General features: G+C 42.4%; 3 protein-coding genes across 7 annotated transcripts; 2 read left to right on the top strand and 1 right to left on the bottom strand.

Annotated features, from left to right (window-relative positions):
• The first annotated feature begins 11,313 nt into the window (after nt 1–11,313).
• Nucleotides 11,314–21,440, top strand: LOC115108142 (vascular cell adhesion protein 1-like). Its single transcript, XM_029632160.2, has 10 exons — nt 11,314–11,491; nt 11,857–12,132; nt 12,479–12,769; nt 12,999–13,259; nt 13,495–13,770; nt 14,808–15,077; nt 16,048–16,359; nt 16,734–17,009; nt 17,612–17,872; nt 18,172–21,440. Exons 1-10 carry the CDS (start codon nt 11,449–11,451, stop codon nt 18,330–18,332), a joined length of 2,427 nt encoding a protein of 808 aa, XP_029488020.2. The 5' UTR covers nt 11,314–11,448; the 3' UTR covers nt 18,333–21,440.
• Nucleotides 21,441–40,950: 19,510 nt separating this feature from the next.
• On the top strand, nt 40,951–69,918 carry LOC115108140 (zinc transporter 7-like). Of its 3 annotated transcripts, none has more exons than XM_029632153.2 (11): nt 40,951–41,112; nt 41,711–41,812; nt 42,390–42,503; nt 45,548–45,635; nt 45,836–45,968; nt 49,691–49,891; nt 50,651–50,698; nt 54,624–54,759; nt 66,748–66,838; nt 66,953–67,102; nt 68,468–69,918. In XM_029632153.2, the coding sequence occupies exons 1-11, from the start codon at nt 41,033–41,035 to the stop codon at nt 68,513–68,515; spliced, it is 1,191 nt and encodes a 396-aa protein (XP_029488013.1). In that variant the 5' UTR covers nt 40,951–41,032; the 3' UTR covers nt 68,516–69,918. The 3 variants fall into 3 exon arrangements, with proteins under 3 accessions (XP_029488013.1, XP_029488016.1, XP_029488015.1); XM_029632156.2 differs by lacking the exon at nt 40,951–41,112 and adding an exon at nt 41,472–41,571 and having other exon boundaries at nt 42,395–42,503; XM_029632155.2 differs by lacking the exon at nt 40,951–41,112 and adding an exon at nt 41,473–41,571.
• Nucleotides 69,919–70,412: 494 nt separating this feature from the next.
• dph5 (diphthamide biosynthesis 5) lies at nt 70,413–79,718 on the bottom strand. Of its 3 annotated transcripts, none has more exons than XM_029632159.2 (7): nt 79,624–79,718; nt 78,094–78,218; nt 75,520–75,628; nt 74,052–74,172; nt 72,312–72,372; nt 70,981–71,084; nt 70,413–70,906 (listed from the first exon to the last, which is right to left on the bottom strand). In XM_029632159.2, exons 2-7 carry the CDS (start codon nt 78,174–78,176, stop codon nt 70,671–70,673), a joined length of 714 nt encoding a protein of 237 aa, XP_029488019.1. In that variant the 5' UTR covers nt 78,177–78,218; nt 79,624–79,718; the 3' UTR covers nt 70,413–70,670. The 3 variants fall into 3 exon arrangements, with proteins under 3 accessions (XP_029488019.1, XP_029488017.1, XP_029488018.1); XM_029632157.2 differs by lacking the exon at nt 79,624–79,718 and adding an exon at nt 78,686–79,138; XM_029632158.2 differs by lacking the exon at nt 79,624–79,718 and adding an exon at nt 78,686–79,138 and having other exon boundaries at nt 72,312–72,351.
• Between the last annotated feature and the right edge of the window lie 34,848 nt (nt 79,719–114,566).

The raw sequence follows: 114,566 nt of genomic DNA, 5'->3' as shown, positions 1-114,566 counted from the left end.
TTGTAATAATTTCCTCGATCAATAAATTGATATAAATTCCTTAAAGCACAGCATTTTATACAAATGTATAAGTATTATGATAGCAAATGGTATCAAGGAAATAAGTGGTCAAAGAGTACTGATTTATGAATTGTTAGTCAATTGTAAAAAGGAAACCGGTTTTAACCTGGAAGACTAACCAGTCAGAGCTTAATGCTGTTAATCTTGCCAGTCTACATCTGTAAACAGTTTAGTAATACAGGTTTGTGCATGTTTTGCACCACGAACTGTGGTGTTCCACTTTTGTCCCTGCAGCGTAGCCCGAGTCTAAGCTGTCCACTCAGTTGGCAGCTACAATGACCGGCTGTCTGGTCAGCGGAATCACTGGAGGGTCCGTGGCAAGATTCATGCTAGCTAAATGGCTCAACTGATGTTCCCTTAAATCACCTCATTGTGTGGGATTTATTCTTGAGCCATTCAGTCTCATCCATAGTGCCTACAGTCAAATCAAACTTTGTCACATGCGCCAAATATTTATTTTATTTGATTTATTCGTTATTTTACCAGGTAAGTTGACTGAGAACACGTTCTCATTTACAGCAACGACCTGGGGAATAGTTACAGGGGAGAAGAGGGGGATGAATGAGCCAATTGTAAACTGGGGATTATTAGGTGACCGTGATGGTTTGAGGGCCGGATTGGGAATTTATTCAGGACACCGGGGTTAACACCGGTGCCAAGTGCCATGGGATCTTTAATGACCTCAGTGTCAGGACACCCATTTACACATTTTGCAACTGTTGGACTAATGGTTACACCCTAGATCAGCTAGATGCAGGCAAGAGTGTGCAAGGTGGTATTGAATGTAACACGGTCACCTTCATTACTCAAAATTCTCAACATTTGCACCTACGTTGTAAACTTTCGTTCATTGGCTAGGTTGTAGCAACCTCATGATGGGTACATGTAGCCTAAACCTATCGATGAAACATTGAGCTGGGTGAATGGAATATGAATGGCAGTCATCCAATATGCTGTAATAGAAATATGGCCATGCTCATTAAAAAAAATATAATCCTCACTCATCTTAAAAGGCACCGATCAGGAAATAACACTGATCAAAGGTTGCCATTCTTTTACAGTGTTCGATTCATCAGCTGTACGATATGATATAAACATTTGGAAAAACTTAATTTTGCCTACAATGGTCAGCTATGCTTGTAGTAAGCAATGTATATAGGCTAATACTGAAAGTACATAAGTCTAATCCTAGTTATTTTACTACACAAAAGTATGTGGACACCCGTTTGTCGAAAATCTAATTCCAAAATCATGGGCATTAATATGAAGTTGGCCCCCCTTTGCTGCTATAACAGTCTCCACTCTTCTGGGAAGGCTTTCCACTAGATGTTGGAACATTGCTGCAGGGACTTGCTTCCGTTCAGCCATGAGCATTGGTGAGGTCGGGCACTGATGTTGGGCGATTAGGCCAATCTCAACAAACAATTTCTGTATGGACCTCGCTTTGTGCACGGGGGCATTGTCATGCTGAAACAGGAAAGGGCCTTTCTCAAACTGTTGCCACAAAGTTGGAAGCACAGAATTGTCTAGAATGTAATTTTATGCTGTAGTGTTAAGATTTCCCTGCACTGGAATTAAGGAGCCGAGCCCGAACCATGAAAAAGACCCAGACCATTATTCCTCCACCATTAAACTTTACAGTTGGCACTTTGCATTCGGCCAGGTAGCTGGCATCTACCAAACCCAGATTCGTCCGTTGGACTGCCAGATGGTGAAGCGTGATTCATCACTCCAGAGAACACGTTTCCACTGCTCCAGAATCCAATGGCGGAGAGCTTTACACCACTCCAGCCGACGCTTGGCGTTGCGCATGGTGATCTTAGACTTGTGTGCATGGCCATGGAAACCCATTTCATGAAGCTCCCGACGAACAGTTCTTGCACTGACTTCGCCTCGAGAGGCAATTTGGAACTCTGTAGTGAGTGTTGCAACCGAAGATAGACAATTTTTACACACTTCAGCACTCGGCGGTACCGTTCTGTGAGCTTGTGTGGCCTACCACTTCGCGACTGAGCCGTTGTTGCTCCTAGATGTTTCCACTTCACAATAACAGCACTTACAGTTGAACAGGGCAGCAGAAATTTGATGAGCTGACATGTTGGAAAGGTGGCATCCTGTGACGGTGCCACGTTGAAAGACACTGAGCTCTTCAGTACGGTCCATTCTACTGCCAATGTTTATCTTTGAAGATTGCATGGCTGTGTGCTCGATTTTATACACCTGTCAGCAACGGGTGTGGCTGTAATAGCCGAATCCACTAATTTGAAGGGGTGTTCACATACACTTGGCCGTGTAGTGTATATGGTTACCAACCACTGTGGGTGGAAGAGTGAGCCAGGAAGCAATTTGTTTGTTGAGTTGTTCTAAGAAACAATAGATATTGCAATGGACTGCACGACTAAGGACTGAAGTTTCTTTCAGATGCCCAGCTTCATTAATTAAAGGAAATGTTTTTTTTTGGTCTGAATGATATTGTCCTTATTGATATTAGTGTCTAGTTTAATGATAACAAGCTGTTTTGAAATAAATTACATATTTTTCATGAAATTAATGAACTGACTAAATGTAATGGTTATTGCTGCTTGTTTTCCAACAGAAGTAATTAAAACTCAGTCTACGACAACTTACGCATGGGTTTTACTTTAATGCCCCCCCCCCCACACACACACACACACACCCAAACACACACTTCTTATATTTGTATATGTTTCAAAGCAAGACTATTATAGGCACATGGGTGTATGAAGAGTGATCCAGGTGCACAAACTTTGAAGGAAGAAACTTTCTCAGAAGCAGGATATTCAAGGTGTCCTTTTCCTTTCAGTTGTTTCCTACCAAGTAGCAAGAGATCAAAGTGTCTTTTCTACCAGATGACCAACTGTACATTTAGCTGCCAGTGTTTTGTTATTTATACACAAAAATATAAACGCATCATGCAACAATTTCAAAGATTTTACTGAGTTACAGTTCATATAAACAAATCAGTCAATTGAAATAATACAGATATGCATCTGTTTGTCACAGATATATATTTTTTTTAATCGGAAAACCAGTCAGTATCTGGTGTGACCACCATTTGCCTCATACAGCGTGACACATCTCCTTCTCATAGAGTTGATCAGGCTGTTGATTTTTGCCTATGGAATGTTGTCCCACACGAAGTTGCTGGATATTGGCGGGAACCAGAACACGCTGTCGTACACGTCAATCCAGAGCATCCTAAGCTTGCTCAATGGGTGAGATGTCTGGTGAATATGCAGGCCATGGAAGAACTGGGACATTTTCAGCTTCCAGGAATTGTGTGCAGGTCTTTGCCACATGGGGCCATACATTATCATGCTGAAACATGAGGTGATGGCGGTGGATAAAGGGCACGACAATGGGCCTCAGGATCTCATCACGGTATCTCTGTACATTCAAATTGCCATTGATAAAATGCAATTGTGTTCGTTGTCCGTAGCTTATGCCTGCCCATACCATCGCCACCATGGAGCACTCTGTTCACAACGTTGACATCAGCAATCCGCTCGCCCACCCGTCTGCCATCTGCCCGATATCTAAAAATGGGACCGACAGAGAGGGCTGCCTCACTTTTAGTTCTTAGGAAACTTAGCAGTATTTCGTTTTTTTATGTATTATTTCTTACATTGCTAGCCCAGAAAATTGTATGTGCTATTACATACAGCTGGGAAGAACTATTGGATATCAGAGCGGCGGTAACTCACCAGCACTACCAGTACTACCAGCATTATGACCAGGAATATGACTTTCCCGAAGCGGATCCTTTGTTCGCACCACTCGGGGCAATTGAACTGATTCCAGAGGGCGACCCAGAACAATGTTGGTGAAGGAGAGGTACTCGGAGCAGTCTTTTGGTCCGACTTGGTCTTTGGTCTTTTGGTGGCGCGCACACCACCCACCGCTTCCGAGTATCAGGGATTGTAACATGCTCTGTTTCACGGAAACACTGCTTTCTCAGGATATACTGTTGGAGTCTGTCCAGCCATCTGGATTCTCAGTTCATCACGCCGACAGGAATAAATATCTCTCCGGGAAGAAGGGTGGGGTTGTGCGTTTCACGATTAACGACTCATGGTGTAGTTGTGATAACATACAGGAACTCAAAAGTCCTTTTATTCACCCAACCTAGAATACCTCACAATCAAATGCCATCTGTATTATCTCCCAAGATAACTTTCTTTGGTTATAGTCTCTGCCTTGTATCCTCCCTTAAGCCGATACCACGACGGCCCTCAAGGAACTTTACTGGACTTTATGCAAACTGGAACCCACATATCCTGAGGCTGCATTTATTGTAGCTGGGGATTTTAACAAAGCATATTTGAGGAAAAGGCTGCCTAAATTCTATCAGCATATCAACTGTAGTACTCACGCTGCTAAAACACTCGACCACTGTTACTCCAACTTCCAGGATGCATACAAGGCCCTCCCCCGCCCTCCTTTTGGCAAATCTGACAACTCCATTTTGCTCCTCCCTTCCTATAGTTAGAATCTCAAACAGGAAGTACCCGTGCTAAGAACTATTCAACGCTGGTTTGACCAAACGGAATCCACGCTTCAAGATGGTTTTGATCACGTGGCTATGATCCAGGTAGCTTCTGAAAATAGTATTGATGTAAACACTGAGATGGTGAGTGAGTTTATCCGGAAGTGTATAGGAGATGTTGTACCCACAGTGACTTAAAACCTACCCTAACCAGAAACCGTGGATAGATGGCAGCATTTGCGCAAAACTGAATGCGCAAACCACCGCATTTAACCATGGCAAGGTGACTGGGAATATGGCAGAATACAAAAAGAGTAGTAATTCCCTCCGCAAGGCAAACAAACAGGCAAAACGTCAGTATAGAGACAAAGTGGAGTCGCAATTCCATGGCTCAGACATGAGACATGTTTTTATTTTATTTATTTATTTTATTTTATTTCACCTTTATTTAACCAGGTAGGCTAGTTGAGAACAAGTTCTCATTTGCAACTGCAACCTGTCCAAGATAAAGCATAGCAGTGTGAACAGACAACACAGAGTTACACACGGAGTAAACAATAAACAAGTCAATAACATAGTAGGGGAAAAAAATAATCTATATACATTGTGTGCAAAAGGCAGAAGGGTCTACAGACAATCACAGACTACAAAAGGAAAACCAGCCACGTCACGGACACCGACGTCTTGCTTCCGGACAAGCTAAACACGTTCCTTGCCAGGGCATTTGAGGATAGTTACAGTGCCACCGACCTGGCCCACTACCAAGGACAGTGGGCTCTCCTTTTCCATGGCCGACGTGAGTAAGACATTTAAACGTGTCAACCCACGCAAGGCTGCCGGCCCAGATGGTATCCCTAGCCGCGTCCTCAGAGCATGTACAGACCAGCTGGCTGGTGTGTTTACGGACATATTCAATCTCTCCCTATCCCAGTCTGTTCTCTCCACATGCTTCAAGATGGCCACCATTGTTCCTGTACCCAAGAATGCAAAGGTAACTGAATTAAATGACTATCGCCCCGTAGCACTCACTTCTGTCATCATGAAGTGCTTTGAGAGACTAGTAAAGGATCATATTACCTACACCCTACCTGCCACCCTAGACCCACTTCAATTTGCTTACCGCCTCAACAGACAATGCAATCGCCAGCACACTGCCCTATCCCATCTGGACAAGAGAAATACCTATGTAAGAATGCTGTTCATTGACGAAAGCTCAGCATTCAACACCATAGTACCCTCCATGCTCATCATTAAGCTTGAGGCCCTGGATCTGAACCCCACCCTGTGAAATTGGTACTTGGACTTCCTGACGTTTTAAGTTCCTCGGCGTACATATCGCTGACAAACTGAAATGGTCCACCCACACAGATGGTGTGGTGAAGGCGCAACAGTGCCTCTTCAATCTCAGGAGGCTGAAGGAATTTGGCTTGTCACCTAAAACCCTCAAACTTTTACAGATGCACAATTGAGAGCATCCTGTCAGGCTGTATCACCGCCTGGTACAGCAACTGCACTGCCCACAACCGCAGGGCTCTCCAGAGGGTGGTGCGGTTTGCACAACGCATCACGGGGGCAAACTTCCTGCCCTCCAGGACACCTACAGCACCTAATGTCACAGGAAGGCCAAAGGATCATCAAGGACAACAACCACCCGAGCCACTGCCTATTCACCCCCATTATCATCCAGAAGGCGAGGTCAATACAGGTGCATCAAATCTGGGACCGACAGACTGAAAAATAGATTCTCAAGGTCATCAGACTGTTAAATAGCCATCACTAGCACAGAGAGGCTGCTGTCTATATACACAAACTTGAAATAATTGGCCACTTTAAAAAATGGTAAACTAGTCACTTTAATAATGTCACTTTCATAATGTTTACATATCTTGCATTACTCATCTCATATGAATATACTGTATTCTATACTATTCTACTGTATCTTAGTCTTTGCCACTCTGACATTGCTCGTCCATATTTATATATTCTTAATTCCATTTGTGTGTATTGGGTATATGTTGAGAAATTGTTAGATATTGCTGCACTGTCGGAACTAGAAGCACAAGCATTTCGCTACACCCACAATAACATCTGCTAAACACGTGTATGTGACCAATAAGATTTGATCTACAGTTGAAACCGGGATTCATCCATGAAGAGCACTCTTCTCCAGTGTTCCAGTGGCCATTGAAGGTGAGTATTTGCCCACTGAAGTCGGTTACGACGCCAAACTGCAGTCAGGTCAAGACCCTGGTGAGGATTACGAGCATGCGGATAAGCTTCACTGAGACGGTTTCTGACAGTTTGTGACAAAATCGTTTGGTTGTGCAAACCCACAGTCTCATCAGACAATCCCGCAGGTGAAAATTCCGGATGTGGAGGTCCTGGGATGGCGTGGTTAAGCGTGGTCTGCGGCTGTGAGGCCTGTTGGATGTACTGCCAAATTCTCTAAAATGAGGTTGGAGGCAGCTGATGGTAGAGAAAATTAACATTCAATTCACTGACAACTCTGGTGGACATTCCTGCAAGTCAGCATGCCAATTGGCATGTGTTGTGTGACATAACTGCACATTTTAGAGTGGCCTTTTACTGTCCCCAGCACAAGATGCACCTGTGTAATGATCATGCTGTTTAATCAGCTACTTGATATGCTACACCTATCAGGTGGATGGATTCTCTTGGCAAAGGAGAAATGCTCATTAACAGGGATGTAAATAAATGTGTGCCCAAAATTTGAGAGAAATAAGATTTTTGTGTCAATTGCAAATTTATTGTCAACGATCCCCCCGGTACTGCTGCTCATTCTGTTCACCTGTTCTGGAGGTCGACGTCACTGGCCTTCTAGGCTGCACTGAACTGTGTCATTACGCACACCTGGTTCCAATTCCTCACTGATTGTGTTTGTGTAAATGTGCCCTTTGTTTCCCCATTGGGCTGTGGATTATTGTTCCCATGGCCGTTGGTGGTGTGAGCACCTATGCGTTGTCTCAGCCTGTGCTGCGTGTTTTGTGCTTTGTGTATTACGGGTCTCGTCCCTTGTCGTTCTACAAGGTTTACCCTTGCTCTTTGTTTGGGTACATCCCAGTGTTTTGTATATGTGTTTGTTTTGGGTGTATTAAAAACCCAGATGATGTATTCCTGCGCCTGTCTCCAAATCCTTTATACCAGCGTGAAATTTCTGGGAACTTTTATTTCTGCTCATGAAACATGGGACCAACACTACATGCTGCATTTATATTTTTGTTCAGTATAGTTTTATATAAACTACCCACTGGGCACAGACGTCAGTTGTGTAGTTTTGATTTACATTTGGTTGAGTTGTCAACAACATGAATTCAACGTGAAATCAACAAAACATTTCACCATGTCATTGGATTTTGGTTAATAGTTCGGTGAAAAAAAGACAATGGCCTCACATTGATGACTTTTTGCAAATCCAATACATTTTCCATGTTGATTCAATGTCCTCACATAGATATGTTCAGTTGCAATTACATGGAAACAACATTGATTCAACCTGTTTATCCCCCCAGTGGGATGGTTCTATAACAGCAAAAATCAAGTATTTCTTAAACTATTTTACCTCAGTAATTTAACAGCATTATTTTCATGAAACCCTTTCTTACTCATCAAAACAACCATTGGTGTGAAATGAGACAGACTCTTGGCAGTATCAGACACCACTGCATCACATTATGACTGTGAGGACAGCTATTTGTTGATAGAACCACAGGGTTCATAGCAAATTCCATTGTCACTTGACCCACGGAACACTAATAGTCATTACTCTGATACAATATGCTTGGACTTTCCTCTGATGCTGTCCCGGTTGCATAACTCTGCTTTGTCAAAATGAAAGTGCACTTTAGCCTATATTTAGAAATAGGGGGGTTGAGATGAGGAAGTTTAATCAAGTTGGTGAATGGTTCTGTTTTATATCACGTAGATTAACAGTATTTCCAGAACATTTAACTGAACTATGATGGTGCTTGTGTTAAATAGAGTTCCCTCATAATACATTTTCTTTCAACCTAAGCTCTTTTGAGGATAGTTGTAATTGACTAAATATAATGTTTATGCTACATCAGAGTATGATCTTTGAAAAAATGTACACTATGTACAGTATAAAGTATTTCTTGTTTTGGTATTGTGTGTGTGTGTGTGTGTGTGTGTGTGTGTGTTATATTACTGTCGGTAACACGTTTGTCCCATTTTGGCTGGTGTGGGTGAGGACAGAGAGAATTTCAATGATTTACACATGATTCAAACTAAATGTGCTCACCATTTCTGATGTGTCTATGCAAGTCTGGATCTGTCTGGATCTGGAGGTCCAACTCTGTTCTATTGAATTTGAAGGCCTCTGGATAACAAATAATAAAATATCAACCACTAATCTTCCCTAATATGCCTTTTTTTATTTGAAACGCACACATCTAGATGTCCAAGGTTGTCATATTGATTGTTTGTTTCACTGTGACCACATGAACAGCTTCCTTTCCAGGTCACAGTATTTCAGTGGCAGAGTGAAGTGGATTGATCATATGTCATGTTCTCCTGCCTCCTCACGGGACAAGGACTGACCGGTTTCATCACCATGAATGGGTCTGCAATGGAACCTGTTACATGTTCACAATCGAGGCCATGCATATGTGGGAGAGGACTACAGTCTGGAGAGCATGCTGCTCTTATCACATGGGTGTCTTTGTCCTCAAATGCATTGGTTTGGTCATAGAAATACATTCCATTTATATAACTATGGGTGTGGTATACTTTGATGTGTTTAGGCTAATGGAGATTGACTTTAGCAACATTTCTATATACTATATTTAAATTGTTTTTAAATAATGTGTAAACTTATATATTGAAAGGTTTCTAGTTTGCTCAGTTAATTTATTCCATTTCTTTATTGCTCTAAATCGAAATGTTCTTTTGCCCATTTATTTTTTCTGTCTGGATAACGCATAGATGGTGGACAATCTATTCCTAGTATTTACGGAATGTCTGTCTCTTACCAACTGAATACAATTGTGAATAGAACTTGGCCGTTTTAAATTATGTATATTATAAAATAAGATAAGTGTGTTTTTTTCAATTATCTTGTCGATTGATGACCAACCAAGAACACTGTGCATGACTGCAACAGAACCATATCTCCGCCTTAAAACAATCCTTGCTGCTTTATTCTGTGCATTCTGCAGCCTCCTAACTTCACTAGATGATGCATTTCCCTAGACCACCGAACAATAGTTCACTTGACTCTCAACCAATGCCTGTGTTATTTGCTGAAGGATTTGAAGAGATGAACATACTTTGGTGTGAAAAGTGCAAATCAATCCCAGAACAACAGCAAAGGACGAAAAAGCCAGACTACGGTTTGCAACTGCACATGGCGACAAAGATTGTACTTTTTGGAGAAATGTCCTCTGGTCTGATGAAACAAGAATAGAACTGTTTGGCCATAATGACCATCATTATGTTTGGAGGAAAAAGGGGGAGGTTTGCAAGCTGAAGAGCACCATCCCAACCGTGAAGCATGGGAGTGGCAGCATCATGTTGTGGGGGTGCTTTGCTGCAGGAGGGACTGGTGCACTTCACAAAATAGATGGCTTCATGAGGAAGTAAAATTATGTGGATATATTGAAGCAACATCTCAAGACATCAGTCAGGAAGTTAAAGCTTGGTCACAAATGGGTCTTCCAAATGGACAATGACCACAAGCATACTTCCAAAGTTGTGGCAAAATGGCTTAAGAACAACAGAGTCAAGGTTTTGGAGTGGCCATCACAAAGCCCTGACTTCAATCCTATAGAAGATTTGTGGTCAGAACTGAAAAAGCGTGTGCGAGCAAGGAGGTCTACAATCCTGACTCAGTTACACCAGCTCTGTCAGGAGGAATGGGCTAAAATTCACCCAACTTATTGTGGGGAGCTTGTGGAAGGCTACCTGAAACATTTGACCCAAGTTAAACAATTTAAAGACAATGCTACCAAATACTAATTGAGTGTACGTAAACTTCTGACCCAATGTGACCTAAGACAGGGAATTTTTATGAGGATTAAATGTCAGGAATTGTGAAAAACTGAGTTTAAATGTATTTGGCTAAGGTGTATGTAGACTTCTGACTTCAACTGTATATATTTCCACACTATGAGGTTGGAATAGCACTAGTAAATTCAGAAAAGGATGATAATGTCCCTTTAAGTGTAAGAGCTGTTTGAAAAGGCCGTCTGAAATTTCAGCCTGTTGTGGTGGAATAGAGGTTTCTCCTTTCACGGTGACGTCACCATGTGGTAAAAAGGTTAACAGACCAATATGAACTAATTAACTAATTAACCAACCTCTCTGCCAATAACAGCTACTTTTCAGTTTTCCCCTCCCCACTCAGAACACTCCCAGACAGTCCTAGAATTTGTTTTGAGAAATTGCTCTTTTATAAGAAGCAATATTTGTTTCTATTTGACCATTTTTTGATTGAAACTAATCACAGTAAGGCACTTAATTGTTACCCAGAACAGATTCAGATATTGAGATTACAACTGCTGCATTGGACTTTTAAGGAAACCATCTTGAGTTTGATTTAAACCAGCAGAGGGGGTTGTTATTCACAACCACAGGAGAGAGAGACTGACTAAAGGCCATGCAATGAGAGGCCAGGAGTGGGGTACTTCCTCTGTGACATACTTAGAATTTTAAGGGGGTGTGTTACATTTATTTTTTTACCCTGTTGGTATCCCTCCCTATTCCAAATGATAAATCCACAGACTCTGGACTCTGGGCTGACCAGACCCATCATCCCCACACAGCATAGCAGGACTAAGGGAAGTTACAGTTTAGCTCAAATCAGTTCCTTACATTTTTTTTTATTCAGCCTATCCAACACAAAAATGTATCTCATTCTGTTATGGGTATTGATACTACCAGTAACAGGTAAGCAGTGATTCTATTTTTATCATTAACACTTCACAATCAATGTGACATGCCTTCAAACTATGTACTGTAGGTAGCCTACTGTGTGGCAGTGTATGGCATTTTAATAGGATTGTGGGTAGCCTTGGGATGTAAACTCATCTGAAAATGTCAGTATTGTACTTAACGATATGTACATATTTAAATGCAGCCGTAGTTGGCGAAATATGATAGTTTACTAACAGGCTTATAACCTAGAATTCAAATTGAATAAAAAATAAAATAATAAATGATCATGAAGTTTCCTTACCCTACTTTATAGTTTTGAAATATGTCAGTAATCATGAATGTGAATTCTAATTCATTGTTATTTTTTTTCATTTCAGCATTTGCATTTCATATGGAGCTGAAACCAAAGAATGCACTTTTGAAAGTCGGTGATAGGCATGAGCTGCAATGCTCGGTGAAGGATTGCAATGAAAAAGTTACCATCTCCTGGGCTTTGCTGGAGGACAAGCCAGTGTTTGCGAAAATACACACCTCCGGGTCGGAATCAGTGGCGGTCTTTGACCCTGTGGCGACAGCACACGATGACACACTTCTCTGCAAAGGCAGTTGCGGAGAATCGACCAAACAACAGCGTGCGGTTGTCAAAGTATACTGTACGTCCAATCAACTTAATTCAGAATAAGCCATCATCAGCCATTGTTATAAGCCAATAGAAATGTATAATACATGCGTATAGGTTCTTTATTCATTGTTATAAATATTCTGAATGCTTATGAATTGTAATGCTTATCATGCTTAAATGCTTATACATGACATTCTAATTGATTCATAAATAGTTTATTAATGCTTTAATAATCATGCAATGTATTGTAAAGTATTTACTGAATTAAATCAGTCCAATTGAATCAGTTTTAAATGTACATGTTTAAAGTAGGCCTTTGAATTTGAATTTCAAACACGTGCAGCTGCATGCAATAAGATCGCAATTTGATATTCCAGCATTTCCAGAGGCCCCTGTCATATCAGGCCATGACCGACTTCTCTTGGGCCAGACCAACACTCTGACATGTGAGGTGACAGACGCTTATCCTGCAGAGCACCTGAGGCTTGAGTGGCTGCGAGGAGACAGCATGCTCCAGACAGATGCAGAGTCTGTTGTGTCCACCTACACGTTCACGCCCACCCCCGAGGACAAACAGGCCAGCATCACATGCAGAGCCACTCACGATCAGGAGGGTGTGCCTGATGATGAGAAGACCAAGGAAACCTCTGTTTCTCTCACAGTGCTTTGTAAGTTACTACTGCAGCGTAACTGTTAGGCAAAGGGAAGTTGCTAGTGGTAGATTGAAGCATGGTTGACGTTCTATGATTAATATCAAATGACCCATATAAGCACTAGATCTTAAAGTCAGTGTTGTTTAGGCAGTTATTCTGCAACGACCAAATGTCATCCATAGTTCACAATTGAGGCCTACAACAACAACAACAACAACATCATTCATATATATTTTTTTTTCAGATGCACCACAGATTACGTCAATATCTGAGCTGACTGTTGTGGGAGTTGGCTCCAGTCCCACATTGATGTGCCATGCTGAAGGGAACCCCAGACCAGAGATACAGTGGAAGGCCATTGGTCCGCACGGACAGGCTGTCATAGTAGGGCAGAGCGAGGAGCTTGCCCTTACAGAGATGACACTGGTGGATTCTGGTCAATATGAGTGTGTGGCAAGCAACACCATTGGAAACAGCAGAGCCAGCGTGAACGTCATTGTTGAAGGTAGTATAATAACTACCTGAATTTCTAAAAATGAAAATGAATTTCTCCTTGGTCTTGTATTTTGGATAAGTTCTGTTTGGTGTCACTCTATGATAGTGTAATAGTAAGGAATCATCTTTATAGCTTTGTCTAAAAAGTCTGTTGGGGGGGGCAATCTCATTAAAACAACCTCTTAATTAGCGAGCTAAACTTCTGTCTTATGTTATGTATACTTGATGACCTTCCCCTCTGGTAGCTCCCCCAATAAACACCTCCATCAAAGTAAGCCCAGCCAGTAAGGTGAAAGAAGGGGAGAACGTGACGGTGTCCTGCCTGTCAGACGGAGCTCCGGTGGGACGGATGGTGCTGAGGAGACTCTCTGAGGACCAGGATGTAGCTCTTCAGTCCAGCAACGGCTCCTCCACCTCCTTCACCCTCTCCTCTGCCCTGCTAGCAGACTCTGCTCTCTACCAGTGCGAGGCCTTCAATGAACACGGCAGCCAGAAAGTCAGCACCTTGCTCTCCGTTGAAGGTGAGATTTTTTTTTAAAAATGTATATTTGTGTAACAGGGTGGATTCTGGCGAAATCATAAGTTGACCTTAGGCTTTGTGCAGTAGTTATTGTAACGACTTTGGTAACCAAATTATAATGACATAATTGTAGTGTTGTACATGAAACAATGGCTGGATTCTAATCATGGAAACTGGAAAAATTATGTTTCAAAATAGTTGCCAGTATAGTTAGAGTTTATTACATGTAGGTCTAATTACACCCATGTAGCCGCATAATACATTTAAATGTAAAGTGTAACCTGAAGCTGTACTGTTGTGCTGCAAAAATACTCCTTCAGTTGAACTATAACAATGTTCAGGTAAATCATGTAAGAGACATGTCCTGAAGAAAAGGTGGAAATCTGTCTTAGTCAACGCACTGAAACCCAATTTCCCTGGGGAGAGCAAACTGAGTGTTGAGTCACCAAGCCATTGAGTCACCAAGCCTCTTCTGTGTACAAGAGCCCTATAAAAGTGACACCCCAGATAACATAAATAGTCAATGTTCTGTTCACATGCATACAGACGTTCGAGGGACTCCAATGTGGATTGCTGTTATTTTTACTCCGTGCATGTGTTTTCCACCTCCGGGTTCAATGACATGAGTGGGTTTGAATATAGGAGATACTCAGAGTAATAATTAAAACCATTACCGGTATGAAGTAGTCGATGATAAAGATTATAATAATGATCATGATCATGTGGAGTAGAGGGCTCTGGCTAAATGTTCATTGTTTTACCGATTTCTATCGTGTTTACCTGCCTTTGTGATGTAGCTTGACTCTTTTTAATATACTCTTATGTTTGCTTTGTTTTTTTGTTGTGGATTAAGGTGTGGCTAGATTTGATTTCGCTAAGAGATTTTCTTGCCGGATAGTGAATTGGTTTTAATTTAATTTAATTAACTGAACTGAATTGAACTGAAATGGCGCAGATTTCCAATTGAACTTGATTTCTATTCAACTGAATTGAGCAGAGGAGTCATCTATCCTTTCTCCGGTGGTTCTTTTCTCTCAGCGTATCCCCTGGAGGTGGAGATGGTATCGGGGGTGATGGCTGAGATGGGATCCAAACTGGTGCTCTCCTGCCTGGCTTCGGGCTGTCCCCAGCCAGCCTTCTCCTGGAGGAGCATGCTGGACATGCCCGTCCACAGCCGCGCACGCAACCAGGACTCCCTCTCCCAGCTCCACCTGGGCCCACTTGGACTGGCCCACGAGCAAGCCTACACCTGTGAGGCCAAGTGTGGCTCTGTCATCAAGTCCAAGCAAGCAGAGGTCAAGGTCTTCTGTGGGTATACTATACATCTTGAGAAAGATGATTTGGCTTTGTTTAGTTCAATGTATTTACTTTGAGTTTGTATGTTATGAGAAGGAAGAAAGAAATGTGCTTAGAAATAAATCAAATAAATGTGCTTGTCATTGGCCACTTTTTACAGAAGTCCAATGCCAGTTTGATATAATTTATTACATTTTGTTTGGAAATGTCCAGATGAAAATAAAGTTAGATGGGGTTGTTTTGTAATTTGCCTGACACTTGTTCAGTGGTACCAAGGCGTGGCACAATACATTCTAAAGGTTTATGTAGATATAGCAACTGTTTTGCTCGGTGTGGGGTAATGCCTAGGTTCACTTCACTGACTTGGAAAGAGTACAGTGACCCTTTGTAGGAGGTTGGAAGAATAAGCATCCTCTTATGAAACCAAAACTTAAGACTTAAAGCCTGAATGATCACTCGAAACCATGCTGCTCTCCCACACAACATGGGCAGAAGTCCAGTTCGTTTTTTTTGCCGGAATGCACTGGTATCAGTAGTCTGGTTCAATGTGGGAGAGAGATTACATAAAGTGAATCATGATAAAAGTACTCCAGGGTCACTGAAGACCTCTCAAATTTCCCGTCGGTGAAATGTCGAGTTTCGTCGAAGTGTTGTCATTGTATTAAAGTGGGTATAAGCGTTAGTGCGTTCTAAGCCCCTGACTCACATGATTCTATGGAAAGGGCTCTTCCACAAATTGTGCTGATTATTGCCTTCCTTACTCGCAGTCTTTTTAAAAATCTGCTATCCTATGGAAATGTGTCAGTTCCCCATATCGGCACGTCACAATCTGAAACACCCTTTAATAGCATCTTTAAACCTCCAAAGTGAAGAGTCTACCCTTTAACATGGCTGACTAACTCGCTCGCAGCGCTATCTGGTCTCATGTGCTTTTAGCCACGTGTTGATATTTTCATCTACCCATTTCTCTCTCCTCCCCCAGCTTTCCCCTCGGACCCTATCATCGAGAACCCGGGACCCTTTCTGGAAGACGGGGAGGCCACCTTATATTGTTCTGTAGCCGATGTCTACCCAGCCAGTCACGTGCAGATTCAATGGCTCGATGGGGAAACGGAGCTGCACTCCGGCGTGGGTCGGTACTCCAGTGAGCTCCAGAATGTGACGTCAACGTTATCTTTTTCGGTGGAACCGGAGGACCAGGGGAGACGGATCACCTGCAGAGTCGGTCTTCAGATGGACGTGGTCCATCAAAGTCGGAGAGAGAGGAAAGCGGTGACTGTACTGGAGCTCCACTGTAAGTGGTTGTACAGATTGTTGAAGTCTAGCTCAAATCATGAATTGTTGATGCCCTTGGCCATTGGGTGGATACGTTTCTTGATGGTCCTCGAGAGCCGCAGGGTGGTGCAGGCCTTTGTTCCACCCCAGCATCATAACACACCTGATCCACTTATTGTGTTCTGAATGGAGGACCATGAACAGTTGATTGCTTAAATCACTTGTATTTACCCTGGGGTGTCCACACACTGCCCTTGGAGCTTTCAATTTAGGGAATCTGAGGTGCTTCAGTCCTTGAGGTGTTAATGGCGGTTGTGTCGTGCGGCTTTCGGAAGCCTTATAACCTATATGTGTTTTTATAAACCTAAACTGAGTCTGATGTTTGCTGTGCAGATGCCCCCAGGGGAACCACCATCACAGTGAGCCCAGCCAGTGAGGTGAAGGAAGGGGAGAGCGTGACGGTGTCCTGCCTGTCGGACGGCGCTCCAGTGGGATGGATGGTGCTGAGGAGACTCTCTGAGGACCAGGATGTAAAGCTCCAGTCCCACAACGGCTCCTCCACCTCCTTCACCCTCTCCTCTGCCCTGCTAGCAGACTCTGCTCTCTACCAGTGTGAGGCCTTCAATGAGCACGGCAGCCAGAAAGCTAGCACACACGTTACAGTTAAAGGTGGGTGCCAGGCTTCCGGCACGCACACACCACATTCTTCTTTTATTTCACTACCATGCATTCGTACTGGCAACAACAAGAAACTTTCCCAAACCCCAGTTAGTTTTTTTGGGGTTCTTTAACGGTACTGTTCTCTACGCCGACAGACCTTTTTGTTTTCACTTCCTGTTTAGTGTTGTTTGCTCTCGTGGGTTGGAGCGTGGCCTTTTCCTTGTCATGTCACAGCTGTCGGTATGCTGTCGGTATCTAAGAACATGATGTTTAAGTTAGCCATCGGCTGTAGTGTTGTCACACCATGCCACAAGACACTCATATGACACTTAACACTGCACAGGAACTCAACAACATGAAACGACATAACGTAATTCTAGATAATGGTTCTATAGAGCTTGTCTCATTGACATTTCACACATTGCTGTCAGTAATTTCACACATTTTGCTCAGATATCTACTTTATAGCGGACGGTAATGTTATGTTGTGCTGCAAACAGTATTTTGCACTATAACTGCACTGCACCATATTCATGTTTGTTTTAAATTTGTTTTCTCAAGGCATTGTCTTCCCTCAGTGTTCAGGTGTGTTCTATTTGACTTTTGTCCAGCACCTCCTAGGAATACAACAGTCTTGGTCTATCCGTCCACTGAGGTTCAGGAGGGCCAAAATGTCACCGTATGCTGTCGCTCTGTTAGCTTCCCCCCACCTGTGGTGGTTTTGAGAAAACTGGACAATGGCACAGAGCTCTACTCCCCGGATGGGAACTTCCTGCTGGTGAACCTTACGCCCAAAGATACAGGCCTATACCAGGTGAATGTGACCAATGACCTGGGCTACGAGACTAAGATCTTCAGCATTAACGTCATGGGTGAGTGAAATGGTTTAGTGTAGAGAGCTCTTTATTTCCCTTCACAGCTTTGAACCCCACGTTCAACTGAGAAATTGGGAACAGGGAGAACGGAGATATCGCTTTCTCCCCAAAACAAACAACAGTGGAATTTGAGAACAGTGAAGCTTTAAAAAGTCAAGAAAATTCCATCCACCCATAACAAACACCGGTGTCATTTGAGAGCACTCGAAAGCTGTGAAAACATAAAATGCCATTTTTGGCCAATATGCCTCGTCCTCACTATCTCCCTGTTCTTCACATCTTCCCTTTGCCTACAGAGAAGCATTCCAGTCCTTCACCTGACTGGAACCAGATAGTCATTCCTGCTGTCTGCGTGGGAATAATGGTGACCACCACAGTCCTAGTCCTGGACAATCTTAGGAGAGCCAGGAGGAAGGGCTCCTATGAGCTGGCCAAGTGTAAGCCCGGCACTGCATAGACTAGAGGAGTCTAAAACCTGTGGCCCGGGAGCCAGATTGCGGCCCCCACTTGTGCTGCCAACATGAACATGTACTGTCTAAAAATAGTTCTTCAGGCAAAATGACTTTAACACTCCTGATGTAAAGACATACCAAGGGACAGACTCACCTGGAGTGAACTCCTGGCCTGAGAGGGTACAGACGAGAAGCTTGCCCATTGTCCCGTGTCCAGGCCTTTGGCCGTGTCTAGTCTTGACAGTTCATGCAGCTTTAGTATTCTAATCATAGAGTTCTGACCATGGAATTCCGAACATGTCATGCGTCTGCACCTACATTTAAATGTGTCTACTGTGTCCCCATTGTGTCCACAGATACCCTTTTCCCGCGCTATATTCAAATGCAAGTATGCATTCTACAAACGGTGGAATAGGCTAAATATGACAATACACAATAAGTGATGGCAGTAGCTAACTACTCTAGCTAACTAGCCAGCTAACCTCTGTAGCTAGACAGCAAGCTAACAAGCAATGCTAAAGGGATTGCAAATGGGTTACCATATCTCTAGTCAAACAAAAAATAATTTGTCTAAATATTAGGTAGTTGGCTAGGATTTTTGAGGCCAGCAAACATGTTCCTCACACGCTATTTCATACAACTTTATAATGAAAAGGTGCCTCTCGATCGGAACACAATCAGACCACAAAGCAACGTTTGTGCGCCTAGACCCGTCTTTTCAATGCGATCTTCGTATTCTGATAGCAGAAGTCGCATGTAAGTGTCCAGTGTAGACACGGCCTCAGTCAAAGGACAGGGGACAAGGCCTTATGACCTTTGGAAGTTACTAGAACAGGGTAAGAAATAGAGGCGCACCTTTGTGGTTGGATGTTGGGTCTTCTGGATATGTGTGTATGTGTCAACCATTGACTTAGTGTGTATGTTTGTGTTTTACGGTGTATATCCGTTGGGCCTTAGGTTCCCATTTCTATAGAAACCTACGCAAAAAAACTGTAATTGGTGTAATAATCTAAATGCATCTCACTGTAATTTGCTCCTTTATAATTTCTTGGCAGCTTCCATTTAAACCCATTGTTGTCTAAGTGTTTCACAACAGTAGGATGAATGCAATATGTTACGTTTCTTCAAACTAAATCAATACAATTGAAATTAGCAGTGATAAGAAATTGAACTTAAAAAAAAGTGAATACAATGTATTGACATTGCATATATGAACTTTGAACTATATCAGTATGATGTGTGTCAGAAACGACACTATGGTTTCCCAAGGAAAGGAATAGACGGTGTTGTGGTAATGTAATACAATATGAAAGCAACACGTATTTGCCTCGTTGTTTTGACTGTTATTTAGGTCTATAATGTGGGCTACCCTTATTAGAAGTGTTTGTATGTGTGGAGAGATTGCAATGTGTGTGGGGTATTTTTGTTCCCCACCATTTACTTAACTTTTATGGGATATGAGAGCCGGTTTGGTACGTGTTTAAAAAGCTGTTTTAAAAAAAAAATCAAAGCCTGTATATAACTTAATTTGTTTTGTTTATGACTGTTCGTAATCACTATTGAAGAGGTGAAAAAAGTTTTTCCCTATTTTCTGTGAATTGTGTTTGAATGTAAGTTTGTTTCATTATTAATAAATATTTATTTCCATAACTAAAAGCTGTTAATTGAAATAGTAGCTTTGGGTTTTGGGATCTCCTGTTGCAGTGGAAAACCCCATAATTAATGGGGGCTTTTGTGTGAGTTAGCATGTTCAGCATGAATTTCACTTTCAGTTCCTGGAAGTAGTACTATGGGTGCTGTGACTAGTTAGAGCGAAACTCTCTTTCCTCACTTGTGTGATTGTCTCCCCACTTGAAATCCAAGGTGAGGATGAAGAAGGGCAAGTGGATATGAAACATTGAAATTCAAGTTAGTAACAGATTGATCAAGGTTATATGCCTTGTGCATGCTGGTTGTGGGAATAAAATTGTTTGACTATGAACTCAAATCAATGTCTTAACCAATGTACTGAATAGACCACAGCTTTGGGAAAAACTCAACCTCTTTTAGTTATAGTATCTATTCTTAATTACAGGGAACATTGAGTTTCTCAATTACATAGTGAAAAGCTAATGAAAAGAGACCCACTTGGCTTACAGTTCAGAGAGTCCTTGGTATGGGTTCAATTTCACACCTTAAAGATGCACTCTTGAACGCTTGTATAATTTCAGCCAGTAATTTTGAAAGTGGTGCTCACGAGCCAAAAGGGGTCCCCATTTGTTGTGTACTATGTCATCAAATTGTGTACTATGTCATCAAATTGTGTACTATGTTATCCATTTTGTCTGATATGTTACGTCCTGCAAATTATTATAAATGTTTTTTTTGGCAATTCGTATAATATGTTAAGAATGTAATTTGTACTATATGTTACACATTTTTTTTGCTTAAGAGCCAGGATTGCATCTTTAAGTATTGAAAAAAAAAATGGAGGAAAAGTTAAATACATCTATAGAAAAAAATGAAAGAAAAATGTATAGAATTTTAAACAAAAACAATGATATCAAAAGCAAACAATTATTTTAACGCGAGAGAAAAACTGATTTGAAAACTAATGGAAAAAAAATATTTTTAGTTAAACTTTTCCAACAACCAACCCTATTGAATCCATTTCGGCTACGCTCTTGCCTACAGTTCCTACCTTTGGTTAGGTTACTAGTACAATAAGAGTTTAAATTCAGAAAAGTTACAAATGTAATCCAGAGGACTTGTGTAAGTGTCATTGTGTCATCATGGTGGATACACAAGTCCCTGGTTTAAATACACTGATGTAGCTAACTGGAAACTTTCGTCATGGGACTAAAATCACAATGGCCTATTTGGGTGTGACAAGCACTTGGTTTACTAAAAACATGTGGACAAACCGTTAGCTACGGCTGGCATTGGCTAGCTACAGGCTTGCAGCCTTGTGATTCATTCCATTTGGCTAGCTAGTCAGACAACAAGATAACCTACTTAAAAATTGTCACGGGTCAATAATGAACGGACATTAGAAGTGTACAGTCTGAAATGATTGACACCCTTGATAAAGCTAAGCATTAATGACTGTATAAAATAAATAATTAAAAACCTTAGCTATATTGTATGTTCCAAAAATGTTTGAAATTATATTATTATATACTAATACAATTACTCAGAGATAGAGATTTGGTTTAACAAATAATATTTTGTTTTCTGAAAAGGTCAGGGGTCAAAATGATTGACACCCCTGTTTTCAATATCTTTTAATATCTCACCTTGGAGGATAACAGCACTGAGACGTTTATGAGTTGGTGGGATCTTAGACCATTCCTCCATACAGAATCCTTCCAGATCCTTGATATCCTTAGTCTGTGCTTATGTACTGCCCTCTTCAATTCAAACCACAGGTTTTCAATGGGGTTCAAGTCCGAAGGCTGAGATGGCCATTGTAAAATGTTGATTTTGCGGCCAATTAACCATTTATTTTGATTTGTGCTTGGGGTTGGGGTTATTATGTTGCTGGAAGATCCACTTGCGGCCAAGTTTCAGCCTCCTGGCAGAGGCAACCAGGTTTTTGACTGAAATGTTCTTGTATTTGGTAAAGTTAATGATCCCGTTGACCTCTACAAGGGCCCCAGGACTAGTGGAAGCAAAATAGCCCCATAACATCAAAGATCAACCACCATATTTTACAGTAGGTATGGGGTTGCTGTCAGTGCATTCTCATTTAGACTCTACACCCACCACTGGCATGTGTGGCCAAAGAGCTCTATTTTCCTGAAATGTACCTGATACCTAGGGCTCTATTCAATCCATATCACGGCAGTTCAGCTTTACAGCATGATTGAAATGTGCTGAAAACGTAAAGGCAATGTTCCCGCGTTAGCGGAGACTGCATTCAGGGTAAATGCTGCACATGTTGGCTGAATTGGAAATTACATTTACATTTCTATCACGCAATCTGTAACACTTTAGTGATACAGATTGAATAGAGCCCCTAGTGGGCTGGGGATGTGTCACACAAAACTAAACTGGTGAATCATTGAGTTCCAACATCATTAGTGTCCATGAGCTTCCATGTTCTGTCCTTAAAGATGGCCATTGACGTCTTGAATCAAGCGCATATTGAGCCCCCATAGACACCGATAGTCGTTCTCAATGCGCTTAATAGGGCAAACAAACGAGGGCGGATTAATGAGGGCCAAGCGTTACTGCTATAACAAGCCTGTATCATGTTCCCAGCTTCTTTCTTCAGCACATTGTCTATTGATTCTCTTTTCCCTTTCCTCCATAATAGCTAGTCACCATGGAAACAGTCCCAAAGCCTGGCTCCAGAAGGAAAGAGGGGTGTCAGGGTTGTTAATACCCAGAGGACAAAGATGTGTGAGAGAGTAGGGGAGGTGCAAATGGAACAGAGGTTTGTCTTAGAGAGGTGGCAAAGTAAGAGACAAGGTTTCTCCAGGCCACTGCGGTCTTCCAAATGTAGAGAGACCCATTGGAGCGGAGCACCATTTTAGGTGTGAAGAGGAGCTCCTTGGCTGTAGGCCTATTTTGGGATCCAAAGAGTATGGGATAGTAATGCAGTGCTGTTGCTGAATGTGAAAATAACCAGCAAAGTCCTTCTGTGGAATGAGTTCGTGTTTGCAAGCGGCTCCATTGAGATACATTTTCTGTTGACATTCATGGGGGTAGAAAACACTGCTCTTGATTTATACTGAACAAACATATACATGTATCATGTAAAGTGTTCCCATGTTTCATGAGCTGAAATAAAAGATCCCAAAAATGTTCCATATGCACAAAAAGCTTATTTCTCTCAAATGTGCACACATTTGTTTGCATCCCTGTTAGTGAGCATTTCTCCTTTGCCAAGATAATCCATCCACCTGACAGGTGTGGCATATCAAGAAGCTGATTAAACAGCATGGTCATTACACAGGTGCACCTTGTGCTGGGGACAATAAAAGGCCACTCTAAAATGTGCAGCTTTGTCCACAACACAATGCCATGGATGTCTCAGGTTTTGACGTACCATGCAATTGGCATGCTGACTGTAGGAATGCCCACCAGAGCTGTTGCTAGAGAACTGAATGTTCATTTATTTAACATAAACCGCATCCAACGTTGTTTTAGAGAATTTGGCAGTACTTCCAACCGGCCTCACAACCGCAGACCACGTGTAACCACGCCAGCCTAGGAGCTCCACATCCAGCATCTTCATCTGCGGGATCGTCTGAGACCAGCCACCTGTATTTCTGTCTGGGGAAGAACACATTCTGATTGGCTGGGCCTGGCTCCCAAGTGGGTGGGCCTATGCCCATAGATTAGTGATTAATACATTTATTTCAATTAACTGATTTCCTTATATGAACTGTAACTCACTAAAATCCTTGAAATGGTTGCATTTTTATTCTGTATACAGTGCATTTGGAAAGTATTCAGACCCCTTGACATTTTCCACACTTCGTTACGTTACAGCCTTACTCAACAATTGATTTTTTTAAATTCTACACACAATACCCCATAAAGACAAAGTGAAACCAAGTTTTTAGACATTTTTGCAAATGTAGTAAAAATAAAAACAGAAATACCTTATTTCCATACGTATTCAGATCCTCTGCTATGAGACTTGAAATTGAGCTCAGGAGCATCCTGTTTCCTTTGATCTTCCTTGAGATGTTTATACAACTTGATTGGAGTCCAACTGTGGTAAATTCAATTATTGGACATGATTTGGAAAGGCATACACCTGTCTATATAAGGTCCCACAGTTAGCAGTGCATGTCAGAGCAAAAGCCAAGCAATGAGGTCGAAGGAATTGTCCGTAGAGCTCCGAGACAGGATTGTGTCGAGGCACAGATCTTGGCAAGGGTACCAAAAAATGTCTGCAGCATTGAAGGTTCCCAATAACACAGTGACCTCCATCATTCTTAAATGGAAGAAGTTTGGAACCACCAAGACTCTTCCTAGAGCTGTCTGCCCAGCCAAACTGAGCAATCGGGGGAGAAGGGCCTTGGTCAGAGAGGTTACCAAGAACCTGATGATGACTCTGACAGAGCTCCAGATTTCCTCTGTGGAGATGGGAGAATCCTCCAGAAGGACAACCATCTCTGCAGCCCTCCACCAATCAGGTCATAATGGAATGGTGGCCAGACGGAAGTCACTCATCAGTAATAGGCACATGACAAATCTTGTATTAAATAATGTGGAGATTGAGCAAGTTGAGATGACTAAACTGCTTGGAGTAACTCTAGATTGTAAACTGGCAAAACATATTGATGCAGTAGTAGCTAAGATGGGGAGAAGTCTGTATATAATAAAGCGATGCTCTGCCTTCTTAACAACACTATCAACAAGGCAGGTCCTACAGGCCCTAGTTTTGTCGCACCTTGACTACTGTTCATTCGTGTGGTCAGGTGCCACAAAAAAGGACTTAGGAAAATTGCAATTGGCTCAGAACAGGGCAGCACGGCTGGCTCTTGGATGTACACAGAGAGCTAATATTAATAATATGCATGTCAATCTCTCCTGGCTGAAAGTGGAGGAGAGATTGACTTCATCGCTACTTTTTTTTATGAGAGCTATTGATATGTTGAATGCACCGAGCTATCTGTCTAAACTACTGGCACACAGCTCGGACACCTCAATCATAACCCACAAGACATGCCACAAGAGGTCTCTTCACAGTCCAGAACAGATTATGGGAGGCACTCAGTACTACATAGAGCCATGACTACATGGAACTCTATTCCACATCAAGTAACTGACGCAGGCAGTACAATTAGATTTAAAAAACAGATAAAAAAACACCTTATGGAACAGCGGGGACTGTGAAGCAACACAAACATTGGCGCACACACATACATACACACACACACACACATACATGATAACATACGCACTATACATACACATGGACTTACTACTGTAGATATGTGGTAGTGGTGGAGTAGGGGCCCGAGGGCACACAGTGTGTTGTGAATGTATTGTAATGTTTTTAAAATGGTATAAACTGCCTTCATTTTGCTGGACTCCAGGAAGAGTAGCTGCTGCTTTGGCAGGAACTAATGGGCTTGGTGTTCGTCAAAAGGCACCTAACGGACTCAGACCATGAGAAACAAGATTCTCTGGTCTGATGAAATCAAGATTGAACTCTTTGGCTTGAATGCCAAGTGTCAAGTTTGGAGGAAACCTAGCACCATACCTACGGTGAAGTATGGTGGGGGAAGCATCATGCTTTGGGGATGTTTTTCAGTGACAGGGACTGGGAGACTAATCAGGATCGAGGGAAAGATGAACAGAGCAAAGTACAGAGAGATCCGTTATAAAAACCTGCTCCAGAGCTCTCAGGACCTCAGACTGGGGCGAAGGTTCACCTTCCAACAGGACAACGACCCTAAGCACACAGCCAAAACAACGCAGGAGTGGCTTCGGGACAAGACTTTTGAATGTTCTTGAGTGTCCCAGCCAGAGCCTGGACTTGAACCCGATCTAACATCTCTGGAGAGACCTGAAAACAGCTGTGCAGCGACCCTCTCCATCCAACCTGACAGGGCTTGAGAGGATTTGCAGAAAAGAATGCGAGAATACCCAAGAAGACTCAAGGCTGTAATCTCTGCCAAAGGTGCTTCAGCAAAATACTGAGTAAAGGGTCTGAATGCTTATGTAAATGTGACATTTCCGTTTCTTTTTGTGGGGGGGGGGTTATAATTATGGGTTAATGTGTGTAGATTGATCAGGGAAAAACTATTGAATCCATTTTAGAATAAGGCTGTAAGATAACAAAATATGGAAAAAGTCAAGGAGTCTGATTACTTTCCAAATGCACTGTATAAATACTCTTTAAATTATACCTCTTGATTATATCTGGAGTACTTCTCCTATCCTATCCGGTGTCCTGTGTGAATTTAAGTATGCTCTCTCTAATTCTCTCTCTCTTTCTCTCTTTCTTTCTCTCTCTCGGAGGACCTGAGCCCTAGGACCATGCCTCAGGACTACCTGACATGATGACTCCTTGCTGTCCCCAGTCCACCTGGCCGTGCTGCTGCTCCAGTTTCAACTGTTCTGCCTGTGATTATTATTATTTGACCATGCTGGTCATTTGTGAACATCTTGGCCATGTTCTGTTATAATCTCCACCCGGCACAGCCAGAAGAGGACTGGCCACCCCACATAGCCTGGTTCCTCTCTAGGTTTTGGCCTTTTCTAGGGAGTTTTTCCTAGCCACCGTGCTTCTACACCTGCATTGCTTGCTGTTTGGGGTTTTAGGCTGGGTTTCTGTACAGCACTTTGAGATATCAGCTGATGTACGAAGGGCTATATAAATCAATTTGATTTGATTTGAGTGTACTTTTATTGGTTTCCGATGTAAGCAGCCCTGTACTTATTCCTGAATAAGGATTTAAAAAGCACATAGAACGATTTTGGAAATAAATATAATTGATTTGTCAGAGATTGTTCTCCTCATAGTATCTAGCTGTATTTGTATTAGGTTCTCGCTACAGCACAACATAAAATGGGTGAACACATTAAATCAAATCAAAGTTTATTTGTCACTTGCGCCTAATACAACAGGTGTAGACCTTGCAGTGAAATGCTTACTTACAGGCTCTAACCAATAGTGCAAAAAAAGGTATTCGGTGAACAATAGGTAAGTAAAGAAATAAAAACAGCTGTAAAAACACAGTGAAAAATAACAGTAGCGAGGCTATAAAAGTAACAAGGCTACATGCAGACACCGGTTAGTCGGGCTGATTGAGGTAGTATGTACAGTACATGTAGATATGGTTAAAGTGACTATGCTTATATGTCACGGCCGTCAAAAGAACTAGACCAAAGCGCAGCGTAGTGAGCGTACATATTCCTTTTATTTAGGATGAATGTCGCTAACAAAACCAGAAAACGACAGTGAAGCTCAACAGGGCTAAGTGCCACAAACAAAGTTAACTACCCACAATCACAGGTGGAAAAATGGGCCACCTAAGTATGGTTCCCAATCAGAGACAACGATAGACAGCTGTCCCTGATTGAGAACCATACCCGGCCAAAACAAAGAAATACAAAACATAGAAAATAGAACATAGAATGCCCACCCCACATCACACCCTGACCTAACCAGGCGGGTGGTGGGTGATAGCCCGGTTAGCCAATGTGCGGGAGCACTGGTTGGTCGGGCCAATTGAGGTAGTATGTACATGAATGTATAGTTAAAGTGACTATGCATATATGATAAACAGAGAGTAGCAGCAGCGTAAAAGAGGGGTTGGGGGGTCACAGAGTTCAAATAGTCCGGGTAACCATTTGATTACTTGTTCAGGTGTCTTATGGCTCAGGGGTAAAAACTATTGAGAAGCCTTTTTGTCCTGGCTATGGACTTGAGTGCTACGGGTCTGTAGTCATTTAGGCAGGTTGCCTTCGTGTTCTTGGGCACAGGGACTGTGGTGGTCTGCTTGAAACATGTTGGTATTACAGACTCAATCAGGGACATGTTGAAAATGTCAGTGAAGACACCTGCCAGTTGGTCAGCACACGTCCTGGCAATCCATCTGGCCCTGCAGCCTTGTGAATGTTAAAGGTCAGCTACGGAGATGAGCGTCGGAGCGGGTGTAGTATGATTCAATCTTAGCCCAAATGGAAGGCGAGGGAGAGCTTTATACGCGTCTTGGTTCGTGGAGTACAGGTGATCTAGATTTTTTTCCCCCTCTGGTTGCACATTTAACATATTGATAGAAATTAGGTAGAACTGATTTAAGCTTCCCTGCATTAAAGTCTCCGGCCACTAGGAGCGCCGCCTCTGGGTGAGTGGTTTCCTGTTTGCTTATTTCCTTATACAGCTGACTGAGTGCGGTCTTTGTGCCAGCATCTGTCTGTGGTGGTAAATAAACAGCCACGAAAAGGTTGGGCATGTGGGGCGGGCATTGATAGTGGTGTTGTTCAAGAATGCACTTGGCCAGTCTAGAGTCAGCCTTAGTCTAAGAGTTCCAGAAATGACTTTTTCAAAGTAGATACAAAATCAGCTATGATAAAGTCAATGGAGTTTGGCTAACAGAACATGTACTTTAATAACACACGTGTCACAAGCAGAGTTCTAAAATCTCCCAGCAAACAACCACAGAGACAGGCCAAAGTACAACAATGTCCATCCAGTGTATCACTACAGCCCAATTAAAAAAGTGTAAAAAGGCTGGGATTTAGGGCTATGAGCACCGGGGAAACTAACACAGCAGTTGATTTACTCATGGAGTGGTGGCCAATGTTCGTCCTACTCTTTCCGAGCAGGGTTCATTTGTTCGACCCTACCCAAGCAGGGTTTGTTCGTTTGGCTCTACCTGAGCAGGAATCGGCTGTTCCTCCCAAGCAGCGGTCGTTAGTTGATGACTAGTCGATGGCTGGTTCGGTCATCAATGGCAGGTTCGGTTGTCGGTGGCTGCTTGCTGGGCAGTCTCTCGCTCCACGCCAGGCCTGCTGGTTTGTAGTGTTGGGTGTTGCCTCTCGCAGGTGCGTCAGGCCTATCCCCCCCGTGTCTGTAGTCGTGGGGGACTCAAAACATACAATTAAAGCATGTACTGGTCAACAATTGGAGTCACACTCACACGTTTGAAACAAGTGCTTTCCTTTAGTAGTGCTATAGCGACCGGGAGATTTGTATATTTTTACCAGAGTAGGCATGCAGCAGCAACGAGGTGGACGTCTGTCGGTCGAGAGGTTCCCCCGGTCTGAATGGTGTCCTGACGGTATGTTCCTTTTGACTCTAGTTCTGAGGAATATTTAGCAATTCGTTTGGGGGGGTGATAAGGAATTGGCAACAACTGTCTCAAGTCAACGTAGTCTATGCCAATCTTGAGGGATCACAGCACACCATGCAATCAAACAAATAGTTCATGTAATTCAATTTCACAGGTGAGAATGTCATGAACTAAGTTAAAGCCAAGTAAAACCAACACACAGCACACGTGATTAAATGGGCACTCATAAATAGGCATGATAAAAGTAATATAAAAACAATGGCAGATTCTAGTTGAATAAGAGTCTATGTCACTTGTGGCACACACTCAAAACCTTAATGGGAGTACATTACACTTCTGTACATGGTGAAGCACATGAGCTGCTCCTCTTGCTTCACTGTCCTGTGACATGGTGGATAGTGGTATTAAAGGGGAATGAACTGGACAACTTATGCTGCTTCAGACTATTCATCTACCGAGGCAATTAAAGGAGATAAATCTCTTGCGGCTAACACTTGAAGTGCTTTTCCGTTTTAAAGAGCTTTCCTGTGGGGAGCCTTGAGTTGTGTTGAAGTCTCATACTGGATCCCAATGACCGTTAACCTTGTCGTGAAGAAATTGTGTAAATTATGTAAGACCAAAGAAGGATGTTCTGCAGATGTTCGCCCATCTTTGACATGGGGACAATGATTTGTGCTGGGGGTATTTCCTGGCCTCTGGAACGGGAGGCACAAGTCTTTGCTGTTTTGCTTAGACGAATTGAAGCTGCTGTCTAGAGTTGTTTGTTGTTGTTGATTATCACTTCAATAATTTTATGGGGGGGGGGACCCCATGATTCAGCAGATGTTGGTTGACCCAGGGTCGTTTCATACAGCCTGATCCCAGATCTTATTTTGCTGTCTTGCCAATGACTATAGGAGTTGGCAAGATAGCACAACAATATCTGGGACCAGGCTATGTTTCATGTGGAGGGCTAATTTAACTGTTGGGCTCCACCACAATGATTATCTGAACAACATATCTGTAGTGCCAGCACATTTTCCCCCGTGTATTATGTTCTGTTGATTAAAACAAAACACCGGCTTTTGACTATCTTCTCCCCCCTTCTTTATAAAGGGGATCTGGTTTTCTGACCTCCTTTCATATTTGTATTCATTTTGTCAGACAGGACATCGGGAAAGTAGACAGGAGAGAATTGAGAAACAGATAGAATGGCCGAGACAGAGCTTGAACCCCTGTTGCCAGGGGGGAATGTCGTCCGGGTTTGGGTTGTCGCTCTCCACTCCAGCACACCTGATTTGGATTCTTGTTTGCACGACAAGACTGGATGAGAATTCCTCATAGTTTATACTTACAGCATACATTACAACAGAGCAAGCAGCCTTTTGGGGGCTCTAAGCGAGGTTTGGCAGTGGAGAGAAAAATGTGCAGCTTTAAAGTTCATCAACTGCGATTCAACACATTCTACCATGGGGACAGAGAGAAGATATTATCGTTCAAATCAAATCAAATTTGATTGGTCTCATACACATATTTAGCAGATATTATTGCGGGTGTAGCGAAATGCTTTTGTTCCTAGCTCCAACAGTGCAGTAGTGTCTAACAATTCAATACAATACACACAAATCTAAAAATGAAAGGAAAATACGTTTTAAAGTTAATTTGCTGTAATTCTAAATATTTTGCCAAGGGGTGCAGAGAAATGCTCCCGTTTAAAACCTCTTAAGGATCGTACCATTTTTCCAGTTTCTGCATAAAATGACATACTAAAATCTACCTGCCTGTAGCTCAGGACCTGAAGCAAGAATATCCATATTCTTGATACCATTTGAAAGGAAATACTTTGAAGTTTGTGGAAATGTGAAATTAATGTAGGAGAATATAACACATTAGATCTGGTAAAATTATTATTATTATTTTATTTTTTGCTCCATTATCTTTGAAATGCAAGAGAAAGGCCATACTTTCACATAGGAGTCTAGGTGTAATTTAGAGTTTGGCCACCAGATTGCAGCAGTGTGTGTGCAAAGTTTCAGACTGATCCAGTGAAGAATTACATTACTGCACAATATTTTGTATCAAGTCTGCCAGGATTTTGCCCAAATGTGCCGAATTGGTCAATTGATACATTTTCAAGTACAATAGCTATAGAGAACATACAATAATGCTATGGTAATGAAAATTTTAAGTTTACACACTCCCAGGAATGTCATACATGATGGATCATTAGCTTATACACAAACTCTCTGTAGATCCCAGTTCCTACATTGAACATAACAATTTATTTTATCAAACAAAACTATGCTACATTTTATCTCTGGGGCCCTCAGGATGACAAATCAGAGCAACATTACTGAATGTAAGTACATTATTTACCTTCAGAGGTGAATGTATCAGACCAGTTGCTGTGCTAAACGTTTTTGTTGTTGTTGTGCACTCTCCTCTAACAATAGCATGTTTTTTTCTCACTGTAATAGCTACTGTTAATTGGACACTGCAGTTAGATTAACAAGAATTTAAGCTTTCTGCCCATATAAGACATGTCTATGTCCTGGAAATGTAGTCACATTAGCGCACGTTAGCAACAACTGTCCCGGTTTTGCCATGGGGTGCAGAGAAAATGTTGCAGTTTTAAAGCTAATTTCCTGCAATTCTACACATTTTCCCATGACTTATTCCATGTTCATATGATCTCTGAGTGACTAACAAAATCAATGGTGGCCCCATGGAGGTCAGGGCCATTGGGCAGGTGCCCTTTGTGCCCGGTCAGTAAATTGGCCATGATTACTACAAACTTTAAATAGCTGGTTAGACTAATTTACCTAGCAATCAAACATTTTGGCTGACATGGGATATTTGACTGACTGTCAGTGACTGACATAACAAGAGGGGAACTACTGATGCACTACCAAATTTCAAAATTGCATCTTTTGCGGATTCTATTATTCTAATTCCTCTACAGTAAGTTGAGACCCCTACTGAGTTCCCAAAAAGAATAATAACTGCTTATGTCGCTTATTGGCTGAGCCGGCACTGCCTTACAATTGACTTGGAATATTTCATGACAATGCTCGCCAGTTTGCTCTTTGTGTGAGTGCACTTCTAAAACCACCATTATTATTAATTAGCAAAAATGTCTGAAAATGTGTCAAGGGAGACAAATGTAAGGGAGTAAAAGGGAGGAAGAGTGTTCATTTTTTCCAATTACCCGTGTGCTCATGTTCCCTCTTGCATGTTCCCCCTGCCCTCCCCCAGATCACTGAGGCCATAACCAAAGCTTGCTGACCCATGCAGGAACCCCATGTTTGAAGTTCCAAGTAAGTTCCTCATGAAAATCAACGAGGAAAGCAAGCACTTATGTCTCTAAATAACAACACGGCCAGGATACAGAGGTCACATGAGTATTCAAAGTGACACCGAAGTTATGCTCGCTTTCCTGTTGCCTGCTGCAGATGGGTTGATTAAGGAGCTATCTCCGGTGGAACCGAGCCTTTTAGGCGGAAGTACCAGCTTGACCCATTGAATGGAAACTTCTGCTTTGCTATGTTCCTGCCTTGGTTAAAGTAGTTGAAGCAATGATGAATGAAATGCTTGGCCAAGACTTGCATGCTTACTTAAGCAGAAATCTATGTACCGTACTTTGTGTTCTATGCTCTTGGAGAACAACATGCTGCATAATTTGTGATGACCCAGAAGTCCCTGTGTATGCTTCTCCCTTTCTCCCTGTGTATGCTTCTCCCTTCTCCCATTTGGTCAAATGGACATCAATGCATGCCTTTTAAGATCACTATAGGACAGGCAACTAGATCTCATTAATTCACTAATACAACTTTGACATGCATGCTTATGTATGCCAACTTATCATAAGCGCAAAAAAACGATTTCAGCACAAAAGAGGTGGTTTCTATAACTGATGGTTTAGATTGTGATTTTCACCATCTTTGTAAAGGAAGAGACTCACATTCTTCAGGTCTTATTAGAAATGGATGTGTGCAAACTAAACCCAGGCTGACTTACACTCTGACCCAGTGTCTGGTTGCTGGAGAAGTGCCAAGGTAAACACAGTTCTGCTAGTCAGACTTGCCTTTGGAAAGATGAACTATGTGATGGTGGTCTGATAATAAAAACATCAGATCTGGGCCATTTCTCAACAGGAGGACACTCCAGTTCTCTATCCAACTCTATACTGTGCTGTACACTACATTTACTACATTTAAGTATTTTGCAATAATGCACAATGCAAGATGTGTTAAACACATAACTCGTACCATGGACACAAGGGCCGAAAAGGAATCTTGGCAAGGTTGGTTAAGCCACGTGATGTTACATCCCACACACAATAGTATGATACCGAAACAGTCTTGTATGGTTGTTTTGAAAAAGGCACATTTATTTTCAGATTATAGAACTTGAGCAATAGAATACAATTAACTTATGCGGAAACAGACTAGTACCTATTTAGGCAGCACAAGAGCCATGCTAGTCTCCCTTAGATAATATGCATTCATGTCAGATGACATGCAGAACCAGTGTGACAGGATCTTTTACAAAATAACCTCATGTACATTTGTACATCTGAGGAGCATCTGTTATTCTGCAGACATAAATTTGTCCCTGTTTTATGTGTTAGACAAGATCAAGTGGCTTTGTTGTTTTGCAGACCACTTCATGTTCATGAGACCAGAAGAACATAGGTTAGCCATTCATTGCCAGTCACGATTGACGTGTTCTTTTTTTCCAAACAAAGCACTTGTTATCATATTGTCGTAATACATATTCATGAAGTCATTGAATGAAAGACATACGTATTTAAAGGTATTGTCACTTATTTCCTGCTTGGGCTTAAGTGTACCAACAGTTGAATAAGGATTACAATTTCAGAGGCTAAATAAAGGGTTGGCATTAAGTGATTTTTTGGGGGGCATGGGTAACAAACTCATGGCACTGCAACGTCACAACCAGTTTGGATGCCAGTTCCCATACTTGAACAAAAAATTAACAAAAGTCAGACAGAAAAACAATTGCTTGACTAAATAAATCCTGTTAAAACAGCCAACATTGTGTTAGTGGCAATTTGCGAGATGGTCGTGTGTGTTTAGCTTTTTAGGCACCCCGCCTTCTTTTTGTACCAATCAGTACTTGGATTTGATCAGTGCTGACACTTATTGTGCCTGTCTGGTTCTTAGTAACTCAGGCAACAAGATAATTGTGCTTATTTGGATCAACAGACGCAGTTACCATGGAAACATGTCCCCTCTGGAAGTACAGTTTTTATGTTCACAAACATCGCTTTTTTCAACTGTTTGATATTCAGTCCTTACGCCCAGTTTCTCATCATTACCTACGCTTGTTGGTTCATTATCTCAGAATCCAACAGCTCTTATGTTTGTGAAGTGTCTCTTTGTCACCGACTGGTCCATTTCCCCCCATTTCTTCTAATTTATTTCAGCAGACAGACATAATGAATGCATTGTCCATGACAACTACATTGAATAACATATAACATATATAGCACAGACATAATCCTTCTTTTGGCAAAGGAGGGTAATAGTGTTGGTGTGAAACATGGAGGAGAGGAACTTCATACGATCTTTCTTTAAGCACAGGAAGCTATCAAACTTGAGATGATGGTTATTTCCCAGGATGCCCTTATTGCCACACTGTGGTATCCTCACTGGGATTCATGCAGTATTCTTTTGTAATAAAATCCAGAAGAGCAGGAAATGGTTCAGAGTGCCTATGGTTCAGTTATAGACCCCCATATGCTCACCCCCACTCAGCACATACTGGTTGAATCAACGTTGTTTCGACATAATTTCAATGGAATTACGTTGAACCAACTTGGAATAGATGTTGAATTGACATCTGTGCCCAGTGGGCCAGCACTTGCAGCACTATTCTCACAGTGGAATAATCAATGTTTTGTAGTGTTTGCAGTCCAATTATGTATAGTTATGTATAGTATTATCTTAATTATGTTTTCTAAAACTACGTACTGACTTTTATTTATGTTAGTCAACAGCCTACACAGAAATGTAGATTTCATACCATCAGCATTGAGGTCCAGCTTGCTTATCCAGAGCTTGGGGGGTATCTAGTGGTCAAAAAGAGGAATACATTGGCAGATTCTCCATGTTGCCGGTTGTACCTTCCTTTTTTTTTATACCAAACTCAGTCTAAAGTTGAACAAAAGTGCATGACATTATTGAGGGGTTCATTTGAATACATTTCTGATCATAACAAAAGCTGTTCAAATTGCAATTCTTTTCAGTTTTCTACTAGAATATGAAAAAAATGACACGGGGTAGCCTATATGTTTTTCCTATAGAGGCAAACTAGGGGCTAAGTTGCAATTATGTCAACTTTCCTTACTATATTTTTAAACGAGGAACCAAGACAACGTTGTTATATTTAAAACTTAATTTTCAAAAGATTTGCATTATGCCGATAGGCTTCCATTAGCATGTTTTTGTGTTTCATTCATCGTACAACAAATACATTATTTTGTTGAATAAATCATAAAAACCTTTTGTAATGACTTTATTTGTAAGCACTATTGTGCAATCAGGGCAACGTAACCTACTCAGGGTAATGGACTGTAGGCTGATCTGATGGGGTCAGTACAGGTGCATCAATGCTGGGACCAAGAGACTGAAAAACAGCTTCTATCTCAAGGCCATCATACTGTTTAACAGCCATCACTAGCACAGAGAGGCTGCTGCCGACATACAGACTTGAAATCATTGGCCACTTTAATAAATGGAACACTAGTCACTTTAATTTAGTCACCCATCCTCGGATGGGGCCACAGTGTCTCCTGACCCCTCCTGTCTCAGCCTCCAGTATTTATGCTGCAGTAGTTTATGTGTCGGGGGGCTGGGGTCAGTTTGTTATATCTGGAGTACTTCTCCTGTCCTATTCGGTGTCCTGTGTGAATCTAAGTGTGCGTTCTCTAATTCTCTCCTTCTCTCTTTCTTTCTCTCTCTCGGAGGACCTGAGCCCTAGGACCATGCCCCAGGACTACCTGACATGATGACTCCTTGCTGTCCCCAGTCCACCTGGCCATGCTGCTGTTCCAGTTTCAACTGACCTGAGCCCTAGGACCATGCCCCAGGACTACCTGACATGATGACTCCTTGCTGTCCCCAGTCCACCTGGCCATGCTGCTGCTCCAGTTTCAACTTCCACCTGACTGTGCTGCTGCTCCAGTTTCAACTGTTCTGCCTTATTATTATTCGACCATGCTGGTAATTTATGAACATTTGAACATCTTGGCCATGTTCTGTTATAATCTCCACCCGGCACAGCCAGAAGAGGACTGGCCACCCCACATAGCCTGGTTCCTCTCTAGGTTTCTTCCTAGGTTTTGGCCTTTCTAGGGAGTTTTTCCTAGCCACCGTGCTTCTACACCTGCATTGCTTGCTGTTTGGGGTTTTAGGCTGGGTTTCGGTACAGCACTTTGAGATATCAGCTGATGTACGAAGGGCTATATAAATAAATTTGATTTGATTTGATTTAATAATGCCCCTTTAATAATGTTAACATATCTTGCATTACTCATCTCATATGTATATACTGTATTCGATACTATCTATTGCAACAAGCATTTCGCTACACTCGCATTAACATCTGCTAACCATGTGTATGTGACAAATAAAATTGGATTTGATTTGATTTGATCTTAGCCTATGCGCTCTGACATTGTGTAACGTTCGTCATTGGGAGAAAGAGAGGAGGACTAATGCGCAGCGTGGTAAGTGTTCATAGCTTTTAATGACGTACTAGAACACTGAACAAAACAATAAATAACAAAATGAACAGTCCCGTAAGGTGAAAGACAAAAACACTATACAAAATAGTATAGTAAGCACCCACAACTCAGAAGTTAAACCAGGCTACCTAAGTATGGTTCTCAATCAGGGACAACGATTGACAGCTGCCTCTAATTGAGAACCATACCAGGCCAAACACAGAAATCCCAAATCATAGAAAAAAGAACATAGACAACCCACCCAACTCACGCCCTGACCATACTAAAACAAAGACATAACAAAATAACTAAAGTCAAAGGTGCGGGCTCCAGCCGCAAAACCTGAACCTATAGGGGAGGGTCTGGGTGGGTGTCTGTCCGCGGTGGTGGCTCTGGCGCGGGACGTGGACCCCACTCCACCATAGTCTTTCTCCGCCTCTTTAACCGCCTCCGTGGCCTCTTTAGAGCGGCGACCCTCGCCGCCGGACTTGGGACCCTAGCCACAGGTCCCGAATAGATGGGAGTTCCGGCAGCACCGGACGGACGGGAGATTCCGGCAGCACCAGACAGGTGGGAGACTCCGGCAGCTCCGGAGTGAAGGGCGATACCGGCAGCTCCTGACTGACCGGCGGCTCTGGCAGCTCAGGACAGACGGGCGACTCCGGCGGCTCAGGACAGATGGGCGGCTCACGACAGACGGGTTGCTCCGGCGGCTCAGGACAGACGGGCGGCTCCGGCGGCTTAGGACAGGCGGGAGACACCGGCGGCTCAGGACAGGCGGGAGACTCCGGCGGCTCAGGACAGGCGGGAGACTCCGGCAGCTCAGGACAGACGGGAGACTCTGGCAGCGCTGAGAAGGAGGAAGACTCTGGCAGCGCTGGGCAGGAGGAAGACTCTGGCAGCACTGGGCAGGCGGGAGCACCTGTAGGGAGGAGACGGAGAGACAGCCTGGTGCGGGGGGCTGCCACCGGGGGGCTGGTGCGTGGAGGTGGCACCGGATAGACCAGACCGTGAAGGCGCACTGGAGGTCTCGAGCACCGAGCCTGCCCAACCGTACTTGGCTGAATGCTCCCTGTAGCCAGGCCAGTGCGGCGAGGTGGAATAGCCCGCACTGGGCTGTGCTGGCGAACCGGGGACACCATGTGTAGGGCTGGTGCCACGCTGCTTGGTCCTTTGGTGGTGGGTGCTTCTGTAACGTTCGTTGTTGGGAGAAAGAGAGGAGGACCAATGCGCAGCGTGGTAGGTGTTCATAGCTTTAAGGACGTACTAGAACACTGAACAAAACAATAAATAACAAACGAACAGTCCCGTAAGGTGAAAGACAAAAACACTAAACAGGAAATAAGCACCCACAACTCAAAAGTGAAACCAGGCTACCTAAGTATGGTTCTCAATCAGGGACAACGATTGATAGCTGCCTCTAATTGAGAACCATACCAGGCCAAACACAGAAATCCCAAATCCTAGAAAAAAGAACATAGACAACCCACCCAACTCACGCCCTGACCATACTAAAACAAAGACATAACAAAAGAACTAAGGTCAGAACATGACATATTGCTTATCCATATATTTATACATTCTCATTCCATTACTTTACTTAGATTTGTGTGTATTAGGTATTTGTTGTGGAATTGATAAATATTACTTGTTAGCTATTGTTGCACTGTCAGAACTAGAAGAACTAGCATTCCGATACACTCGCAATAACATCTGCTAACCATGTGTATGTGACCAATACAATTGGATTGGATTTGATGTGATGGTGGAACCATATCTATATGACGGGGCACAAAGCCTTATATTACAACGAAACACTCTGGGGAACAGAATCTGACGGGGGTCCCTGGGATATTCTGTGTGTATGTATTGATATGTATGCTATTTGTGCCATTTTTTTATGTAATGTATGTAGTTCTGTCCTTGAGCTGTTCTTGTCTATTAATGTGCTGTATTAGGTCATGTTTTGTGTGGACCCCAGGAAGAGTAGCTGCTGCTTTTGCAACAGTTTTCATTGATGGATTTAATTTAAAAGTCTATTTTTTCAATACATACTGTACATAAGGGTTCTCCAGCCAGTGACGCCTCCACATTCAATTTAAGAAAATCATCAAGGATAACACAACGCTTAAAAGCTTATTACCATTGTGGTCCTTTTTGAAGGGGGACGGGGGATGCAGCAAGTTTAGGCGGCAGTTGTAGTTGCAACAGACAATGACAGACAGAAATGTTGTTTGTTTCATAAAATGAGCTAATTAGTACAGTTCCACTCCTAATAAACAACCATAGGTACATCTCCCTTGTCTCACATACCCTTAATATATAAAACAACCAATACCTAATATATACAAGACAATCACAATATGACACACAATAGGCACCAAAAGGCAGACTATATGCTATCCCGGGCATTTCCTTCTCAGCCACGCACTATAATCTTACCCATCACTTTTGAGACATGCTACTGTTTAGCAATTTTTTCAGCGAGAACTTGAAACTATTATTTGGAAGACCATTCCAAAGAATGGCAGCTGAGTTTAAAAAAAAGTGAATTTCCCCATACCCATACCCATACCACTATTAAATATAAAATGAACAATGTTTCACTCTTTCAGTTTCACCAAGTTTAAAGGAGTTACACAGGTAGCTGAGGACCGTCCTGTGGACAATCTTATGGACAAGACAATTTAGTCTGAGAGACTTTCTCGTTCCACTTTGGAGCAATCTAAGGCTTTCAAAGTGGGAATGGTCAAGATTAATACGTGCTGGAAGTTTAAGAGTTATCCTGACTAATTTGTTCTGAGATGTCTGCAATTGATTTTGTATTGTCTGTGGGGCACTATTGTACCAGGAAGAGCACGCATAGTTGAAGTGGCACTGAACAAGAGCCCCTGTCAATGCCACCATTGCATTCTTATCCAGATACTTGGAGGTTCTTGCCAGAAACCAAATTTTATGTTCCACTTTGGAGATAATTTTTTGTGCCACGCTCTCTTCTGTCAGATGGTTATCTAGTGTAACAGTATAGCAGCTTCCGCCCCAACCTGGGCTCGAACCAGGGACCCTCTGCACACATCAACAACAGCCACCCTCGAAGCATCGTTAACCATCTCGCCACAAAAGCCGTGGCCCTTGCAGAGCAAGGGGAACCACTACTTCAAGGCCTCAGAGCGAGTCACGTCACCGATTGAAACGCTATTAGCGCGCACCACCGCTAACTAGCTAGCCATTTTACATCGGTTACACTAGCACACATCCAAGATAATTAACAGTACTTTACTGTGAGCACTAAGTCATCTACTACCACCTTAAAATCAGGGGATTTCCTCAGTTTCACTTTGGAGCCGAACAAGATGGACATTTTGTCTTTGTGGGAAACCAACAGCGGAGAATCATCTGCATAGAGGAAAAGGTCACAGGTACAGGCAGATTTCAGATCATTTATATTCAACAAAAAGAAAAGTGGACCCAGCACACTCCCTTGGAATTTTCCGCAGTTGAAGATTTGGGTTTTTAGACAGGGTCTCATCCACATTCACCATCTGTTTTCTTTCTTGCAGATAAGAGCTAACCCATTTTACTGCTACGTTATTAAAGCCCATGGCTCTTAGTTTGATTAAACAGAATCTCATGATCCACTGTATCAAGTGCCTTTTGGAGATCTAACATAACCATACCACAAAAGTTCCCTCCATCTTCTTCCTTCCTGATGTAGTCAGTTAGATATAGTAGGCAAGTATTGGTTGTATGGGATTTCCTAAAGCCAGATGGGAGCTCATATAGTAGGTTATGTAAGGAAATATCTGCTAATATCAATCTGCTCGAACATAATCTTTTCCATGACCTTAGATAAAATACACAGGATTGAGACAGGCCGGTGGGGATCCTAATAAAATACCAAATACCATATCTGATAGGGGGATCTTAGCACATTAATGAGAACTCTGGGGGCCCTTGGACCTCCATATGGGAACCCCAGAATATAGGATTGCCTACTGTATCCATACACCATCATACCATTCATTGGCTTTATTTGAGAATCTGTCTGAAAACCACTTGAACCATAGCTATAGGCAGGCAGTACAGTCCCTATAACATGTATTACATGTTTTGGTAGCGCAAGCGCCCTCTATTGATCGGAGGTATTGGCTGAGAGCTGAGTTGGTGGTTCCAGCTCAAACCAGCAGTATTTAGCTAGCTAGCTTGGCACAACCTGGGAGGGACTGCTAAAATGTTACCATTATCTATAAAAGACGACGAGTACAAGCCACCCAAATTCAACCTCCTCGCCAAGATTTCAGGATGGTTCAGGTAAATTGTCTTATTTGTTTGTGTTCTTGCTGTATTTTTATTAGGTCTTAATTAGCTTGTTAGCTAGCTATTTTGATTCTATGCTCACTGGCTAGTTTAATTCAGATGTGAAATATATGATGCAAAAGATTATGCTGTAGTTACCTAGCTAACGTTAGCTACCAAAAACAGCTTGCTAGGGGTATGGGACCATCCACCTTGGTTGCTGACCAAATAGATATTTGTTAGTTAGCTCCATAGACAAACATAAGGCTAAGTTAGTTGTCTAGATAGCCAGTTAGCTTCAGATGCACGAATGTCTGGCCAACACAGCTGGAAGTTAGTTACTTCCCGACTTACTTAGCTAGCCGAAGGGAAGGGAAGGGAGGGGAGGGGTCGGTTGTATAGTATTAAATATTTGTGTGCGGTCAACAACATGCGTGTTCAGGAAATTGATGCAATTTTGCACATTTGACATAGGTAGGTACTTCTCATTCTTAACTGGCTCTACTGTTTTGATGAGCGCAAGCTAGCAAACGTTAGTTAGGTGACGTTGGCTTGGTTGATAACTCGCGCTAACTGCGACTAACTCAGTGAAATTTCTTTTTTTTTCCCCCAGATCAATCCTATCTGATAAAACATCACGCAATTTGTTTTTCTTTCTCTGTCTGAATCTGTCCTTTGCTTTTGTTGAATTATCGTACGGCATATGGAGTAACAGGTAAGTTCCGTATCATTCGACGGGAAAAGCCTAAAAAACGCAACTCTTATTTCAGGATGTGCCACGTATGTCTAAGCAAGCGTTGTACCAACAATGCCCGTTGCTTGCACTGGCTCCCATCAGTGGGAATGCACCACAAACTACATTATAACATCTAGCTAGACACATGTTATTCCCTGGTTATGTGTTTTGAAATGGCTATCCATCTTGATAGCTGTATTTTATGCATGGATTTCTGCCAGGACATCCTATCTGCAACATGTGTTCAAATTGTTGCCTGGAACCAGCTGCTGGGGTTAAAATGTCACTGTTATAAAATCTGTGTTCCCATAGACAAGTAACTAGCCAATTAGAACTCATATGTGCAGTAATGTTTTATCACCCATAACTTAGTCATTCATTAAAAAAACTATTTGTTTGTGTTTTAGTGTAACTTTTACCCCCGGCAATTGCAAAGCTTGGGGAGGATATCTGGTGCGGGAGACAGTCCAGTCTAACAAGTTTTTTTGGTGTATGTGTGTGTATGTGTGTGTGTGTGTGTGTGTGTGTGTGTGTGTGTGTGTGTATATGCTCTCAGTTTAGGTTTGATATCAGATTCCTTTCACATGTTCTTTGACTGCACTGCACTTTTAGCCGGACTTGCAGCCTCCGTGATTTCCAGGTGGAGGTCGAATGACTCATTCTCATATGGGTACGTATGCAATCAATGTAGACTGTAGCTTCACTAGCAAAGGTAACGCCGCCTCCAACACTGCTAAGGAGCCTCTGCTAATGTTTACATTTTGAAGTTTGTGACGTCTTACCAAGCGTGTATGATTACCTGTATTTTTGAATTTATGCCTTTATTGATATCCAGGGTTGTCAATCCTGCTGGAGATCGCAAAAATCTGCACCTTTAGTACATATTTGGATGTGTGTATTGCTACTAATGTAGCAAAGGTGTTGCAGCTGTATGGAGTGATTTCAGTTCAAACTGAAATTGTATTTAGGTTCTATAATTCTGAATTATGATTTTGAATTTGTAATGCACAAATGGAATCGTTGAAGTCCTAATTGACCTTGTATTTCATGATTTGATGCTGAATTGAATGAATATTGCATTGAATGTTCAATAGAATTTCAAATTGAAGTTCAACATTTTTTATTTTCAGTTTCAATATGGTAGATATTGAATTCATTGTCTGTATCAAGTTTTCAAACTATAATTTCAAGTTGATCAATATTTCATATATTCAGCTTCTCGGAGGCTTTCAGTTCTCTAAATTCAGATGAAAAAAACAGAGATGTAAGCCTGGTACTTTTCCAGACAGGAAAGGTAGTCAAAAGCTATCTGTTCTCCTCTGGTAAAGTTTCTGAAGCCAATGTGGCATGTTGAATATTTTTTTCCAATGAATTTGCCTCGTTTTGGCTATAAGCTATTATGACCCCATTCCTGAAGCTAATGCTCTTGGACATGGACGCGCCTTCTGTTCCCTAATATGCTTGATCACAGGCCGCGTAGGACACGTTAGAAGGACGTGTCACAAGTTTGACCTCCATAAGAATATAGTTGAATAACCCTGTCATAGCCTTTCTACATCCTATTTCATTTTGCTCTTGTTTGGGTTTGAACCATGTCTCCTATATGTCACAAGACTGTGCCGATCCACTTAGCTTCCTGAGTTCCTCCCCAGGGGCTTTAGCTAACACATGTCTTCAAGTCTGCAGCAAGGTTACTCCTCAAAAGAGCGTGGTTCATCGGACCACCTCGGTCACATTTCACCGCCCTTTGACCTCCTACTCAGAGATCACGGCACCAAACTGTCTGGGTTCGAAATCAGGCCTACCATTTTCCGTGGCAAACGACGGCATAAGGATCTGTGCCCTCCATTTTTAATGAGCGCAACAGAGGTGGTTTGGTGATCTATGCATGTGATGAGCAACCTTGCCTGAGACCTGAAGACTTGTTTTACTGATGGGGTTCTGTCCCCGGTATCCTGAGCGCCAGACAATGCAACTTTTCAGGTCTCAGACAAGTCACTCATCACATGAGCGTTGTCACCGAACCACATGTGTTACACTTCACCCCCCTTTGACCTCCTTGAAGAGACCATCCAAGTCACAGGACTAATGCCTAGGCTTTAGCTCAGCAGGCCAACAGTCTTAACCCAGTCAGTCACATGTTACCCTTATAATGATGACCCTTGATGGAGACTTAAAACTACACAATATATGCGAAAGTATGTGGACACCACTTCAAATTTGTGGATTTGGCTATTTCAGCCACATGTTGCTGATGGGTGTATAAAATCACACAGCCATGCAATCTCCATAGAAAACATTGGCCTGTGAAATTTCTGCCCTGCTAGAGCTGCCCCGGGTCAACTGTGCTGTTATTGTGAAGTGGAAGCGTCTAGGAGCAACAACTGCTCAGCCGCGAAGTGGTAGGCCACACAAACTCACTGAAGCGCGTAGCATGTAAAAATCGTCTTTCCTCGGGTTGCAACGCTCACTACAGAGTTCCAAACTGCCTCTGGAAGCAACGTCGGCACAAGAACTGTTCGTCGGGAGCTTCATGAAATGGGTTTCCATTGTGGAAATGCATTCTCTGGAGTGATGAATCACGCCTTACCGTCTGGCAGTCCGACAGACGAATCTGGGTTTGGTGGATGCCAGGACTGCTCTCTGCCCGACTGCATAGTGCCTACTGTAAAGTTTGGTGGAGGAATAATGGTCTGGGGCTGTATTTCATGGTTCGGGCTAGGAAATTGGGAAATCTTAGAGTTACAGCATACAATGACATTGTTGACGATTTTTGTGCTTCAAACATTGTGGTACCAGTTTGGGGAAGGCTCTTTCCTGTTTCAGCATGACAATGCCCCTGTGTGCAAAGCGAGGTCCATACAGAAATGTTTTGTCGCTCGATGTGGAAGAACTTGACTGGCCTGCACAGATGCCTGACCTCAACCCCATCAAAGACCTTTGGGATGAATTGGAACGCCGACTGCGAGCCAGGCCTAATCCCCCAACATCAGTACCCAACCTCACTAATGCTCTTGTGGCTGAATGGAAGCAAGTCCCCAGACCAATGTTCCAACATCTAGTGGAAAGCCTTCCCAGAAAAGTGGAGGCTGCTATGGCAGCAAAAGGGGGACCAACTCCATATTAATGCCCATGATTATGGAATGAGATGTTTGACGATAGGGAGTGTAACAGTTATCTATCTACCTTCTTTTTTTGTGACCCATTAGCCAAAATAGTTTAAACGTTAGCGCCAAATTCATAGGCAGAAAATGTATTCAACATGCCACATTGGCTTTAGAAACCACCGTAAGCTTCTGTTTACTGTAGAGTTTAATCCTCTGTTCTCCTCTGCCTTTCCTGGCTGGCAAGGTACCAGGATGTTTGTTCTCTCTGGTTTTGAATCTGATTAACTTGAAATTATAGTTTGTAAACTTGATACACAATTAATGCAATATCTACCATATTGAAACTGAATATATAAATATTGAATTTGAATATTCAATTACATTTAACTCAATGCAATAAGTATTTGATTTGAAACTGAAATTAATATCTCAATTTATGAATGAAATGATTTCATTTGTGCATTACACGTTTAGAAAATATTACATTCAAATTCAATATCCAAATACAATTTCTGTTGGCACTGAAATAGCTCCAGCTGTTTTTAAGTCACATTGATTAGCCTCTATTGTTGACCTGTGTGTACTGTACTTCCCTTTCTGTTTTCAGATATGTGAGGGCGGAGGTGTTGGCAGGGTTTGTGAATGGCCTGTTCCTCATCTTCACCGCCTTCTTCATTTTCTCAGAAGGTGTAGAGGTATGCCACAGAACACAATGGGTTTGATTAGGAGTATTTCACATATTGAAAAGAACATTGATTTGAATGATTTTGATAGGCCTTGTCTTATATTGTCTAAGCACCTGTGATTCAACAATATTATCAACTTTTATTTAAGATGGCCAATTCTCAATAACGATGTTGATTTGACTGGTCTTGTCTCCTGCTGCATCTGACAGAGGGCTTTGGAGCCGCCACACGTGAATCACGATCGTCTGCTCCCCGTGTCTGTCGCTGGGCTGCTGGTGAACCTGGTGGGCATCTTTATATTTCAGCACGGGGGCCACGGCCACTCTCACGGAGGGGATGAAGGTAAGATGAGTACATCGCTCTCTCTCTCTCCCCGTAGTCACTTTACACATCTACCATATCACTCCATGTTTTCCTAATCTTCATTCTCTCACAAGTGGTCACTCCACGCTTTCCTGATAGTCCCTGTACTGATTCTATGCTAGGCCTAAAAGCATATAGTGATGGGGTGGAGCCATGAGTTGATTCAACTCATGCACCCATCACTTGTGTCCCCTAAAGTTCCTTTACTTGGTGGTCCCCCAAGCTGTTCTCTCAAATTCCCCCAGACACTGCCTAACCCCTTTCTGCTCATAAGTCACCAGTCACTGTACACTTTTCAAACACTAATAGCTTGCCTCATATGTGGCGCGATACTAAACAAAACAAAAAAGAGACGTCCTCTCACTGTCAACTGCGTTTATTTTCAGCAAACTTAACATGTGTAAATATTTGTATGAACATAACTAGATTAAATAACTGAGACATATACTGAACAAGTTCCACAGACATGTCCCTGAACAAAGGGAGGTCAAAATCAAAAGTAACAGTCGGTATCTGGTGTGGCCACCAGCTGCATTAAGTACTGCAGTGCATCTCCTCCTCATGAACTGCACCAGATTTGCCAGTTCTTGCTGTGAGATGTTACCCCACTCTTCCACCAAGGCACCTGCAAGTTCCCGAACATTTCTGGGGGGAATGGCCCTAGCCCTCACCCTCCGATCCAACAGGTCCCAGACGTGCTCAATGGGGTTGAGATCCGGGCTCTTCTCTGGCCATGGCAGAACAGACATTCCTGTCTTGCAGGAAATCACGCACAGAACGAGGAGTATGGCTGGTGGCATTGTCATGCTGGAGGGTCATGTAAGGATGAGCCTGCAGGAAGGGTACCACATGAGGGAGGAGGATGTATTCCCTGTAACGCACAGCGTTGTGATTGCCTGCAATGACAACAAGCTCAGTCCGATGATGCTGTGACACACCGCCCCAGACCATGATGGACCCTCCACCTCCAAATCGATTCCACTCCAGAGTACAGGCCTCGGTGTAACACTCATTCCTTCAACGATGAACGGGAATCCGACCATCACCCCCGGTGAGACAAAACCACGACTTGTCAGTGAAGCGCACTTTTTGCCATTCCTGTCTGGTCCAGCGATGGTGGGTTTGTGCCCATAGGTGATGTTGTTGCTGATGACGTCTGAGGACCTGCCTTACAACAGGCCTACAAGCCCTCATTCCAGCCTCTTTCAGCCTATTGCGGACAGTCTGAACACTGATGGAGGGATTGTGTTCCTGGTGTAACTCTGGCAGTTGTTGTTGCCATCCTGTACCTGTCCTGCAGGTGTGATGTTCAGATGTACCAATCTTGTGCAGGTGTTACACGTGGTCTGCCACAGCTGTCCATCCAGTCTCCCTGTAGCGCTGTCTTGGGCGTCTCACTGTACAGACATTGCAATTTATTGCCCTGGCCACATCTCTTTAGTATCCTAAGTTTTCATAACTGTGGCCCTAATTGCCTACCGTCTGTAAGCTGTTAGTGTCTTAACGACCGTTCCACAGGTGCATGTTCATTAATTGTTATGGTTCATTGAACAAGCATGGGAAACAGTGTTTAAACCCTTTACAATAGAGATCTGTGAAGTTATTTGGATTTTTATGAATGATCAGGGTCCTGAGAAAGGGACGTTTTTTAAAAAAAAAGCATTTTTTTACTGAGTTTAGTTGTGGCAGGAAATTGAGTCGCACTACCTGCACCTGACGTAAGGCTACAGCACATGATATGCAGCTCAGTCTGCTGAGCTTCGCATCCAGTCAAAGATGACAAACACTCCTCTGCAATGGCCGTTTAATTTAGTTCACCATTCTGCAAACGTCATTGCTGCTGCTTGTGCTCACCTCAGCTCCACCTTTCGTGGTTTGCTCTTCTGTCTGTCAGGGGAGATTGACTCTGCTCTGCCTATAGTGTGGCTTTGGTCAGTTTGATTAGCTATATATGCTCTCAACAATTGAATGGGTAAACCTAATGGTTAAGGTTTACCCATTTAAATTGTTGGGAACAAAGTGTGCAACTTTATTTTTTAGGAATTATACAGTGCATTTGGAAAGTATTCAGACCCCTTCCCTTTTTCCACATTCTTACATTACAGCCTTAATCTAAAATTCAATAAAAAAAAGTTTCTCATCAATCTACACACAATACCACAAAAAAACACAAAGCAAAAACTGGTTTTTAGATTTATTTTGTTCATTTATAAAAAATTCAATAAAACGAAACATTATTTACGTAAGTATTCATACCCTTTGCTATGAGACTTGAAATTGAGCTCATCCTGTTTCCATTGATCATGGTTGAGATGTTTCTACAACTTGATTTGGAGTACATGTGGTAAATTCAATCGATTGAACATGATTTGGAAAGGCATACACCTGTCTATATAAGTTGACAGTTCATGTCAGCACATAACCCAAGCCATGAGGTCAAAGGAGTTGTGTGTAGAGCTCTGAGACAGGATTGTGTCGAGGCACAGATCTGGGGAAGAGTACAAAAAATGTCTGCAGCATTGAAGGTCCCCAAGAACACAGTGGCCTCCATCTTTTTTAAATGGAGAAGTTTGGAACCAACAAGACTCTTCCTAGAGCTGGCCGTACGGCCAAACTGAGTAATCTGGGGAGAAGGGCCTTGGTCAGTGAGGTGACCAGAACCCGATGGTCACTCTGACAGAGCTCCAGGGTTCCTCTGTGGAGATGGGAGAACCTTCCAGAAGGACAACCATCTCTGCAGCACTCCACTAATCAGGCCTTAATGGTAGAATGGGCAGACGGAAGCCACTTCTCAGTAATAGGCTCATGACAGCCCGCTTGGAGTTTACCAGAAAGCACCTAATAAAGGACTCTGACCATGAGAAACAAGCTTCACTGGTCTGATGAAACCAAGATTGAACTCTTTGGCCTGAATACCCAAGCATCATGTCTGGAGGAAACCTGGCACCATCACTAGGGTGAAGCATGGTGGTGGCAGCATCATGCTGTGGGGATGGTTTTCAGCAGCAGGGATTGGGAGACCAGTCAGGATCGAGGGAAAGATGAACGGAGCAAAGTACTGAGATCTTTGATGAAAACCTGCTCCAAAGTGCTCAGGACCTCAGGCTGGTGCAACACACACAGCCAAGACAACACAGGAGTGGCTTCAGGACAAGTCTCAATGTCCTTGAGTGGCCGAGCCAGAGCCCGATCAAACATCTCTGGAGAGACCTGAAAATATCTGTGCTGCGACGTTCCTCATCCAACCTGGCAGAGCTTGAGAGGATCTGTGGAGAAGAATGGGAGAAACTCCCCAAGTACAGGTGTGCCAAGCGTATACCGTCATACTCACGGCTGTTATCGCTGCCAAAGGTGCTTCAAAGTACTGAGTAAAAGGGTCTGGATATGTGTGTGATAATTCAGTTTTGTATTTTGCAAACATTTCTAAAAACCTGTTATGCTTTGTCTTTATGGGGTATTGTGTGTAGATTGAGGAACTAAAAAGGCTGTAACGTAACAATGTGAAAAGTCAAGGAGTCAGAGTACTTTCCCTTAGTCGGCACCTCTGCAAACATTGAGTGCTTTTACAGAACACATTCCTCAAGTAGGGTGCACCCCCTAATAGACCCTAAACACCAAGACTAAATTATTAGTCGTTCGCCTTTTTATGTTCAATGGAACTGACAACACACATGTAATGTGTGTTTTATGGTCTTTTGCAGGTCACAGCCACTCTCTGTTCAATGGCAATGCAGGTCACGGACACAGCCATGGGGGGCATGGGCACGAGTCCAAACATGGAGATGGGCACGAGTCCAAACATGGAGATGGGCACGAGCACAGCCATGGAGATGGACACGGGCACAGCCACGGAGGGCACGGACATGGACACAGCCACTCCCACGAGGAGCCCCACTGCCATGGTAAGGCAACAGCACTTCCTAGCACAGAACCAAATGCCTGTAATGCAGTATGAGAGATTAATTTTGTTCTAGAATTGGTAGTTATTTCAGTGGCATCCAATGTTTTAAAATCTTAATTTAGGTAAATACGCAAAACCATTTGAGGAGAGTGAATGTGCAGTGTATGATTTGTGGCAACTGGCAACAATTTCCTAAAAAAATCACAATTATTGGTGATTTTATTGAAGCCCATTTTAAATTAGTTTTCTGAGTCTGTGTGTTTGCTTTAAAAGTCCAATCCCAAATCAATTCCGACCTGGGTCTGTGATGTCTCTTTAAAATAAATGTTTTTTTAAAGCTCTGCACACACTGGATAAGTTGCCCAAATGTGCAAAATTCCACCTTGCCTAAAACACTAGGTGGCGGTATTGCCACACTGCTGATGCTGTCTGCTCAAGGGGACTCAATGATGTCAGGGCAGGGGGATTAGTTTATTAGGCCTGAATGTTCACTATGCAATTCTTGACTGTTCGCTCTACTGTTGTCTATTGCTATTCACACAATTTAGTATTTGCTAGAACTTGATATGTGAGCTGGAGCTTTAAGCATATGTGGCAGCACTTCACTCCCCTTTCGTTGTGTCCCAGCAGAAGTCTCGATGAACCTATCCAGGTAGTTGAAAGGCTGTTGTAAATCTCATTTGTGGTTTGCCCTGTTTTCTATAGTCAATACTAATTGTCTGCTGTATTTAATTAATGCATGAATTGTATTTTATTTCAGATGAACTGCACACGCCAGGGAAGGGCTCCAGCAAACAGATTTTGCAAGGTACTGAACATTGAAATGACTTGACTAATTTGATGCAGCTTTTTACTCGTCTTTGTTCACCTTACAGCCTTATTTATTTTCCCCTCATTTTCCCTCATCAATTTGTACACACTATCCCATAATGACAAAGTAAAAACAGTTTATTTGTGTTTATAAAAAAATATATTTTTACAATCCATTAACATAAGTATTCAGACTCTTTACTCAGCACTTTGTTGAAGCACCTTTGGCAGCGATTACAGCCTCGCGTCTTCTTGGGGATTACGCTACAAGCTTGGCACACCTGTATTTGGGGAGTTTGTACTATTCTTCTCTGCAGATCCTCATGTGTTTTGGCTGTGTGCTTAGGGTCGCTGTCCTGTTGGAAGGTGAATCTTCACCTCAGTCTGAGGTCCTAAGCAGTCTGGAGCAGGTTTTCATCTAGGATCTCTCTGCACTTTGCTCCGTTCATCTTTACTTCGATCCTGACTAGTGTCTCAGTCCCTGCTGCTGAAAAACATCACCACAGCATGACACTGCCACCACCATGCTTCACCGTAGGGGTGGTGCCAGGTTTACTCCAGACATCACGCTTGGCATTCAGGCCAAAGAGGTGCCTTTTTGCCAAACTCCAAGTGGGCTGTCTTACTGAGGAGTGGCTTCCATCTGGCCACTCTACCATAAAGGCCTGATTGGTTGAGTGCTGCAGAGATGGTTGTCCTTCTGGAATGTTCTCCCATCTCCACAGAATAACTCTAGAGCTCTGTCAGAGTGACCATCGGGTTCTTGGTCACCTCCCTTACCAAGCAATTCTCCCCCGCCCTGTTGCTCAGTTTGGCCGGGCGGGCAGCTCTAGGAAGAGTCTTGGTGGTTCCAAACCTCTTCCATTTAAGAATTATGGAGGCCACTATGTTCTTGCGGACCTTCAATGCTGCATAAATGTTTTGGTACCCATCCCCAGATCTGTGCCTTGACACAATCCTGTCTCAGAGCTTTACGGACAATTCCTTCTAACTCATGGCTTGGTTTATGCACTGACAATCACTGTCAACTCTGCCTTTCCAAATGATGTCCAATCAATTGAATTTACCACAGGTGGACTCCAATCAAATGGAAGCAGGATGCACTTGAGCTCAATTTCGAGTATCATAGAAAAGGATCTGAATACTTATGTAAATAAGATTTTAAAAACATTTTTTTTATACATTTGTAAATAATTCTAAACATGTTTTTTGCTTTGTCATTATGGGGTATTGTGTGTAGATTTCTGAGAATAAACCATGAATAATTATTTCTGAGAATAATGGATATGTAATCCATTTTAGAATAAGGCTGGTCCTTAACAAAAGGTGTAAAGTCAAGGGGTCGGAATACTTTCCGAATGCACTGTATGTGGACTGTGCACAAACTATTTTGATCTTAAAATATTGACTCACGTCAGACTTGGTAAACTACCATCCGACACCTCCTTAATGGGCTATAATGTTGCATGTGAGATTGTAGGGATACATTTTCATCCAGTTCAAGGGAAGAATACTGTGGGGGGGGGGGTTATGCATAGATGATAGAGTACGGCTGCCTTGACATAGGACTGCCTTGACATAGTAGGACTATGTCAAGGCAGTTCTACTATCTGTTTGACAGTATTTCCAACATCTCTGCAAAAAACCTTTGAAATGGAGTGAGATTTAATGGGTCTGGTAACTTGAATTTGGTGGGGAAATGTCAAGGCACCATTACATCTGAGAAAGAGTCCAGGAGCACTGTCACTAAACTCCTTTGTCCAGGCTTCTGTGGGAAAGGGCTGAAAGGATAAAGTAGTTTGTCCCTTTCACCCGGCACATAGAGAGCAATGAAGAGAGGGAGAGCGACTGGGCCTTTTGGGAGGCCTGCTCAGGGGAAACACTGGGCCCACACAGAAGTTGGGGTGGCGTAGGGGGCTCTGGAGAACGGAGGAGGTGGATAGGAGAGGGGAAGGGGGAGCTGACAGTGCAAAAGGTGACTTAACCACGGTTCCCTTTTGGCCATTGATTGAGGACCTTGCCTCTTCTTTGGGTGGCATTGTTATGAAGCTAGAACCCAGGAGGTTGGTTGATATTTCTTTTGTCAAATTATAGGTTATAGGCACAGTAGCAAATTATACTTTTTTTTCTTATTGACGTGCTCCTTTAAATATCTGGTAAATGCTTATTTTTTTTCCTCTTTGTTTTGTGCTACAATGAATGTGTTACACTATCTCAACTTCCTAAGGCTAACCCCAGCCAAACGCCAAAATGGAATTCCATTCATGTTGCATTTCAATTGAAGGACTAAACAAAAGTGGATAAAATGGAGTTATAAAAAAATGGTAATTGACCACTATATATAAATGTTCTGATACTGTATCTAGTCATGGCCTTGACTGTTTATTTTTACTATTTTCTGCGTTGTAGAATAAAGACCAACTATATGAAATAACACCTATGGAACCATGTAGTAACCAAAAAAATCTAAATATATTTGAGATTCCTCAAAATAATCACCCCGTTGCCTTGATGACAGCTTTGCACACTCTGGCACTCTTCACCTGGAATGCTTTTCCAACTGTCTTGTAGTTCCCACATGCTGAGCACTTGTTTTCCTTCACTCTGCTGTCCAACTCATCCCAAACCATCTCAATTGGTTTGAGGCCGGGGGTGATTGTGGAGGCCGGGTGATTGTGGAGGCCGGGTGATTGTGGAGGCCGGGTCATCTGATGCAGCACTCCATCACTCTCCTTCTTGGTCAAATAGCCCTTATACAGCCTGGAGTTATCTTGGGTCATTGTCCTGTTGAAAAACAAATGATAGCCCCACTAAGCACAAACCAAATGGGAAGGCGCATCTCTGCAGAATGCTGTGGTAGCCATGCTGATTAAGTGTGCCTTGAATTATAAATAAATCACTGACCGTGTCACCAGCAAAGCACCATCACACTCCCTCCATGCTTCACCATGAGAACCACACATGGGAAGATCGTCCGTTCACCTACTCTGCGTCTCACAAAGACACGGTGCTTGGAACCGAAAATCTAAAATTTGGACTCATCAGACCAAAGGACCGATTTCCACCGGTCTAATGTCAATTGCTCATGTTTCTTGGCCCAAGTCTCTTCTTATTGGTGTCCTTTAGTAGTGGATTCTTTGCAGCAATTTGACCATGAAGGCCTGATTCACGCAGTCTCCTCTGTACTGTTGATGTGTCTTGTTATTTGAACTCTGAAGCATTTATTTGGGCTGAAATTTCTGAGGTTGGTAACTTATCCTCTGCAGCAGAGGTAACTCTGGGTCTTCCTTTCCTGTGGTGGTCCTCAAGAGAGCCAGTTTCATCATAGCGCTTGATCATTTCAAGTGTAGTCGCAAAAGCTTTCCCGATTGACTGACCTTAAAGTAATGGACTGTCATTTTTATCTTTGCTTATTTGAACTGTCCTTGCCATAATATGGACTTGGTCTTTTACCAAATAGGGCTATCTTCTGTGTACCACCCCTACCTTGTTACAGCATAACTGATTGGCTTAAACACATTAAGAAGGAAAGAAATTCCACAAATGTACTTAACAAGGCACACCTGTTAGTTGAAATTCATTCCAGGTGACTAGCTCATGAAGCTGGTTGAGCGAATGCCAAGAGTGTGCAAAGCTGTCATCAAGGCAAAGGGTGGCTATTTTGAAACATTTCAAATAAAACATTTGGATTTGTTTAACACTTGTTTTGGTTACTACAGGATTCCATGTGTGTTTTCATAGTTTTGCTGTCTTTACTATTATTCTACAATGTAAAATTAAAGAAAAACCCTTGAGTAGGTGTTTGTAAACTTTTGACTGGTACTATATATATATATATATCTATATTGTGTTTTGCTGCGGGACAAATTATTTGTAGATGAGGATGATATGAAATACTTAAGACAACCCATGTTGTTTCACAGGGGTGTTTTTACATATCGTAGCTGACACTCTGGGCAGTGTGGGAGTGATCATCTCAGCGCTCCTGATGCAGAAGTATGACCTGATGATCGCTGACCCCATCTGCTCCATGTGCATCTCCATTCTAATCGGAGTCAGGTCAGTTGACCTCGCACAGTAGTACGATTCCCAACAGGCCACACACTCATTTCTACAAATATTCCCGCAAGCGAGAAACTTGAAGGCCATCGTCACACTGCTGCAGGAAAGTACCACACACACATACTCAGGGCTTTACTGTGTCGTTTTCACCAGTACAATTTGGAACTGTCAAAACAGTAATGTACTTCTCTTTTTAGGCAATATTGCCTTTGTTTGATTTCTGCACTGGTGCAGCCACTTCATTAAGCACCCCAATAGATATTTTTTTACGTCACGTGTCGGTCACTTTGTTTTCGCCTTGCCATCGTAACAACCGAACACCAGAGCAATTTCACAAGAATCCCCATCTATTGAACGCTCCACATGTAGGGCTGAACCCAGGGAATATTGCACACGGGCTTCTCCCATGATGATGAGTATTGGTATTCTGCTATTCAGCTAAATGTCTTTAAGGGTGGGTCAGTCTCCACCGTAGACCCACTTCTCCTGGTGCTGCAGAACAAGATGAAACGACCGAGAAGGCAAGCATGCATTCGGGCATGTTGTCTCACCACTTCAAATTGGCCACTGTTAATCTTTCTCAAACGCTGCCAACACCACTGTAAAGTGCAGAATTACAGGACTTGTACAGTGGGGTGGAGTCTTTGTGGCTCCCAGAACATATGGCATCCCAGAAATCATGCTCTGTCCTGCTTTGTAGCATTCTTCAAACGTTTACTGCCAAGATGTTGCCAAGTAGACTTTTTAATGCAGTGTAAGAGTCATGCTCTCTCTACACTAATGCCCAGCATTGATTTGAATGTTCTGTGTAGCCTACATTTGACTTAGGGAGCTTTAGTAAATATGACTCATGATTTACGTCAAGCTTCAGGAAGTTTCAGCAACCATTAAACTTAAACTGGTTTCTTCATTTGGGGTGAAGACCGACCGAGCCAACCTCAGCAGACCGAACTAGTCACACTTGCAATAGAGTGCCAGTCACTCCAACAGGCCGAATGGGAGGGCCAAGAATTGTTCCTTGACCACCTGGCCATTCCCAGCAGAAAGGCGGTGTAGCCCAACTTTTTTTACACAGCGCGTGACCCTACGAGAAGCGAGAGAGTGACATTTTGGCATCTAAATAATAGATTTAGCTTTTCAGATTTTGTTACCCAGTGGTAGATGGACCTGCAAAACTGCTGAAATCCAGAGGGATTTGAAAAAATATATTTGGTGAGGAATGGACTTGAATGAGTCTTGAGAGGCATTTAGTTGTTAGTGGCTCTCCTGCTCATGTTTTGCTCAATTCTTCACTGTCCTCTGTTAGTCGTACAGTAGTGACAAAGTGGTTGGGGAGAGGGCCCCATTATGCAAATGTAAACTCAGTGAGTAAAGCCTCTCTGGTAAACTTGTTCGCCATCTCTGTCTTTGAGCCTTTTCTTCCCTCCTCTCTGGAATGTGGTCGTGATCTGTGACGGTTCCGTTTTAAATATGTGTGAACAAAGCCATCCTTTTTAGTGTGGCTTTCTCCCCCTTTTCTTGATCTGCCTGAGTGGGGTTTTGTCCTTGAGACTTAAGCATTTTTCCTCAAGTTTTTCTCGATAGCCATCTGTGAAAGGCAAAGAAATGTAACAGTTCACATGTTGGACAATGAGAACAAACGAACCCACCTAGGCTTATTCTACAGCATGTTGCATTCCATCTTGGAACCGAGCGAGGCTCGTAAAAGAGCCATTTCAATACAGGTGCGAAATGGAACACGTGAGGGAAGAATGAAGAGGGAGAGGAGCAAATCAAATAATGAAGTAGATTTGAGCCCCAAAATAAGTAGCGAAAAACATACAACTAACCTCCAACGTTGTAAAAGTCGCTCTGGATAAGAGCGTCTGCTAAATGACTTAAATGTAATGTAAAACCACCTAATCCGCAGCTGGTATTTGGCTATTATTTTCAGAATGTTTGTACTTGTTTTTGTTAAGCGGCTGGACGGGGAAAAAATAGAATGAGGGTAGTCGAACAGGGATTGGAAAACATTTCCCCTTTGGACATTTTGTTGGACCCCACCCAGATGGTTGTGCGGGATCGGAGATTAATTTCCACGGGCCTTGATGAGTGTTGTTTTGAGTGTAATCACCTTCCTGTTAGTTTATGTTCTGTGTGAAGTTATTTTGGGACCTCGTATCGTGATAACCTTTAGTACTGCAAAGAGGGCTGGATTTATTCCAGAACAACGCAAAATGAAAGTTGTGTAATTACTTGGGAGTATATTCCCCACCGTTCTGGAATTGCCATCATCCATTTGTGGGATTCAAGATTCAAACAATATTGGCCTACAGATATCATTTTTCTATTTGATTACCCAGTGAAATGGACCGTAGTTCTCTCTGTTATTGGACCGGCAGAAGGACAGTGGGTTGTTTGGAGAAATGGAAGTCAGTGTGTGCTCCCTGAACCTCAGCTGGTTGACCATGTTTTATTTTATTTTGCTGACATTGACCACATTTGGAGGCAGGAGGACTATTAAGGGGGGGGGCGCCATACTTGGAAGAAACCTTTGCAGCTTGCAAAAACTGTACAGAACCAAGCACAGACCCTTTGCACGTGTGTGTTTGCCTTGGGCCGTCCCAGTGTGTTTCTTTGTGTGTGCCTCGGTCAAGGCCTGGTGGCTGCTGGCCTCGCACCAAAGGGGGAATATCTGGGTTGGCTGTGGACAGATGGAACAGTCTGTGCAGCCTGTGATTAGAGAGTGGAGAGAGGTGGTTAGAGGCCCCTGCGGGCCCCTTGGCTCTCTCTGTGGGTTAGCTGTGGCCATGTGGGACTCTGCTGCTGGGACCAAGAGCCCGGCTGAGGCTCCTCCCTCCCTGCTGGAGGAAAAGGCTGGGTAATGACTCCCAGGTGAAAGCCTGGAAACCAGATAAGGTAGGCGTGAATAAATTAGGACACTATGTAAATACGAGTACTAATCAAGGCCTTTTGGGACAGTGATTTGGCTCATTTGAAATGAGGATAACTATTGGAAGGATGTTAAAGAGACGACGGTGTGCTAAGATGAATTGGCTTTAGTGTGGCAACTCATTGTTAGATGTTTGAACAGTACATACCCAGGTGCCATACAAAAGTACATTGATTACATATAACGGGTGAGTGCTATGCGTTAACTTGAATGCTGTTTATTTTGACCCAATTATTGAAGGCTTGAAGTTTAAGCATTTAAAAAAAATTAAATACAATTCATCACTTCCAAACTCGTACATAATTAGTCATAGTGTACTCTTACCTTTGACCTCTGTTACATCATTCCCTTGAGGTATTTCCTTTCATGAACTAGACTTGGCAGAAGAGCCATCGTGTTGGCTGGTAAAGAAGGTGAGGGCTTGAGGTTAGGTAATGAGCCCTTCCTCCACATAACCACTGTGAAAGCCCTTTCTGATGGGGAGGGCCTTTCACATAGGGCCTTGTGTTTTCAGTGTTCCCTCTTTAATTCTGTGACATTTCCTTGAGTTGAGGAGACATAAAGAGTTGAAAGATGGAAAAGGAAGAAAGTTGACACTACTTTCGTCAATTCTTGACAATAACCAGGTTTTCATCCAACTATCTAATGCAGATTAATTACCTGACGCGTTTAAAAAAACGTCACAACAGGACTGATGGAAACGGGACATGTCTGTACAATTTCATAAATGTCGACACGCCATTTGTTCATTCGACGTGGTGGGATCTTGTCGGTAAAATGAATGATGATGATCGGTGCTTGGCTGCCAATTAGCAAATACAATTATTGCTCTTATCCATATCTCATCATATAACCTGTCCACTTTATCAGCGAACTTCTCGAGAGCATGTGTCAACAAGACTGGGCAAATTTGCTATATTATCGTTAAAGTTTGATAAAACCATTGGTAGAGTTGAAAATGCGATAAACAAATTTATTTTAAGAGTTTATTTATTTTTAATGCAGAATTTTGAATATTCGCATAAATCTGTCGCCAGTTGGATAGAAACCTAGCTACTAGTCAGTTTCATTTTATTACTTTTTTATTTATTTTTTATGACAATGTAGAGTAGTTTCGGCCTCCCCTGTCTACTAAACCCACACCATTTTGTTTAAGGTAACTATCCTAGTGTAGCTGACTGCAATAATAGGTTTTTCATGCTCCTTTGAATCAGAGGGACTTCTGATGGTTTTAGATGTGGGGAGATTTCACTAGCATGTCATGCTTAACCCACATGTCCTACATTGCCATTGGCTCTCTATTTAATAACAGGTTTACATGTTCTTTTGAATTGTTATTTCACCTCTTTTCAGTGGCTTGGGTCAGTATCGTGTTCAAGGCCATGCGTCTGAGATTTATGTATCCATCTTAAACTGTGTTTCTAACTTCTCAACCCATGTTATCCATGGCAGGTCTGTGTCCTTTTTTTAGATGTTCTCATGGTGAACATATGCTTTCATTCAGAACGGGTGGATGTAGGCTTAATTTTCTTCTGGTCTTGTCGTGGTGGAGCTTCCATAGTTTTGCTTCATTGTTCAACTACAAGACTGTTTGCGCCAAGGCCTTGAAGAATGTGGGTCTGACTCCCCCTCTTTACAACATGGGGAATTCCAGAACAGTGTTGACACTTTGGCAGCCCCTCATTGGAAGAGCATTATTTTCCCCATTGGGAAGAAACGGGATTTGCTTCAACCTCATCATGCAGTAACGTCAGTATGAGTCAAATGTTGCCTACTGTTTAGTATTGGTTGCCTGGTGAGTGCGATGTTCCCACTTTTTTGTCTTTTTTTTGGGTGGTAAATCTCCCTTGACTGAGGGGTTTAGGCCTATACTGCTCTTGCTACTGTTATATCGATAATACTTAGTGGCTGATTATTGTGTGCCTTGCTAAAGATCCTGTACTTGTTAGACGTCCACTAATTGGTGAGAAAATGTTTGGTGAATTGGTTTCCAAGATGCCAATACCAGGGATGTTACACATTGGCGCTTTGAGTCTTGGTTCAAAGCTCGAAATCAGGGGACTCAAACGCATTCCATGGAGGGCCTAGTATATTCTGGGGTTTTTTCTTTTCAATTAAGACCGAGACAACCAGGTGAGGGGAGTTTCTTACCAATTAGTGATCTTAATTCTTCAGTCAAGTACAAGGGAGGAGCGAAAACGCTTCATCACAACGCTTTATCGATACGTATGCTATGACGCTGGTAAAGTTCTCGCGCACCTACAGTGCTGGTCATAAAAAAAAAGCTAGCTAGCTCATGGATGCAAACAATATTCTTCCCCAAAAACATAGCAAAACGACATCTGTTTCCGTAGCTATAGTTAGCTAGCTAACTATATAGCTGTAACGTTAGCTTTGGGCAACAGGGTTAAGTAGTTGGTTAGCTATTTATTTTCTTGAACTGAAGTTCAATTTCAATGGGTGAACAAGTGGCAACCTAGCTCATACTTACTCACAAGGATTCCTAAATCTTTGCTAAGAATAATGAAAATGACTGCAGTTTCTACTGGTCATTGTTTTCAGGCTGATTTGTATTGGTGCTAGCTAGGTACCAAGCTAAAGCTAGCTACCCCAGAAGTTGCGGTTGAACAAATTATGCTTTATTACCAACACTGTATTGTAAACACATCGTTCTTGGCCGGTGTTTGCTTTTTTTCAGACTTTTTTTTGTACGGCTTTGACAGTGCTACTGTATCTTTTTTGACACAAAGACTCAAACGGCGTTCCATAGTATGTGTGTCGTGAAGCTAATAGTAGTGACGATATTACTGTAACTCCGGTAGGGCAACATCTGAAAAATAGCGCACTGAAAAATAGATCACTTGATAGTGTGTACCGGTGCTCAACCAGTCGGCGAAAGCCAACATCACCTACGTCAGAACGGTTGATTGTCACGGGCAATGAATTATATTCTTGGCTTTAATGGATTTCGCCTTTTTAAGTTGTCTCGCTGAAATTTTATTTATTTATTTTTTATTTCACCTTTATTTAACCAGGTAGGCAAGTTGAGAACAAGTTCGACCTGGCCAAGATAAAGCAAAGCAGTTCGACACATACAACGACACAGAGTTACACATGGAGTAAAACAAACATACAGTAAAAAAACAAGTCTATATACATTGTGAGCAAATTAGGTGAGAAGGGAGGTAAAGGCAAAAAAGGCCATGGTGGCAAAGTAAATACAATATAGCAAGTAAAACACTGGAATGGTAGTTTTGCAATGGAAGAATGTGCAAAGTAGAAATAAAAATAATGGGGTGCAAAGGAGCAAAATAAATAAATTAATTAAATACTGTTGGGAAAGAGGTAGTTGTTTGGGCTAAATTATAGGTGGGCTATGTACAGGTGCAGTAATCTGTAAGATGCTCTGACAGTTGGTGCTTAAAGCTAGTGAGGGAGATAAGTGTTTCCAGTTTCAGAGATTTTTGTAGTTCGTTCCAGTCATTGGCAGCAGAGAACTGGAAGGAGAGGCGGCCAAAGAAAGAATTGGTTTTGGGGGTGACTAGAGATATACCTGCTGGAGCGTGTGCTACAGGTGGGAGATGCTATGGTGACCAGCGAGCTGAGATTGTGTTACTTTCAAATGACTGCTCTCGATCCACACAGCTTACATGGGCTAGTTTAGGAATGCTGTATTGCACGCATAGCGCATCATTTTATGTGGCGTCATTACGTCATGTACCTACGTTTATATAGGTATGCACGTCAGATTTGACATCGGTTTTCCATATCGGCGTTAAACTAGACATCTGCTGATACCGATGTTGGCATTTTTAGCTAATATCGACCAATTCCGATATGTTCATCGATTTATATATCGTGCATCCCTAATAAAAATGTTGAATTCATACTGGTAGTTTTTTAAATATATTTTCCAGAATGCAATACTGTCTTCAATCACAAAGTTGCATTGAATCAAAAACCAACTAGTAGCTGAAGGATGGGACTAAAAACAAACAAAATATAACTATTGTAAAATGTATACAGTATGTATAAGCTGGAAGTAAAAGCCTGTGTTGTCCATTAGTTTACTTCAATTAGGGAAGGTAGGGTTTATATATATATATATATATATAACAAAATATCATAGAATGTTTCTATAATTTACCAGTATGAATTCAATATTTTCATTAATCAAATCAGGGAGCAAAACAAAGACACAAGCTCCTGACTCTGAGATTCTATACTATTGGTCATTGGCTGCTTCCACAGTAGCATACAGTACATGGTTCAGTACACCACACGTATTAAACAAAATGCTTCTGTGTGCTGAATTGTTAAGTGTGTTACCACAGCGTTTACTGGCCAGGAGTGCTGAAGAGTCAGGAAATGGATGGATCACTTAACGGCTCCTCATTTGGCTACTGTTAATGTCAGGCTGGCACAAATAAAAGCTTCTCTAATTGCTGCCAATACCTTCATAATTGTAACTAGTCAACTGGGGAAGAGGAAGTCACTGGCATTTCACAAGATGCCTTTCCTTTCACTTATTACCAAATATTTTTAGACATTGGCCTTAAATTTCCCTGCGGAAATCGAATTTTAACATATCAAAATCCCCCTGTTTAACCCTCTAGATTGGGGGGGTTCTAAGCTAACATATGAAATTGTTTTAAGATTGTCATACCAAGGATTATTTAGCTATTTGATTTTGACTATAAAGACTCCTTTTAAGGTATCTAAAAAAAGTATATATACAGTTGAAGTTGGAAGTTTACATACACCGTAGCCAAATACATTTAATCCCAGTAACAATTCCCTGTCTTAGGTCAGTTAGGATCACCACTTTATTTTAAGAATGTGAAATGTCAGAATAATATTAGAGTGATTTATTTCAGCTGTTTCTTTCATCACATTCCCAGTGGGTCAGAAGTTTGCATGCACTCAATTAGTATTTGGTTGCATTGCCTTTAAATTGTTTTAACTTGGGTCCAACGTGTCAGGTAGCTTTCCACAAGCTTCCCACAATAAGTTGGGCCCATTCCTCCTGACAGAGCTGGTGTAACTAAGTCAGGTTTGTAGGCTTCCTTGCTCGCACATGCTTTTTCCAGTTTTGCCCACAAATGTTCTATAGAATTGAGGTCAGGGCTTTGTTGTCCTTTAAGCCATTTTGCCACAACTTTGGAAGTATGCTTGGGGTCATTGTCCATTTGGAAGACCCATTTGCGACCAAGCTTTAACTTCCTGACTGGTGTCTTGATGTTGCTTCAATATATTCACAATTTTACTTCCTCATGATGCCATCTATTTTGTGAAGTGCACCAGCCCCTCCTGCAGCAAAGCGCCTCCACAACATGACGCTGCCACCCCAACATGACGCTGCCACCCCCATACTTCACGGTTGGGATGCTGCTCTTCAGCTTGCAAGCCTCCCCCTTTTTCCTCTAAACATAATGATGGTCATTATGGCCAAACAGTTCTATTTTTGTTTCATTGGACCAGAGGACATTTCTCCAAAAAGTATGATCTTTGTCCCCATTTGCAGTTGCAAACCGTAGTCTGGCTTTTTTATGGCGGTTTTGGAGCAGTGGCTTCTTCCTTGCTGAGCGACCTTTCAGATTATGTTGATATAGGACTCGTTTAACTGTGGATATAGATACTTTTGTACCTGTTTCCTCCAGCATCTTCACAAGGTCCTTTGCTGTTGTTCTGGGATTGATTTGCACATTTCCCACCAAAATACGTTCATCTCTAGGAGACAAAGCGTCTCCTTCCAGAGCGGTATGGCGGCTGCGTGGTCCCATGGTGTTTATACTTGCGTACTATTGTTTGTACAGATTAACATGGTACCTTCAGGCGTTTGGAAATTGCTAACAAATTCACTACATGGAACAATAGATGGTTCCAAAAAACATCTAAAGGAAGTTTGTTCTGACGTGTCTGTGATATATAAGAAAGATCAGGAAATGTATTTATCCCCTTAGTTTAAATGTCTAAAATTTATACTTCCATTCATAAAAATAAAAAAAACTGGTACCAGGGACTTTCAGACGAGGCTTGTGGGTATCCTAGAGCAAAATGGGGAGAGACACCTTTCAATAGTGGTCATAACCGTTTGGATACTACAGACATTTTCGTGAGCAGACCGATTTTCGGGATGTCTCATGGTGTGACAAACACCGCTCTAGCGCTGTCACCTTTCACTGCAGATACAGAAGGGTGATATCAGTGTATTGAGAAGCAGCCCATGGAAAATATTATGTTAAAGAACAAACCGACGTAAACAAAACTCTTTCCCATTTTGTTTATTTAGCTTCAATTCAAAGACCGTTTTGAGAAAATGGTTGTCATTTAAGTTGTTACAAAATGACAGTCAAAACAAAAAGTTCATGGCTGTTATAATTGTGGAATTACATGTCATAAATAAGGAGTCAATGTGACTTTAAATTTCTTCAAAGGTTCTCTTTTCCCTATCGGCCATTATCAAGTCTTTTGATTTCATATGAACATGTTGGGTAGGGGAACGTTGGCTACATTTCGACCGGACCCTTAAGACTCAAAGGCAAAGCTGAAGAATGTGCGGTAGCCTATATGCCGACGAGCTGGTTAGTGTAGTGTGCTACTAGCATGTAGTGCAAGGAAGACAGTAGACGTGGAGGAAGAGCGAAGGGAAAGTTTTGCCCACGTTGACATGGACCGAGTGGGGCTTCTGGTGGGGTGTAGGGGATTCAGGGATAATGACGGGGAGAAGAGGGGAGTGAGTGGGGTTTTGGGAACGGGAAAGCTGCCAAACCCTCTGATGGCTCACATATGCTGTGGTGGTCGGCCTTGTGGCTTTGGTATAGGGGTTAGGCGGGACATGCAATGGGATTTTTAAAAAACTGTGGCAGCGAGATGGTTGCGAGGAGACAAAAGGAAGGATCAAGAATGGCTGACGTGGCACTGTCCAGCCTCATGAAGTCATTGTTCAACTATGCTAGTAGTCTCGGCTGCAGCCAGCTAGGGTCTGCAGTGCAGTATTCTTGCTCTCTGAAAGCAGCTTCTGTGACTTCCAATTCTGTATGGTATGGCCCTACCTGCATAGTCTTGAGTACCAATCTCTTTGGCAAGCTTGCCACTCCTTGTCATTGATAAAGAATTTTTAACAAACATTTAGCTGTTAGCTAGGCAAGTTTTTGTAGTTTAAATAAGATATTTTGTGGTTCTAATTGCAGTATGTATTTACACTGAGCTAGCAACTTTTGACAGGATTGTCTGGGCAAATATGGTTTCTTAGCAACCGGATACCAACGTGAAGACTGGGTTTGCCAGGTCTAGCCCAAATTTCTAGCACAATCACCACTCAATCTGCCCACAAGGCTTGAAAAACTAGCCCCAAAAAATGGATGCACAGCGAGAGGAGTTGTCATATTTATACAAACCCTTTCCCCATAACGTTATCGAGCGAATTAAGGAATATCAACATAAGAAGCAAAACTCTGTCATCAATATAATAATTCTTGTGAGCTAACGTCATCTAAAAGGAATTTGAATAAGCCGGGAGAGAAGAAAATGTATCTTTATTAAACTTGGCAGATCATTTTCCACCAGTGGGATGTCATTTTAACTCGTTTGACTGCTAAAATTTTAAATAATCCCTTTTGCATAACTATATATAAATCCGACAGGAGAGTTTTGAGTGACGAAATTTGGACAGAGGATCACAATCTCAAACATTGGGCTATTTTCTGGCAATTGTGCCATTATTATGAGCCAGATGTTAATAAGACTACAACCCGTTTTATAACTGGCCTATTTGCACGATTGACTTGTCATTTCAATAGGCTAAATCTGGGTTTATGATGAATTCTATTTTGCATAGCTAGATACAGGTAGCCTGTAGCCCCTTTATAGGCCTACATAATATGGCCTACAGTAGCCTGGACAAGTGCTTGTGTTGCCCAATAACCTGCTGGAATAGGCTACCGAGGATGGTGTCATTTTCAATTGCCGACTCAAATATGAATAATATGGATATGAACTGAATAGGCCAATGCTTGTCTTTTTTATTTTAATTAGATTTTTTACCTGTAGCCTAACAGCTGATCAGCAATTGCAATAGAGCTTTGACCATGATCACAATTGATAACTTCCAATTTAATTAACTAAACTTGGCCATTAATAATTGCATAACACAACGCTACAACAACAAATTGAAGTCATACGATATTTACAAAATGTTTGCTAGCTGCAGTTAAGCTACACAAGTGGCACATTGATTTGCAATAACTCCAGAGATTTTGTCATTTCAACATTTTATTGTATCAAATGGTAGACTACGGTAGCCTATAATGACATAAATCAATAGGCCACTTGATGGCCAACATATGCAAACGTTTCATTGTGGACTTTTCCCCATAACCGAAGCATGCAAGGGAGTTCCAGAACCTCCATTTAAATTTCCACTTGCGCAGCGCTCAAACCCTTCACTTGATACAGTTTTCCGTAAGCAAAAGTCGACACAGAATGCAGTTTAAACCACCGAGCGAGTTTATCTAGTGCGCCATGTCATTTTCCAGGGCTTTGTTGCCTTTTTATTTCTTGACCCACATCAGTTCTTTATTGCGTTAATGTTTTATGGACAACGGGTTGGAAATAAGTGTCTCCATAATGATAATCTAAATAGCCTACATACAACCAATGTTTTTATTTATACGGTTCCAATATTTGCATAATTGTTGTGATTTGAGGATAGCTGTGAGGGTGATTGAATCAGGATACAAATCCTCATCTTTCCTAGAGCTCATTAATGTTCATATTTGAAGATGGCAGAAAGGACATTTTTCTTTGGCACATGACATGGAGTACAGGGAGTGGATTAGCCAAAGACTGGTACCTAGGCTACCACCTACATGCCTAACCAAGCAAGCTGTCATTGTCCAGGGTTCATATTGTTCAGCGTGACTTGTGCCCCAGAAGCACAATATCACTTTGGCCAGATGTGGCATGCCTTGGCCCTGGGTCTGCCAGTGTTGACAGGAAAACGTTGGGGAAGTAAGTCACGCTATTTTTCTCCCTTACCCTCTGTGCCACAGTGTAGTGCCTTTGCTGAGGGAGTCCATTGGGATTCTGATGCAGCGAACTCCGCCCTCTCTGGACAATGCCCTGCCAGAATGCTACCAGAGGGTAAGTGCTGCACAACCATGCCTCAACCATACCCTCACGTCAATGCTGAACATGTTAAATGTTTAACAAGGGGGAATGGTCATATAAATCTAGGTGTGAACTGTGTGTTTGCAGGTGCAGCAGTTGCAGGGTGTGTACAATCTGCAGGAGCCTCACTTCTGGACCCTATGCACAGATGTCTACATTGGCACAGTCAAGCTGCTAATTGCACCTGACGCTGACAGCAAATGGATTCTAAGCCAAACGCACAACATTTTCACACAGGTAGGAGAGGAACCCATCCTTTTGTTATGTCAGACGGTCGTTCTCCTACAAATACACACACTGATTATCCAGCAGCTGATGGGAAACTACAAAATCACTAACATTGGAACATGTGTAATTTACTTATTATGCAATGGGTGGGTCTAATCCTGAATAATGATTGGTTAAAAGCGCATTCCAGTTGTCTATTCCACAAGTTACCACCGGCTAAATCGATGATGCCTATTTACTCTGTTCCATCTGACCGTGCAATCCACTGTCTCATCAGCCCAGCCAGGCAAGTTATAAACTTGATCTCCACTATAAAAAAACATCTAGACATTCTCATATTTCGAAAACTAACATTTTAGTTTTCAACAGCAGAGTTTTGTATAAACCTTAACATTATTTCAATATTTGATCTCCAGCTGTCCCATAGTAACATGTAGGGTTCGGAGTCGGGACGGGAAGACAGCGTTTCTCAGCCAGTCAAAATCATGAATCAGCTGGCATCATTTTTATGGATATATACAAAGAAATGTCAATTGAAAAAAGGTCAAATGAAACGACGTGCAGCTAGTTTGCAGTCTTTACAGCTTCAGTTTTTGAAGTGATTGTGTTGTTGGCTAGCTCCTCTGAACAACTGTGTCCTGACTAGTGAGCACATTTTCTATGCTAGGTGAAATCACGCCTCATTAGATCATTGTTATGGATGTATCCAAATAAATGTCACTAGAAAACAGCTTATGCAAATACAGCTATTGTTATTCTTTTGACGTGACTGGAAGTTAGCCGTAGTTGCCTAGCTAGCAAGCAAGGGATAAGAACGTTGCCAGCCGGTATGGCAATGGAACATTTAGAACAGACGACTGGGTCACATCCATAGATAAAGAACAGACTGAACGACTTGGTCAACCGAACCAATGACCAGCCGGCTTGGGTAGCAACCATAGATGTGTTGGGACTATATCTTGTGGATGAATAAAATAATGTTAATGAAAACATGTTGGTAACCCGTTGTATAAAAGTGATAATGCCCTTGAAGCCGGTGTTTGGATGATATATTGGCACATCCTCAACACCGGCTTCGAGGGCATTATCACTTAAATAACCGCGAACTGGTCAGCAGCCTAAATGGTTTATGGACAGACAATCGGTCTATTCAAGTCCAGGTGGAAGGTTTGAGAAACAAAGATGTAGCAGCCAAGTATTAAGAGCTCTGCCATTACCACTAGACCATCTTAACATTATCATTAGAATTACATTACACCTGTACTAGGTAATGACAGGCCACAGAAATGTCAGACATTAAAGGAACCATCTTCACTGTTGTGACAGGTGTTGAAGCAAATCGTGACTGGTTTTCTACATTGTACTTGTCCACAGGCTGGAATACGGCAACTGTATGTCCAGATAGAAGTGGCGACGATGTAGGACTCGTTCCTCGTCTCTCCCTGGGACCAAAGCCTCTGTGTGCTGCTGTGGGGTTTCCTCCCCACCCTTTCCCCCCTAAACCCTGCATCTCTCTGGGTTTTAAAGTCCACATCAAAAACCAAGGACCAAGACGGAAGCAGCTACAGGACAAGTACACTGACTCTTGAGAGGACACAAGAAAACGGGGGAAACCAAAACTCGCCAATTATGATGAGACGTCTGCGGGGAAAACGAGAACTTTGCACACACCCACTTCCACCCATTCTACTGTTTAGGAAGTGTTTATCTTAATGTCAGAGACCTATTTTGGTTTTCTCCCCCCCCCCCCCCCTCCATTTTAAGATGGGATTTTAATTCATTTGTAACTATTGTCTGCGTTAAAGTACACTTCAATGGACATTCGTGTTAAGCCCTGCAACCATGTAAGATCCATAGATGGTCTATTTTTATACGTCCATATGAGTCACACACAATTAACAAGGGGCATATTCCATTTGGCCATTTAGTTGCACACTTGAGCCGTTCAACTGTCATTCTGGGTTTCTTAAGTGCCTTTTTCACCAAATCATGGACTGGAATCATGTCCTCCAGACCCAAAAGGAATTAGATGACCAACATGAGTCTTGTTATTCCAACCCCTTGGTTCCATCCTTGATCCAGCATCCCTTTGAGGGTTGTCATGGTATTTTTCCTACGGGAATATTGTCATAATTCCCTGGACGGCACACAGTGGTTTTATTTGAACCATGAACAGCTGCGTACGACCTTGTCAAAGAGGATGGTTAAAACCGATGTAAGCCTAAAACCCATGATTTCATTGCCCTCATTGGTCTTACTTTAATGTAATGGGCCAAGTGTGCAGTTGGCCAGTTCCATTCTTATTTTGAAATGTAATAAATGATTTTACTGCATATAATTTATTTTCTCTCATTACTGGCAGAGGTTGAAATTTTGATAGTTGAACTTGAAGAAAAGGTTTGGCACAGATTGCACATCAATGTTTATTCGTTACATGGATATTTGAGAGAAGAGGGTGCACATTTTTAAATGTATTTTGCTCCGTTTGCGCTGTCATCCATGATTTATCTGTACATTTTTATTTTTGACAATGTCATTAAATTGTTGCATATCAAGTAGGGCTCGACTATCTGTAGCACTGAAGAGCTACAGCTATTCAGCTTAAGCAGAGACTGCATTCACAGTAAACGCTGCATATTTCGGCTCAATTGGAAATGACCTTTTTTACATTTCAGAAGCTGTGAACTTCAGCGATACGAGCCCTTACATTATCTGGAGGAAATGGAGTTGCTGCCGCCTTTTAAAAGTCTATCCAACTCAGGAACTAGATGATGAATTCTAAGTGTCATTTAAGCACATCAGTATTAATAAATCAGTGAAATATGCTTTGGTCTGTAAGAAATATGTAAAACTCTTAATTCTGGTTTCACAGGCCCAGATAGGGGTCCAGGTTGACGTTTTGGCAGTAGTGCTGCGCATACCAGAAGATTGCACTTCATTTTCCAAGAATACAAAACATAATTACAGGACAGCTTTTTTTTACCAAGATAATCTGACTCAGTTATGTTCCTCCGTTACCTCTTCAATCATGGTAATAACATTTTGATGCCATAGCCAGCTAGCGTTGTGATTTTAGCTAAAACGGGGAAGAGGGATTTTTTTTTTTTTTAGGGAAGCAAAGTAACGGATTGCCCATTAATAAGCATTCAAACCCCTTCCCTTTCACATTACAGCCTTGTTCTTAATCTACCCCTCAATTGAGCTCCGGTGCATCCTGTTTCTACATGATTAAGGCACACCTGTCTACATAAGGTCCTATAGTTCACAGTGCATGTCAGAACAAAAACTTTTCAAATGATGCAAACTTATTTGCTGAATGTTAAATACAATGTCTTTAATGTATGGCTTGAATTTTCATGCTGATCAGAGCTATTTATATGGTTTAGAATGACAGTTCTGGTGGGATATACTGGATTATACCCGGGATGGAACGTTTAAATACATAACCCTAATGTCGATCCAGACCTACTGGTGTGTTGGTATCGGTCAGCAGGCCTATATGACACATGGTTCTGTGTTTGTGTGTGCTAGGTCGTTTGGAGATCCTGAGAGTCATTCTTGAGGCAGTATGTGTGCATTAGGAGGTGTACGTTGAGCTGTCAGTCATTCGGAGGTCCTGCAGTGCGTCGGGGGTGGCAGCTGACAAACGCAACATGTCTACCTCCAGCGGGTGCAGGTGACCCGTCACGATCATGGAATGCAGCGGGCCGCCCAGGTCACATGACGCCAGTTGGCGGAGTGTCCCCGCGCGGATGACCTGGTCCTCTGCTCCCACCCTGGCCAGACCCACACATATGGTCTCCTCGCTGATGGCTAGATGGAGAGCGAGGCAATTAGTGTTTATTCTTTCACATTGTCACATTCAATTCAACATGATAGCAACTCACCCAGGTCATCTCCCCGCTCCCTCCTGTTTTGTACTATCTCCAGGAGCTGCTCAGCCGCCTGGCTCACGGTCATAAACCTGGGCGGTTCATAAATCTTACGGCCCCTTTACAAGAAAAAGAAACGAGGACGTTACTTATGGAGTAATGCAATGCCAATGGGTTCATACTGCCCAGACCTATAAGTGCTGTGGAGGTGACTTCTTCAGATTATGAAAGCTGAATCTAATAACCAGGTGTAGACAAAGCAAGCCCCTTTGTTACCAGTAGAGCCATTCAAAAGGAAGGAGAAAAGGACATGCCATTATGCTAAGCATTCAGTACTGTGCTGAGTAGCTCAGATGGGGCTATTCTCAGCTCTTTCAGCACTTTGAAATCAAGCAGGTTTTATTCTGGCAATGTTTCACTGTGGCTGTTCTGGTGCTAGATCAGAACTAAAATAACGGAGTCTCGTGTAAATCTCCTACGGTCATAAAATGCTTACAAAGCAAGCCAGAGATCTATTTGATAACTATGTTACTGGAAAGAAAACCTTCACAAATGTGTCTAAATTCCTTGGCCGGGGGGGGGGGGGGGGGGGATTTTTCCCTTTTGCTAATACTGTATGGCATGAATCTCTCACTGCGCAAACATTTTAATATTGACCAAAATCATAGGGCATGTGTTTATTCCATTTCCTAGTAATAATATATATGCACCAGTAAACCTTGGAGAAATTAAGACTCTCTTCTGTCTTAAATGAAAACCATACTTTTCCCCTGTACATAACCCTTACATGGCAGATTACTGAAGTCCATTTCAGTTTTTATAGATTCACATATAAAACTACTTCCACGCAGGCTCCTGTTGGGAAAATAATTGCAGGACACCGCAAAGTGAACGAGGAGTTGACAACCTTCCTGCAAACCAATACATGATACAGTAACGCATTAGTGTGGAATGAGATGAACTGGCATCCAAAACAGACATGTCTGTTGATTCTCAAGTGTGAGACAAACGCAACGTGTTTGGGACTGGTTGTATATCATCTTTTCTGAAAACACATGCAGGAGATTAACATACTAAATGTATTTCCTGAACCTGGCCCAATGAGACAACACTGACAACAGATTGTGTGTCCAAGTCAAACAAACCACTGTATTTTTTCTTTTTGCCTCACTGGCCTGGCCCGTCTCCAGCTGCCAGTATAAATGTATGTTAAGTGAACGTCTGCAATAAACCTCAACTCTGCTCCGTTTCAGAGTCCTGCTGGATAGAAACAGCACTGACCAGATATAAATCAGACGGCCCCCTCCCAGACAGTCCAGCGCAGGAGGGGGAAAGGAGAGACTTACCTCATCAGGTTCTCCATGGACTGCTCTTTGACTTTGATATCTGAGGACAAAAAAAGGAGGGCTGTGGAGGTAATGAACCATTTCACAGATGTGGACAATTCCTTTTCCCCTCAAACTGGCCATGAACAACACATCTTGACAAATTACCCAAGGCCAGCTTGAGGAACTAAATATCCCTTTAAGTATTCCATGGTCACCTTTAAGCCATTCCATTTTCAGGAAAATTTTACGCTCCGCTAGAATAATAATCATACATCATTTTGTTGAATAATATGAACAGTCAATAATCCTTACACAAAGACCATCAAAATCTTACCCAAACATTTTTAATTAAAAAAATAAATAAATCAGTATTAATCAAACAGGAACAATGGTCCTGCTAGTTTCATTACAGTGATGAGGTTTCCCTCATGTAGATGTATGGCGTGCATGTTGTCCGGGGAAGTCATGATAGATGACCCAATCAGAGTTGTGCGTGCGTCTGCTTTTGTTGTCTGCGCTCGTTCTTCATCCTTTTAGAATTGTGCCCTTTGCTTCACGGGTGTGGAGGTGCCTTGGCTAATGTCAGGCTTTCCGATCCACTATTGAATAATGGGGGTTCATATCGGTGGGGTTCATATCGGTGAGCTCCCAAGCGCACACACCCTTCTGCAGCTGGGGCCGCACCTGGGGACACATAGGGAACTTGGCCCACAGAGACAATAAGGGTGTGACCCAAAACCGTCTCCGCCTCAACCAGCATCCATTACCTCGAATTACAGGGCTCTCCCATGTGAGGTTCATAGGGGGGGGGCAACCCTCTGCACCCAAACAAAAATCTCTTGCTCAAATAAACATAAATTATGAGCGTTCGGGCCATCTGCCTCTGCAGTCACAGCCGCCTTCCCATTACAGAAACCTACTCCCCAGTCTACTACTGTGACTGTGATTGAGGACTGTTTAATATGCACCCAGGGGATGACACACACAGGAGGGAAAAGGTCTTGGAGTAGAAACAGTCATAATGAGGGCTTTGTTCGGTCCCAGCCTCCCAGAGATGAAAGTGTGTAGAACTGACTGACTGACTGACTGACTGGCTGGCGCACACACACACACACTATATCCTCGCTCCTTTCCTCCACCTGGAAGAAAGACCAGCACCTTGACTGGAAGTAGGTCTGGAAGAATATGAGCTCTGAGGGACTGCCCGGAGAATCACTCAGACACACGTGTGCACGGATGTGACGTCCCATGTTTCCTCACCATGTGCTCGGGTGTGACCAGACCCAATGTTACTACGTAGCGTGAGCGGTCCATAATGGTTACGGGAATACTGTATGTATGCTATTCTGTAGGGATGATACCAGTATCGCGATACTCGTTAGTATAGTGGCAAAGGAAACAATGCGGATTCAACTTCTTGATGAAAACGGCCCTAATCTTGGGAACAAACATCATTATGTTGTCATCCAGAGTCACATTTATGTATTTTCCAAGCTACAGCACACTATTTTACAAACAGCTGTTTTTTAAATGACCAAATAGTTTATACAGCTTTGTGTTTTAATTTTTGCCATGGGGAAAAAAATATTGCAATACGGGTATCGTCTCAGCCCTACTATTCTGTACAGATTTTCCACTTTGTATTTTTTTCACGGCCCATATTAGGACAGTCACTTGACTCCTAATATGGACACCGCGTCACTGGATGTTTGTACTGATTTGGTTGGTTACTAAAAGAGATGAAACTGTAGGACTCACCAAGCAAACATAGTGTGTGCATCCCCAGGTCCCTGTTCTTCTTGATTTTATCGTAGAAGCTTTCCGGTCTCCACGTATCTGTCCAGAACACAATGGACACCGTCTCTCCAAAGTTGTACAGCTGTCCAAAGGTAATGTACACATTGTGATTTAAGACTTGTCTTCTACTCAGGGTTCATTGAAAGTATCTTAGGACAGCAGCATTGGGTGTGAATGGTCAGTTTCTCAAATAAAGAGTTTGTGGTTCTGGTTCACTTGTCTGACAGCTCCTGTGAGCTTATCGATTGATATTTGTGTGTATGTGTGTGTGTAGAGCAAAATTATGTCTCGTGAGCAGGCCGTGATTGCTGCAGCAGACTGGATTGCACTAGGTGCTTCCTGTTATTCAGTGTGTGAAAAATCACATGGCACTCTTGAGCCACGGCATGCTTGATACAGCACGGCGACCCAAAACATGCATTGGGACCCTACCTAACTCCCCCCTTCCCCCAATACACTAACAAGAGCACTGCAGTGCAAGACCAATACACCGTTGACTTGAGCTAGACAAAACACTTGATATGGCTGGTCTGAATGTATTTTCTAAAACATTTCTTACCATTTAAAAATTCTGAGTTAGAGAGTGATTGTAATACCTCATTCTAGCCATCTATTTTTACATCTCATTTGAAACCAATGTCAAATTGATATGCTGATGTTTGGCAAACCATGCTAATTCAACACCCACATATTCCCAGTCATCTGAACTCAAGTTGGTCATTTTATTTAAAAAGAAATTGGTAGGGTAATAGGGAAGACAATTAAAATGCACAACCAATTGAAAGGTAAATTATTCAGGCACATATAGTATAGAATAGAACACCCCTCCCCAGAGGGATATGGTGAAGCACACTAGGTTGACAGGCAGGGAGCACACACAACCTTGATCCCTGTGATGGGCACGTCCTTCATTAGAAGAGCAAAGCCTCCTTCTCTCCTGTCATTGCTCACTGGCAGTGGCTTTGAGTTGCCAGATCACTTCCAACTAGTGCGTCTGATGCACGCCCAAAGGAGCGTCACTACCCACTAATGACAACCCTGATGCGCTAACACTGACGTTAGCAACACTAATCCCCCCCACCACCACCACATCAGAGGCAGGGTGGGACAGCTGGATGCCCCCATGCTCACAATGCTCCCCCTGACAGGTCAATGCAAGGCCACATTATGGATGTCCTGGGCTGAGCTGTGTATTAAGAGACATTGGTGCTGCTCTGCCATTTCAGTCCATAGACTCTGCATGGATTTTCTTTCCCAATGGCAATTATATGCTCTTTGATTGCCTTCATAGGACGTTGCTACAGAATGGTTAAGATGATGGGGCATTGAAGACCAGATGTTATAAGCTCTTTTTTTTAAATAGCAAAGTAGACAACGTTTCTGCTAATCTGTGTGTTTCAGTTTCCAATAGGACTTCAAGTGGACGTACCTGGAGGCCGCAGCATCCAACTGCGTTCATGATAGAGGCGTTATGGATGACCCTGTATTGTATCCCAGCATTCACTGCTCTCAGGACCAAGTCACTGTGGGTGGTGGCGCTATAAGGAAAAGATACATCAAGTGTTAAGAACATGGCATGATTCTGCCTTTAGAAACCTGACAACAAAGTCCAAGCTTTGACCAAAAATATCACATTGCTGCTCCATTTCCATTCCAAACCAACTGGCAATTTGCTACATTAAGGATGGTTATGGTCAGTGAGACTCATTATTCGACTGCCTGATTTATTTATTTCAAAGGCCACACTTGGCCCCAAACCGAATCCTTGGTTTTAGATGTCATTAACTTTATTAAATCCCAACATTTCTTGGAGCAAATCGTGACCGTGATGGAGAGTGGAGAATTTGACTGAACCTCCCCTCCTACTGGTCAGTGGTTTTGGATGGAAAAGGAGCAGAGCCAAACATTCTTCACCATTTAAAAAAATAAATCTTGATTTAACTAGGCAAGTCAGTTAAAAACAAGTTTTTATTTTCAATGATGGCCTAGGAACAGTGGGTTAACTGCCTTGTTCAGGGGCAGAATGACAGATTTTTACCTTGTCAGCTTGGGGATTTGATCTTAGAACCTTTTCGGTTACTAGTCCAACGCTCTAACCACTAGGCTACCTGCCACCCCCATGCCCGTTAAGCACTATTAGTAGCGCTAGCAAATGGGAGTGCAGTACAATGAATGAGTGGCTCTTTCCAGAGACGTTGCAGTGTTCACACAGCAGTTCGGTCCAACTACTCCCTCCTCAGAACGTTTCCCCACCGGCTCAGAGAGCAAATAGCTGCAAAAACACTTTTCTTAATCGTGTGGTGCTCCGTTGAACATCGATGTCATACCAAATGATTTTGTGAGATAGTATTTTTGTAGCAATTAGTTCCGTTTCCATTTGTATGGGAAGCAAATGGAAAATGCAGATGATAGTCATTGCGGACTGAAGCATACCAAGGTTATGATACTTTCAATATTTTTGCGGCAAGGGATGTTGTTCAAATGATGACAAGCATCAACTTCCAGCAGGCTTTCAAATGGCAAAGAAGAAAAACAGTGTGATCACCAAAGCAACATTCTCCACTGAAGGTTCAGGGTTCTCTTTAGTTATTGATTTAATAAAACCATGTTTTGTAAATGTCAAAAAAAATGTAGCCTATCCATTTGTTTACAACTCAAATAGCGAAATGAAGGAGTGAGTGAGTGGTATTGATGAGCGTTGTTTACAATGGTACTCCCTTATCAGATAGGGCTGTGTCTTACTGATTTACTCATTCCTACTTGTGTGCCTCCCTCAGAGAAAAACTGAATGCAACGCTGTCATTTCAACCAGATATCAACCTGTCTGTAATGACGTTATTTCAACCTGTTTGTAATGACGTTATTTCAACCTGTTTGTAATGACGTTATTTCAACCTGTTTGTAATGACGTTATTTCAACCTGTTTGTAATGACGTTATTTCAACCTGTCTGTAATGACGTTATTTCAACCTGTCTGTAATGACGTTATTTCAACCTGTTTGTAATGACGTTATTTCAACCTGTTTGTAATGACGTTATTTCAACCGGTTTGTAATGACGTTTTATCAACCTGTCTGTAATGACGTTATTTCAACCTGTTTGTAATTAAATTATTTCAACCTGTCTATAATGACGGTATTTCAACCTGTTTGTAATGACGTTTTATCAACCTGTTTGTAATGAAATTATTACAACCTGTCTACAATGACGTTATTTCGAACGTGTTTGTAATGAAATTATTTCAACCTGTCTATAATGACGTTATTTCAACCTGTTTGTAATGACGTTTTATCAACCTGTCTATAATGACGTTATTTCAACCTGTTTGTAATGACGTTTTATCAACCGGTTTGTAATGACGTTATTTTCAATCCTGTTTGTAATTGTTGTTGTATACACTCCCTCAAAATGTGTTGGGACTTTCATTTTCATGACATACTTATTACTAAGGTGCGTGTACAGTATGTGTGATATAACACCTCACTCGTTATATCACACTGTACATACAGAGCAATGCAAACAGGGGAAGTGATATGACGTGTGTGCGTCAGTGGAGGTAATCCTGAACTTAACAGATGGAGATCTCTCCTTAGCGTGTCTGATCAATCACACACACCTGTCATAATGCAAATAAATATATAGCTCATTCCAGCTGTCATACGCATTCATAAAATAAAGGTCACGTGTCATGTGTTAGGACACTTTACGATGCCGCTTATGACATTGTTATGACGCGTCATGAACGACACTTTGTGTGAAGTGTTACCGATTTGTATCGCCTACTGCCTGGGAGACGGAGGGGCTCGTGTAACATTCCTAGGCGCCTTACGACCTCCCAGAAGTCCTTCAATCCTATTGGAGCAGTGGTTAGCAAGTTCATCTATGGCCAGGGCCTGCACTTGTATTGTTCACGGCAACATCTTTTGAAACTAGCCTGCCAGTAATAGTCATAACGTAATGAATTACTTTTCAAGCATGAAAAACAAGTACAGTAATCAATTACCCAAATGGATCTCCCACCACAAGAAATGCCACATCACTGACGTCAGCCCCTTTCAGGATCTCATCAGCCTCCTGTTCCACCATGTCTCTGTCGGCCAGTATCAGCTCCAGTCCATAGTACTCCTCCTAAGGTCATAGATCACACTTATTCACGACACATACTGCCTTTTGCTTTGAAAACGGTGGATGGACTTTATCTGGTGGCAACGATAAAACTTTGATCTCCATCCTGCCAGCTTGAGCTCTGTTTAATGAACGTGCACTGTCTATAAACTTGAGAACATGTGACTTTGACTCAATTTTAAGAAAACACCATGAGTAGGAAGTGTCAACGCCACACAGTCTACGATTTCCAGCCACTCATTGGTCATTTCAACTAATGCAACTTTAATGTCATGGAAAAGTCTATAATATCTTTAACTAGAAGCAAAGACAACACGCACTTCAAGAGGTATTGTACCCTGATGCAGTTGTATCACATGCTCTGTCTGGACTGCATCACTGCCGACTTCGAAACGGGAGGGATTGTTGTAGCACAGACATGTACAACTTCACCACATGCATGCCATAGTGCTACATAATATTCAACCTACCAATGCATCTTTCCCAACTGTCAATATGGACGTGTAGGCTTCCAAGTAGACACGACTGCATTGCTTTACAATTTCTAACCCCTTTACGGTGATGTCCTTTGCATCTCCCAACCCAAGCCCAATAAAGTACAGCATCGCAACGTAGAAATACCACACTTTTTATGAGTTAGCTATATTGGTGGCTAACACCACACGTCATCACAACTGTCTTAATAGCAGGCTAAGGCTAGCTAATTGCTAAACCTAGCAGAAAACAGACCGCTGCCGTTTTATAATGTTCCGTTAGTTATGACATAACATATCTAAGCTGGTACCTAGAATACGCTTGCATTTATTATCAGATTCCCTCGTGAATATACGCCGCTACTACAGTATGGAATTTGAATCCACTAGTCACTAAACGCACGTGTAAACACTATACGATTTCACATACGTCTTGACGCAAAATACTCTTGATTTTACGACACAGTTGCATGTCTTCCTGCAATGTGGGTCCGTTCCAGCCCGGTATTAGAACAGTGGGAGTGCATTCATCGGTGAAGCATCAGGTAGGCTACTTTCGGATTATTTATAAAGTTTGACTTTTTTTCAATTTCCTTGTGACTTTAATGTTTTTACAAAGTAAAAGTGAAAAAATGTATAAAATCATAATGTGATTGCATAGTTAAGTGCATGTCCCCGAGTGGCGCAGCGTTCTAATGCACTGCCTCTAAGTGCTAGAGGCGTCACTACAGACCCTGGCTGTAATCACAATTTCCGTGATCGGGAGTCCCGTAGGGCGGCGCACAATTGTCCCAGCGTCGTCCGGGTTAGGGGAGGGTTTGGCCGGGGTAGGCCTCATTGTAAAATAAGAATTTGTTCTTAACTGACTTGTCTAGTTAAATAAAGGTTAAATAAAGACACATTTCAAAAAAAATAAGCATGAAGATCATACTTACAATGCAGAGGGCATGCCATCACAGTTCACCAACACACATGTTCACTTTCTAATGTCACTCTTTCTAAGCATTTATTAGACTCCCTATCAGTATTTATTTAGGCAGAGGAGATCATGGGGTTGTGTTTTGCGCTGATTGTTCTGTTTATTGAATGGATACTGTTGTCAAGGTTACAGGCATTGCCCCGGAACTCGACCCCACAGTTTCTCTAATCTGACTGGAATGCGTTTAGAGTTTTGATTCTAGCTGATTCGTTACATGTATTGTAAAACAATCCACAGGGAGCAACACTTTTCATGGAGCTGGTTTGGGCAATACCCAAGCACTTGCATGTTAATGGGAAGGAATGTGGGTGTTTTAGCATCAAAATGTATTAATGTGAAGGCCTGGTTTTGAGTGCAGTTTATTACCTCATCAGTGTACAGTGTTCACAAAGTTGCCAAGATAATGTGGAGTAGATATCTGTTAAACAACTTCCTTCCCTTCAATAATGTATTCGACATTATCTGACCAGGTTTCATTATATCAATATAATGTTCAAAAATATACAGCATTTTGTCACCAAATGGAGAACTTGGGCAATGGGAACTTTGATTTATAGTTAGGGTTTGAGGGTAGAGACCAACAGTGAGGGGCTTTGTGGGCCTCCGCTTGTCTCTACAGCTCTTTCAAAGAACTGCTTCGAATGGACAGAGTGAGGGAGGCACTGCCATTGTGCTGAGATGGGGAAGCAGTGTGTGTGTGTGTGTGTGTGTGTGTGTGTGTGTTTCCTCCTCTTCCCTCCCACCATCACCTACAGAAAACAAAACAAAATAAGACATGCCTTTTCCTCTCACCTATTAAACCTGGAGTCTTGTACTCATTTGTCAGAGTTTCAGCTAACACATAATCCATGAAAGTGATGAAAATTCCAATAAACAGAAGTTCTCTCTCACAAGATCAGAGTGTGATATCACTAATACCAAGAGGAGCTAGAGGTAATTAAGGCTACTTTTATAACCATTTCAAGACAGATATGAAATCTGATATGAGATTGCTAATGGCTTCCTACCTGCCGAGGGAGCTGTGGGTAAAAGAGGAAGTGCAACAGAGGGCAGACATACTGTACAACAGACTGGAAAGATCGTCTAGAGCTGATAGCCTGCCACGGTGTGCAAAAACAAATAGAAAGTATTAGCAGAATTGTCTGGGGAAGAGTTCTGTGTTGGAAATTAAATGAGCACCCGCCTAAAGGAAATTATCAGCAGGCATTGTTTTGCTGAGGACACGTATCCAAATGTACATCTTTCAAGACCAATGTGGTCTTCAACACCAATTGAAGTGAGAGTTGAAGGAATTGGAACACATAGGTCTAAGACATATTAACCATCATGTCCACTCTCCACCACTGAACCACTTGGCAAAAGGTTATTATTTGAATAGCGTATCAAATGATCTGTTTCTTCATGAGGTTTGATAAGTTACTAATTGAAACATGGTTGTCAATCTTTTATTCCCTTGAAATAAAGGGCAATTCCACAGTAGCGGAATTAAAATGTATGCCAAACAAAAACCATTGATTTATGCACTACTTTTGAAAAAAATTCACAGAAATGTTACACAAAAACACATTTACTGGAAGAACTGTGCAAATACAAAGTTTGCAATGTCGGTAAAATCTTCCTCCAGTTTTTTAGGTGACCACATTTTCCAAGAACTTTGTTAAATATCTGCTCCTAATTAAGAGATTAAGATTCAAAGATGTCTGCAGAAAAAAATGTGGGTGTCAGCTATGACATGAAACCTTGAGTTAGAAAGAAATCTCTTATGGTTATTCAACTACACTAAGTGAAGAAGATTTACACCGGTAACATAGTTCTGGTAACGGAATTGCATAATTATGGATATGAATGTCATTCCTTTCATGGTGATGTACCCTAAATGGATACATAAAGGTATTTGGGTATTTTTCTACACACTGGCTATTATTTATTGAGCTCCACAACCAAGACTGGACTAAACCTGAACCAATCATAGATGTTCATGTTTCACAGGTTTACACATCAAAGTCCAGCAGAGTAGAGCTCAGTACAGTGCAATAGAGTTCACTACAGTACATTAGTGTACTCGAGTCTAGTGTGCTCTACTGTGTACTGAACCATACTCTACTTCTCTGTACTGTTCTGTACTGAACTGAACTTCGGACCGGACCAAATCTGAACCAATCATGAACGTCTATGTTTGGGCCAGGTGAATGCCGGTCCAGACGTCTGTGGACAATGAAACAAGGCTTGTCCGAAAAGGACCGAAAAACAACGTCTGTGGGCATTCAATTCAAGGCCAGGGCGGACTGACAAAATTTCTACTTCTTTTCAACGTCCATGGACTTCCGGTGTCGGTCGTTGCTCAGTGGGTGAGGATGCTTGTTTTGGTAAATGGAAAGAGCGGGGAGAGGTGTCATTAATTGGAGAGAGAGAGAAAAGAGAGAGAGAGGGAGGGGTTGTCCAGACTTTTCACACTCTTGCTTTGACCACCAGATGACAGAAAGAGAAAGAAAATAGTTATGAGCTGAACATAACATTATGTCAGTGGAAGGGAGGAAGGACAGTAGCAGGTGACCCAACTGTGGTTTGTGACTACTGGGAATTCCCATTGTAGCCAATTTAATTGCAGAAATTTTGTTACCGTTTCTTGGAAATTCTGTAACCAATTTGGTAACATACAGTGCCTTGCGAAAGTATTCGGCCCCCTTGAACTTTGCGACCTTTTGCCACATTTCAGGCTTCAAACATAAAGATATAAAACTGTATTTTTTGTGAAGAATCAACAACAAGTGGGACACAATCATGAAGTGGAACGACATTTATTGGATATTTCAAACTTTTTTAACAAATCAAAAACTGAAAAATTGGGCGTGCAAAATTATTCCGCCCCCTTAAGTTAATACTTTGTAGCGCCACCTTTTGCTGCGATTACAGTTGTAAGTCGCTTGGGGTATGTCTCTATCAGTTTTGCACATCGAGAGACTGACATTTTTTCCCATTCCTCCTTGCAAAACAGCTCGAGCTCAGTGAGGTTGGATGGAGAGCATTTGTGAACAGCAGTTTTCAGTTCTTTCCACAGATTCTCAATTGGATTCAGGTCTGGACTTTGACTTGGCCATTCTAACACCTGGATATGTTTATTTTTGAACCATTCCATTGTAGATTTTGCTTTATGTTTTGGATCATTGTCTTGTTGGAAGACAAATCTCCGTCCCAGTCTCAGGTCTTTTGCAGACTCCATCAGGTTTTCTTCCAGAATGGTCCTGTATTTGGCTCCATCCATCTTCCCATCAATTTGAACCATCTTCCCTGTCCCTGCTGAAGAAAAGCAGGCCCAAACCATGATGCTGCCACCACCATGTTTGACAGTGGGGATGGTGTGTTCAGGGTGATGAGCTGTGTTGCTTTTACACCAAACATAACGTTTTGCATTGTTGCCAAAAACTTCAATTTTGGTTTCATCTGACCAGAGCACCTTCTTCCACATGTTTGGTGTGTCTCCCAGGTGGCTTGTGGCAAACTTTAAACAACACTTTTTATGGATATCTTTAAGAAATGGCTTTCTTCTTGCCACTCTTCCATAAAGGCCAGATTTGTGCAATATACGACTGATTGTTGTCCTATGGACAGAGTCTCCCACCTCAGCTGTAGATCTCTGCAGTTCATCCAGAGTGATCATGGGCCTCTTGGCTGCATCTCTGATCAGTCTTCTCCTTGTATGAGCTGAAAGTTTAGAGGGACGGCCAGGTCTTGGTAGATTTGCAGTGGTCTGATACTCCTTCCATTTCAATATTATCGCTTGCACAGTGCTCCTTGGGATGTTTAAAGCTTGGGAAATATTTTTGTATCCAAATCCGGCTTTAAACTTCTTCACAACAGTATCTCGGACCTGCCTGGTGTGTTCCTTGTTCTTCATGATGCTCTCTGCGCTTTTAACGGACCTCTGAGACTATCACAGTACAGGTACATTTATACGGAGACTTGATTACACACAGGTGGATTGTATTTATCATCATTAGTCATATAGTTCAACATTGGATCATTCAGAGATCCTCACTGAACTTCTGGAGAGAGTTTGCTGCACTGAAAGTAAAGGGGCTGAATAATTTTGCACGCCCAATTTTTCAGTTTTTGATTTGTTAAAAAAGTTTGAAATATCCAATAAATGTCGTTCCACTTCATGATTGTGTCCCACTTGTTGTTGATTCTTCACAAAAAAATACAGTTTTATATATTTATGTTTGAAGCCTGAAATGTGGCAAAAGGTCGCAAAGTTCAAGGGGGCCGAATACTTTCGCAAGGCACTGTATGTCTCTGAAGAACCAGTTACTAGCCCCGGCCCGATAGCTTTTCTGAACACTGTGTCACCTGCTCGCTCTAGCGTAGTAGTGACTACCGAACAGCACTCTGACTCACCTACTGCTGCTCTTTTGACCCTATGATCACTCGGCTCCACAGCTGATGCCCCCTGGACTGTTTCAATAACATCTCCATTTACCCGTTGTTGTCTTAGCTCTCCTGATCAACACCTGTGATTGCTTTATGCCTCTCTCTAATGTCAATATGCCTTGTCTACTGCTGTCTTGGCTAGTTTTTACTGTTTTATTTCACCGTAGAGCCTTCAGTCCCGCTCAAAATGCCTTAGATAGCTCTTTTGTCCCACCCCACACACATGCGGAGACCTCACCTGGCTTAACTTGTCCCTCTAGAGACGAAACCTCTCTCATCATCATTCAACGCCTAGGTTTACCTCCACTATACTCACATCCTACCATACCCTTGTCTGTACATTATGCCTTGAATCTATTCAACCACGCCCAGAAATCTGCTCCTTTCATTCTCTGTCCCCAACGCACTAGACGACCAGTTCTTATAGCCTTTAGCCGTACCCTTATCCTACTCCTCTTCGGTACCTCTGGTGATGTAGAGGTTAACCCAGGCCCTGTAGCCCCTAGATCCCCTCCTATTCTCCAGGCGCTATCATTTGTTGACTTCTGTAACCGTAAAAGCCTTGGTTTCATGCATGTTAACATCTGAAGCCTCCTCCCTAAGTTTGTTTTATTCACTACTTTAGAACACTCCGCCAACCCTGATGTCCTAGCCGTGTCTGAATCCTGGCTTAGGAAGGCCACCAAAAATTCTGAATTTTCCATCCCCAACTACAACATTTTCCGCCAAGATAAAACTGCCAAAGGGGGTGGAGTTGCAATCTACTACAGAGATAGCCTGCAGAGTTCTTCCATGCTATCCAGGTCTGTGCCCAAATAGTTAGAGCTTCTACTTGAAAACATCTGCCTTTCTAGTAATGAGTCTCTCACTGTTGCCGCTTGTTATAGACCCCCCTCAGCCCCCAGCTGTGCCCTAGACACCATATGTAAATTAATTTCCCCCCATTTATCTTCAGAGTTTGTACTGTTAGGTGACCTAAACTGGGATATGCTTAACACCCCGGCCGTCCTACAATCTAAGCTAGATGCCCTCAATCTCACACAAACTATCAAGGAACCTACCAGCAACAACCCTAAATCCGTAAACATGGGCACCCTCATAGATATCATCCTGATCAACCTGCCCTTTAAATACACCTCTGCTCTCTTTAAATAGGATCTCAGCGATCATTGCCTCATTGCCTGCGTCCGAAATGGGTCCGCGGTCAAACGACCACCCCTCATCACTGTCAAACTCTCCCTAAAACACTTCAGCGAGCAGGCCTTTCTAATCGACCTGGCCCGGGTATCCTGGAAGGATATTGACCTCATTCCGTCAGTAAAGGATGCCTGGTTATTATTTAAAAGTGCTTTCCTCACCACTGAAATAAGCAAGCCCCATAAAAAATTAAAAATAAACGAAAAACAGATATAGCCCTTGGTTCACTCCAGACCTGACTGCCCTTGAACAGCACAAAAACATCCTGTGGCATACTGCATTAGCATCGAGTAGCCCCCGTGATATGCAACTTTTCAGGGAAGTTAGGAACCAATATACACAGGCAGTTAGGAAAGCAAAGGCTAGCTTTTTCAAACAGAAATGTGCATCCTGTAGCACAAACTCCAAAAAGATCTGGGACACTGTAAAGTCCATGGAGAATAAGAGCACCTCCTCCCAGCTGCCCACTGCACTGAGGCTAGGAAACACTGTCACCACCGATAAATCTACGATAATCGATAATTTCAATAAGCATTTTTCTACGGCTGGCCATGCTTTCCACCTGGCTACCCCTAACCCGGTCAACAGCTCTGCACCCCCCACAGCTACTTTCCCAAGCCTCCCCATTTCTCCTCCACCCAAATCCAGATAGCTGATGTTATGAAAGAGCTGCAAAATCTGGACCCCTACATATCAGCTGGGCTAGACAATCTGGACCCTCTCTTTCTAAAATTATCCGCCGCAATTGTTGCAACCCCTATTACTAGCCTGTTCAACCTCTCTTTGTATTGTCTGAGGTCCATAAAGATTGGAAAGCTGCCGCGGTCATCCCCCTCTTCAAAGGGGATGACACTCTAGACCCAAACTGTTACAGACCCATATCTATACTACTCTGCCTTTCTAAAGTCTTCGAAAGCCAAGTTAACAAACAGATCACCGACCATTTCGAATCCCACCGTACCTTCTCCGCTATGCAATATGGTTTCCGAGCTGGTCATGGGTGAACCTCAGCCATGCTCAACGTCCTGAACGATATCATAGCCACAATCGATAAAAGACAATACAATGCAGCCGTATTCATCGACCTGGCCAAGGCTTTCAACTCTGTAAATCACCACATTCTTATCGGCAGTCTCAACAGCCTTGGTGTCTGAAATTACTGCCTCGACTGGTTCACCAACTACTTCTCAGATAGAGTTCAGTGTGTCAAATCGGTGGGCCTGTTGTCCAGACCTATGGCAGTCTCTATGGGGGTGCCACAGGGTTCAATTCTTGGGCTGACTCTTTTCTCTGTATACATCAATGATGCCGCTCTTGCTGCTGGTGATTCTTTGGCTATGCCGGATTAAGTGATATGACATGCTATTCTATAAAATCCTTTCTCTGTAATTAATATTACCTGATTAAGCTAATCATGTAAATGTAATTAACTAGAAAGTCAGAGCACCACAAAATAATATTTATAGAGCAGTTATCTTCCAAATAAACTCTTAAAGACCTAGTAATATTTTACATCAATAGCAGTCAACATTAATCGTCACCTTATTTCAGTCTCATCTGAAAGTTGTAAATTCTTGGTTATCTTCACAAACCCTGGCTAACAAGTTGAATCAGCAATACAAAAGTGGGTTTAATTATTTATTTACTAAATACCTAACTAATCACACAGAATTACATATACACAGAATGAATCATACATTCATTACACATTTCGTCATAAAGGAAATCGTCCCTAGCGGGCGGAACAGATATGACAGCTGGCTACCCAAAGAAAAGGGTTTGAGTGAAAGAGCGGACGGACTGAGGAACAAAGGGAGAAGCGATGTCTCTATTATAAATATAGTATCTTATGCATTCCAAATTACCGCCCATTTGGAAAAGGAAAATGCAATAAATATTTACTCTGAGCTGCGCTTCGGTAGGTTGGGGGTAGATGAAAAGCTGTGTCCTTTGAAGAATGTCTCTGCTGGTAAATTGAATACGTTGTAGTAACGTCATTGTGTGGTAGACGGGATACGCTGTCTGTTCATTCCTAGCCCACGTTTGCAGCTGCTGTTGCTAACTCAACGGCTAGGAGGTATCACTTCTGTAGTGAATAAGAGTTCAAAGTTCATACCATTCGCAACCAAAGCTCACGCTGAGATTGGCTTCGTTCTGTAGTTATTATCTGAACCATTTTGACATCGGACCGTCGTCCTCACATCCTCGGAACAGGAGGTTACATTTTCTTCAAGGCTTTATATATTGGAGTGAGAAGGGTGTGTTTGAAAAGTTTTATAACCCATGTCTCTTCACAGGGGCGGGCCACTGATTGAGCAAATCTCTCATTTGGAAGCTAAAATTACATTTAATCTCTTCACCAATCATTTTATATTCAAACATTTAAATTGAACAACAATTCCATGTGAATCCGATTACTACAATGTGTAGACTTTCCACTGTAGAGTTTATGTCATCCTATCATTGATGAGAATGTCTCAGATGACAATCGAACTGACATCATATTCATTAAGTACCACTGCATATGTTCAATTGGTCGGATTACCAGAATATAGTTCATTTCCCCCCACCTTCTGATGTTCCCAGAGTCTCTATGTTAACCAAAGGATTATCAATTATCATGTCACATCAGTAAGGTAGAGAGAGAAAAAAGGGGGGAGAGGTATTTATGACTGTCATAAACCTACCCCCAGGCCAACGTCATGACAACACCATTCTGTATACATCTGGCCCTTCTTTGGACGAGCTTCAATGCCATACAACACTCCTTCCGTGGCCTCCAACTGCTCTTAAATGCAAGCAAAACTAAATGCATACTCTTCAACCGATCGCTGCCCACACCCGTCCGCCCGTCTAGCATCACTACTCTGGATGGTTCTGACTACAAATACCTAGGTGTCTGGTTAGACTGTAAACTCTCCTTCCAGACTCACATTAATTAAAACAAAATGTAGACTCTTAGCTTTCATTTGACACCCACTTTGACATGCTCATATGAACTTCACATGTTGGTGCTCATGGGTCCTTCTACATGGAAATGAAGTTAATTCAAACATGTTTTATTTTATTCCATTTTGTTGTTACTTTGTTTCCAGTATGGCACCAGAATAATTGGTTTTATTTCAAAGAGTATAACCCTAACCCTAAAGTTGATTAATTAAATATATTTTATAATATAAATGAAAGAAAATGACTTATCCAAGGGCTTGCCAGTGATTCTTCCTTGCCATTTGTAAAGGGCCAAAAAGAGTCCGTCGGCGGACATTGTGCGTGGCAAAATGGGCTCACTGAACCCTGGAAATGGGATTTGCAGCATGCCCGGATCTCTCTCTTTCTCCCTCTGCCCATTCCAACACTGCCTGCCACGCCAGCCTACACCCAGACGTTTCCAGGGAAACTCAGCCAGGCCAGCATCTGAAAACAATTTGGTTCTTAATGAGAATTTACTTCACACATGCGGTGTGGGAAAATGGGGGGAGACGACGACGGAAGGAGGATTGGGGGGGGGGGGGGACGACGACGGAAGGAGGATTGGAGTTCTGCTCCTTGGACACTCAACATTGAATGCCCTGTTTATGTACAGTATTTTAACAAATTAAGCTGATGGCTTAATTGAAGCCTATTTTTCTATTGAGAGTAGGTCTTTTGATGCATCTCAGCTCACATCCTCTGAAATTCCTATTTATCTTTTCCTAATGAAGTACATTAGATGTATTGATATTTTCCTTATGAAGTACATTAGATCTATTGATAATTTCCTAATGAAGTATATTCAATCTATTGATATTTTCCTTATGAAGTATATTCGATCTATTGATATTTCCTTTAAGAAGTACATTAGATCTATTGATATTTTCCTTATGAAGTATATTAGATCTATTGATATTTTCCTTATGAAGTACATTAGATCTATTGATCGTTTCCTTATGAAGTATATTAGATATATTCCTTTGTCTCCCCATATAATTGTACCTGAAAAGTTTTTGATTACAAAATGGGTAGATGATATGATAAACTTTTGAAGTGTGACACTTCTCCCTTTCTCAATATAATATTGGGTATCTAGGCTTATCAAACTGTCAGCTCTCTGTAACTCACCTAATATTGCACATGTATGTCTCTCTGATTAACCCTTTAAGAGGAAAACAGCCAGACTTAATCTCTGGGACACTCCTCCCCAAACTTTAAATTGCAGCCCAATTAATGGCAGTGGTTGTTGTTTTAGTGGCTGATTATGTAATGGCATTCTGTGCTCCTCTGTGAGGTGATTAAGCTTGCCATGGGGAGGAGTGCCAGCTTCCACTGGCGACTCTCTTTGTCCCCTGGTCCCTTTTCTCTTCCATTTTGTTTGAGTCCAGTCAGCCAGTAGCAAATTGTCCCTGCAGCAAGGGGCAATACGGTTGGACGGTACTGTGGTGAGTGTCCTCCTCCCACACACAAACTAACTATTTCCCAGTCCTGAGCTCCTTGGTTAAATGAACTTTAACCCAGCATAGAGGGGGGCTTTCAGAGTAAAGAAGCAACTTGTATTGTATGCCAAAAATAATGGTAGGCAGGGGGGATGGGGAAAGATGTATAGAGTAAGGTAGTGTGGACTCAAAGAGAGTGGGGGACATGTAGGTGTTTGAATGTAGGTGTTTGAATGTAGCAAATTTTTAAAATGTCATTGAAATAAGTTCCCTATCTTACTGTATTTTACCATGTTAATATAATATATGCCACTTGGTAGATGCTTTTATCCAAAGCCACTTACAATTAAATGATTGCATACATTTCTATGTGATCCTGTTGCTCAGCAACTCACTGCCTTCCGGAAGACAAATAATACATACGAAACGCTCCAATCTGGTTTTAGACCCAATCATACTGCTGAGACTGCACTCGTGAAGGTGGTAAATTACCTTTTAAAGGCTTCAGACCAAGGCTCTGCATCTGTCCTCGTGGTCCTAGACCTTAGTGCCACCTTTGACACCATCGGTCACCGCATTCTTTTGGAGAGATTGGAAAGCCTAATTGGTCTACACGGACAAGTTCTTGCCTGGTTTAAATCTTATCTGTCAGAAAGATATCAGTTAGTCTCTGTGGATGGTGTGTCCTATGACAAATAAATTGTAAATATCGGTGTTCCTCAAGGTTCTGTTGTAGGACCACTATTGCTTTCACTATATATTCTACGTCTTGGTGATGTCATTCGGACACACAATGTCAACTTTCACTGCAATGCTGACGGCACACAGCTGTATATTTCGATGAAACATAGTGAAGCTCTGAAATTGCCTACCCTGGAAGTCTGTGTTTCAGACATAAGGAAGTGGATGGCGGCAAATGTTTTACTTTTAAACTCGGACAAAATAGAGATGCTAGTAGTTCTAGGTCCCAAGAAACAAAGAGATCTGCTGTTTGATCTGACAATTCATCTTGATGGTTGTACAGTCGTCTCAAATCAAACTGTGAAGGACCTCGGCGTTACTCTGGACCCTGATCTCTCTTTTGACGAACATATCAAGACTGTTTCAAGGACAGCTTTTTTCCATCTTCGTAACATTGCCAAAATCTGAATTTGTTTGTGCAAAAATTATGCAGAAGCTAATCCATGCTTTTGTCACTTCTAGATCAGACTGCTGTAATGCTCTACTCTCCGGCTACCCGGATAAACCATGAAATAGACTTCAGTTAGTACTAAATACTGCTGCTAGAATTATCATATAACTCCAGTGCTAGCCTCTCAACACTGGTATCCTGTGAAGGCTGATTTCAAGGTTTTACTGCTAACTTACAACACATAACATGGACTTGCTTCTATCTATCTCTCTGATTTGGTCCTGCCGTACATACCTACACGTACGCTACGGTCACAAGATGCAGGCATCCTTATTGTCCCTTGAATTCCTAAGCAAATAGCTGGAGGCAGGGCTTTCTCCTATAGAGCTCAATTTTTATGGAATGGTTTGCCTATCCATAGGAGATACGCAGACTTGGTCTCAACCTTTAAGTCTTTACTGAAGACTCATCACTTCAGTAGGTCCTATGATTGAGTGTAGTCTGGCTCAGGAATGCGAAGGTGAATGGCAAGGCACTGGAGTGATGATCTGCCCTTGCTATGTCTGCCTGGCTGGCTCCCATCTCTCCAATGGGATTATCTGCCTCTGACTCTATTACTGGGGCTGAGTGCTCTTCCATACTGTCCGTAGGAGGAGTGTGTCACATTACGCAAGGCTTTAAAAAAAAATACTACTTGACTTGAGTGAGTTGAGCCACTGACATGTTCTTTCTGTTCCGTTCTGTGCCCCCTTTGGCTTGTGCGGTGGAAGAGATCTTCATGGGCTATACTCAGACATGTCTCAGGGTAGTAAGTTGGTGGCCTGTTGGTGTGGGGTTTGTGCTTTGGCAAAGTAGGTGGGGTTATATCCTGCCTGGTTGGCCCTGTCCAGGTGTATCGTCGGACAGGGCCACAGTGTCCCCCGACCACCCCCGTCTCAGCCTCCAGTATCTATGCTGCAATAGTCTATGTGCCGGGGGGCTAGGGTCAGTCTATCCTATCTGGTGAAATTCTCCTATCTTCTCTGGTGTCCTGTGTGTACTTAAGTATTTTCTCTTTCTTTCTCTCTTTCTCTCTCTCAACTTGAGCCCTAGGACCATGCCTCAGGACTACTTGACCTGTTGACTCCTGGCTGTCCCCAGTCCACCTGGTCGTGCTGCTGATCCAGTTTCTGCTGTTTTGCCTGTGGCCATTGAACCCTGACATGTTCACCCTCTACAACCACCCTCTACAACCACCCCATCAAGGTGCCACCAGCTACATGTGTAGTGCAGTATAACAAAATTAGTATTAGTATAACCAAATTTTGCGGTGCGACTGAGAGCATAACACAGTACACATACTGAACGCAACCCATATAAACAGCAGCACCCACAACAAATAGAGTAATAAAGAGTTAAATCCACTTAAATAAATAAACAGCGGACTGGCTGCCTTGTGTTCCTATGCTCCAATCTGGGCATGAAGTGATTTGTTTCATTCACTGGCTGCAGTCAGACCTCTCCCACGGCTTACAGTGGGGAAGTCACCAGTCCCCTATATCAGGTTGTTGTTGCTGACTGTGAACCAGACATGTCAGGGGAATTGTCAAGAATGTCTTTTTTTGGAACTGGTCTGTTTCCATAGCCCCCGATGCCCTCAACAACCCCCAAGGCTCACACAGTGGAGAGGTGGTATTGTACGATTGGAATTAGTGTAGAAGAAGAGCACAGTTGACGTTTGTCACTGGAGCCATGTAGACAACATTTTTGTCTCGGACTTCACAATATGTATTATTAATTAGTCTGACGTGTATGGGGAATTCAACTGAGTGAAGCATGAGATTATTTCTCCCAATTGCGTCACACTGACTGAACTGACAAGCAAGATTATCGTGGCAGGATAGTCATGTTTCAGCGGACACGTAATTGTTGGACTTGGAAAGGTCCTTACACACATATCATAACAACAACACATATCCTAACGACGGATAAAACCAACGTACAAACAATGGAAGGTCAATGTGAGAGCTGACATATCTGTTCACTATGTGGATGACTAACAGGAGAAAACAACTCTGCGATTGCAACCCTGACACTACGAGAAGAATTCAATTTGTTTTCAGAAATGGGATGCACAGGCGAGAATGGCTCATTTCCTGGTGACATCCAGGCTTCCTGTCACTAGTGTGTCCTCAGCAACCCAAAGCGATACACACATCCTTCCTAAAAAATGTTCAGCCAGTAACCGAAAGTTGCTGGTTCGAATACCTGAGCTGACAAGGTGAAAGTCTACCCATGTGCCCTTGAACAAGGCACTTTACCCCGAATTTGTTCCAAGGGCATCGTGCTACTATGACTGACCCTGTAAAACAACATATTTCACTGTACCTATCCCATGTATTACACACCGACCCAGAAAAGTTGAAGAAAAGTTGCAATTGTGAAATGTAACATCCGAAATAGGACTTTTGGTAACAGTCGGATGTTCTTTGGGCAAAAAGATGAAGGATAGAGGAGAATAAAGTGCAGGAAGGTGAATATGACAGAGGTAGCTAAGGTCATAACTTCACTGTAGCTTTACTCAATGTGCTGTTGAATAATAGCATCCAATCATACATCCCTTAGTAGGGTTTTTAAATGTTATGACCAGATGTTTCTAGACCTGGATCTCCTGAAAACAAAAGGACAACTCTACAGTATGGGGCATTTGGAAATGTTTTCGAGGCCACACAAAATTCCCAACTGCAGAAGTATATGAGGAGTAAAAGAAACGTGGAAATGTAAAACCAAGTTTTAAAAGCTTCAACTAGCCAACGTTGTGCAAACCTTGCAGTGACAAAAAGCATCTAGTTAATCTGGCCCTATATGGTAAATGAGCCAGTATGGTTGTGCTGGAGCAGAGCAGAGGCCCCAGTGTGTAGGTGCAACCCAGTAGAATGGCCATCTTCTTCTCTGGAGGTATTCTTAGCATTCACTGGAGCACTCATTACAAATGCAAAGCCCCAGTGTTCAAGACCATGGGGCTTGAATGAGCCCCCTTTGTGCAGTAATTGGAGATCGTTCTGTTGAGGCTAACAAAGAAGTGCTGGTCCTCCTCTTCTCTTTCCCACTATCTCCTTCCCTTCATCTCTCGTCACTACTGTCATTCTCATTACGCTCTCCACACTCTTTTCCTGACAGTCGTGTAACTTGTTGCATAAATACTGTACAGTATAAGCAAACTTTGAGCACAAACGTCTAGGATTGACTTGTGTTTTTATGGAAAATCCTCTTAGAAAGTCCATTGTTTCCTTTGAGCACTTGTGAACCTGTTTCTCTAGCTGCCAAATACAGCAGGTACAGTGCCTTCTGAAGTATTCACACCCCGAGGGCTGGATTAATGCAGGGGTTTACCGAAGCTGAAGCACCTGGGCCCAGGCCCATGGGGGGCCCAAGAGCCAGCAAAAAAATAAATAAGGAAATGTACTGTACAAGTTAAGAGTTTGGACACGCCTACTCATTCAAGGGTTTTTCTTTATTATTTACTATTTTCTACATTGTAGAATAATAGTTTAGACATCCAAATTATGAAATAACACGTATGGAATCATGTAGTAACCAAAAAACGGTTAAACAAATCAACATATATTTGAGATTCTTCACAGTAGCCACCCTTTGCCTTGATGACAGCTTTGCAAACTCTTGGCATTCTCTCAACCAGCTTCATGAATAATGTTTTTCCAATAGTCTTGAAGGAGTTCCCACATATGCTGAGCACTTTTTGGCTGCTTTTCCTTCACTCTGCGGTCCAACTCATCCCAAACCGTCTCAATTGGGTTGAGGTCGGGTGATTTTGGAGCCCAGGTCATCTGATGCAGCACTCCATCACTCTCCTTCTTCGTCAATAGCCTTTACACAGCCTGGAGGTGTGTTTTGGGTCATTGGCCTGTTGAAAAACAAATGATAGTCCCACAAGCGCAAACCAGATGGGATGGCATATCACTGCAGAATGCTGTTGTAGCCATGCTGGTTAAGTGTGCCTTGAATTCTAAATAAATCACTGACAGTGACAACAGCAAAGCACCCCCACACCATCCCACCTCCTCCATGCTTCACGGTGGGAACCACACATGCGGAGATCCTCCGTTCACCTGCTCTGCATCTCACAAAGGACAGATTCCACCAGTCTAATGTCAATTGCTGGTGTTTATTGGCCCAAGTAAGTCTCTTATTATTATTGGTGTCCTTTAGGCCTGATTCACGCATTCTCCTCTGAACAGTTGATGTTAAGATGGGTCTGTTACTTGAACTCTGTGAAGCATTTATTTGGGCTGCAATCTCAGGTGCAGTTAACTCTAATGAACTTATCCTCTGCAGCAGAGATAACTTTGGGTCTTCCTTTCCTGTGGCGGTCCTCATGACAGCCAATTTCATCATAGTGCTTGATATTTTTTGCGACTGCACTTGAAGAAACTTTCAAAGTTCTTGAAATTTTCCAGATTGACTGACCTTTATTTCATAAAGTAATGATGGACTGTCGTTGCTATTTGCTTATTTGAGCTGTTCTTGCCATAATATGGACTTGGTCTTTTACCAAAAAGGGATATCTTCTGTATACCGCTATCTTGTCACAAGACAACTGGTTAGCTCGAACGCATTAAGAAGGAAAGAAATTCAGAAAATGTACTTTTAACAAGGCACAACTGTTAATTGAAATGCATATGTATTATTTCATAGTTGTATGTCTTCACTATTATTCTACAAAGTAGAACATAGTAAAAATAAAGGAAAACCTTTGAATGAGTAGGTGTGTCCAAACTTTTGACTGGAAACTGTATATATTTTATTTTTTAATGAACACTGCCAACCACAGGAAGATTCAGAAAACCGCTCTCAATGAGTGTAGACAGCCTGCTGCTACCGCTCCGCTAATCTTCAGATGGGGGGGAGGAGGAAGGGAACACACGTGGGTAACTGGGGGCCCTGCCTTGATTGTGTAACTGATTCATTAAAAATAATAAATACATGTTACTGGTAAATTGTGTGAGTCAGGGGCTGGGCCCAAGTTTTTATTTAACATTTCTATCCAACCACAAGAGCCGTTCTCTATTTTTTTTAAACAAAGCCCCGGGTCCTATAATTTCTTAATCCGGCCCTGCACACCAATCAATAAATCAATCAATCAATCAATCAATCAATCAAAAATGTATTTATAAAGCCCTTCTTACATCAGCTGATGTCACAAAGTGCTGTACAGAAACCCAGCCTATAACCCCAAACAGCAAGCAATGCAGGTGTAGAAGCACAGTGGCTATGAAAAACTCCCCAGAAATGCCAGAACCTAGGAAGAAACCTAGAGAGGAACCAGGCTATGAGGGGTGGCCAGTCCTCTTCTGGCTGTGCTGGGTAGAGATTATAACAGAACATGGCCAAGATGTTCAAATGTTCATAGATGACCAGCAGTGTCAAATAATAATAATCACAGTGGTTGTAGAGGCTGCAACAACCTCAGGAGTAATTGTCAGTTGGCTTTTTATAGCTGACCATTCAGAGAATCTCTACCGCTCTACCGCTCCTGCTGTCTCTAGAGAGTTGAAAACAGCAGGTCTGGGACAGGTTGCACATCTGGTGAACAGGTCAGGGTTCCATAGCCGCAGGCAGAACAGTTGAAACTGGAGCAGCAGCACGACCAGGTGGACTGGGGACAGCAAGGAGTCATCAGGCCAGGTAGTCCTGAGGCATGGTCCTAGGGCTCAGGTCTTCCGAGAGAGAGAGAGAGAGAGAGAAAGAAAGAAAGAAAGAAAGAAAAAGAAAGAAAGAAAGAAAGGAAGGAAGGAAGAAAGAAAGAAAAAGAGAGAATTAGAGAGAGCATACTTAAATTCACACAGGACACTGGATAAGACAGGAGAAATACTCCAGATATAACAGACTGACCCCAGCCCCCCGACACAAACTATTGCAGCATAAATACTGGAGGCTGAGACAGGAGGGGTTGGGAGACACTGTGACCCCGTCCGACGATACCCCCGGACAGGGCCAAACAGGCAGGATATAACCCCACCTATTTTCCCAAAGCACAGCCCCCACACCACTAGAGGGAAGTCTCTAACCACCAACCTACCATCCTGAGACAAGGCCGAGATAGCCCACGAAGATCTCCCCCACGGCACAAAACAAGAGGGGGTGCCAGCCCGGACAGGAAGATCACGTCAGTGACTCAACCCACTCAAGTGACGCACCCCTCCTAGGGATGGCATGGAAGAGCACCAGTAAGCCAGTGACTCAGCCCCTGTAATAGGGTCAGAGGCAGAGAATTCCAGTGGAGAGAGGGGAACCAGCCAGGCAGAAAAAGCAAGGGCAGTTTGTTTCTCCAGTGCCTTTCCATTCACCTTCACACTCCTGGGCCAGACTACACTCAATCATAGGACCTACTGAAGAGATGAGTCTTCAATAAAGACTTAAAGGTTGAGACCGAGTCTGCGTCTCTCACATGGATAGGCAGACCATTCCATACAAATGGAGCTCTATAGGAGAAAGCCCTCCCTCCAACTGTTTGCTTAGAAATTCTAGGGACAATAAGGAGACCTGCGTCTTGTGACCGTAGCGTACGTGTAGGTATGTACGGCAGGACCAAATCAGAGAGATAGGTAGGAGCAAGCCCATGTAATGCTTTGTAGGTTAGCAATAAAACCTTGAAATCAGCCCTAGCCTTAACAGGAAGCCAATGTTGAGAGGCTAGCACTGGAGTAATGTGATCAAATTTTTTGTTTCTAGTCAAGATTCTAGCAGCAGTGTTTAGCACTAACTGAAGTTAATTTATTGCTTTATTCAGGTAGCCGGAAAGTAGAGCATTGCAGTAGTCTGACCTAGAAGTGACAATAGCATGGATACATTTTTCTGCATCATTTTTGGACAGAACGTTCCTGATTATTGCAATGTTATGTACTGTTGAAGTCGGAAGTTTACATACACTTAGGTCAGAGTCATTAAAACACGTTTTTCAACCACTCCACAAATTTCTTGTTAACAAACTATAGTTTTGGCAAGTCGGTGCATGACACAAGTCATTTTTCCAACAATTGTTTACAGACAGATTATTTCACTTATAATTCACTGTATCACAATTCCAGTGGGTCAGAAGTTTACATACACTAAGTTGACTGTGCCCAAACAGCTTCCAGCTTCCCAAAATTCCAGAAAATGATGTTATGGCTTTAGAAGCTTCTGATAGGCTAATTGACATCATTGAGTCAATTGGACGTGTACCTGTGGATGTATTTCAAGGCCTACCTTCAAACTCAGTGCCTCTTTGCTTGACATCATGGGGAAATCAGCCAAGATCTCAGACTTTTTATTTTAGACCTCCACAAGTCTGGTTCATCTTTGGGAGCAATTTCCAAACGCCTGAAGGTACCACGTTCATCTGTACAAACAATAGTACGCAAGTATAAACACCATGGACCACGCAGCCGTCATCCGCTCAGGAAGGAGACGTAGTATGTCTCCTAGAGATGAACGTACTTTGGTGCAAGAAGTGCAAATCAATCCCAGCAAAGGACCTTGTGAAGATGCTGGAGGAAACAGGTACAAAAGTATCTGTATCCACAGTTAAACGAGTCCTATATCGACATAACCTGAAAGGCCGCTCAGCATGGAAGAAGCCACTGCTCAAAAACCGCCACAAAAAAAGCCAGACTATGGTTTGCAACTGCACATGTGGACAAAGATCGTCCTTTGGGGAAAAATGTCCTCTGGACTGATGAAACAAAAATAGAACTGTTTGGCCATAATGACCATTATTATGTTTGGAGGAAAAAGGGGGAGGCTTGCATGCCGAAGAACACCATCCCAACCGTGAAGCACGGGGGTGGCAGCATCATGTTGTGGGGGTGCTTTGCTGCAGGAGGGACTGGTGCACTTCACAAAATAGATGGCATCATGAGGAAGTAAAATTATGTGGATATATTGAAGCAACATCTCAAGACATCAGTCAGGAAGTTAAAGCTTGGTCGCAAATGGGTCTTCCAAATGGACAATGACCCCAAGCATACTTCCAACGTTGTGGCAAAATGGCTTAAGGACAACAAAGTCAAGATATTGGAGTGGCCATCACAAAGCCCTGACCTCAATCCTATGAAAAATTTGTGGACAGAACTGAAAAAGCGTGTGCGAGCAAGGATCCTACAATCCTCACTCAGTTACACCATCTCTGTCAGGAGGAATGGGCCAAAATTCACCCAATTTATTGTGGGAAGTTTGTAGAAGGCTACCCGAAACATTTGACCCAAGTTAAACAATTTAAAGGCAATGCTACCAAATACTAATTGAGTGCATGTAAACTTCTGACCCACTGGGAATGTGATGAAAGAAATAAAAGCTTAAATAAATCACTCTCTCTACTATTATTCTGACATTTCACATTCTTAAAATAAAGTGATGATCCTACCTGACCTAAAACAGGGAATATTTACTAGGATTAAATGTCAGGAATTGTTAAAAACTGAGTTTAAATGTATTTGGCTAAGGTGTATGTAAACTTCCGACTTCAACTGTAGATGGAAAAAAGCTGTCCTTGAAACAGTCTTAATATGTTCATCAAAAGAGAAGAGATCAGGGTCCAGAGTAATGCCGAGGTCCTTTACAGTTTTATTTGAGACGAATGTACAACCATCAAGATTCAACAGCAGATCTCTTTGTTTCTTGGGACCTAGAACTAGCATCTCTATTTTGTCCGAGTTTAAAAGTAGAGCATTTGCCGCCATCCACTTCCTTATGTCTGAAACACAGGCTTCCAGGGTAGGACATTTTGGGGCTTCACCATGTTTCATCGAAATGTACAGCTGTGTATCGTCTGCATAGCAGTGAAAGTTAACATTATGTTTCCCAATGACATCACTAAGAGGTAAAATATATAGTGAAAACAATAGTGGTCCTAAAACGAAGCCTTGAGGAACACCGAAATTTACAGTTGATTTGTCAGAGAACAAACCATCCACAGAGACAAACTGATATCTTTCCGATAGATAAGATCTAAACCATGCCAGAACTTGTCCGTGTACACCAATTTGGGTTTCCAATCTCTCAAAAAGAATGTGGTGATTGATGGTATCAAAAGCAGCGCTAAGGTCTAGGAGCACGAGGATAGATGCAGACCCTAGGTCTGACGCCATTAAAAAGTAATTTACCACCTTCACAAGTGTAGTCTCAGTGCTATGATGGGGTCTAAAACCAGACTGAAGCGTTTCTTGTACATTGTTTGTCTTCAGGAAGGCAACAGCTTTTTCTACAATTTGTTTGAGGAATGGGAGACTCAATATAGGCCGATAGTTTTTTATAGTTTCTGGGTCACGGCTTACCTTTTTCAAGAGAGGCTTTATTACTGCCACTTTAAGTGAGTTTGGTACACATCCAGGGGATAGAGAGCTGTTTATTATGTTCAACATAGGAGGACCAATCGCAGGAAGCAGCTCTTTCAGTAGTTTAGTTGGAATAGGTTCCAGTATGCAGCTTGAAGGTTTAGAGGCCATGATTATTTTCATCAATGTGTCAAGAGATATAGTATTAAAAAACTTGAGTGTCTCCCTTGATCCTAGGTCCTGGCAGAGTTGTGCAGACTCAGGACAACTGAGCTTTGGAGGAATACGCAGATTTAAAGAGGAGTCCGTAATTTGCTTTCTAATGATCATGATCTTTTCCTCAAAGAAGTTCATGAATTTATCACTGCTGAAGTGAAAGCTATCCTCTCTTGGCGAATGCTGCTGTTCGTATTTTCCTCAATTAAGTTGGAAAAATAGGATGGTCAAGCAGAAGTGAGGGCTCTTCGATACTGCACGGTACTGTCTTTCCAAGCTTTCCAAGCTAGTCGGGAGGCTTCCAGTTTGGTGTAGCACCATTTCCGTCCCAATTTTCTGGAAGCTTCCTTCAGAGATCGGTTATTTTCTGTATACCAGGGAGCTAGTTTCTTATGACAAATGTTTTTAGTTTTTAGGGGTGCGACTGCATCTACGGTATTGCCCAAGGTTAAATTGAGTTCCTCAGTTAGGTGGTTAACTGATTTTTGTACTCTGACGTCCTTGGGTAGGGGGAGGGAGTCTGGAAGGGCATCTAGGAATCTTTGGGTTGTCCGAGAATTTATAGCACAGCTTTTGATGATCCTTGGTTGGGGTCTGAGCAGATTATTTCTTGCGATTGCAAACGTAATAAAATGGTGGTCCGATAGTCCATGATTATGCAGAAAAACATTAAGATCCACAACATTTATTCCACGGAACAAAACTAGGTCCAGAGTATGACTGTGGCAGTGAGGTCTGGAGACATGTTGGACAAAACCCACTGAGTCGATGATGGCTCCGAAAGCCTTTTGGAGTGTGTCTGTGGACTTTTCCATGTAAATATTAAAGTCTCCAAAAATGTGTGACTCCAAGGTCCAATAGGAATTCAGGGAACTCAGTGAGGAACGCTGTATATGGCCCAGGAGGCCGGTAAACAGTAGCAATAAAAAGTGACTGAGTAGGCTGCATAGATTTCATGACTAGAAGCTCAAAAGACGAAAATGTCTGGTTTTTTTGTAAATTGAAATCTGCTATCTTAAATGTTCCAAACATTATTAATTAATGAAAAATAAAACAATATATATTTTGATTAGATAAGTATTCAACCCCCTGTCACGCTCGTCGTAGTGAATAGACCAAGGCGCAGCGTGAGTAGAGTTCCACATATTTTTAATAAACCGATACTCAGCAAAACAAAACAAACAAGCACATATGAAACATGAAGCTGCTGGTGCACACAGGCAACTATCCGTAGACAAGATCCCACAAACATAAAAGGGAAATGGCTACCTAAATATGATCCCCAATCAGAGACAACGATAAACAGCTGTCTCTGATTGGGAACCATATCAGGCCAACATAGACATACAAAAAACCCTAGATGACCCACCCTAGACACTATCACGCCCCAACCAACACAGAGAAAAAACAGCTTACTATGGTCAGGGCGTGACACCCCCTGACTCAATATATTTTAGAATCCCATTTGGCAGCAATTAAAGACCTTCGCAAATTGAACAATATTTTCCCATTATTCTTGAGAAAAAGTTTATTTCAAGTTGGTAGTTGATTGTTCCTAGACAGCAATTTTATTGCTGTAGATGTTCCGAATGATTTAAGTCAAAACTGAGGAACATTCAATGTTGTCTTGGTAAGTAACTCCAGTGTATATTTCGCCTTGCGTTTTAGGTTATTGTCCTGCTGAAAGGTGAATTAATCTCCCATTGTCTGGTGGAAAGCAAACTGAACCAGGTTTTCCTCTAGGATTTTGCCTGTACTTAGCTCCATTTGTTTATTTTTTTAAGCTGAAAAAAAAACCTAATCTTAAATGATTACAAGAATACCCATAACATGATGCAACCACCACTATGCTTGAAAATATGGAGAGTTGTCCCCAGTAATATGTTGTATTGGATTTGCCTTTCGGTTATTGACAAAATGCTCTTACCCACTAGGCTACCTGTAATGTGTTGTATTGGATTTGCCCCAAACATTACACTTTGTATTCAGGACAAACAGTTAATTGCTTTGCCACATTTTTTGCAGCATTACTTTAGTGCCTTATTGCAAACAGGATGCATGTTTTGGAATATTTTTTATTCTGTACAGTTAGTATTGTGGCGTAACCACAATGTTGTTGATCCATCCAGAAGTCTGTTATCACAGCCATTAAACTCCGTAACTGGTTTAAAGTCACCATTGGCCACATGGCCAATCCCTGAGCGGTTTCCTTCCTCTCCAGGCAACTGCGTTCGGAAGGACACCTGTATCTTTGTCGTGACTGGGTGTATTGAGACACCATCCAAAGGGTATTGTAATTAATAACTTCACCATGCTCAAAGGGATATTCAGTGTCTTCTTTTTGTATTTTTACCCTTGTATTTTATCTGGAAAATCTCCCTGGCCTTTGTTGTTGAATCTGTGTTAGAAATTCACTGCTCGACTGAGGGACATAACAGATAATTGTATGTGTGGGGTACAAAGATGAGGTAGTCCTTCAAAAATCATGTTAAACACTATTATTGCACACAGAGTGAGTCCATGCAACTTATTATGTTACTTGTTAAGCTAATGTTTTGTCCTGAACGTATTTAGGCTTGCCATAACAAAGGGGTTGAATACTTATTGACTTGATATTTCAGCCCTTCATTATTAATTTTTTTTTTTTTTTAATTCCCTTTAACATTATTGGGAATTATTGGGCCAGTGCCAAAAAAATCTCAATGTAATAAATAAAATATTTAACACAACAAAATGTGGAAAAAGTCAAGGGGCGTGAATTCTTTCTGAAGGCACTGTCCATGGAACTCTCTGCCACCCCAGGTAACTCAAGGTAGCAATAAAACCAGATAAAAAACCAGATAAAAGAACGCGTCGGGGACTGTGAGGAGACAGACATTTTTATATATTTTGTATTGTATTGTGTATTGTATTATGTAGTGTTATGTATATTATGTATTTCTTGTTGTTTTGTTCCCTGTTTGGACCCAATATTTTTTTTTTGCATACATAGTTAGCCCATTATCTGACTTGTTAAGCACATTTCTTCTCCTGTAGTTATTTAGGCTTGCCATAACAAAGGCTTGCCATACTTATTAATTCAAGACATTTCAGCTTTTTGTTTTTTTTATTCATTTGTACAAATTTCTAAAAACTTAATTCCACTTTGAAATGGTGGGGTATTGCGTGTTGATCAGTCACAAAATCAAAATGTTATACATTTTAAATTCAGGCTGTAACACAACAAAATATTGGACAAGTCAAGGGGTGTGAATACTTTCTGAAGCACAACATTTTTGAGGATCAAAAATAGCCTTCTTCTGTTACAGCTAGACAAAACAACAAGAGAATCCAAAAGTTCCTGTCCAATATTTGGTCGAGTTCTTTTCCCATCTCCATACATAGTGCAAACCTAATCTGGAAGAGATGGATTCTAGTTGTCTCAGCTGACATTGTTTCCAGGTCCTGCCTGAGCCGGAAGGTGGAAAAATCTAGAATCCACTTTCCAAGCAGAAGATTATGTGGGAGATCAAGAGATAAAATTTGATCGTAAAAGACAGTGGGATATCTAAAATGAGGTAGTAATTGTTTAGCAATTCTATATATTTGGGTTAAGCAAGAGGCAAGATATCTGTATACCAAGGTGCACTAATAAGGTTGTCATTGTATCAACTGAAAGGGTATTTGGAGACATTTTTGAGTATTATATTTCCAAGAGGTAACATACTGTAGAGCAGCAGAGGTCATAGCATTGAACCCAGAGCAACGCTTGGGTATTTTGCAAAATGATTTGTCATCTGTCATCTAGCCAAATGTACAAATTGATTCCGGTCTGGTAGATAGGATTAAGGGGACAGAAAGATAGTGGAGGTGAAAAAAACGTTTTGTTGTAAAGACCTAGGGGGAAACAACGTTCAGATAGAAATCCATTTTTTTCATTGACAGAACAAGCATGATCTGATCAGTTAAGAATTCTTTCCGATGTGTGAGACATACCGTTAAGTGTCATTTCACAGTGTTGCCATTCTATTAAACATGCCATGTTGTAGAGTGCCTGCTAATGGAGAATGGCGGTGATACAGGCGACAATACGCTTGCGCACGTTCTCCGTTGTTCTCTTCTCATTCTCACACAAAACACAAGGTCCAGCTGTGAAAACAGTCATTGTACAAATTTCTATTGGAAAAAGAGCAGAAATACTGTACTCCAACTAGTAACAGCTTTGTGCCCCTCAAAGTGCAGGACACACCATATGAAAGGGCAGTTGTTGTTATTGTTCAATAAGTTTTTTTTTTTTGCTCTCATCCTGAAGACACCTCAGCTGGTCGACAGCTCTTGCATTGTTCTCACCCGGGCTGAAAAGAACTTGAAGACCATAAACATCTCCCCGGTTTATGAATGTGACATTTGAGGCCTTGTTGAAAGAAATACAATGCAACACTCTTACAATGGAACCCCCCGCCTCTCATAAAAAAGAAATTGGCTGTATTTACATACTGTTATTATTACCCTACTGTCAATCACCGCCATACACAATATACACTTTAACGTCTGACTCAGTCTGAAAGGTTAGTCTCACCGGGCACCTGTTTCCCAGGAAAGCCAAGGCCAGCTGTCGACATAGCTCAGGCTGTACTCTGCTTACACTTTGTGTGTGTGTGTGTGTGTGTGTGTGTGTGTGTGTGTGTGTGTGTGTGTGTGTGTGTGTGTGTGTGTGTGTGTGTGTGTGTGTGTGTGTGTGTGTATATCTATTCTAAAAAATATTCTGTAAGAAATATTGTGAAATGTATAACCTACTTTACCACTAAAGATTCAATATTTACTACTAAAGATTCGACAAAACTTAAAATTAGAGATATACCTTGCCTTCGGAAAGTATTCAGACCCCTTGACTTTTTCCACATTTTGTTTTGTTACAGCCTTATTCAAAAATGGATTGAATTAGAACCTTCCAGAAGAACAACCATTTTTGCAGCACTCCACCAATCAGGCCTTAATGGTAGAGTGGGCAGATGTAAGCCACTCCTCAGTAAAAGGCACATGAAAGCCTGCTTTTAGTTTTCCAAAAGTCACCTAAAGACTCTCAGACCATGAGAAACAGGATTCTCTGGTCTGATGAAACCAAGATTGAACTATTTGGTCTGAATGCCAAGTATCACGTCTGTAGGAAACCGGGCACCATCCCTACCGCGAAGTATTGTGGTGGAAACGTCATGGGAGACTAGGATTGAGGCAAAGATGAACGGAGCAAAGTACAGAGAGATCCTTGATGAAAACCAGCTCCAGAGCGCTCAGGACTTCAGACTGGGGTGAAGGTTCACCTTCCAACAGGACAACAACCCTAAGCAGACAGCCAAGACAATGCAGGAGTGCCGGACTTTAACCCAATCTAATATCTCTGGGGAGACCTGTAAATAGTTGTGCTGCAATGCTCCCCTCCAACCTGACAGAAATTGAGAGGATCTGCAGAGAAGAATGAGAGAAACTCCCAAAATACAGGTGTGCCAAGCTTGAAGCGTCATACCCAAGAAGATTCAAAGCTGTAATCACTGCCAATGGTGCTTCAACAAAGTACTGACTAAAGGGTCTGAATACTTATGTAAATGTATTTTTTTTTGTTACATTTTTTTTGTAGGAAACTAGCAAAAATGTCTAAATACTCAGTGGCGACCCGTCATTCAGGGCCTGTTTTGAGCTCCAAATTTTTTGCCCCAAAAATGTAATATAGTATATATATTTCTAAATTTTTTGGGGGGTGGGGGGAGGTTTCTCATGCCCCTTGGGTGCTGCCATAGAGTTATATTAGAAGTGCCCATCCAAGAAAGCTCAAGGTCATTGGCCACAGATAAAGGGAAGTCAAATCAAGTTATATCTACAGTAGCTTTGATTAGACTGATCATGTCAACATAATACTTTCAAAATCTTAGCTTGCAGTCATCATAATGTATCAAGTCGACAATCTACTGGCAAATCCTTTTTAATCCTTGTCATATGAAGAAAAACAATGAAGAGAAATTATAGATCAAATGTGTCGGTGCTCATTGGCCATAAACATTACACAACAAGTTGGAAATTGCAAATTCAACAATGAGTGCTTTGGAAGGAATCAGTGGATAACTGCAAGCATTGCAAAGCCATCACTAGCCTGCTATTCAGTGGAGTGGTTGTGTGGGCCAAAGTCTGGGTTTAAGGGTCTCTTTTCCAATCTTAAAATGATAAACATTCAACATTGACCATGCTGTCAATCCAGAATGATTTCTGCCGCACTCAAAACAACTGTTAACTTGGAACTGGGAAATCTGACTTCAGTGAGTTCAAGACAACTGGGAATTCGGGAAAAAATGAGCTCCGACTAGGAAAATACGTTATAAACGGTCATAAAACTTGGAATTGTAGGTTGGAAACTTGGGCCTCTTTCTGAAGCTACGACCTGAAGATCACTGACGTCATCATGATTCAACCTTGTTTTTTTCTGAGTTCCCAGTTGGCTTGAAAGCACCATAAATCCAGAGAATGCCAGACATTGATGGCAAGGTTTGATCACAAAATTTGCCCACGAAGGACTGCCGCACCACCTTCCTGTTCAAGTGTGGATAGCACAACAAGGTGAGTCCAAAAATGTATTGTATGCTGCTGCATAAATTATGTAATATGCCAGGGAGCTATGTATACTGTAGCTAAGAAAGTACTACTAAGTGTATGTTGTGTAGTAAGCTGTTAGTAGCACATCTGCCTCACCCTAATAATTTTCTATTTTCCCTTCTTAATTTTGCCTACTGTTCTGACTTGGTGGTGCACATGTGGCCTATAACCTGTTTTAGAGAAATGTAATCAGCGAATATTGTAAGCGCTTTTATTGTCTACTTATATGCCCCCTTTATTTATCGTACAGTTCTGACTTGGTGTACAGGGAGAACACTGTAAGAACGGCACATGTTCTGAATTCCGTCGCTGTACATTTCAAAAGTGCTGAACAAATAGTTATATTGACTACATCTGTCCTAGCTCACTCATTAATGTCTTAATCTAAATTACGGATTACCTCTTATGAGGGGCGGCAGGGTAGCCTAGTGGTTAGAGCGTTGGACTAGTAACCGGAAGATTGCAAGTTCAAACCCCCGAGCTGACAAGGTACAAATCTGTCGTTCTGCCCCTGAACAGGCAGTTAACCCACTGTTCCTAGGCTGTCATTGAAAATAAGAATTTGTTCTTAACTGACTTGCCTAGTTAAATAAAGGTAAAAAAAAATGTAAATTACGCTGAATGAACTGTTTCGCAGCTAGACAAGGAATTGGTTGATAGCCAGGTGAAGCAGTGCTAAGGTGTTGGGACACCTTTATGTAGGCCCTAACATTTTGTGGGCACTGGCTTTCACCGTTATAGTGCAATGAATGTATTGTTTAGTGTTGTGTTGTGTAGTGGCTTTGCTGGCATGCTCCGAATTAAAAAAAAAAAGTGTTTGCCCCATCAAGATGTACATGCTAAAATCACCAATGTAAATACTTTCCGAATGCACTGTATATCTACGTCAACATGACAAAATTGATAGCCTAAGTTTTTTTCACTCTGCATTTATCTTTGTTTGTAAAAGCACGATATTGTGAAGGAACATTTTATGTTTGTGCTTTTCTAATAACCAATTCAACTGGGTTCATGCAAGTGACTGATTGAGCGTTCCTGGGAGGAATCCTCACTATCAGTATAAGCAATTTGGCAGTACGGCCAGAACATTGTTTTGAGAACTGAAAGGGGTGTCTCAGTTTCAAGCCTTGTGAGGTTTTGGTCGGTCACATGCATGAACCAAACGTTAATAACGAAATAATGATGAATAATGAATAAGCTAAATCATGTGAATATAACTTGTCTGTGTAAGCAGTATATAAGAGAACTAACGGGACTGACCCGGCAGAGCTCCTGACAGACGTGTACTACTTGGTGCATTAAGTTTGTTGAAACCTCTCCAGCTTGCTGATAATAAAGAATGATTCATTTAACATTGACTTCAGGTGTCTCTGGTGGTAATTTCCACAACAATATAGCGATGAAAAAACAGTTCCCTCCACCCCATGTAATATGTACTAATTATGGAGTTATTTGTTCATGTATGAAAACATGGGATTCCCTTTGACACATGCCGCTGGCAGTGTCTGGGCCCTCTGGTTGGTTACTGTAATGTGAGTTGAAGTTGTCATGACAGCAGTGGCTTCTGCTTCACTGACCCCCCCCCCCCTAAATACAGCTGATTCCTGTCTCATTATTGGAGAGCAACAATGACCACATACAAAAGAAATCATTCAAATCATTCTCAGTTCAGAAGACATAAAATGGAGGGTTGAGCTTCAGTATTTCTGTTTCCCCGTGTTGCCATTGACCTTTTCCCAACCTCCTTTAGAATGTCTTGTCAATAAACATTTTAGTTAGCTTATTACTTGTTATAGTTCTGTTTAGTAGGGCAGCAAAGGAGAAACATGTTAGGTCTGGATTTATCAGGATTAGCCATCTCTATGTTTGTTTTGAAAACTCTTGTTCTTTGCCTTCTGTGGTAGTGAAGGGGTTTAAGACCTTACCCAGACATCTTTATTGGGTACGATACACCCATAACAGCGGGATAACAGAGTACAGTACACCCAAGCATGATAACAGTTAGACAACAAAAAAACACAGCAGCTCAAAGTCACTCACAAACTCTAGTTAGGAGTAGACCACAAGCTCAGATCTAGGATCAGGATACCCATACCTCCGATTATAACATTAATCACCAGGAATTAAAAATCGAAAATGACTTTAGATCAGCTCTTGTGGCACGTTGTACGCTCAATACATTCAGTGTTTCTTATTATGCCTGGAGGCCACTGGGTGAGAGTGTGGGTCAATAACAAATTAATTCACCCCCAACGATTATTATCGTATCACAATGTTGAATCAACACACATTAACATGTCACAGACAGCGAGAGAGAGAGAGAGAGACAGGGCAGAGGGCATACTGACGTCTTATTCGATGACTGACATGCACCGGACTGGGTGACGCCAAAGGGGTTCTCCCTCTATTTGTGGTCTGACTTTGCAGTAAGAAGATTACCACTCAAGATCAACCAAAGAGATACGGTAGGTAAGGAGAGACTAGTTGGCATCCAGCGCTATAATGCAGGCTATAGCTTGGCAGCCTCACACAGTCTTGAGTCGACTCAGGGTTGATATGGGGTTTGATAGTAGGGACCCAGAAATGAGGCCAGAAGACTCCAGGTATGTACAGCCTGGGTCCTAATGTTGAACCTCTTCATATGACAGACACATCTTTTTTTTTTAAATGACATTGTTTCACACTCCTATTTCACATCTCTGAATATGTCTCTGGCTGTAGACAGCATTCCTTATGCCAGTTTCAAACACTGTTGGAGAGGAGGATTTTTTTAAACAAAATCCCCTTTGCCTATTCTGTCCGGAGGGAATAACACAAGGAATTTTAGCTACAGGATGGGAGAGAGCAATGACCTCTGACTCCTGAGTTGTGACCCCTGTTATCTGATCTCTCATGTAACGCTGGCTGGCCACCCATCACACCGAGAGGCCTGGACACCAAAGGTTGTTCTCAGGAACCCTTGGCCTGGTTACACTTGTAACTTGTTCTGCACTGTTTGTGGACTTGGTGTTGGTCCTAGTTCTTATTGATATGGGCCACTGGCACTGCACTACAACTGAGAGGCCGTACTGGATGAGAATATTCAAAGAGCATTGACACATCTGAATATGTGAAGAATACTGTTTGAATTGAATAGTGTGTGTGTGTAGCATAGAGCAACGTGAAAGACAGTAATGTGTTTTATCCACACAGTTATGAATGTCATACACAACTGGTTATTAGTATGTTAATAATATTAATGGGACATTAGAGGGTGGAAATTTCAGACAGATATCATCACTCATGTATCAGCTCCTATTGCACTGTCATCATACATTAAGTAGATAAGCAAAAAGGCTTGGATCCATTTCCTGTTCTTTGATTGACCACTATTTATTGACCCCTGCACTACATTACAGACGGAGGATCTTATTAATTTGTTTACCTTGTCGCTGGAGAACGTGTAGTTTATTTATGATTTAAAAAGGCTTCTGGGGGACTCCCAAGTGGCGCAGTGGTCTAAGGCACCGCATCTCAGTGCTAGCTGTGCCACTAGAGATTCTGGGTTCGCGACCGGGAGGCCCATGGGGCGGTGCACAATTGGCCCAGCGTCGTCCGGGTTAGGGGAGGGTTTGGCCGGCAGGGATATCCTTGTCTCATCACGCACTAGCAACTCCTGTGGCGGGCCGGGCGCAGTGCTTGCTGACACGGTCGCCAGGTGTACGGTGTTTCCTCCGACACATTGGTGCAGCTGGCTTCTGGGTTGGATGAGCATCGTGTCAAAAAGCAGTGCGGCTTGGTTGGGTTGTGTTTTGGGGGGCGCATGGCTCTCAACCTTCTCCTCTCCCGAGTCCGTACGGGAGTTGCATCGATGAGACAAGACTGTAACTACTACCAATTGGACACCACGAAATTGGGGAGAAAAAAGGGGTGTTAAAAATACTACAACAAAAAAAAGGCTTCTCAAGGCTTGATTATCCCTTACGAAAAATGTATCAACCCCTACAAAAATATTTATGAATTATAATCCACATGATTATTCACATTTCCTGTTGCTGCAGGATTATTTTCCTGCTGTAGCAAACTGACTCAAATGATGATCCTCCTGTACATTTCCCTCTACATCCCAAATCTGTGGATATCTACATTACCAAGTGTGAAACCTGGAAAAGCCTGTTAATTATAGCAAATATCCATGGTGCTTAAAACGCCCCTCTCTTTGAATTCAGTTGTCCAACAGATTCCCTCTGCTGATAGACTTTCTTGTTGCTCTATTGTCACCTGGAACACAGTGTCCTTACAAGAGGTTGTTCAGCTCCCTGCCTCCCTCTCACACAAACACAAACAGGTTTGTATTGGCAATTAGTGTGATGGTATGGTATACTATGCATGTATTGTATGCACCTTTATCACAAAACATGTATTACTCACACACACACAAGGTGTTACACCATCAACAAAGTGAATTCAACTATATATTGTTCAATGTTTGCTTACAACAAGAGCCAAACAACAACATATCGTAAGAATTGCAATAAGATCTCTTCCGCTTACTATAATGAGTTGAGTCCACATCCCGTGATTGTTTCCCCTTGTAACATTGGTCCACTGTATACTTCTAATGGGTGGTCTGTTTGGGTCAGTGGGGTTTGTTAATAGCAAGTTATTATTAGAAGGGCACCTATTGGTAGATTGGTTTTAAAAAAAAGCAGACATTGAATATCCCTTTGAGCATGGTAAAGTTATTAATTACACTTTGGATGGTGTATCAGTACACCCAGTCACTACAAAGATACAGGAGTCCTTCCGAACTCAGTTGCAAGAGAGGAAGGAAACCGCTCAGGGATTTCACCATGAGGCCAATGGTGACTTTAAATCAGTTACAGAGTTTAGTGGGTGTGATATAGTAGGTGAAAACTGAGAGTGGATCAACAGCAATGTAATTACAACGCAATGCTGACCTAATTGACAGAATGAAAAGACAGAAGTCTGTACCAAGAAGGGTGCGACAAACAAAAAAATATCCCTTCAGCAGTAGTCCTGTGGGCGAAAACACCTCACTGATGAGATCAAATCAAATCAAATCAAATTTTATTTGTCACATACACATGGTTAGCAGATGTTAATGCGATTGTAGCGAAATGCTTGTGCTTCTAGTTCCGACAATGCAGTGATAACCAACAAGTAATCTAACTAACAATTCCAAAACTACTGTCTTATACACAGTGTAAGGGGATAAGGAATATGTACATAAGGATATATGAATGAGTGATGGTACAGAGCAGCATACAGTAGATGGTATCGAGTACAGTATATACATATGAGATGAGTATGTAGACAAAGTAAACAAAGTGGCATAGTTAAAGTGGCTAGTGACATAAGAATGCAGTCGATGATCTAGAGTACAGTATATACATATGCATATGAGATGAATAATGTAGGGTAAGTAACATTATATAAGGTAGCATTGTTTAAAGTGGCTAGTGATATATTTACATCATTTCCCATCAATTCCCATTATTAAAGTGGCTGGAGTTGGGTCAGTGTCAATGACAGTGTGTTGGCAGCAGCCACTCAATGTTAGTGATTGCTGTTTAACAGTCTGATGGCCTTGAGATAGAAGCTGTTTTTCAGTCTCTCGGTCCCAGCTTTGATGCACCTGTACTGACCTCGCCTTCTGGATGATAGCGGGGTGAACAGGCAGTGGTTCGGGTGGTTGATGTCCTTGATGATCTTTATGGCCTTCCTGTAACATCGGGTGGTGTAGGTGTCCTGGAGGGCAGGTAGTTTGCCCCGGTGATGCGTTGTGCAGACCTCACTACCCTCTGGAGAGCCTTACGGTTGAGGGCGGAGCAGTTGCCGTACCAGGCGGTGATACAGCCCGCCAGGATGCTCTCGATTGTGCATCTGTAGAAGTTTGTGAGTGCTTTTGGTGACAAGCCGAATTTCTTCAGCCTCCTGAGGTTGAAGAGGCGCTGCTGCGCCTTCTTCACGACGCTGTCAGTGTGAGTGGACCAATTCAGTTTGTCTGTGATGTGTATGCCGAGGAACTTAAAACTTGCTACCCTCTCCACTACTGATCCATCGATGTGGATAGGGGGTGTTCCCTCTGCTGTTTCCTGAAGTCCACAATCATCTCTTTAGTTTTGTTGACGTTGAGTGTGAGGTTATTTTCCTGACACCACACTCCGAGGGCCCTCACCTCCTCCCTGTAGGCCGTCTCGTCGTTGTTGGTAATCAAGCCTACCACTGTTGTGTCGTCCGCAAACTTGATGATTGAGTTGGAGGCGTGCATGGCCACGCAGTCGTGGGTGAACAGGGAGTACAGGAGAGGGCTCAGAACGCACCCTTGTGGGGCCCCCGTGTTGAGGATCAGCGGGGAGGAGATGTTGTTGCCTACCCTCACCACCTGTGGGCGGCCCGTCAGGAAGTCCAGTACCCAGTTGCACAGGGCGGGGTCGAGACCCAGGGTCTCGAGCTTGATGACGAGCTTGGAGGGTACTATGGTATTGAATGCCGAGCTGTAGTCGATGAACAGCATTCTCACATAGGTATTCCTCTTGTCCAGGTGGGTTAGGGCAGTGTGCAGTGTGGTTGAGATTGCATCGTCTGTGGACCTATTTGGGCGGTAAGCAAATTGGAGTGGGTCTAGGGTGTCAGGTAGGGTGGCGGTGATATGGTCCTTGACTAGTCTCTCAAAGCACTTCATGATGACGGAAGTGAGTGCTACGGGCGGTAGTCGTTTAGCTCAGTTACCTTAGCTTTCTTGGGAACAGGAACAATGGTGGCCCTCTTGAAGCATGTGGGAACAGCAGACTGGTATAGGGATTGATTGAATATGTCCGTAAACACACCGGCCAGCTGGTCTGCGCATGCTCTGAGGGCGCGGCTGGGGATGCCGTCTGGGCCTGCAGCCTTGCGAGGGTTAACACGTTTAAATGTCTTACTCACCTCGGCTGCAGTGAAGGAGAGACCGCATGTTTTCGTTGCAGGCCGTGTCAGTGGCACTGTATTGTCCTCAAAGCGGGCAAAAAAGTGATTTAGTCTGCCTGGGAGCAAGACATCCTGGTCCGTGACTGGGCTGGGTTTCTTCTTGTAGTCCGTGATTGACTGTAGACCCTGCCACATGCCTCTTGTGTCTGAGCCATTGAATTGAGATTCCACCTTGTCTCTGTACTGACGCTTAGCTTGTTTAATAGCCTTGCGGAGGGAATAGCTGCATTGTTTATATTCGGACATCTTACCAGACACCTTGCCCTGATTAAAAGCAGTGGTTCGCGCTTTCAGTTTCACGCGAATGCTGCCATCAATCCACGGTTTCTGGTTTGGGAATGTTTTTATCGTTGCTATGGGAACGACATCTTCGACGCACGTTCTAATGAACTCGCACACCGAATCAGCGTATTCGTCAATATTTCCATCTGACGCAATACGAAACATGTCCCAGTCCACGTGATGGAAGCAGTCTTGGAGTGTGGAGTCAGCTTGGTCTGACCAGCGTTGGACAGACCTCAGCGTGGGAGCCTCTTGTTTTAGTTTCTGCCTGTAGGCAGGGATCAGCAAAATGGAGTCGTGGTCAGCTTTTCCGAAAGGGGGGGGCGGG

The sequence above is a fragment of the Oncorhynchus nerka genome, linkage group LG24 (assembly GCF_034236695.1).
Source record: "Oncorhynchus nerka isolate Pitt River linkage group LG24, Oner_Uvic_2.0, whole genome shotgun sequence".
NCBI lineage: Eukaryota > Metazoa > Chordata > Actinopteri > Salmoniformes > Salmonidae > Oncorhynchus > Oncorhynchus nerka.
Note: the sequence above shows the minus strand (reverse complement) of the source record. Positions and strands in the feature narration are given on the sequence as shown.

What these genes read in the sequence shown, in the direction of transcription:
- LOC115108142 (XM_029632160.2), top strand. Translation starts at nt 11,449, where the DNA reads ATGTATCTCATTCTGTTATGGGTATTGATACTACCAGTAACAG. An exon ending in ATTGATACTACCAGTAACAG is followed by an intron (nt 11,492 to 11,856) that starts GTAAGCAGTGAT and finishes TTTTCATTTCAG; the next exon opens with CATTTGCATTTCATATGGAG. An exon ending in TGTTTCTCTCACAGTGCTTT is followed by an intron (nt 12,770 to 12,998) that starts GTAAGTTACTAC and finishes TTTTTTTTTCAG; the next exon opens with ATGCACCACAGATTACGTCA.
- LOC115108140 (XM_029632153.2), top strand. Translation starts at nt 41,033, where the DNA reads ATGTTACCATTATCTATAAAAGACGACGAGTACAAGCCACCCAAATTC. An exon ending in CGAGGAGCCCCACTGCCATG is followed by an intron (nt 49,892 to 50,650) that starts GTAAGGCAACAG and finishes ATTTTATTTCAG; the next exon opens with ATGAACTGCACACGCCAGGG. An exon ending in CGCACAACATTTTCACACAG is followed by an intron (nt 67,103 to 68,467) that starts GTAGGAGAGGAA and finishes ACTTGTCCACAG; the next exon opens with GCTGGAATACGGCAACTGTA.
- dph5 (XM_029632157.2), bottom strand. Translation starts at nt 78,820, where the DNA reads ATGCTGTACTTTATTGGGCTTGGGTTGGGAGATGCAAAGGACATCACC. An exon ending in CAGTTGGGAAAGATGCATTG is followed by an intron (nt 78,219 to 78,685) that starts GTAGGTTGAATA and finishes CTATGACCTTAG; the next exon opens with GAGGAGTACTATGGACTGGA. An exon ending in GGAGCGGGGAGATGACCTGG is followed by an intron (nt 70,907 to 70,980) that starts GTGAGTTGCTAT and finishes CTCTCCATCTAG; the next exon opens with CCATCAGCGAGGAGACCATA.